We start from the raw sequence: 144,179 nt of genomic DNA on the forward strand, positions 1-144,179 counted from the left end.
TTACCTCTGTATTTTATTGGTTTGGACCAGATTGTGTGGATAGAAATATTTTTGATTTTGTAATTGTTTTAGATGTAAACTAAAATTCATAGCATCAAAATATGCATTTGCTGATTACAAGATTGAAATTGGGTGTGATGATTTCCATGACAAAATAGCAAACTGAAATTCATTGCCTGGCATCATGTTGAAACTCGATCAGCCTGGACTTCTAGTAGGCTGTTATTATCTGTTGCAGGAGCTCGACGAGTAAAACTGCATCTGTCAAAGGAAATGGACAGACCAATGTTTCGTTCAAGGCCCTTCCTCTGGGCTGCAGAGTGAGGGATATGGACATGGAGGAGCATTGATTCATCACTGAGGAAGCGCAATGGATAGATAGCCTAGATCAGCCATGATCATATGGAATGGCAGGGTAGTCTTGAGGGGCGTGGTGACACACTTCTGCTCCTAATTTCTTGTGCTCTTGTGTAACCAAGCATCCACGTTGGAACTGATGCCGTGAGACTTGATGGGGTCTAAAGTAAACGTAAGGAATCCAAGAGCTATTCCCTCCTCCCTACACCCCATCGCGCCAGCACCTCTCGTGGGTTCGTCATGCTGCTGAGGCAAGACATATCCCAGAATTGTGACAATGGTAGAGTCTAGCACATTTGCTGGAAAGTATGATACCATGAGTATGACTATGTTAGGCTATTACTTGACTACTTTGTTCAGTTTTGTTTATTGTCACGTTTACCAAGGTACAGTGAAAAGTTTCTGTTGTGTGCTAACCAGTCAGCAGCAAGATAAAACATGATTACAATCGAGCCACTTACAGTGTACAGATGCATGATATGGGAATAACATTCAGTGCAAGGTAAAGCCAGCAAAGTCTGATCAAGGATAGTCCAAAAGTTACCAATGAGGTAGATAGTAGTTCCGCATTGCTCTCTTGTAGCGGTAGGATGATTCAGATTGCCCGAAATGTGAGGTTATCCACTTTGGTGGCAAGAACAAGAAGGCAGATTATTATCTGAATGGTGTCAGATTAGGAAAATGGGAGGTGCAACGAGACCTGGGTGTCCTTGTACATCAGCCACTGAAAGTAAGCATGCAGGTAGAGCAGGCAGTGAAGAAAGCCAATGACATGTTGGCCTTCATAAGGAGAGGATTTGAGTAAGGAGCAAAGAGGTCCTTCTGCAGAAGTACAGGGCCCTGGTGAGACCACACCTGGAATATTGTGTGCAGTTTTGGTCTCCTAATTTGAGGAAGGATACTCTTGGTATTGTGGGAGTGCAGCGTAGGTTCACCAGGTTAATTCCCGGTATGGCGGGACTCTCATATGATGAAAGAATGGGACGATTGGGCTTGTATTCACTGGAATTTAGAAGAGAGGGGATCTTGTAGAAACATATAAAATTATTAAGGGATTGGACAAGCTAGATGCATGAACCATGTTCCCGATGTTGAGGGAGTCCAGAACCAGGACCCACAGTTTAAGAGTAAGGGGTTGGCCATTTAGAACTGAGATGAGAAAAAACTTTTTCACCCAGAGAGTTATGAATTTGTGGAATTCGCCGCATCAGAAGGCAGAGGCCAATTTAATGGATACATTCAAGAGAGTTAGATAGTGCTCTTAGGGCTAGTAGTAACAAAGGACATGGGGAGAAGGCAAGAACGGGGTACTGATTGTGGATGATCAGCCATGATCACATTGAATGACGATGCTGGCTCGAAGGGCCGAATGGCCTATTCCTGCACCTATTTTCTCTATTTCTGTTTTTCTGATAATAGCTGGGAAGAAACTGTCCCTGAATCTGGAGGTGTGTGTTTTCACACTTCTCTACGTTTTGCCGGAAAGGAGAGGGGAGACGAAGGAGTGGCCAGGGTGCAACTCATCCTTGATTATGCTGCTGACCTTGCTGAGACAGCGTGAGGTATAAAAGGACTCAGTGGAAGGATGGTTGGTTTGTGTGAGGTCAGACACCATTTCCAATTTAGCCCAATCCCCAGGAATTACTGAAGAGGCCTTTGCAAAGTCTGCAGGCTGAGAGCAACTGTACCACGTTTGACTGAGATGTGCAGGTCAATGCTTGATCAACCTCTGTCCGGTTTTATCTGTTCTCTGTGTGAATGATTTTCTGGATCATTTCAAAGGACATTGGTGGTTGAGTGTAGGGTTAGGATTGGCAGATTGATTGAGATTAGTGAACTGAATAGATCCTTACGACAATTAAATCTTCATGGTCATCATAAGTAAGGCTAGTTGTTATTTTTATCACAAATTATTGGTTGAATTTAAATTGCAAAACCACTGGGGTGGGATTTGAACCTAGGTCGCCACATTGTTTTATCCAGTAAGTTAACTGTGTCACAACACTCGGTAACATTTAAGAATATATTTAAAGAAAGAAACTATTTGATGTATATTTTTCTTTCGTTCCCATTAATATAATTTGCTATTAAATTCTGACATAAGACAAGGATAATTAAATTGAGCAAATGTATCAAACACAATGCCAAGATGTGCTTTGAGATCAAATATCAATGCAACATGTTAGAAAGCATCAACATTCCAGACATGAAATGAATCCAACTCTCATGGACGTGCTTATGTACTTAAAATAGCTCCCGTCTCTTGGTGACTATATATTGCAAGTAGCGGATAGATGTCTCTTTTTGCGTCTGTTAATAACAAGGATTTTTTCCCCATGATTCTAAACTGAATGCCACAGGATTTGCACGATAAGTTTGGGAAAGGGTCTATTTTTATTGGCTTCTCTGTTTTCCACCCCTTGTTGTAAGGTAACTTAGTTTATCCCAATATGGCTGTCCTCCAGCGAGTAAAAAAGATGTGAAACTTGACAAGGTGACTTCTAAGTGATGGATTTTAATGGCAAGCCAATTATCTTCTGCGAATATGTGAGTGTTTTTTGTTACAAGCTAGATTACAGTCCAGCTGTAGGTAACTGCTGCCTAATAATAGAACACAAATGCCACAACAATTCTAAATTACAGTGTAAATAGATGTAGGAGGGAGACCATTGGTTTGTAGCTTTTCACTGTGCAGCAAATTAACTTACTGTAGCAGATTGTGAGTGTAAAGGAACATATGCAATGGAATTAGCTTGTACGATAATTTGCCTGTCTTTTGGTGAAAATAGGAAGATGATTTCACCTTTGGAGATGCTTATGATGAAGGCAATCAGCTGGTCCTAGGAAATGATGGGATTTTTCTTCTGACCTTTTTCAGTAAGTTAATTTCAAATTGATTTCCTATAGAAGCTAACTAGCAAAGCCATTTTCAAAAGGATGTAATTTAAAAGGAAATGGTGTCAACGTGACTATTAAAACATGCTAGAAACCCACCTCGGGCTGTGAGTTTATATATAGCACATTTACAGAAGCCCAGCAGTCGCTTGAATTATGGATTTGGACAATTGCTAGGAATTTAAATATTAATGTGCTTTTGCTATATCCAAAATGACTTACTCACCTAAAGCTTTGCATTTACTGAATAACATCTTGTACAGCATGAAACACTGATAGATGTGTTACCTTTCAAAATCTCTTTTTATTTTTGTGTTCCTACTAAAGTTCTCATACAGACATTTCATGTGGTTTGTATATGCTCTGGATAGAATGTTACAAATGGACAACTTATCAAAAGTGGCAGTGAACTTGAGTAATATCTGAAGGAGTATCACTTTCTGAATCTTCTTTGAATCTTCATGATCAGCATGAAACGTCCAAGTTCCACAGCTAAGCACATCATGGCTGATCTATCTTTCCCGCTCAAACCCATTCTCCTGCCTTTTCCCCATAACCCCTGACACCCTTACCAATCAAGAATCTGTCAATCTCCACCTTAAAAATACCCAATGACTTGGCCTCCACAGCCGTCGGTGACAATGAATGCCACAGATTTACCACACTTTGACAAAATAAATTCCTCCTCAGCTCCTTTGGGTTTCTAAAGAGGTTTGTTCTGTCAGCCCTGTGCTGCCTAAATCACAAGCATGTTAGATTATCAGGGCCTTACTGAATGTCTGTAGATGGCTGCATGTGAAATCCTGAAAACTTCTCCAGCAGATGCCTGAAAGGATACAGAGACAGTCATTGAGGTCAACCACTCAACCACTTTCTCTTTGCATATGCCCACCATCTTCTGTGTGAAAAAGTTGCTCGTCAGGTTCCTATTAAATCTTCCCCCTCTCACTTTAAACACATGCCCTCTCGTTCTTAATTCTCCTACTCTGGTAAAAAAATTAATAATTAAAAATGTTAAAATAAAATTAAGAACACTAAACATTAATTTTATCTTCTCGTTTACCTCCTTGGCTGACAATCCCCATTGAAATCAGTGGAACCTCAAATCCAGCAGATTTCAACCTGAAATTTCAAAAGCTTCAACAGTAGCATTCAAGCAATAGCCAGCAAGATTCAGCCTGCTTACTCTGTTTTTCTCTGCTAATCTTTTTTTCTGGCTTTCTACATTGCACTGGACAAGCTAATACTCCAGTCCAGTACCTAGGGAGTGTGATACTGTCAGGGATGTCATCATTCAGTTGATAATTTAAACCCCATGTACTTCCTCATGTAGACTTAAGTAATCCTAGGAAACTATTTCAAAGAAGAGCAGTGTTGTGCCTGATGTTTAGACAATAAGAGATTGCCTTGAAATTCACATCTGCAGTGTTGTTTTCGTTCAGCATTACTTGTAGGAAAATCAGACTGAATGATCAGATGGAACAAAGCCACTCCAAAAAAATTGTCTGGGCAAAATCCATTGCAAAAAAACTTGAACCAATGACAAAGTTTCCACACCAAGTGTATCGGAGGACATATTTCATCTTGCAACAAACCTTCAGAGTGCTGAGCGGGAAATTAGGTCACATTATTCTGAGGACAGTCTGGGCCCTCTTAGAGTAACCATGTTTTAAAACCATTACACTTCATGAGTAAGTCCCAGCTTGGAGTTGGGATCTTAGTTCAAGTGAGATTGGGCTGCTTAATGGTACTGACCTCAAATGCTAACTATTTACCTAATTCCTGATTGCAGCCGACCCTGGTCCCAACCTCCTAATTATCCCTGTTTTGTTAATGCCACAAATTCCAGTCCCATTATCCTATTCTATCTCCCAAAGTACTGTTGACCATTAGAGCATTACCCTATGGGCCCTCAAACCAAGGCCTATCCTTGAACATAAATTAAACTTTCTTTTGAATGCCTCTTCTAGTTCCAATGAATTACACAGTCAATATCTAGTCAATAACACATGCTGTACATAGATGCCTTCCAGACTTACATCAGTAACCAGAATTCTAATGGTTATTGGTATGTCCTTAAAGGAACTCTATGAATTTGACTTTTTTTCTTCAAAGGAAATTTTAGTGTTAACATTATACAAGTGAGATTGGTCAGAAATCTAAGCTTTTAGCAAAGTACAAAGTGCTAGAGGAATTAAGTGGGTCAGGTCGCACTTGCGGAGAAAATGGACAGGTGACACTTTGTTGACCATTCCCTCCACAGATGCTGCCTGACCCACTGAGTTCCTCCAGCACTCTGTTTTGCTCAAGATTTGAACAAATGCAGTACTTTTTGTAAACTATAACCTCTGTTTTATTGCTCAAAGTACAAATTCTATGTCCTAACATGAACATTAATGCAAGAAAGTGCAACAAGCAATGATTGTCCTTCAGTTAACTCTTCAAATATAATTTATATTTTCAATTTGTTTGGTTTTAGTTGCATTCGTATTTAACTGGATTGGATTCTTTTTATCCTTCTGCTCAACCAATACCATTGCAGGACGATATGGTGCCATTTCTGGGTTTGGATTGTCCCTCATGAAGTGGATTGTCATTGTTAGGGTAAGTATTCAATATCTGGGACATAAATCATCTAAAAAATGTTTACCCCTGTTGTTCTTGAGAATGTGGAGTTGTATGGAGGACATTGAGAGTATTCATATGTTAATGCCAAAACCCAAAAGTGGTGTCAGAGCACAAACCATGCAGGTTTGCCCATTGGGAAAATCATGGATTTTAGCTGGGATTTGTGTTTTGCTTTGGGAAATCTGTTTTGCAGCCAGAAAACTTGAAAATACTGGATTGCAAAATGTTTGTGTGCAAGGTGCTTTTAACTGAATATGCCTAAAGTCCAAGAGCATTGCGATCCTTCTCTGCGCATGCAACGGGTTATGGAACGGTGTCACCAATTGCAAAGGATTTTTTTTATTATAGAGTGTTCAATAGTTGACTGGTTGGGTGGGACAAGGTTGAGAGGGGCTGATAATCAGATATTGTTGATGGTTAACATCACCAATGAACATGAAACAATACAATGCAGGAACAGGTCCTTTGGCCCATCATTTGTGCGCTGGCCGTAATGCCATTGCGAACTATGCCATCTGCCTGCACAAGGTCCATATGTTTCAGTCCATGCCCATCCATTAGGGGGAGCAGCGGTAGAATTGCTGCCATACAGCGCCAGATGTTTGATCATATTGGGTTTGATCCTGACTATGGGTGTTGTTTGTACTTTCTCCCTGTGACTGCGTGGGTTTTCCCCGGGTGCTCCAATTTCCTCCCACACTCCAAAGATGTCCAGATCAACTTAAATTGAAAGATAAAGATTTGACTTTGGTAAAGATTGTAAATTGTCCCTGGTGTGTAGGATAGTGTTAGTATATGGGGTGATCGCTAGTCGGCATGAACTCAGTGGGCTGTAGGGCCTGGTTACATGCTGTATCTCTAAACTAAACTAAACTAAATTTCATGTGTCTGGTTAAATGTCTCTTAAATATCATCATTGTCTCTGCTTCCATCTGCAATGTGTTTCAGGCAGCAACCGTTCTCTGTGTTAAATATTTACCTCGCATGGCACCTTTAACCTTCCCCTCACCTTAAATCTATGCCCTCTGGTACTTCACCGTTTCACCTTGGGGGAAAAAGACTACCTTTTCTATGCCCCTCATTAATCTCATATGCTTTTATCAGGTTGCCCTTGTACCTCTGACACTCCAACAGAATCAATCCAAATTTATCCGACCTCTCCTAATGCACTCCAAAGTTAATAAATTGATATCCTAGAGAGTGATAAATGGATTTCATTTAATGATCACCTCAAATAATCAGGTGTTCTTCAGAAGTATTCTGAGACGTGACCTCCCTGGCTGGAGGGTCTTAAACTGAGGGGTATAGTTGTGGGGGAAAAAATGACGTTTAGAATTGGCATTAAAAGATTTTCTTTTTCACTTAGCAGACTACGAGTCTTTGCATTTCTTTAGTGTTCAGTCATATTCAGTCACTGAATGAATACAGGGAAGAAATTGTAGATATGCCAGATATTAATGCAATCAATGGAACAGAGAACGGAATGGGAGAGTGGAGTAATGATTTTCCCAAAAGTCAATGTGGACTCTGTTGTTAAAATTTCTTGTTTAGTTTAGTTTAAAGAAACAGCATGGAAACAGGCTCTTTGGCCCACCGAGTACGCACCGACCACATTAACACTACCCTACACGTACAAGGGACAATTTGCACATATACCAATCCAATTAACCTACAAATCTGTACGTCTTTGGAGTGTGGGAGAAAAACAAAGATCTCGGAGAAAACCCACTCGGTCACGTATAAACTCCGTACTGATAGCGCTGCAAGCGATGTAAAGTAGCAACTCTGCCGCTGCGCCACCATGCCACCCATTTTTTTTATGAAAGAGACTTGTGTGTTAAAAGTCTAAAGTCTACTACAGAATTGTCTTGTAATTCCATACAACCATTTGTATTTTCAGTTCTCTGATTATTTTTTCGGTTATTTTGAGGGGAAACTATGGCTCTGGTGGATTTTTCTGGCTGTTGGTAAGTTATCTTTTAATTTGACTTGATCTTGTTTATCGATTTTTTGCTGAAACTCAGTTTGAAAAGAGGAATTTAGTTGCATGTTGGACATATGCATTGATATTCGTGGAAGTGGAAGTGATAGCATTTCTCATTTCTTAAAATTATTTCCAATAATGTTAGCAGTCAAATACAAAAATAGTTTCATACATTTTTCTGCTACTTTGATAGAAATGTTAATCAATTAAATTACATTGAATAATGTGTGATTAAAATGCAGAGATTAAACATCATACCTCTGTTTTTCTTTACTAATTTATTGAGAGTAATTTCTAGACAATAACTGCTTCTCTCCCCAGATTATTTTGTGTTGCGTAACCAAGTTGGCAAGTTTCAGTTGGCACCGTTTATTTTGTTCCTATTAAAGGCTCTTAAGCATCAAAATGAGAAGGAGGTCTGCATGTCCATTTCTTCACTTAGGGCTTTACCTTCTAATTAATTTGTAGGTGCAGCCATGTTTACCATGCGTTTAGTGCATATTTTGCAGATGTCAAAGGAGGGGCAGTAGCCTTGATATATTTCCATTTTTTGTGATTGAATTGCTGTCAGACAAGGTGATAGAGTAACATCTTCCCCGTTTCTGCTGTCATTTTTGCTCAGCATCATCATTTTGGGAACCCCTTTCTTGTGACTTCTTATTCACAAATAGTGTAATACATTGTAAGCCTGTAGCATGAAGAGCTGGTACTACATGAAAATTTAGAAGATATTCACAGTCACCCTGAGAGTACTTAGGATGTCTTGTTGAAACCTTTGGATTTGAAAGGCATTTAGAAACATACAGTAGAAACAAAGAAAATAGGTGGAGGAGTAGGCCATTCGGTCCTTTGAGCAGCACCTGCCATTCAGTATGATCATGGCTGGTCATCCAAAATCAGTACCCCATTCCTGCTTTCACCCCATATCCCTTGATTCCGTTAGCCCTAAGAGCTATATCTATCTCTCTCTTGTAAAAATCCAGTGAATTGGCCTCTACTGCCTTCTCTGGCAGAGAATTCTGTGGCAGAGATTTGCACTGAAAAGTGTCCCCAGAACAATCTAAGATGATGTAAAATTAGAGGGAAATACTGTATTGTGGCGGTCTCTGGGGATTAGGCCTGGGTCAAACCTCTCGGCACTAGATGGACAGGTCGGGGAGGATGGCCCTAAGCCACCGGGTTTTTGGAAGGGGCGGAGAACATCCCTTAGACTGCCTCATGGCTTGCAGATGAGCAGATGTAAATAAACAGCTTTCCTGAATCCAACCGGCGTCTAGCCTCATTTCACACCGGACACCGCTACATTGGTGACTCAACGTTCCATTATTGATTATAATGGATGCCAATGCAGACCCTTTCACACCCGACACCATTACAGTATCCTGGTACCACAGGACCTGATGGGATTTATCCCAGGTTATTGAAAGTGGCAAGAGAGGAGATGTTGAATGCCTTGATGAAGATCTTTGCATCTTCTCTAGCTACAGGTGAGGTCCTGGAGGACTGGAGAGCAGCTAAAGTTGTTCCTTCATTTTAGATTTCAAGATACAAGATTTCAAGATCAATTTATTGTCACATGTACCAATTAAGGTACAGCGAAATTTGAGTTACCATAAAGCCATACTAAGTAAAAAGCAACAAGACACACAGCCACATAAAATAAAATTTTTTAACATAAACATCCACCATGGCGGATTCCACATTCCTCACTGTGACAGAAGGTGATAAAGTTCAATCATCTTCCTCTTTATTCACCGCGGTCGGGGCTGTTGAATCATTCGCAGTCGTTGCTGCCGACTGTCCGAAGCCCTCGCGTCGGGATGATCGAAACTCCGGCGTCAGGACGGATTGAAACACTCTCCGCAGCATGGAGTTCCCGAGTCGGCCTCTTCTTACCAGAGACCGGGGTCTTCACGATGTTAAAGTCCACAGGCTCCGCGTTTGGAACTATCCACAGTCGATCCTCGGCAAAGGATCGCAAGCTCCACGATGTTACAGTCCACGCCGCGCCCGCGGCCTGAAGCGCCTGGGCCGGTCTCCAGGAAAGGCCGCTCCATTCCACGATGTTAGGCCGCAGTGGGGACGGAGAGGTAAGAGATTGAAAAAAAGTCTCCCCCAATTCCCCCCCTCCCCACCCCCCACATAAAACAAACCAAGAAAGACTAAAACATGCTTTAACACATACTTAAAATAACAAAAACAGTAGAAAGGACAGACAGAGACAGCCAGTGCCGGTGGCGCCACCCGGTGGACAAGAAGGGAAGTAGAGAAGTTCACGGAATAGTGGCCGGTGAACCTCACGTCAGTAGTAGAGAAGCAAATGGAGAGGATTCTTCGGCATAGGATCTACTCTTGTTTGGAACAGAATGGATTAAATAGCAAAAGTCAGCATAGCTTGTACAGCGGGTTATATCTTATTAACTTGATTTCATTTTTTGGGAATGACAAAAGTGATCGATGAGGGTAGAATGGTGGATGTTGTCTACATGGATTGTCATGAGGCATTTGATAAAGTTCCCCATGGTAGTCTGCAGGATTAACTGTAACTTGTTTGTATGGATTCAGAACTGACTTACTGATTGAAGACAGAGGGTTATGATGGAAGGACAATATTCAGACTGAAGGCCTATGACCAGTGGAGTTCTGCAGGGATCTATGCAAGAACCTCTACTGTTCGTGATATATGTATAAATGACACAGACATAAACATAATGTGTAGGAAGGAACTGCAGATGCTGGTTTAAACCGAAGAAAGACACAAAAGACAAACAGTAACTTGGTGCCGCTGAGTTACTCCAGCATTTTGTGAATAAATACCTCAGATGGTTGGTTAAAATATGTAAGAAAATAACTGCAGATGCTGGTACAAATCGAAGGTATTTATTCACAAAATGCTGCAGTAACTCAGCAGGTCAGGCAGCATCTCAGGAGAGAAGTAATCGGCTGAGTTACTCCAGCATTTTGTGAATAAATACCTCAGATGGTTGGTTAGTAAATTTGCAGATGGCACCAAAATTGCTGTGGTTGCGGACAGTGAGGGAGACTGTCAAGGTGTATACTGCGGCATATAGATCAACTAGAGAAATGGACGGAGAAATGGCAGATGGAGGTTAATCTGAGTAAGTGTGAGGTGTTGCGCTTTGAGAGGTCAAACATAAGGGAAAAATGTACAAGTAATGGCATGACCTTTAACATGATTGATGCACAGAAGGATCTTGGGATCCAAGTCCATAACTCCCTGAAAATGGCAACATAAGTAGATAGAATGGTAAAGAAGACATATGGTATGCTTGCATTCATACGTCAGGACATTGAGTATAAGAGTCAGGAAGTCATGATTCAGCTTTATAAGACTTTGGTTAGGCCGCAGTTGGAGTATTGCCTGCAGTTCTCATCGCGCCATTATAGGAAGGATGTGAATTGTTTGCTTGATGGTGCGGGGAGACCTAATGGAAGTATATAAAATAGGGTAGATAGGATGGAAAATCAAATACTAAGGTGAAATCCCTGTACGCACTTGCAAACACAGCAGAGCACGCCACAGGATGTTTCTGTTCTCGATCCCCTGGCACCATTCGTGTCGCGGTCCAAGGCAGGGGCTCTCTCCCCGAAATGGTGCCCGACACCATCCTTTCCGGCATTTCTTATCAGAGCAGACTGAGCCACTGCTCCGTCCCCGAGCCATTCATAAGCCCCCCCTTGTCTGCAATGTTTCTGCACTACTAGCGGCGGGGGGCACGGGTGGTCTACCCAACTATTGCTGTTGTGTTTTGTTCAGCAACCCTACGCTTTCCCATAGATTGGCCTGAGAAAGGCTACGCTCCCAGGCAATGTGAGTCCCCATGCATAGACAGGTGCAGAAAATATCTCCTACTGTCTGGAAAACAGCATGTTTGAATCTTGTTTTCAAGGGGCTATGGAATGTGGGGCTGCTAATTTAGCTGATAACTGCATTGCACATTTTAGCTGAAATTGTGTGTTTAACCCTTACGCTATAGAGGGGGTCAGTTTAAAGGAGATGTGCGGGCAGGTTTTTTTACACAGAGGGTGGCGGGTGCCTGGAATGCACTGCCGGGTGTGGTGGTTGAGGCAGGTATGATAATTGCACGGAATGGAGGGATAGGGATTATGTGCAGGTAGACAAGAAATGGTCTTGGCATCATGTTTGGCACAGACATTGTGGGCCAAAGGGCCTGTTGTTGTGCTGCACTGTTCTATGTTCCTTGCTGAGTTCGAGTGGGATGACTGATAAGATTGTGGCAGGTTTGGTCACCTGTTACATTCACAGCTGTGCTTGCATCAACCCATATGAGCAGTGTTGCTAACAGCCAATGCATACTCTGAAAATGTTGTTGACTTCTGTCATGTCTATTTAGCTTGCTTTGATAAATTCAAACTTGCACACTTTTTAATTTTTGTGCCACCATTTGAAACTGCAGTGGTTTTTGTTGTATATTACCTGTGATTCCAAACATTGATTATTTTTATGGCAAAGCAGTAGGATAAACCCCACTGCTTTGCCATAATGATAAGGCGGCATAGTGGCGCAGCGGTAAGGTTGCTGCCTTACAGTTCCAGAGACCTGGGTTTGATCCTGACTACAGGTGCTGTCTATATGGAGTTTGTACGTTCTCCCTATTGGTTTCTCCGGGTGCTCCAGTTTCCACCCACACTCCAAAGACGTACAGGTTTGTAGGTTAATTGGCTTTGGCAAAATTGTAAATGGTCCCTCGTGTGTAGGATAGTATGACTGCTGGTTGTCACAGACTCGGTGGTCTGAAGGGCCTATTTACGTGCTGTAACTCTGAAGTCTAAATTAAAGAACAAAGTCTTGCTTGAATAGGATAATATTTGTTGTGTGTTCCTCATTGGTTCGGCAAATGCAGTGTAGGTATACCGGATGTATTTATTTGAACATGCATTTTGATATTTTTTAACTTGCACCAATTTGGATTAGTTAGATTGTGTGTAGTAGATTATTGACTCCTTAACAGCTGCAAGGCTAAGTGGCAGTCTTTCTCAATTACCAGCATAAGTGTAAGACATCCTGCACAGGGAATCAAAAATCAACAGCATGAGTTCATTTTGGCTGGTACTCATGCATTCAAAATTCAAACCAACACCAGATGCTCTCCTCCCTTTTTTCCTTGCGGTCCACATGTACTGCAACTGTTTAGCCCAAGTAACTAATTAATTACAATGATTCACTATTGAATACCAGGTAAATACTGCTGCTTTCATTTACTGGCACAACCAAGCAACTGGTAATATTCAAAACTATACATTGCGTTCTTAAAAAGGAAACACATTACTTTAGCATATTAATAATCTGACAACACTATTGTTTCCAATCCATTTCTATTTAACTCATTCTTCGTCTTTGATGAGGGTTATGTTTTCAAGAGAGTTGCCCCCAATATGGATTTTATTGTGTGACTTTAAGTGGTTCAAAGAATGTCCTTGCTTTCTTTGTATAAATGTAGTGTCAAATGGTTGAAGCTCTCCTTTCCTTTACCACTCATCCTGCATTTCCATCCATCAGGTTAGATGTCATTTTGTAGGTGTTTATACTCACAACCTTTCTTCTTTGGAAATGAGCTTGTGATACTATTCAACAATCCTTTCAATGTTGCCGTTCATTGTATGGGATGCAGGCATTCCTGGATAAGCCAGAATAGTTGCCCATTTCTGTATTCCCCTGAGAAGATAGTGGCAAGCCACTTCCTTGAACTTCTACAGTCCATCCAAGGTGCTTACCTGGTGTTCTTGTGCAGGAAGATGCAGGATTTAGATCCGAGTGCATCTTGGAGTTTAGTGATGTCCTTGTTGTCCCCATCAAATCAATCCTGATGCCAGCCTTTCTTTGGCTTTGATCTTTCAGCTGGATTGGTAGTGAGCAGTGGTGGGCATGATTTAACATGTCATCCGGTAACTATTGAAACTGCATTCCTATAATTTTAGTGCAGCTCGCTGAGCTTCAGTGAATGTACTGAATGGGAATTAAATATCAGTCAAACAATGCTCTTACCAACCTGTATTCTCTCTAGCACTCTGCACCATTCATGACTCCAATAATGCTGATGTTTTGTTGGTGAAGGAACACCTAGTTTATTATATCATGATGTGTTCAACAATATAATTTTCCGCTTGTCTTTTTGTCTAATGATGGTATTCACAGTGAAAATAATTGGCCACTGTTTATTGCACATAGTTTGTAGATGAGTAGCAGAATAGGAGGGGGGGGGGGGGGAGTTGAAATGAGGGGAGGATAAAATAGGATTTATTTAGTGCTTGTTAGACAATGTGGACTCAGTTGGCCCATGGGGCAATTTCTGTGACGTAGGACTCTCTTAATCCATGATTGTCAGCTAATTTGTGCATTCGTGTTTGTTCATTGTTCCAGAGTTAGCCACCATGCTATGATTGGGCATTATTTTATGGCAATAAACCTAAAAGATGGTGTAAGTTTAATAACAAGTTGACATGGGTCAACAGGCAGGTGAACAATTTGTATTTTCCAATTGATTGCTTTATCTGTTTGTCTGGTTAAGAACAAACAAGACTATTGCCACTTGAGGGCACTGTGGTCATATTCAGAAACCAGTTGATTAATTTGGCTGTTGATATTTACATATTGAGGGCCAACACACAAAGTCAACATTTAGCATACATAATTAAATTATATTAATCATAATTTACAATCATAGCCACAGTTATGTTTCACATACTACTGTCAGTTTAACATATACTGTAATAGAATGGCCATTGCTAATCCTCGTCAAAGTATTTTAAAAATAAAGTCAATGTACAGGTACAAAGTTACAGAAATGTTGTGAAGTACAAATTATGTGCAAGTATGTAACAATGTTAAAATTTAGATTGAATCATTCTAGGTTGTTTCCAGTGATGATAATGTTAGTAGGTTTTCAATAAAGTTTTGACCTTGCACTTCATACCTGTGTTGCCGTGGGCGTGTGCTGTGGAGCCGCTCATTTGCTTTGTAATTCAATCTCAGGTGGCTATCAGTCTTCCACTGGGGATTTCTGGATGCTTCATTATTAAATGTTTTGCCATAAACTTCCTTGAGGGATTGCATTTTCCATCAATTAATTGAAATAAAAAATTGTTCTTTGGTCTTTATTTAATGGAACTGTAATTGCAATAGGTTTTTCTGCAATTTGGTTAATCTTTCCCGCGACTAAGTTAAAAAATATTTCATATAATTTGAATAAAGACTAGCAGATACATGCTCATAGCTGAATGATAGAAATGCTGAACGAGTCACGCTTTTGGAAGGAGCTGAGCAGTGTAGGGAAACATTATTCCATGATCTGAAATGCAATGTTTGAAAGGATAGTGAAAGCAATTTCTTTGATAAATGGGAAATAATGTTTTTGATTGATTAATTGAGAGTTACAGCAGGGAACAGACCCTTCGGCCCATCAAGTCCATACCAAGCATCGACCACCTGTTTACACTAGTTCTATGTTATCCAACTTTTGCAACTACTCACACAAACCAACCTCCCTTCCATTGACTTAATTTGTACCTCACGCTGCCTCGGCAAGGCCAGCAGCATAATCAAGGACGAGTCACACCCTGGCCACTCCCTCTTCTCCCCTCTCCCATCGGGCAAAAGGTATAGAAGTGTGAAAACGCACACCTCCAGATTCAGGGACAGTTTCTACCCAGCTGTTATCAGGCAACTGAATCATCCTGCCACAACCAGAGAGCAGTGCTGAACTACTATCTACCTGATTGGTGACCCTCTGATTCTCTTTGATTGGACTTTGCTGGCTTTACATTGCACTAAACGTTATTCCCTTATCATGTATCTATACACTGTAAATGGCTCGATTGTAATCACGTATTGTCTTTCTGCTGACTGGTTAGCACACAACAAAAGCTTTTCACTGTACCGCGGTACACATGAAAATAAGCTAAACTAAACTAAACTAGTCCCTACACACTAGGTGTAATTTACAGAATTTATTTATCTACAAACCCGTATGTCAAACCAATGTGAGGATAACAGAGCACCCAAAGTTAGCCCACGTGATGCGTAGGAAGGAACTGCAGATGCTGGTTTAAACCGAAGATAGACACTTAATGCTGGAGTAACTCGGTGGGACAGGCAGCACCCATTCCTTCTCTCCAAAGATCCTGCCTGTCCCGCTGAGTTAACTCACGTGGTCACGGGGAGAATGTGCAAACTCCGCAGAGACAACACTCGAGGTCAGGATCAAACCCAGGTTTCTGGCACCGTGTGGCAGCAGCTCTACTGTGTGGATACATCAGAATATTATTTCAAAGAAATATACAGTCACAATGGGGGAACTGGACTTTTCCAGTGTGCACTCTTCTTTGGGAATTATAATGTTATGAATTTGAGTCCTACTTTAGCCTTACTTTACTTACATATTCTAATTTGCCACACCTGAGTACGTAGTAAGGAAATGTTGCTTTTTTGGAAGTGACTTCTTTTGGATGGTTCAACAGTGCTTCATGTCACATGTGAAAAAGCAGAGCAAAATTGTTTTCCAGTCCTCTCTCTAGTTCTTGTGAGCATTGCCTGATCCAGGCAAGCCCCAGGCTGCTGCGGGCCTCCAGTCGTCTCATTCCTTGGATGTGTGGATTGACCTGTGAACCCATATCCCTCTCCTTCCTGCGGGCGGGATGTGACCGTAACCAGACTGTTCGAGGGGTGGAATGTTATACCAGAATTTTGCCCGAACAGTCTGTGACCCATAGCTCTGTGGCCATTGCCCTATGTTTAAAGCTCCAAAGCGCTGTGTCCGGTAGTGCTGTATTTAAAGCTCATAGCACTGTAGCCAGAGCACTATATTTATAGCCCATAGTGCTGTAGCCGACAGCGCTTTGTTTAAAACTCTGCGCACTAAACCAGTAGCGCTCTGTTCAACCTTTACGAGCTAAATCTGTGGTCTATAGCACTGTGTGTATTGCTTTACATAGAAACATAGAAAATAGGTGCAAGAGGAGGCCATTTGGCCCTTCGAGCCAGCACCGCCATTCATTGCAATCATGGCTGATCATCCACAATCAGTAACCTGTGCCTGCTTTCTCCCCATATCCCTTGATTCCACTAGCACCGAGAGCTCTATCTAACTTTCTTTTAAATTCATCCAGTGAATTGGCCTCCACTGCCCTCTGTGGCAGAGAATTCCACAAATTCACAGCTCTCTGGGTGAAAAGGTTTCTTCTCACCTCAGCTTCAAATGGCCTCCCCTTTATTCTTAGACTGTGGCCCCTGGTTCTGAATTCCCCCAACGTTGGGAACATTTTCCTGCATCTAGTTTGTCCAGTCCTTTTGTAATTTTATATGTCTCTAAGATCCCCTCTCATTCTTCTAAACTCCTGGGAATACAAGCCCAGATTTTCCAATCTTTCCTCATATGACAGTCCCGCCATCCCAGGGATTAACCTCTTGAACCTTGTGATTTCTGCCAGTATGAAGGCAGGCACCAGTAAGCCATAAAGTAGTTCTTTACGAGAGGGCTTCACTGATGGGCTGAGTCATGATCAGTGCCGCGGAAAGAGACAGAGAGAGCTGCACTGCCTCAATAACAAGGACGTCCTTCCTCAAATTAGGAGACCAAAACTGCACACAATACTCCAGATGTGGTCTCACCAGGGCCCTATACAACTGCAGAAGGACCTCTTTGCTCCTTTACTCAAATCCTCTCGTTATGAAGGTCAACATGCCATTAGCTTTCTTCACTGCCTGCTGTACCTGCACACTTACATTCAGTGACTGGTGTACAAGGACACCCAGGTCTCGTTGCACTTCCCCTTTACCTAATCTGACACCATTGAGATAATACTCTGCCTCCTTGTTTTTGCCGCCAAAGTGGATAATCATACATTTATCTACATTATATTGCATCTGCCATGCATCTGCCCACTCACTCAACCTGTCCAAGTCACCATGCAACCTCCTAACATCCTCTTCGCAGTTCACACTGCCAACTAGCTTTGTGTCATCTGCAAACTTCTAGTGTTACTTCTAATTCCATCATCCAAATCATTAATATATATTGTAAATAGTTGCGGCCCCAGCACCGAACCTTGCGGCACTCCACTCTCCATTGCCTGCCATTCTGAAAAGGACCCGTCTATTCCTACTCTTTGCTTCCTGTCTGCCAACCAATTCTCTATCCATGTCAATACCCTACCCCAAATACCATGCACTCTAATTTTGCTCACCATGTTGGACCTTATCAAAGGCTTTCTGAAAGTCTAGATACACTATGTCCACTGGCTCTCCTTCATCCATTTTACTTGTTATATCCTCAAAAAATTCCAGAAGGTTGAGCTTTTTTCTGTTCTCCTAGTCAGATCCTTTAACCTGTTCCATTATAACACCAGGAGTATGAATGGTGTAAGCAGGCAAAAGATGTAGAAGTAAATCTGAAGAAGGGTCTTGACCCGAAACGTCACCCATTCCTTCTCTCCAGAGATGCTGCCTGTCCCGTTGAGTTACTCCAGCGTTTTGTGTCTATTTTCGGTTAGAAGTAAATCTCTATTTTACTCAGAAGGTTTGGTTTAGGCCTTGGTATTGTGAAGTGGAGAGAAAGAAAGCATGGCATTGCATCTTCTGGGCTGGAAGGAGCAAGGGAATGATGGAGGAGTGGGTCAGGAGTTTGGGAGGAAATAGTTTGCTCAAACTGGCAGCAGAGAGTGCATGCTTTGTTTGATTGTGAAAGTGTATTGGTGGTTGCAGAAATGCTGCCCAATGATCTCTGAACTATGAGATGGAAGCTGAAGGCAAGTTATGGTCTAACATTATGGCTCTACCAGAGAGGAGGCTCAAGGACAAGAATATGGGAAATGGTGTGGACTAGTTTAGATTGTCACTTTGTAAAAGAGCATGGGAAGTATCCTTTTCTTAAGATGTATCAGCACAGGCAGCATAACTGGCCCTTTAATGGGATCTTGTTGCCACACATGACTGGACAGATAAAAGTAATTCACAGCTGTAAAATACTTTAAATAGTCTTGATAATGTGATTGCCCGTATGTAAGTTTCAGGAAGACTAGTTAATGATGTAGTGAATTAAACAACTTATAAAGATCTCCAAAGACGTACATCTCCAAAGACGTACAGGTATGTAGGTAAATTAGCTTGGTAAATGTGAAAATTGATCCTAGTGGGTGTAAGATAGTGTTAATGTGCAGGGATCGCTGGTCGGCGTGTAACCGGTGGGCCAAAAGGGCCTGTTTCAGCGCTATCGCTAATCTAATCTAAACATCTGAAGAAGGGTCTTGACCCGAAACATCACCCATTCCCTATCTCCAGAGGTGCTGTCTGGCCCATTGAGTTACTCCAGCATTTTGTGTCTACCTTAAATTAAACATTGGATTGTTTCGTTAGATCCTGCATGCATAATGTGACTACATCTTCAGGAAAGTGGGTATATTTTACAACGTAGAATCAGAGGCAGAGAGAATGCAAAGTATAATTAGAGTATTTCAGATGTTGGGACCCTTGTTGCTGAATCCCTGTCTGGTTGTGACAGAACAGTTAACTTGCACATTAACATATAAATTTCCACATCTAATTGCTCATCTGGAGATGACAAAGCCAGCTATCAAATCACCTTATTTGTAGAAAGAGATGATAATCACAAAATCTGGACCAACATTTAATTTATTTAATGAATGGGCTCCTGTATCCCAGTGAGCGATTGCCCATCTATTTATACTGAAGATTACCATGTCACTAGCAAAGTCACCGCAGTAACACATAATTCACGCCTGTGTGGAAAGACTGGAAATTCACCCGTTGTCTGCTGGTATAGCCCGGGGTTGAGATTTACCAGGAACCACTTCTGAAGTTAGCAGTTCTGAAATTCTGGCTTTATTCCTTATCGCTTGGAGACATACATAAAAATACTGTATAAGATTACCATTCAAGAAATGCTGGCTATTCAAGAGAGCTTTTTTTCTCTGCTCTGCAAAGCCACAAAACTTGAAATGAACTAAGGTGATTAGCCTGCAGCATAAAAGATTATTAATCTTTTATGTCATAACACATATTGTCTCATTGCCTCATGGTGGCTATGCTATTTTATGCATGATTACACAGTCGTACTGCCCATTTGTGCTCATGTACTATTTCATGATGTTTTCTTTTGTAAGGTTACTTTGCAATTTTCTTTCTGTCCCGCAGTGCTATGTTTGCACCTAATTTACATTGACACTCATGGGTATTTTGGGGATAGGATGATTTATTTCATGAACAAACAGCTACTTGTGTTTCTTGATGTTATTCTCTTAAGTTTAAATGTAAACCTGGTGCCTTTTAAATGTAAACCTGATTGCGGATGATCAACCATGATCATATTGAATGGTGGTGCTGGCTCGAAGGGCCGAATGGCCTACTACGGCACCTATTGTCTATTGTCTTTCTGAAAATCAAAGCACCAAGAGCCAGGTTTATACCTGATGTTAGAACCATAGAATGATAGAACGTATATCACAGAAATGAGCCCTCTTGGCCCCATTGGTCCACGCCTACTGTGATACCTATCCTTGGCCCATTGGTCCACGCCTACTGTGATACCTATCCTTGGATCTCGCTATTTCTTTCCTGACCAAATTCTTGTCCAAATGCCTTTTAAACTTTATAATTATGTCTGCCTCCTGTACCTCCTCTGGCAGTTAGAACCAAATATTCAACACCTTCCCTATGGAAAACATATCCCTCAAATCCCCCCAGGGCGTGGCACGGTGGACAGCGGTAGAGTTGCTGCCTTACAGCACTAGAGACCCGGTTTCGAACCTGACTATGGGTGCTATCTTATCCGGGTTTGTACGTTCTCCCTGTGACCGAGTGGGTTTTCTCCGGGTGCTCCAGTTTCCTCTCACACTCCAAAGACGTACAGGTTTGAGGGCTTTGGTAAAATTGTCCCTCATGTGTATACGATAGTGTTAGTGTGCAGGGATCACTGGTCGTTGCGGACTCGGTGGGCCCAAGGGCCTGTTTCCGCGTTGTATCTCTAAACTAAACTAAATCTCCTTTACATTTTATCCTCTCACATTAAGTCTGTGTCCTCCAGTTTGAGATTCCCCTGCTCTGGGGAAAATTAAATATTGACTATCAATTCTATCTATGACCCACACAACTAATAAGGTCACATCTCAGCCTCCAATACTCCAGTGAGAATAAGCTCAGCATGTCCAATCTCATTATAATTACAACCCTCCATTCTGGGCAATGTCCTGGTGAATTGCTACCACATACTTTACGTAGAGTGGTGACCAGAAATGAATTCAGATCCAGATTACCTCATGTTCATGTGCATCATCACAGTGTAATTAATTTCCATGTTCACATGAAGCTTACACAATATATACAGTAATGATAAATGGTACATTAAATGCAACAAGTGCAAAAACAGCAGGATGGGGTAAGATTGTAGCGCAAAATCATGGTCAAAAGAATATTAATGCAAAATAATATTAAATTAAAGTGTGACACAATGGCATAGCTGGTAGTGTTGTTGCCTCAAGGCGCCAGAGACCTGTGTTCAATCCTGACCTCGGGTGCTGTCTCTGTGGAGTTTGCACGTTCTTCCTGTGTCTGCTTGGATTTTCTCTAAGTGCTCCGGTTTCCGCCAACATCCCAAAGTGGTGTTTTAGGTTAATTGGCCTCTATAAATTGCCTCCAGTATGTAGAGAGTGGATGAGAAAGTGGGATTACATGAAATTTCCAATGTTCAATAGATTCAGGATCAGTTCCTGTGGATTGGAGGATAGCTAATGTTATCCCAATTTTCAAGAAAGGAGCGAGAGAGAAAACGGGGAATTACAGACCAGTTAGCCTGACTTCGGTGGTGGGAAAGATGCTGGAGTCAATTATTAAAGAGGTAATAACGGTGCATTTGGATAGCAGTAAAAGGATAAGTCCAAGTCAGCATGGATTTATGACAGGGAAATCATGCTTGACTAATCTTCTGGAATTTTTTGAGGGTATGACAAGTAAAATGGATGAAGGGGAGCCAGTGGATGTAGTGTATCTAGACTTTCAGAAAGCCTTTGATAAGGTCCCACAGGGGAGATTGGTGAGTAAAATTAGAGCACATGGTATTGGGGTAGGGTGTTGACATGGATAGAAAATTGGTTGGCAGACAGGAAGCAAAGAGTAGGAGTAAACGGGTCCTTTTCAGAATGGCAGGCAGTGGCGAGTGGAGTGCCGCAAGGCTCGGTGTTGGGGCCTCAACTGTTTACCAAATATATATTAATGATTTGGAAGAGGGAATTAGAAGCAACACTAGCAAATTTGCGGATGACACAAAGGTGGGTGGCAGTGTAAACTGTGAAGAGGATATTACGAGGTTGCAGGGTGACCTGGACAGGTTGAGTGAGTGGGCAGATGCGTGGCAGATGCAGTATAATATAGATAAATGTGAGGTTATCCACTTTGGTGGCAAAAACAAGGAGGCAGAGTATTATCTCAATGGTGTCAGATTAGGCAAAGGGGAAGTGCTATGAGACCTGGGTGTCCTTGTACACCAGTCACTGAAAGTTAGCGTGCAGGTGCAGCAGGCAGTGAAGACAGCTAATGGCATGTTGGCCTTCATAACGAGAGGATTTGAGTAAAGAGGTTCTTCTGCAGTTGTATAGGCCCCTGGTGAGACCACATCTGGAGTATTGTGTACAGTTTTGGTCTCCTAATTTGAGGAAGGACATCCTTGTAATTGAGGCAGTGCAGCGTAGGTTCACGAGATTGATTCCTGGGATGGCGGGACTATTATATGAGGAAAGATTGAAAAGACTAGGCTTGTATTCACTGGAGTTTAGGAGGATGAGAGGGGATCTTATAGAAACAAAATTATAAAAGGACTGGATAAGCTAAAAGCAGGAAAAATGTTCCCAATGTTGGGGGAGTCCAGAACCAGGGGCCACAGTCATAGAATAAAGGGGAGGCCATTTAAAACTGAGGTGAGAAGGAACTTTTTCACCCAAAGAGTTGTGAATTTGTGGAATTCTCTGCCACAGAGGGCAGTGGAAGCCAAATCACTGGATGGATTCAAGACAGAGTTAGTTAGAGCTCTAGGGGCTAGTGGAATTAAGGGATATGGGGAGAAGGCAGGCACGGGTTATTGATTGTGGACGATCAGCCATGATCACAATGAATGGCGGTGCTGGCTCGAAGGGCCGAATGGCCTTCTCCTGCACCTATTTTCTATGTTTCTAGTGTGAATGGGTGATCGATGGCTGGCATGGACTCGGTGGATCGAAGAATAAACTGCAGATGCTGGTTTAAACCATGGGGTGGCACCAGCAATGGCTGCCTCACCAACAGTCTGTCTGTCCCTTCCTTCTTTGTTGTTTTAATAGTATGTGTTAAATGTATGTTTTTAGTGTTCTTTAGCTTGTTTTGGGGGGGGGGGGGGGGGGGCGGGGGGTGTTGGGGGAAACGTTTTAAATCTCGTACCTCAACGGAGATGCGATTTTTTTTCCCTATCGTATCTCCGTTTTCACTGCGGCCTAATATCGTGGAGTTGCCGGCCTTTTGAAGACCGACTTCGGAAGCTTCAACCGCGGGAGCCTGCAGGACTTAAATATCGTGGAGCTCGCAGTCTCTGGTTAGACACCGACTTCAGGAGCTCCAAGTCGCAGGAGCTTTGACCGCCCCGACGGAGGAGCTTCGACCGCCGGCTGCAGGAGCTTCGATCACCCCGACGGATGGTTCGACTGCCCCAACCGCGGGAGAATAAAGAGGAAGAAGATTAGACTTTATTGCCTTCCATCACAGTGAGGAATCCGTTGTGGTAGATGTTTATGTTAACTTTTATATAGTTGTGTGTCTTGTTGTTTTTTTTTTAGTATGGCTGTTTGGTAATTTGCATATCACTGTTCCTTAATTGGTACACGTGACAATAAAAGACCTTTGAAACTGAAGATAGACAGAAAATGCTGGAATAACTCAGCGGGACAGGCAGAATCACTGCAGAGAAGGAATGTGTAACATTTCGGGTCAAGACCCTTCTTCAAAAGTCGCCATTCCTTCTCTCCAGAGATGCTGCCTGTCCCGCTGAGTCGCTCCAGCATTGTGTGTCTATATTCGGTGGATTGAAGGGCTTGTTTAACTGCTGTATCTCTAACCTGAACAATCACCGAATAACCAAATATTATTATAAGATATAAAGGTATAGGTATGTGACTACATTTCTGGGAAAGGGCTGATTAGTTTGAAAGAGGTGATTAGTTCAGGACTCTGATAGCAATGGGAAAGAAGCTATTCTTGAGTCTGGATAAACTGGACAGGGCTGTGTTCACCACTCAGGCAGTCAAGAGCAGTGCAGTTGCCACAGCAGGGCTGTTATGCACGCCCTCAGAATACTTCACACGGCTCATTTGCAGAAATTGAGAAAATTCTCATGATCATGTTAAATCTTTTCAGACGCGCAAGGAAATAAGTGCCTTGAAACTCTTTCTTGATCACTGTATTAGTATGAAGGGACAGGTTAAGAAATTTCTATTGTCCAATATACAAGTATGGTAAGGTACTGATACAATGAACATTGTGCTTTCAGCAGTACTATAGGCACATGTATTCAGACAGCACACAAAACATAACTTATACAAAACTTACATCAATACATAAAGACAAGACAGTGAAAAGAGAAAGTATGTGCAAAAACACAATTAGGAAATAAGTCCATGGTGATGTAAGAGGTGGTTCATCGTGTTCCAATGCAGAGGTGGGATTAGGGTGCAGGCCATTCAAGAACCTAATGATTGCAGAAGAGTAGCTGTTCCTGAACCTAGTGGTGTGGGACTTCAGACTTCTGTATCTCAAGCCCGATGGTGGCAGCGCAAATAGGGCATGGTCGAGATGGCAGGGAACGTTGATGACAAATGCTGCCTGCTTGAACGAACACCTCATGTAGATGTGGAAACTCTGAGTGCAGCAATGACTGTACTTACAAGCATAATTATCAGTATTTCAGTTAGAGTCTCATACTCATGGTCAAATGATGACAAAGTTCATAAATGCAACTACTTTGCAGAGAACATGAGGAGTTTGCATTTGTGTACGATTATAACAAATTGGATTTATAGTCTTGGTGCTCTGGCTAGAGCGTTTTGACATTGCTCTGATATAAAACAAACAGTGCTAAGATATTCAATGCCACAGTGATCTTAAGTTATTTTGCAATGTTTCCAGGGACACAGTGCAATAAGATATTGCTTCCACTTTTTTGGGCAGTGACCAGGCTACACTTTTATCCCATCTGCAGAACGCATCACGGATGGGCCATTGCAAGAAACCAAGACCATAAATGTTGTTCATTACAATCATAAACAAATGCAAACGCCTCATGTTCTATGCAAAGGATGTGCGTTTAAGAACTTTGCCGTCATTTGACTTTGAATACGAGACCCTAACTTAAATGTTACATGCAACAGTATATTTGAGCGGTTGTTCAGAAATATAGACCCTGTTGTTCTGAAAGCACTGACTGAAATACTTTATAATTATGTTTCAATGTACAGGCATCCTGCCTCCAGGGTTTCTGCATCTTCTCGGACATATCACTGTGGTATAACTTAACAGCAGATGAGTTCCCATCTGGAGAACAGCACCATTTATTACCTAATCTACTTTTACACTTTGTTAGGCATGACATTCTTTAAAGAACTTTAGAGCAACACTTCCTTTTCCATATGTTGAAGCAATTGCCTGAAGCTACAGACTGATTTAAAGAACAACAGCACAATTCAAAATTGCAATGAGTAAAACATGTGAAGGTTCAAACCAAAGATAGACACAACATGCTGAAGTAACTCAGCAGTTCAGGCAGCATCACTGGAGAAAATGGACAGGTGATGTTTTGGGTGCGGTCCATTCTTCAGACCAGTCTGAAGAAGGGTCCCGACCCGTATTGTCACCCATCCTTGTTCTCCAGAGATGCTGCCTGTTCCGCTGAGTTACTCCAGCACTTTGTGTCTCTTCTTGTAAATCAGCATCTGCAGTTCCTCGTTTCTCCGTGTTTAGTGTGAATGTAGGCCAGACCAAACTTCCCTCCATTCACACTTGGTTTACACTTCACGCTGTCTCAGGAAAGCAACCAACATAATCAAGGACCTTTTTTACCCAGGTAATTCCCTTGTCTCCACGTTCGTATAGGGCAGAAAGACACAAAAGCTTGAAAGTACATACCACCAGACCCAGGAACACCACCTTCCCCTCTCTTATCAAACTTATCATATCATATCATCATATATATACAGCCGGAAACAGGCCTTTTCGGCCCTCCAAGTCTGTGCCGCCCAGCGATCCCCGTACATTAACACTATCCTACACCCACTAGGGACAATTTTTACATTTACCCAGCCAATTAACCTACATACCTGTACGTCTTTGGAGTGTGGGAGGAAACCGAAGATCTCGGAGAAAACCCACGCAGGTCACGGGGAGAACGTACAAACTCCTTACAGTGCAGCACCCGTAGTCAGGATCGAACCTGAGTCTCCGGCGCTGCATTCGCTGTAAAGCAGCAACTCTACCGCTGCGCTACCGTGCCGCCCTTCTGAATGGTTTGCGCATAAGTTGAGGTGAAGTCCCAATCTTGCAACCTACCTCATTGCAGACATTGGACCTTTTCTTTGGACCTCTAATGCTACAATGCTAAAACCTATATTGTGCATTCTGGTATTTTTTCTCTTTGCTCTACCTATTATACTAGTGCATGACTTGATTTATTCATGTATAGTTTTACCTGATTTAATTGGATAGCACATAAACAAAAGATTTTCACTATATCTTAGTAGGCATTGCAATAATAAACCCAAATTAATACAAAATAATACTTGATAGTACTAAACCACTACTATCTTTACCAAGAGAGATCATTTCAGTTTCAGACTTAACAATATTATCATCATCAAATCCTCCAGCATCCACCTTTATATGAAAGTTACTTGAACCATCCACATAGAGAGTGAGACAAAATGCTGGAGTAACTCAGCAGGTCAGGCAGCATCTCTGGAGAACATGGATAACAAAATGCTGGAGTAGCTCAGCAGGTCAGGCAACATCTCTGGAGAACATGGATAACAAAATGCTGGAGTAACTCAGCAGGTCAGGCAGTATTTCCGGAGAACATGGATAGGCAACGTTTCGGGTCAGGACCCTGCTTCAGTCTTTTTATGCAAACTAGGATATGCAGTTCCTTTTATCCATATAAAGTGGTTGTGGCTTTGTGAGGCTGATACAGACTGTGGCTGAAAAACTGGGTTTTCTGTGCTGAGAGACTCGGTTTCTGATTTCCTAAAGATTTCCCGCCATCAAAACAAAGGCTCACTGCCATCTCCCCAAGAGTAATTAAAGAAAGGCACCAAGTGTTGGTCTTAACACACACCATGAAAGTGTTTTAGAAAACAATTTTAAGATGAAGATAGGAGTTTCCTTTAATTAGGCGTTCAAAGGGCAGAAAAAACACTTTGAAATGTTGACAATCTTGTAACAAAAATAACCTGAACAAAAATAATCTGAAAACAATGAACAAAACTTCATCGAACTTTATAGAAAACAAATCCTCCTGAAATGATATACAAGCATGTGAGATAAAAAATAAATTCAAATATGAGACCAAAGCCTTTTTGTGATGATGCATTAATTTTCATTTCACAATCGGAAGTAAAATGTTATGTTCCCTTTCCTTATTTTCATTCTGAGATACAATCGATATTTACGAGGTCTGTCTGGTCTTGTATTTTATATTGTGGATCAGTGCTTCTCTACAATCCTGCTCCATTATAGAGATGAGTTTGTAGGATGTGTTCTATGCTTGGTTTGACACGCTTTTAAACATTACTGGTTCTGCAAGAACATTACTGGTTCTACATTCTCAGCACGAGTTCCGAAGTAAAATTATAATGAATTCCAACTTTACCTCAATAAAATCAAAGTGAAATATCATAGTGTCATAATACAATAATTATCTATTTACAATAAGCAGAATTTATTTCATTTTTAAGCTATAGGTGCCATCCTCCAAAATAAAATTGTTCAGTCCAAAGATCGGCGAGTGGCAAGTTTAGGATCATACAACACCTATTGTTGGATATTTACAAATCATTTATGGCAAAACAATAGTAAAGCCATTCTTAATAACAAGGAGCTGCTAGGCTATCCAACAACAGTTCACACGCCCCCAGGCCTCACCTTACTTATGTTCTGAGGTGGTACCTTTAATTATCTGTCCCTAATGCTGTACTACCTACTGTGCTAGAGCTGACAGGTCTGATGTCTGTGGTGTTGTATTTCCCCGAGGTACAGAACGAATTACTGAGGCAGCCAGATTTATGGTGGACAGTGTGCCAGTGTGGAAGCAGTTGATTATAGAACTTTAATTTCAGCCTTCCACTCAGAACACTATGCAGAGATGCAAAGGCTGGCAGAGGTTTCAAGGGCCTTTGCCGAATGTAGAATTGGAACAAGTTAGTTAAGCTCCCTCCTATTTACTTTGTGATGTGCATTACTGAATAAGAGAAAAATGCTGCTGAGGGTGCCCCTCTACAATAACATGAATGTTTACATTAAAGTATGCAAATGGTTCAAAATTTGGAGAACGGTCAAGGCAGGAGATATTTCTTTAAATTAAAAAGGTTGCATAACATAATTAACTGTGCAAGAAAGCAGTCATTCATTAGATATTTTGCAACAGTGTTCATTGCTTTATAACAATTGTTTTTTTCCAGAGATGCCTTATCTGCATTACTATGGCAAAATAGAGGTCCCTGTATACATAACTCTTTCAAAGAAAATCCATACCGAGTCCAATTTGCTATTATTTCTGGCATATAAATAGAAACTCAAAGGAAGTAAAAGCCCTTTGACCCTGGATGGAATAATATCCATAGACATTCACGGATTAAACTTCAACTTAGTCATTGATTATTTATTGATACATAATTAACCGCAAAATAGGAATTTGTGCCTTGCAAAGGTAACAAATAAACTCTAAACAAAATCACCAGTTGTATTTTATCCCAGGAGAATATTTATATATTTCAAGAGATCACAGATTTATATTTTTTCTTCAGTTTTATGAAAACAAATACAGCATAGAAATACAGCGTTTAGAGATACAGCGTAGAAATAGACTCTTTGGCCCACCGAGTCCTCGCTAACCAGTGATCACCCCATACACAAGCATTATCCTAAACACTAGGGACAATTTTTACAATTTACAGAAGCCAATTAACCTACAAATTTGTACATCTTTGGAGTGTGGGAGGAAACCAGAGCACCCGGAGAAAGCCCACACGGTCAGAGGAAGAACGTGCAAACTCCATACAGACAGCACTCATAGTCAGGATCAAACCCAGTCTCTGCTGCTGCAAGGCAACAACTCTACCGTGATGTCACCGTGCCACCCTATGAAGAACTGAAGTTTTCTTCAGTGAAATAATGCACAAGGAGCAACTGTAACCAAAGGAAATAAACATGAACCTAATTATTGTTGGAAGTGTTGCTGGAAATTCATGGTTTCTGAATGTATCTGCCATTAACTGCATCTCAGCAGTTATCTGTTTAAACATCTGTTCTCTTCTTGTAATCAGTTTCCCAACATTCACATCAATGTGTAAATATGTGCAAAGTTTGTATCACCTCTTGCTCTTAGACTATGGTGTATAGAAGATGTGCTTAGCTTCGAAGTTCTTCTGTCTCATCACCTGGCCACCATTGCACCTTTGCCTTGCTGTGCACACTACTGTGGCCATGGGCAAGGTGACCTCAGCATGCACACCAGAATGCTCGGAACCATCTGTGGCTGCATTCAAACATATAAAACAGAGCCAGGTAAAAGCTATTCAGCTCTCTATACCTTCTCTGACATTCATTCAGAATGACATATTTTACCTCAGTACCACTGTCTTGTTTAAGCACAATCTCTTTCTATGGCCTTGCCCCTGTGCATCTGCACACTTTACCACCCCTGTGAAGTCCTTCAATTCAGTAGTTAGTCCTGACCATGACTGTGATGCTCCTTAAATAGGCATCGTTCTGAGATGTGACGACTGTGCAGAGTAGCATTCTTTCTTCACAATCTTTGAGAAGGTAAATAGAAACAAACTCCAAAATCCAAATGGTTCTCTACCCAAAACGTTAACTCCGTTTCTCTTTGCAGAGATGCTGCCTGATCGGCTGAATGTATCCACTATTCTTTGGTTTTTCCATTCAGATTTCCAGCATCTGTGTCAACTTGATCTTCTCCGATATCTCCCAGGAATTGAAATTTGATTGTTCAACAGCATTAACAAGCCTTGGCCCTTTACTGCAGACCTACACAAAATGCTGGAGTAACTCAGCAGGTTAGGCAGCATCGGGAGTGCGGCACGGTGGCGCAGCGGTAGAGTTGCTGTCTTACAATCCCAGAGACCTGGATTTGATCCTGACTACGGGTGCTTGTCTCTACGGAGTTCGTACATTTGTCCCGTGAGTTTTCTCCGGGATCTCAAGTTTCCTGCCACACTCTAAAGATGTACAGGTTTATAGGTTAATTGGTTTGGTATAATTGTAAATTGCATAATTGTAAAGTATGTAGGATAGTGTGCGGGGATTGCTGGTCGGCGCAGATTCAGTGGGCCAAAAGGCCGGTTTCCGCACTGTATCTCTAAACTAATCTAAAGTAAACTAAACTAATCTCTGGAGAAAAGGTGATGTTTCGAGTCGAGACCCTTCTTCAGATTGAGAGTCAGGGGAGAGGGAGAATAGGGGTATGAAATGGTACTGACCAAATCAGAGCCGGCACCGATGACTCAGGAAAGGTGGAGCCCACAATGGTCCAATGTTGGCTATGGAAGAGGTGACAATGAAGGGATATGAACAGTGAAACTAGCAGGACACCTCGGATGGGGGAGTGATGGACAAAGATAGAGTGCAAGAGTTAATTGAAATTAGATAAATCAATATTTGTCCAACTGGGTTGTACATTTTCAGGCATTACTCATCAAGTTTGGTTTTGGATACCTATGAGGCTCAAAGGTATTTCAGGTCACTTTTCCAAACCTTACTCCGTTTCTTTCAATGGAGGTTCTGCTCCTTCTGTCCAGTGCCTCAAATTTCATGTGGAGTCTGCACACAGATCAATGTGTCCTGCCGATCGCCAAAGTTACAATTAGCACAATCGACTTACATCCATGTGATGTAACAATGTTTTCCCATTTGGCTGACATCACTTGAGCCCGTCGCCCATCTCATTACTAGAGGTTGCAATAATTCCCAATGACATTGAGGAATAGATACACAGAGTCTCTCGCCTAGAGTAGGGGAATCGAGGACCAGAGGACATAGGTTCAATGTGAAGGGGAAAAGATTTATTAGGAATCTGAGGGGTAACGTTTTCACAAACAGCAGCCAGAGGAGGTGGTTGAGGCTGGGACTATCCCAACATTTAAGAAACAATTAGACACGTACATGGATAGGACAGATTTGGAGGGATATATGGACCAACCTCAGGCAGGTGGGACTAGTCTAGCTGGGACATGTTGGCCGGTGTGGGCAAGTTGGGCCAAAGGGCCTGTTTCCACACTGTATCACTCTATGACTATGACTCTGACATAGAGGCATTTTTTTCAGCATCTCATTGGTAGATGACTTTTGTGGAGCTCTCTACCTCAAGTACCAACCAGTTATTGCAGATACCTCAATTCTGATTTATTTAACAGCCATTACTAATTTGACATGGGGGGGGGGGGGGAGGGGAGATTTATTTTTCCATTACTTCCACTCAATGGGCGTTATTTACCTCAAACCATCCCAGAACACACATCAATAGTAACTGTGTAATGGAAGAAAACCAGATCTTGTGTTTTCAGTCACTTGGACTGTAAGCTATCTCAGTGTATTTATAGCTATCTAATTGCTCGTCACAGGGTTCATGGCACACTCTACTAGCAGATGAATCCAAATCCATCTTTCTCAAATCATAACATGCACTGTGTAGGAAGGAACTGCAGATGCTGGTTTACACCGAAGATAGACACAAAATGTTGGAGTAACTCAACGGGACAGGCAGCATCTCTGGATTCCTTCTATCCAAATATGCTGCCTGTCCCGATGAGTTACTCCAGCATTTTGTTTCTATAACATGTTTCCTGTTCCTCCAATTAGGATCCATCTAGTAGTTCTCAGACACACAAATAACATCAAGTTAATACTGCATGTTCAAATGATGTTCTGACATAATGTTGTCACCATTTGCTTATTCTTTGTTTTACTAAAATACACATTGTCACATTCTCTGGGTTCTTGGCAAAGTCATGTTATAAAACGCCTTTGAACTACTTAAAAGCATTCAGAGCGCTCATCCATTAACCTAGGAACGCCTCCCAACCTTTGAACTCTTTGAAGCTCGGAATTGTGCACATGAAAATGGAACTAAATGGCATTGCGGCTTTTTCTAGTTATCTAAAACTGAATTCAAACAAAAAACATCAGAAGTGAGACACCGACCTCAACTTGGTGACACTCTTTCCTCTGCACTGCCACACAGCTTGTTTTCTCTGTGGTAATAAGAATCCTAAGCCAGGCAAAACTTGAGAAAAACATGACAAAGTTACGACTTTTGATTTTAACGTAAGAGAAAATGATTAAAAGCCATTCTGCGAGGTAATGGAATCCTTTCTCCCATTTTCGTTGATGGGACCATAATTTGATAGTATTATTCAGAAATCAAAGGTGCAAAGGGACTTGGGAGCGCTGGTGCAGGATAGCAAAAAGGTTAATTTGCAGGATGAGTCGGCAGTAAGGAAGGCAAATGCAATACTAGCTTTCATTTCGAGGAGACTAGAATATAAAAGCTGGTGAGGCCACATTTGGAATATTGTGAGCTTTGGGGTGTGTCCAGAGGAGGTTTATGAGAATGATCCCAGGTATCATTGGGTTAATGTATGAGGATCTGGACCTGTACTCATTGGAGTTTAGAAGAATGACGGGGGGGGGATCCCATTAAAACCTACTGGAAATGTCACCTATTCATTTTCTTCAGAGATCTGCTGAGTTACTCCAGCATTTTGTGTCTATCCTTCAAATAATGAAGTACCCAGATAGAGTGTACGCGAAAAGGAGGTTTCCAGTAATGGGTGAATCTAAAATCAGAGGGCCTAGCCTCAGAATAAAAGGACATACCTTCAAAATGGAGACGAGGAGGAATTTCTTTAACTAGAGGGCGGTGAATCTGTGGAATTCATGGCCACAAGTGGTTGTGGAGACCAAGTTGGAGATTGATAGGTTCTTGACTAGGAATGGTGTCGGAGATTATGGGGAGAACGCAAGAGCATGAGATTGCAATGGGAAAAATAGATCAGCTGGAGATTCAATGGGCTGAATGGCCTAATTATGCTCCTATGTCTTATGGTCTTATTATTGTTGTTTATACAGTATTTGTTTACAGTAAGGTGCAAGTTTTATCTAGAGAAAGGAATTCAACACATAAAACAATGCAAAGATATTTTTGTCGTGAAGGCATTCTCAGCAAGGCCTGCACATGCTGAAATTTAGCGACAATGTCTCTTTATCACAGTTCATAGATTATCACAAGCAAAATTACCATTTTGCTGCTTTTAAGGAAATTAATGGACATTATATATTAAAAAGGTTTCATAACACATTTATATTACCAGTTATAATTTTGGAAATTGTATTACTTTATAGAATTGAATTATTTGTCCATTGCCAACCAAGAGAATAAATATAGTTAGCATAGAAACATAGAAACATAGAAAATAGGTGCAAGAGGAGGTCATTTGGCCCTTCGAGCCAGCACCGCCATTCATTGTGATCATGACTGATCATCCACAATCAATAGCCCGTGCCTGCCTTCTCCCCATATCCCTTGATTCCACTAGCCCCTAGAGCTCTATCTAACTCTCTTTTAAATTCATCCAGTGAATTGGTCTCCACTGCCCTCTGTAGCGCGAATTCCACAAATTCCCAACTCTCTGGGTGAAAATGTTTCTTCTCACCTCAGTTTTAGATGGCCACTCCTTTAATCTTAGACTGTGGCCCCCTGGTTCTGGACTCCCCCAACATTGGGAACATTTTTCCTGCATCTAGCTTGTCCAGTCCTGAAAAATATATTCCCCAAAATAATGTAAGCCAACCACCAAAAGTCAGCCTTTTACATTTTACTTCTTTTTGTTCCCATATTTTGAATTTGCTTGCATAGTTGAATAAAACTTTACAGTGAAATATTAAAAGTGGATGGATTGAATGCAACACAGTCTCAAAATGAGCCCAGCAATTCCTCCTGGCTGAAAATAATATAAGAACTAAGAGCAGCAAATAAATATTGCTGCAAGCATAAAAGTAAGCTTGACTCTAAATTTTAACTAAAAACTCAGCATAAATTTATGTCCAGTAGAAGTCGTTGGTCTCTCCAGGATGGTGACTCTTTATAGTTAAACTGGACCAGTTGAAAGTGGCATCAGTGACAGAGTTTGAAAGGTACAATACTGGCAGCATAGCAAGAGGTTATAGATGAGGCATATGTGAACAGTGTCCAGCGGTATTGTGGTGGGTGAAGAGAGGTGCAGAAGATTATGGTTGGATCACAGATACAGATATGATAGCAAACCTTACGAGGCATTTGGCCAGACACATTAACAGGTAGACTATATTTAATTGATATCATGGTTGGCACAGACGTGGTGGAACAAAGGGCCTTCCCCCATACTGTTCTGATCTATGTTCCATGACCAATAAAGCAAAACCTGGTCCATCCTAATGCAAAACCTGGTACATCCTAATGCAAATTCTCCATTCAGTGGTAAATGCAATCCTTATTCGGAAAAAAAAATGGGTAAAAGCTTTGTTTCCTTTCAGAGAGCCTACACTTCCCACTCTCCTAATTGAGAGGTAGACGCTGACTATATTTCCTTCCTGGTCACATTCGATAATCCTAAACTCAACAACAACAACTTTATTGGTGAGTCCTTATGTACATGTACATGTCTTTAACGAGAGTACAATCTGGGAGGAAGGCTGGACAGTCCATGATGCCTTCTCTATTCTTTAAAAGAGCTCTATAAAAGCCAATGAGGTGCCTGCCAGTATCAGACTCCATTATTGTCCAGTGAAAAACTTCATAGATTGATACAGTGTAGAAACAGGCCCTTTGGCCCAACTTACCCACACCGACCAACAATGTCCCAGCTACACTAGTCCTACTTGCCTGTGCTTGGTCCATATCCCTCCAAACCTGTCCTATCCATGTACCTGCCTAACTGTTTCTTAAATGATGGGATAGTTCCAGCCTCAACTACCTCCTCTGGCAGCTTGTTCCATACACCCACCACCCTTTGAATGAAAAAGTTCCCCCTCAGATTCCTATTAATTATTTTCCCCTTCGCCTTGAACCTATGCCCTCTGGTCCTTGATTCCCCTACTCTGGGCAAGAGAACGTGCATCTACCCGAACTATTCCTCTCATGATTTTGTACACCTCTATAAGATCACCCCAGATTCTCCTGCGCTCCATGGAATAGAGACCCAGTCCACTCATCTTCTCCCTCTAGTCCTGGCAACATCCTCTTAAATCTTTTCTGAACCCTTTCAAGCTTGACAATATTTTTCCTCTAACACAGAACGGAAAACAAAATTCTAAATGCAATCTCACCAACGTCTTATACAACTGCAACATGACCTCCCAACTTCTATACAATACTCTGACTGATGAAGGCCAAAGTGCCAAAAGCCTTTATGACCACCTTATCTCACTGCGACTCGATTTTCAAGGAACCATGTACCCGTACTCTGAGATCCCCCTGCACCACAATACTACCCAGAGGCCTACATTTACTGTGCAGGTCCTGCCCTTGTTCGACGTCCCAAAATGCAATACCTCACACTTCTCTGTATTAAATTCCATCAACCATTCCTCAGCCCACCTGGCCAATCGATCCAGATCCTGCTGCAATCTTTCACAACCATCTTCACTATCTGCAAAACCACTAAATTTTGTATCATCAGCAAACTTGCTAATCTTGCCCTTTATGTTTTCATCCAAATCATTGATGTAGATGACAAACAGTAATGGGTCCATCACCGAACCCTGAGGCATGTAACTAGTCACAGGCCTCCAGTCCGAGAAGCAACCTTCCACCATCACCCTCTGCTTCCTTTCATCGAGCCAATTTGCTATCCATTCAGCTATCTCTCCTTGGATCTCATGCGACCTAACCTTCCAGAGCAGCCTACCATGTGGAACCTTGTTGAACGCCTTACTGAAGTCCATGTACACAACATCTACAGGTCTGCCCTCATCGACCTTCAAAAAAATCAATCAGATTTGTGAGACATGACCTCCCACATACAAAACCATGCTGACTATCCCTCATCAGCCCTTGCCCAACAAATGCCTGTATACCCTATCCCTCAGAATACTCTCTAGTAACTTTCCAACTACAGATGTTAAGCTCACTGGCCTATAGTTCCCAGCATTTTCCCTGCAGCCTTTCTTGAAAAGAGGCACAACATTTGCCACACTCCAGTCTTCCGGCACCTCTCCTGTATTTAAGGACGACTCGTAAATTTCAACCAGGCCTCCCGCAATTTCTTCTCTAGTTTCCCGCAATGTCCTCGGATATATCTGATCAGGCCCTGGAGAATTGTCTTCCTTCTTACATGACAGTACCTTCAGTACTTCTTCGACAGTAACCCTGACTGCTCTCAAGACACTTCCATTGACTCCCCCAAGTTCCTCCGTCCTATTGTCTTTCTCCTTGCTAAATACAGAGGAGGAATACTCATTGAGGACCTTGACCTCCACACAAAGGTGTGATTACCAAGAGGTCCCACTCTCTCTCCTCCTTATCTGTTTATAAAATCTTTTGGGATTGTTTAATGCTACCCACCAGCGCTATCTCCTGGCCCCTTTTTGCCCTTCTGATCTCCTTTTTCAGTTTACTCCTTAGTTCCCGAAACTCCTCCAGGGATGCACTTGATCCCAGCTGCCTATACCTGTCCCATGCATCCTTCTTGTTTTTGACCAACGCCTCATTTTCCCTCGTCAGCCAAGCTTCCTTATGTTTGCCTGCTTTGCCCTTCACTCTAATGGGGCCATACATATCCTGGGCTTTCGTCAGCACTATCCTGAGCTTTTGTCAGCACACTTTTAAAATCATCCCACTTGGCCGATGTTCCTTCCCCTCAAATAATCTGCTCCAGTCAACTTGAGCGAGACCTTCTCTCATATCCTCAAAGTTGGCCTTACCCCATTTGAGCATTTTAACACGTGGACCCTCTCCATCCCGATCCACAACTATCTTCAACCTAATCGAACTGTGGTCACTGGTCCCAAAGGCTCCTGGATGGGGATTGTAGTTTTATTTGGTATATTTGTTTGTATAGTATTCTGGTGGTGGGTTATGTTTTGTTTTATTGTATTGTAAATATTGTTTTAAAATAATTGAGTACAATTTTTGATAAGAAAAAAAAAAGGAAAAAAAAAGGTTTCCTTGCTCGTCACTACTAGTCCCAAGGCTTGGTATCACTTCCATTCCTGTCAGAGTTAAAACACAAAAGTAGAGACAGCCTCAGCAGTAGTTATAAGCGCAGAATGAGAAACAAACAGTGTTCCTTAAAGAAGCTTTTGATTTCTTCCTTATAATTAATTAATTTGAGAGAAGTAGTCATTCTTTTTCCTAAATAAATAAACATGCTAGCAAGCTGCCGACAACTGCACTTTTAACAGTTGGACGTAAAGGACCGCTGTTCCATTACATACTGGATCCTGAAATCATCTCCAATTTTCTGACTATGACCTTCAGTGCAAGGTTGACAGATTATTGTTTTCCAGGGAAACAATGTAAATGGATGAAACAAGATGTGTTTTTTATCACTCCAACAATCTCTGGCTGATATAATGATAGGTGACTTCCTGTAGAAATTCATGACAGACCAGTTTTGAATAATGTAAGGACTGCACGTATCAAATAATATAAACAACAAAGAAAAAGAAAATGCTGTAAAAACTCAGCAGGCAGCACCTGTGTCACAGAAACTGTTAATGGTTAAGGTCTGTGACCCTTTGTTGGAACTGCAAAAGAGTGATAGATGCAAACTAGTTCTCAGTAGTAGATGTTTAGTTTAGCTCAGAGATACAGCACGGAAACGGGCACTTCGACTCACCAAGTCCGCGCCGACCAGCAATCCCCGTACACGAGCACTATCCTACGCACTAGGGACTAATGGTCCAGCAGGAATTGAATCCATACTTGATTCACTGGTATGCCTCTTTCCTCACTAACAGAGTCCAGCTTGTAAAGGTGAAAAAAACACTTTCATCTGCCATCACGACCAATGTTGGGGTTCCACGGGATTGTGTGAGTTCAGCTATGCTTTTTATTTTTTACACTGACGACTGTCGTACAGATAAACCAAATCAATACATTCTAAAGTATTGTGATGATACAGTTTTAATATCTCTGTTGAGTAAATCAGATAACCCTGAGCTGCACCAACATGACGTGTAAATGAAGTGGTCGAGTGGAGTGATAATAATGCTCTTGAGATTAATACAAAGAAAATGGAAGAAATAGTATTTGGTTCACCATCTGACTCTCATATAGTTTCTATTGTTATCCATAATGAAAAAAATCAAGTAGCTGTGTTCATTTAAATACTTGGGTGTGGTGATTCCTGCTACCCTGGAAAGGCCACTTTGAATCTGTCTGCAAAAGGACAAAACAAAGAATTTATTTTCTCCGCCGCCTTAGGTCTTTTGGGGTGAGTAGACAGATTCTTCTTTAGTTCCTTACTTCTGTGATTATGAGTGTTCTTCAGTATTGTAATACTACATGGTACAAGCGTTTGTCCACCACTTTAAAGTCAAAACTGCTCGACCACTTTAAAGTCAAAATCTGCTCAAAGATCGTCAGTCAACCCCTTGAGAAACTCTATGAATCAGACTACCACAATAACATGCTGATGGCCAACAACATTGTCTCTGACCCCGACCATGTCCTGAACAGTGAATACGAGTTGTTACCATCAAATCAGAAGTACAGGGTACCAAGATTTAATAAGGTTAGACTGAAGCACTCTTTTGTGCACCAGTCAATCCTGAAACTAAACATAGAACTTAATCCCAGATCAAATGTACGTTGAAGGGTCTTGAATGTGTTGTCATTTGTGATTGTAATGTTATGGTGAATATATGTATCCTCGTTTCTTGTCTTACATTCTTTGTCTTTGTTGATGTTGCAAGTGGAGCTGCTGAGATGCAAGAAAAATTTTAGACTTGATCTGACAATAAAGTATTATCATATCGTATCGTATCGTACAATTGACAATTTTTACCGAAGCCAATTAACCTACAAACCTGTACGTCTTTGGTGCGTGGGTGGAAACCGGAGCACCCAGAGAAAACCTATACGGTCACTGGGTGAATATACAAACTCCATACAGACATCACCCGTAGTCAGGATCGAACCCGGATCTCTGGTGCTGTAAAGCAACAACTTTACCACTGAGCCACTGTTCCGCCATGGGGGAGGGATGTACAGAACAAAGTAAGCAAATGTATTCGGACGAGTCCAAATGGCTTAATGAGGACAGCTATCAGCACATTAGGCTTCTAGGCCTGTGTAATAAGCTGTTAGTGGCACGGTAGTGGGACCTGCCTGGCAGGCCAAATTTACACGTGTACAATAACAAAAACTGAGCCGACATGATAAAAACACAGAAAATTGAAAATTCTGGAAAAATTAAGCAGGTGAGGCAGCATCCGGGGAAAGGAAACAATGACCATTTCAGATGAGAGACCCTTCACCACATCAGAGAACAAGATAAATGAATTGGTCTGCGCAGCAGCAACATTTTTTAGTTTAGTTTAATTTAGAGATACAGCGCCCGAGCACAGGCCCTTCGGCCCACTGAGTCTGCACCGCCCAGTGATCCCCGCACATTAATACTATCCTACACTAGGGACAATTTTTTACATTTATGCCAAGCCAACTAACCTACAAACCTGTACGTCTCTGGAGGAAACCAAAGTTCTTGGAGAAAACCCACGCAGGTCACGGGGCGAGCGTACAAACTTCGAACAGACAAACACCCCTAGCCAGGATCGAACCTGGGTCTCCAGCGCTGTAAGCGCTGCAAGGCAGCAACTCTACCACTGTGCCACCGTGCCGCCCCTAGCTGAAAACAGCTTAGCAGAAGGGATAAAGTACTATGGCTTTATGATATGTTGCTGATGTGGTGTTTGACGCACTGGAACATGTTTAGTAGACTAGACTCTACACAGAGATTTTTGTTTAGTTTAGTTTATATATATTGCATAGAAACAGGCCCTTTAGACCACCGAGTCCACGCCGACCATCGACCACCCATTCGCACTCGGTCTATGGTATCCCACTTTCTCGTCTACTCCCTGCACACTAGGGGCAATTTACAGCAGCCAATTAACCCACAAACCCGCACATCTTTTGAGCACCCAGAGGAAACCCACCTGGTCACAGGGAGAACGTGAAAACTCACACAGTCAGCACCCAAGGTCAGGGTTGAACCCAGGTCACCGGTGCTGTGAGGTAGCAACCTTACGAGGTGCAGGAAAGAACAAAAATGGATGGCAGGTGGAAATGGTTCTTATATAAACAGGAAAAAAGGACATGTTATCTAGAGTCACTATTAAATCCAGAATGCTGAAGCATGGCCAGCTGGAAAATGAGAGGCTGTTCCTCAAGCTTGTGTTGGGTCTTTATAGCAGTATAAGAGGCCACAACCAGGGAGATGAGAGTGGGAGTGGGAGTGGGAGTGGGATGGTGCTTTTGCGGGAGGGACCCTTATTAGACTAATAATAGCCTGCTCTTGGTAGTCACATGCTACTGCCCTGTTAAATAGTAGGTAGAAGCTGGCTCTTTAGAGGAAATCAGTCATGTTAGGTATACAGTTCCTGCTGAAATAGCTATTTTAACCTGAGTTAGCAATTATTGGTTCCAATGCTATAGGACAAATGCTTAAAGGGTGGTCAAACACTGAAACAGAAGTCTTAATCGTAATGTCTACTGTGAGCTGACACACATTAATACAAATTTGTAAAGTACATGTCCATTAATATTTCAATGGGTGTGTCTAAATTAAGAGTTATTAAAAATATATATTATATATGCAGCATGAATGTAAGTTGGATTTTTTTAAAACGAGTTCCCATTCTCTCAACAGTAGTCATGTTGCCATGTATACTTAAAACATTATTACACAAAGGTTTTAGGAGTAATTTTCTCTTTGCATGATAATCAAAATAAATGAAATTGAATTAACTCCAATTTAATTTCACTGACATCAAATGGAAATTAAAACAAAAGAAGACCTGTAACCTTTCTACATTGGGCCTCGAAAAAACATGAAACACAAGGTTTGAAAGAACGTTAATAGGGGTTTAATATAATTATTTACTTCAAATGACATACTGTACAGTATCTTGAGTATGTCTGAGGGGAATAGATGGGAGATGAGGGTAAAATCTGATTAAAAGGGACCATTGGCTCCGAATTGTCTGCAGCATCATAGTAAAACCTTTCACCAGGCAACTTACCAAGGTCTTAAGTGATAGGCAGCAGAGCTTCAAAGTTGAGAAACAATTGGGCCAGATGACTGGTTTGGACATCTGCCCATGGCTCACAAATAATTAGCTCAAGCAAGAATATCCACTTGCTGTTTACCTGCAGACCCACTGAACTCCCACCTGAGTCCAATAGCTGGGCCACTAGCAGACTCTGTGCTACCCACTAATCATCAGCTTGTAGGCTGAGTCCCACATAACTGACTTCTGTGCGGTGCAATGATCTACAATACCTGGACCTCTTAGAAAGTGGTGCAGCAGTAGAATTGCTGCCTCGCAGTGCCAGGGACCCGGGTTTGATCCTGACTATGTGTGCTGTCTGCATGGAGTTTGTACGTTCTCCCTGTGACTATGTGGGTTTTTTCGGGGGGTGCTCCATTTTCCTCCCACATTCAAAAGACATGCAGGTTTTTTATGGGTTAATTGGCTTTTTTAAATCATCCTTAATGTCGAGGATAGAACTAGTGTATAGGTGATCGTTGGTTGGCCCAGACTAGATGGGCCACGCTGTATCTCTAAACTAAACAATTGAAAGGAAAGTCCTTGCAGATGTTTCTTGGCTGTGCTTTTTAGGGTAAAGAGAGACCTCATACTCACCCCCAATATAAAAAATGTGCTGCACAGTAGTGAAATATCACTGAAATATTCGATGTCAACCACAGGTAGGATGGTTATATGGGCAGTGTATATGCACCTCCTCAACCAACTGAGACCAGAGTTCAGCTCTTCCACTTTATATTCCTTCCCTGGCTGTCAAACCCCACACCCCATTGCAGAACTATTGCTTGGGCACCCTCCCATTGCAGATTCTTCACTCCCGCCTCTCAGACATGCATAGTGCCATTCCTCCCCACCCGCCCCCCTCACTCCACACCCCAGATCTCAAGACCCCTCTTCCTTCTCGGGTCTCGTACATCCAGAGACTTCTCACCACTTCGCAATCCAGGAATGCTGAAGAGACTTCACAGAGCCTGGATCTCTGAATAAGGAAGCGACCCATCAATACACAAGACGGGATTATACTCTGGCAGTACAAGTGAGGGGTTGAAGAGGGGTTCCTATTTGCCAGTGGGCTGGAGATCAGAAGGCTAACAATTATGGTGGTCTCCACTCCAAAGATGTTTAACACAAAGTTGGGTGGCAGTGTGAGCTGCGATGAGGATGCTATGAGGCTACAGGGTGACTTGGACAGGTTGGGTGAGTGGGCAGATGCAATATAATGTAGATAAATGTGAGGCTATCTGCTTTGGTGGCAAGAACAGGAAGGCAGATTATTATCTGAATGTGTCAGATTAGGAAAAGGGGAGGTGCAACGATACCTGAGGTGTACATCAGTCACTGAAAGTAGGCAGGCAGGTACAGCAGGCAGTGAAGAAAGCAAATGGCATGTTGGCCTTCATTGCGAGAGGATTTGAGTTTAGGAGCAAGGAGATCCTCCTGCAGTTGTACTGGTGATACCGCACCTGGAGTATTATGTGCAATTTTGGTCTCCTAATTTGAGGAAGGACATTATTGCTATTGAGGGAGTGCAGCCTAGCTTCACCAGGTTAATTCCCGGGATGGCGGGACCGACATACGATGAAAGAATGGGTCGACTGGGCTTGTATTCACTGGAATGAGAAGGGTGAGAGTGATCATGTAGAAACATATAAAATTCTTAAAGGATTGGACAGGCTAGATGCAGGAAAAATGTTCCCGATGTCGTGAGAGTCCAGAACCAGGGGTCACAGTTTAAGAATAAGGGGTAAGCCATTTAGGACTGAGATGAGAAAAAACTTCTTCACCCAGAGAGTTGTGAATCTGTGGAATCCAGGCCAATTCACTGGATGTTTTCAAGAGCGAGTTAGATTTAGCTCTTAAGGCTAAAGGAATCAGGGTAAATGGGGGAAAAAGCAGGAACGGGGTACTGATTTTAGATGTTCAGCCATGATCATGTTGAATGGCGGTGCTGGCTCAGGGGGCCAAATGACCTACTCCTGCACCTATTTTTCTATGTTTCAGTACCTATAGTTACTCCCTTAACTACCAAACAATAGTTCAGATTATTGAAGCCCTTAAATGTAAACATCATATTGCAAAAATTACCCTCAGCTGATCTCTCACCCATCCACTCTGAATCAAATATTTGATGCTGTCTGCTTGCAGGAAATTTACAAAACTGACCCCCCCCCCCCCCCCCCCTCCCCCCCTCCAGAGGTTTTCATCACTGTGGTATTATTTCTGTAATATCCTTGTGACCAATTTTTCAAAAGCCAGGAGCAACAATTTGCATGTGAAATATTGCTCATCCCATTCCGTTTTTAAAGATGAAATGTACCCAAGAGACATAAGAGAGTGCAGATGTTGGAATCAGGAGGAGAAAACAAAATGCTGGAGGAACACAGCAAGACGAGCAACATCTGTGGGGGAAAAGGAATTGTCCCTACCCTGGTTTTAAATATGCCCTCGTTTGGCCAGCCACTATTATACTTGTTACCACTTGTGTTCCAGAACTATCTTCTGATGTTTATGTAGCTGAACTGCATAAGGAACAGGACAGGCATGCAATTCTTTTCACTGTCAAACCAGCTTGCTTTTGAAGGCAGATGTTGTATCATATGAATAATTTTACCCTTTCCTTTTGTCATCTGCTGTCTTTGACTCTAATACCGTCTTTGTGCATGCCAACAGATTGACAGGTTGATGTGTGCAGTTATGCCAAAGGGAAGTAAGTGAAACCCAATCTATGATGCGACGGATCCTGTGGTTACAGTAGTAAGAGTATCCTTTGCCGAGTGCACATTCTTCCACCCATTAACATCTGTTATTGATATGATTTGCAGTGCCCTTAACGGAAGATCAAAGTCAAGTATTGTGATTTAACATGTGCTCAGGATAAATAGGACTGCATAACAATAGCTGATTGATGTTTCCCATATTGCTGCATATTATCATTATTCTGTTGAGATTTTCAGGAGTCCTGAACAAACCATCATATTTTATTACATATACCCCATTTATTTTATTAAAGAAATACCAACTAATATTGGTGAACATGCTACTTTATATTTTGCTTTGTTGATCAATCTACATGATGTCTGCATGTTGCACATATAGCAGAAGGAAATAAATTCCCTGAAGGGAGGACTGATTTGTAACTATTCATTATGGATAACTTTTGAACAAAGTGGAATGAGTGCAGGTGAGTACAGGAGAGGCAGTTATTTAGCTGCTGGCTTTAAGTGTGTTAATGTTTAGACATGTTCCACCCGATCAATAGTTTAATTCAGGAAATAGTCACTAGTTGTGGAAAATGGTTGTCTTCCATTAAAGCCTTGTGTGTATGCAGTGATTAATCAAAGAGTGAAAGCTGAAAGCTAGATGAAGTATTGTGCATTGTCATTTCTAAGTGGTCCACCTGCTTCACTGATTCACAATTGGCCATTATGGGCTCCACCCTTCCTGAGACATCCGTTGCTGGCCTTGATTTGTTCTGGCCTTTTTCTACCTCCAGTTCCTTCCCCTCTACTTTCAGTCTGAAAAAGGGTTCTGACCCGAAACATCACCTATTGCTTTTCTCCAGAGATGCCGCCTGACCCATTGAGTTACACCAGAACTTTGTGTCTATTACTGTATCATATAAAGTTCTATGGAGCAAAGGCAATCTGCTTCCCAGATCAGTCTGAAGAAGGATCATGACCAATATGTCATCTGTCATCAGTCTGAAGAAGGGTCTCGACTCGAAACGTCGACTGTCCATTCCCTCCACAGATGTTGCCCGGCCTGTTGAGCTCCACCAGCACTTTGCAATTTGCTGCTTCCCACATTAGTGAGGATGCTAAGAAATTCTTCAAGAAACATATAATATCTTGCAAAACATTTTAGTCAGTTATTTAGCAGGAATATATGATTGTTATTTATGGCAAAAACAAACAACGTCCTCCATTGTCTGTTCATGCACTCACATACGTACATGTTATTTTTTTTGCGCCTTCCATCACAGTGAGGAATGTGGAGGAGTCACTGTGGTGGTTGTTCGGGTTAAAATGTATTTTGTGTGTCTTGTTGCTTTTTATTGTTATGACTGTATGGCAAAAGAAATTCTTCGTATATTGCAAAACATACTTGGCTAATAAAGTATGATTGTGAATTGTGAATTGTGAATTTGCCTGATGCCAGAAAAGCAATAACTCTGGAAGAAAATAAAAGCAGATTCTTTTTGACATGAGGTTCATTCGACACAATATTGTTCCTTTGTTTAAGGGAAGTAAGGATACTACCAAAAATTATAAACCGGTGAGTCTCACATCAGTGGTAGAGAAGCTACTGGAGAGGATTCTTCAGGATGGAATTTACTTAATTTGGAAGAGAATGGGCTTATTGGGAACAGTCAGCATGGTTTTGTCCATGGCAGGTCATGTCTTACACACTTGATTCAGTTTTTTGAAGAGGTGATGAAAGTGATCAATGAAGGTAAGGGCAGGGGATGTTGTTGGTAGTAATTACAGTGACATTTGATAAAGTCTCTCATTATAGGCTGATCCAGAAGATTAAGATGTATGGGATCAATAGTGACCTGATCATTTGGATTCAGAACTGGTTTAGTCACAGAAGACATAGAGTTATGGTGGAAGTGTGTTATAATGTCTGGAGGTCTGTGACAAGTGGAGTTCCGCAGGGATCAACTTAAAACCTCTGTTATGTGTGACATCCATAAATGACTTAGACAAAAATGTAGCTGGGTAATTAGTAAGTTTGCAGACAACATCAATATTAGTGGAGTTGCAGACAGTGACAAAGGCTGTCAAAGTATACAGCAGTTATGTAGATCAGCTACAGAAATGGGTGGAGAAATGACAGATGGAGTTTAATTCAAGCAAGAATAAGATGTGTAGAGTGTAAGTGTAAGGGAAGATGTTGGTGAGGCCGCACTTGGGAGTATTGTATTCAGTTTTGATCACCATGCTATTGGAAAGCTGCCATTATACTGGAAAGAGTACAGTGGAGGTATACAAGGGTGTTGCCAAAACTTGAGCCCCGAGCTAGACAGAGAAGTTGGCAGGCTAGAACATTATTCCATGAAGCACAGAAGGCTGCAGGGTGATCTTATCGACGAAAATGAAATGAAGAAGGGAATGGATGGGACAAATTAACAGGATCTTTTTCCCAGGGTAGGGGAATCAAGGAGCAAAAGTGAGAGGAGAAAGATTTACTTGGAACCTAAGGTGCATCTTTTTCATGCAGAGGGTGATGGTTATACGGAATGAGCATATGGAAGGAATTAGTCGGGGCAAGTACAATAACACAATTTAAATACATTTGGATAGGTACATGGATAGGTAAGGTTGAGAGGGATATGAACCAAACGCAGGTAAATGGGATTAAGTTAGATGGGACATCTTGGTCTGTATGGACAAGTTAGACCGAAGGACCTGTTGCATTGTTAAATTAATATTTTGAATATTTTCATAAATTCACATAATTTATCAGTAATCTTCAAATGTTTTATGCGGACGTTCTGTTTAATTGTTTTGTCAGATATTGTTTTTCCTCTATTTACTATTTAGCTTACATCTATTACAGTCCATTAGCAATGTAACCCATCCAATCATGGTGCATTCAAAATTTGGGCAATAAACCTCACCAGTATACAGCTGGAAAATGAAATGTTGGTTGTTCAGTCACATATAGTGGATTATGTTATAACAGGCAACAGTTGCTCCGTAACATACCATTTAATTGCTGACATACTTTGTCTGTGATGCTTCTTCACAACTCAAGATCCATATTCACTGTGTCACCATACTGCTGTTGGCATTTAAAATACTATTCACGTTATTAAATTGGTGCACTTATTAAGAAAGCAAGAATGTTGGCAGTGGTCTAAGTAAGACTGAGTACAATTATTAGGAAAAAATGCACTGTGGTGTGGTTTCCTCATCCATAAATAGTTTTTATATGGTTGAGATTGTTTATTGGTATTGTTGAGGGTGACTACTTACTAATTTGTGGTTACAGTGAGTAAGAGATACTTGTGGTTTGAATACTTTTTCAATGGGTTTGTTTTGGAGTTTCCTGATGATACATCCTCTCGGGTCTTTGGCGAGAAGTCAACTGGTGTTGGTCGGCTGAGTCATGTGTTTAATAGACTTGCTATGCAGTTTTATACATTTTATAATGAGGGTTTATTAAACTGACATTGGTGCAGACTCAACTTTTTAATATCACTGAATGCTACAGAATGAGTTTTAAGGTCATAAGTGATGGTCGCAGAATGAGGCCATTCGGCCTATCGAGTTTAATCTGCCATTCAATCATTGCTGATCTATCTCTCCCTCCCAACTCCATTCTCCTGCCTTCTCTCCATAACCGCTGACACCCATACTAATCAAGAAGCTATCTATCTCTGCCTTAAAAATATCATTTCTGGCCATTGTTTCTGTTCTGCCAATTTGCATGTGGCTTCACTCTGCAAGTGGAGGAGGCCCAAGACAGAAAAGTCAGTATGGGATTGGGAAGTAATAAAGGGATACAAACTGTGAAACTAACAAAGAAAAGAATGACTACGCAGAATGCAGACATTAATGCAAAACACACTTAGAACGAAAACCAAATAAGTGCAAGAGGTGGTCCGTGGTCCATGGTGTTTTGTTGTTAAGGTAGGATTATCTTTAAAATATTAAACTAAGTACCCTGAATGGATCAGCCAACAAAGTAGAAATGTTAAGACTCTGTTGCATTGCCATCAATCCCCATGGATGTGGTTATAATTTCAATGCACATCATTGCAAGATAGCATCCCTCAGACAGAGGGAGGCACAGATCGACAAGTACCCGCTACTTCATTGCCTGTCGCTCTGATGAATAGTGTTCTTATTCAGGGTGAGAGATTGCAGACTTACTGATGGGATAGAGTTGATCAGAAAATAGTTACACTCCATGTGCCCACACTTGGAATGTTTCTTTTCCAATCAATATGTGTGGAGAGCTAAGGAGTGCATGTGTGCAGTCCATACTTAAGGAAGGAGGCTTAAGGAAGCTCTCAAACTGGGAAAATGTACTCAGGAAGGATGAGAATTTACCTTTCTGTGAGTGCAGAGCCTCCATAATGTAAACATCAGGGAAACTTTTTTTATTTCCCAAAATAAGCTTTATTCAGAATAACAAATATATGCAAAGCAAGAAGTGTGCAAAATTCCTCCAACGTTCTCGTCGACTATACATACATTCATTAGTGTTGTGTTTAGTAATTTTAACAAAAAACATCATTATACCTGGCACCCATGCCACTCATGTGCCCCCAGGGTGATATTCCATCTCTTGTTTGAGGGGCCTCTCCACCAGACCCTGCTCCCCAATTTCCAACAGCGGAAGGACCCCAAACTGTTGCCCTCCCTCATAGAGGCTTGGTGTTGGCTGTACCAAGCTTCAGCACTACCTCAGCATGTACTCCTGCGGTCTGGAGCGGGCCAGTCGGCACCCTTCCCTGACGGACATCTCACACTGCTAGGAGGTCAACAAGTTTCGAGCAGACCAAAGAGCATCTTTCACCGAATTGATTATCTTCCAGCAGCACTTGACGTCCATCTCCGAATGTTTCCCTGGGAACAGTCCATAAATCGGACTGTAGTTGTCTATCTGTGGCTCCCTCTGTCTGAGCATCTTGCAATGATGTACTCAACTGTGAATTGGGGCAGAAATCAGCTACAGCTAATGGTAATGCTCCGGAGGCTGAACAGGTTAGAGCGACCATGTCCTGCACCTCTTTAGGCAAGGTTGCCCAACATGGATGGTTGGCTGTTCTTTTTCTAGAAGAGGTGGGATCATGGCTCCCTGAATGTTTTTGTTTAGTTCAGTTTATCTCTAGTTACTTTAATTTATTTATTTTTATTGTCAAGTGTACAGAGGTACAGTGAAATGCCAGATCTGCATGCTATTCAGTCAAATCATACCATACATGAATATAATCTATCTTCTTCTGGAACAGCACACAGAGAGTCATCACGTTTCGGTTCTATCTTGCAACTTCCAAGGCTCTGAAAAATCCGAACTTGGCCCAAGGAGATATGCCAGTGTCCTGGCAGACCTGATCAGTGAAATCGGGGGCGGCCTGGCCCAGTGTGAAGCCATTAACTCCTTCCACCACTGCTCAGTGCAGCTGCTGCAGGCTCGACTCGATGTACTTGCTCAAGCAGCTACATAACGGCCTCCGGCAGCCGTGGCCGCCAACACCACACCCCGGACCACCACAAGCGCATGATCCGTCCAGCAGCTGCCCTCCATGCACTGAGGACACCATGCTTTGCTTTCTGAGCATATCACAGAACTGTAGGGTGTTTTCCAAGTTTTTTGTGGCACTGATTCAATTTTGAATTGCAAAAGTAAGTCATGGACCGCGTGATAGGTTGGAAGTCTAGGGACTTTAAAGACTTTAGAGAATTTAGCGAATGTAACGTGGAAACGGGCCCTTCGGCCCACTGAGTCCACGCCGACCAGCGATCACCCTGTACACTATCACTATCCTACACACTAACGACAATTTGCAATTTTGACCAAAGCCAATTAACATACAAACCTGTAGGTCTTCGGAATGTAGGTGGAAATCGGAGTAGCCGGAGAAATCCCACATACAAACTCCATACAGACAACACCTGTAGTTGGGATCGAACCCGGATCTCTGGTGCTGTAAGGCTGCAACTCTACTGCTGCGCCACTGTGCTGCCCGTTAGGGATAGGACTTCCTGAGCAGAGTCTTTGTTCCCCTCTTAGTTCAACCAGCTCCACCAGGAAAGCCTTGTCTTAGCCCCCTGACCTCTTGCTTCTGGTCTAATTGGGGGCCATGGAAGGATCCCAATAAAAGCATTCATTTTATTGTTCGCAAGTAAAAGACTTCACCTCAAACCTGTTCAGAACTTTCCCAAACAATTGCAGTTCTGCAATTCGGATTTATTGAGTCTATAGACCTCTGTTCCCACTGATTCTCCATTAAAACAATGAGTCATTGACAATCTCTTTCAGTGAATAACTATGAAACCCATCGCACATTAACCCTGGTACGTATATGCGGAATGGCAGGAGCCTTGACATTGTCAAGTTGCTCACGGCTATGGTCATTTCCCCTGTTCTAACTATATGGAGTCATGCCTTCTACTGGCCCTGATGGGCAATGCTATCCTGGTCTGGTTGGCTGAAAATAAGCCCGTGGCTGCCTAAGCAATGGTCACCTCAATGCAGGAGGGATTGGGACAGGAAATAAACGATTCAGCCAAACCTATGGTTTTGTTCCCCCTATGTTAGCCAAATGCCTGCTTGACCACAGAGTTTTTTTGTGTCCCCAGATCCTTTAAACCCATCAGCACATCCTGACCAGATGACCTTGGAGAGAAATATTTGAACATAGGTCAGTATCGCTGACCTCACTGCAGGCTGTTTCCAGCATTTACTAAGAAGAGCTTTCACTCATGTTAAGATGGCAACTATTTTGAATGCAAAACTTTTCTACCGGCTTGTATTCTTAGACTGGTATCGATGAAGTGCCTACTATTGATGGTTGTGAATCTCAAGTATGGATATCACTATGGTAACTTCACTATTTTAAAAGTGGAATTCTCTGCCACAGCTGGCAGTGGAGGCCAATTCACTGGATGTTTTCAAGAGAGAGTTAGAGAGCTCTTAGGGTTAATGGAATCAAGGGATATGGGGAGAAAGCAGGAACGGGGTACTAATTTTGGATGATCAGTCATGATCATATTGAATGGCGGTGCTGGCTCGAAGGGCCGAATGGCCTACTCCTGCACCGATTTTCTATGTTTCTATGTTTCGCAAGTTGGCGCCTGCTCATGGTTTGTCAATAGTAATTTTATTATTTGTATGTGTCAATAACGTGCTCAATTGTAAGTACCCAACTATAACTGCCCCTAGAATGGTCATGGTGCCAGACCTAATGAGGAAGTAACAAGTGAGACACCAAATAGAATAAAATCCATCTGGACCATTGTTTGTGCCCCTGCTCCCATACTCGTAGCACTTGGTTATTAATAATTACCCTCCATGATTGAATTGCATTAAACATTGGATAGGGACTCATTCGAAGGGGCAGATCCCACATGTGTATTCAAATGGCAAAGGTGCAAGGTTTGTTCCTGCCGTCCAGACGTGGCTTCTTGTGCATTGTTCAGACAGCATATGGTTGTGGCATTTTCACAGGCGAGGTGTCCAATGTGTCTTGCATATTCCTGTTTGTTCTGTATGCTCTGGACATGATGTGCATGTCAATTTCCATTCAATTTTATGCTTGCTTCAGCCCCCATCACACCACAAAACACAGGATATGCAACTGAATTTATAGTTTAGAAGGGTCTTGTCCCGGAATGTCACCCATTCCTTCTCTCCAGAGATGCTCCAGCTTTTTGTGTCTATCTTATAGTTTAGCAATTTAACTGATCATTTTTAGAAAATCGTTGTGGGTCCAAAATGTAATTTAACAATCCACCACTACATATTGAATTCTATGTTATCGTCTGATAACCAGATTAAACCGACACATGACTATACTTTGAGAAACAATACTAAATGCAGCATTGAAGACACTTGTATTTGTTGTGCTATTGTACATTGAGCTAGATGTACAACCTTTTCCCTTCCCCTCCTGTGTTGCAGGGATTTTGCTTTTCACAAGTGGCTTCATCAATTATGCAAAAGCTCGGAAAGTAGCTTCAAGGATCGCCAGCTTGAAAAAGTCCAGGTTCCTTTTCATCTTCTGATGGTAAGAAATCGCATCTTTCCAAATTATGGAAAGGGTCTATAGATTGTATTTTGTGGGAATGGTAATTATCTGTCAATAAGCTGTGGAAAGGTTTACTTCTATACGAGGAGGAATTCTGCTCTTGTCAGGCAAAAGGGAAATTAAACTGAGAGATATCCATACAGTGGGCTAACAGTGCAGTGTCAAGATCTTGCATTGGATCCCGAATCGCGGGGCTTGGGTCGGCCCGCTGTGGACCTTTCACCGTCCAGCGGGGGCTTCAATATCGGGAGCCCCGACCGCCCCGACGTGGCAACTCCAACAGCCTGACCGCGGGAGAGGACGGCAGGGAAGAGAAAAATACGTTTTGGCCTTCCATCACAGTGAGAATGGACTGGAGGAGACTCACTGTGATGGATGTTTCTTTTTGTTTGGTGTTAGTTGTGATTGTATGTGTTATTGCATTTTTATTGATTATTCTTATTGGTCTTATTGTTCAACTGCGGGTAATGTTTCATTTCACTACACATTTATGTGTATGTGACAAATAAATGACTATTGACTATTGACTATTGACTATTGGATACCTTGTGGCACTTTGAATCCTATTGTGCAATATTGCCTTCAGCTATTGGCTTATTACTTCATTTTCTCGGGCAATGATGTAACCTCATTAGGCCTTAAAAGCTATTGGCACAGTCCAAATCTATTAATGGATATTGGAAACCTGGAGGCTACTGTGCATTCACACTGGTCTTTCACGACTGCCAAATAATTAGTAAGATAAAAGTGAAGCGATGTATCTAATGTGCAGTTGAAAGATCCTCCGCAGCTTTGAAACTTTAACATAAAACAGACCACTATTATTGTTAAACACGTTTGTGTTTTAGTGTCATGGCACAATGCTTCCCTGAAACTTTCACCAAATTAATACATTCTTAAATTTGATATCAATTCATTTTTAAAGACGTGGACTGATGTTTTAGGAAGCGAACATTTCAGATTTATAGAGATGAGAGAAATGTATTATCTATGGATATGGAATCAGGAGGGATGGAAGATAAGTGGCTGAAGTAATCTTAACCATTTTATGTAATTGTCAAAGTGCCTTATTTATGATGAGCATATAGGCCCTTTCCCAAACAGTCTTCCAGGTGATAAATTGAATACAAGATACAGATTGTGTTCCTTAGACTTTAGAGACACAGTGCAAAAACAGGCCCTTTGCCTACAGAGTCCACACCGACCAGTGATCACCGCATACACTAACACTATCCTCCATGCTAGGGACATTTTACAACTTACGAAAGCCAACTAACATACAAACCTGTACGCCTTTGCAGTGTGGGAGGAAACCGGAGTCAGCAGAGAAAACCCATGCAGTCACAGGGAGAATATACAAATTCCATACAGACAGCACTTATAGTCAGGATCGAACTCAGGACTCTGGCATTGTAAGGCAGCAACTTTACTGCTGCTTCATTGTGCTGTTCCATGTTCAATGTTTAAGAGTATGTCTACAGTGGCAGCATTTTTATGAAAATAGGATCACTTCTATTCTCTCGTGAGAAAAGAGATCAGCTACAGAAATGGTGGAGAAAAGGGAAAGGGAGTTTCATCCTAGCCAGCGTGAGGTGTTGCACTTTTGGAGGTCGAATGTAATACAATTAATGTAGCTGAAGAAGTAAATGAGAAGGGCAAAGTTTTGATGAGGGCAAAGCCATAGACATTGTTGATCTGGTTCCCCATGGCAGATTACTCTGGAAGGTTAGATCATGTGGGATCTAGGAAGAATTGGCCAACTGGATAAAGATTTGGCTTCATTGAAGGAAGCAGAGGGTAATGATGGAAGGTTTTTTTTTCAAACTGGAGCCCCGTGACTAGTGATGTGCCTCTGGGATCAGTGATGGGCCCATTGCTGTTTATGGTTTTTATCAATGATTTGGATGAGAACGTACAAGGCAAGTGGCATCATAGATAGCGAAGATGGTTATCCAAAAATACAACAGGACTTTGATCAGGTGGGCAGGTGGGCTAGGGAATGGTTAATTTAGTTTAATGCAGATACGTGCAAGGTGTTGCACTGCGGGAAGTCAAACCAGGGCGGATTGGGTAGTTAAGAAGGCTTTTGGTACATTGGCCGTCATCAGTCAGAGCATTGAGTATAGAAGTTGGGATGTCATGTTACAATTGCACTAGACATTGAGGAGGCCACATTTGGAGTATTGTGTTTAATTTTGGTCATCCTGTTATAGGAAAGATGTTGCTAAGCTGGCAAGGATGTAGAGAAGATTTTCAAGGATATTACCAGAACTTGAGACCCTGAGCTATAGGGAGAGGTTGAGCAGGCTGGGACTTTATTCCTTGAAGTGCAGGAGGATGATGGTTGATCTTATAGAGATGTATAAGATCCTGAGGAGGAGAGGGTAAATACACAGAGTCTTTTACCAAGAGAAGGGGAATCAAGAACCAGAGGACATAGTTTAAGTGCAAGGGGAAACATTTAATCAGAACATGAGGGGCAACATTTTCACACAAAGGGTGATGGGTATATGGAATGAGCTGCCAGAAGAGGTAGTTAAAGCAGGTACTATCACAACATTTTGATGACATTTGGACAGGTACATGGATAAGAAAGGTTGAGAAGGATATGAGCCAAAAGCAGGCAGGTGGGACTAATGTAGATGTGGCATCTTGATCGGTCTAGGGAAGTTGGGCTGAAGGGCTTATATCCATGCTCTATGACCCTAAGACTATGTCAGAGTCCATCAGAGAGCATATGTATTAGAAAGTATAATAAATCATAACTTATAGAGAATCCAATGCTTGGAGTTCACTGTTAACCCATCTTGTGTTATGTCCACTATGATTATGGAGGTTTCTCATGATTTCATTAATCATAAAATTTAGCCCAAAATTATATTCTTGTGACTTTGATTATCAAGTTCTTATACACTCCAGAGTGATTTTTAAAGTTTTGGTGCAGTTTGAAGTTTGAAAGTGAAGTTGATTAGGTGAGAATATTTAGCTCTTTTATGCCTCTCAGTTTAAGATTCAAGATTCAAGATTCAAGATTCAAGATATCTTTATTTGTCATCCCAAAAACTTTTTTTTGGACGAAATTTAGTCACCCACAGTCCAACAATAAAAGCAGATTACACAACCCCAACCAACACACAAAAAAAAGAAACATCCCATCACAGTGAGTCTCCTCCAGTCCCCTCCTCACTGTGATGGAAGGCCAGAATGTCTTTCCCCTTCCCCTGCTGTCCTCTCCCGTGGTCAGGCTGGTGTCGTTGCCGCGTTCCAGGCCGCGCCGGATGGTGAAAGGTCCGCGGCGGGCCGACCCAAGCCCCGCGATCCGCGGCGGGAGAAGACGCTGCCACTGCTGCTGCTGCTGCACGTCGGGGCGGTCGTGGCTCCCGACAGTGAAGCCCCCGCCGAGCAGAAAAAAACCCCGCGGCCTATTTCAGGCCGCGCCGGACGGTGAAAGGTCCGCGGCGGGCCGACCTAAGCCCCGCGATCCGGGGCGGGCGAACACGCTGCCGCTGCCAGTTTAGTGATTCAGGAGGTTTACTGGCACCAAATTGGAAGATAGTACTTAACCAATAGGCATGCCTGTGCCACTTATCATATCATATCATATATCTACAGCCGGAAACAGGCCTTTTCGGCCCTCCAAGTCCGTGCCGCCCAGTGATCCCCGTACATTAACACTATCCTACACCCACTAGGGACAATTTTTACATTTACCCAGCCAATTAACCTACATACCTATACGTCTTAATGGAGACATTCATTCAGTGTGCACTTCTGAGCGCACACAATACTTTATGGTAAAGTCCTTTTGGGATGCCATCCAAACGATTATGAAATTGAAGATAGACACAAAGTGCTGGAGTAACAGCGAGTCAGGCAGCATCTCTGAAGAAAAAGATGACTTTTCAGGTCTGAATCCTTCTTTAAACCTGAAACGTCACCTATTCCTTTGCTCCAGAAATGCTGACCCGCCCAATCTGACCCGCTGAGTTACCTCCAGCATTTTAAGTCTATTTTCAGTTTAATCCAGCATCTGCTGTTCCTTCCTACACATATGAAATTGAAGATTTTGCTCTGTGGGATATCTATTAATGTCTTGCAGAATCTAACCAGTGCTCATGTAGTGTTGTGAGGCAGGAAGTAGACCAGGAAGTAGAAATTAAAATAGCTCATACAATTAAATCACATTAACACGGAACATTTCTGCAATGGCATTTTTAACCTAACTGGTTTTCAAAAACATACATTGAAAATAGTGGAGGCCATTCAGCCCTTTGAGCCAGCACCACCATTCACTGTGATCATGGCTGATCACAATCAGTAATCTGTGCCTGCCTTCTCCCCATATCCCTTGATGCTGCTAGCCCCAAGAGCTCTATCTAACTCTTTTTTAAATTCATAACTCTCTTTTAAATTCATCAGACATGTCTGATCTATTCACAGAACAACCAAGTTTCCAGCCACACTATTTAAAACACTCAAAACTTCAAATTTTCAAACCTTCAGCAGAGTATTTGGGACAGGATATTTTCACAGTCATCGTCAATGCAATTCTATTTTCTGTTATTGTGGAGGTGAAATTTAATCATAGCAAATGAATCACCACCAATAAATCATTCCGGTCAACTCCATGCACCATTCATTTCTTAGCTCTGCGTTACAATTTCCAATATTAGGACACGCTCTTCATTTCAGAAGCATCATTGAATCAGTCATCACTCAACTTTGGCATTCTTCTGCTATTTAACCACTGTTGTATTTTAGTGCCCAGTCATACACTGGTCCTCACTGAATCACACAGCAATGGGCCAGTTACTACTGAGTCATAAACCACTTAATCAGACAATAATGCATCTATTGTGTATGGTACATATGAGTCATATTGTGATTGATTAAAAAAATATATTATATTGTTTAAATTCAATTGTGCCAACTGAAATGAAAATTCATGAGCATGTATAATCACATTCTTCTCAAAATGAGTGGTGATTATCATTGAGCTATTTAACTATTGTACAGCTCGCCCCAATTCTGTCTTTGTTTGACGTCCATTCGCTTCAGAGTGAAATGGGGAGGGTAAAACGGGGACATGAACTTGCTCTAGGTAGAGGAGAATCCAGAGAATCTACGTATATTAGGACAAAAGAGGGACATGCGAGGGAATAGTTTCCCTTAAAAATCAATAAGTTCATCTATGGTGGAGACACAGTGGATGGGTAAGGTGTTAAATTAACATTTCTCATCTGTATTTACCATGGAGAAAAGCATGGATTCTAGGGAATGGGCCACATTATAGAAGAGGAGGTGCTGTAGGTCTTAAAATGCATAAAGCTAGATAAATCCCCAGGGCCTGATCAAGTATATCCTATGACGTTGTGGGAAGCTAAGGAAGAAATTGTAGAGCCACTGGCAGAGATATTGATACCCACAGGTGAGGTACTAGAAGACTGGAGGGTGGATAATATTGTGTCTTTAAAGCTGCAAGGAAAGCCTGGGAACTACAGAGCAGTGAGCCTCACCTCAGTGGTGGGTAGGTTATTGGGCAGGATTCTGAAAGGTGAGATCTACATGCATTTCACAAGCCAAGGACTGACTAGGGATAGTCAACAGGGTTTTGTGTGAGGGATGTTGCACCTATTTGTTTTTGAAGAGGTGGTGAAAAAGATTGAGGAGGGCAGTGTGATACATGTTTTCCACATGAACTTAAACAAGGCCTTTGACCAGGTAACACATGGTAGGCCTCTATGTAAAGTTAGATTACATGGAATCCAGGCTGAGCTGGCCAATTGGATTTTAAAAAATGGCTTGAAGGTAAGAAACAGAGAGCAGTGATATATTGTTTTAAGACTGGAGGCCTGCTAGGCGTGATGTACCACTGGGATCAGCGCCGGGTCCAATGTTTTTATTTATGTTAGCGATTTGGATGTGTGTGTAGGTAGCATGGTTAGTTTACAGATGACACTAAACTCAGTGGTAGAGTGAACAACGAAGATGGTTATCTACTGTACAACAGGATCTTGGTCAAATAGGACAATGCATCGAGGAATGGCAGATGGTGTTTAATTCTGATAAATGTGAGGTGTTGTGTTTTGGTAGGAGATAACAGGGCAGAACATGCACAGTGAATGACAGGGCCCTGGGTACTGTTACAGAACAGAGACACCTAAGGAGGATAGGTACATAGTTCCATGAGAGTGGCAACAGAGGTAGACAAGATGGTGAAGGAGTCCTTTGGCATGCTTAACTTCATAGGTCAGGTTATTGATTACAGGAGTTGTTACGGCATGTTAGACAATAGACAATAGACAATAGGTGCAGGAGGAGGCCATTCGGCCCTTCGAGCCAGCACCGCCATTCAATGTGATCATGGCTGATCATTCTCCATGCTAGAGCTGTACAAGACATTAGTAAGACCACATTCGGATTACTGTGCACCTTGCTATAGAAAGGATGTCAGTAAAATGGAAAAAAATTCAGAAAAGGATTTACAAGAATGTTATCAGACGTGGAGTCTTTAAGTTTAGTTTTTATAGTTTAGTTTAGAGCTTTAAGGAGAGACTGGATTATCTGGGTCTTTACTCCCTGGAGTGTAGAAGGATGAGAGCTGACTTTATAGGTTTTAAAAAGTCATGTGAACCATAGCTAAGGTGAATGGCAACAGTTTTGTTTCCCTGGGGTAGGGGGGTCAAAAGCTAGAGAGCATAGGTTTAAGGTGAGAGGAGAAGTATTTAAATGTGACCTGATGTCCAACATTTCACATAGAGGGTGGTGCGTACAAGGAATGAACTGCCATGCAAGGAGTAGAGGTGGGTACATTTACGGCATTTAATCAACATTTATTGATACATGGATAGGAAAGATTTGGAGGGATATGGGCCAGGTGCAGGCAAGTGGGACTAGCTCGGCTAAGCCTCTTACATTGGTGTGGTTGAATTGGACCAATGGGCCTGTTTTCATTCTGTAAAGCTCCATAGCTATGATTCATTCATGTACAATTTCCGTTGTGACTTAAACTAGTAGGCAAGTCTCCAAGACTGATAACTCAAGGCTCAGTAATATAGGAAAATGTGAGCATGCTACTGTCAGACAAGGGCAACATTGGCAACAGTCATGGGTACTGCAAAATTGGGACAGAAATATTCCCATTGCATCTAACCGTATTTGGATAGCAGATTTTGTTTTGGTAAACAGAACTATCTGAACTATGTGCTGAAAAGAAACAATATGATGGCAACAAGTAGCAAAATGTGCTGAAAATGTCCTCAACACTGCTTCTTTAACACCAGTACCTTAACCAGTAAAAGAACATCAAAAACCTTGTTTGCAAACACTACCACAAGATTTATGTTAGCAAATGGGCAGCAACACCAAGGAAATTTCTGTCCATTTATATGTTCCTGGAAGTACATTCCCTTTGATTGGACCCGGCAATAATATGAGGCCTTATTGAATACCAAAAGGATAACTCACTGACTTGACACTCGATGATTTTCCACTCATTTACGTTAATGATTAGAATATCCCGTTCATAGCAAACAGGCAACTTCATGATATGTGCAGTACCCAGTATTAGCTTTTTGCTGGAAATGGTAGAAGTCGTTCCAATGTTTGGGAAGTTTCTGAAAGTTATGGCAGAAACAGCAGGAATCCTGACACTTTGGCATTCTTTAATGCTGTTAGAGGAGGTTTCATTGAATCCCATGATTCATCAGAATATAGACACAAAATGCTGGAATAACTCAGCTGGACAGGCAGAATCTCTGGAGAGAAGAAATGGGTGACGTTTCGGGTCGAGACCCTTCTTCAGACTGAAGAAGGGTCTCGATCTAAAACATCACCCAATCCTTCTCTCCAGAGATGTTGCCTCTCCTGCTGAGTTACTCCAGTATTTTGTGTCTATCTTCAGTGTAAACCAGCATCTGCATTTCCTTCCTAGCCACAGTTCATCTGCTTGCTTCACGCATTGTGGCATCCCCCTTCACTTGGCTAGCAACAACTTCTCTCACTCAGGACCCCTAGAAGGCCTTCATATAGTCTTGTGGGCTGAATTGTCCTGGATCATGTTAAGCTTACTCAGAGCTAACTCACCCAGAAAGTAAAAGTATTATGAAGACTATATGAAGGTCATGCAGGATGTCTGATTTGACAGTTGTTGTTAGCTGAGTGAATGACGATGCAGCATTGTGTAAAGCCAGCTGATGAATTGGGGTTTTAAGGCATTCTAAAGACTTCGGGGAATCTGCTCTAACTAGATACAGTGGATGTGGAGAGGATGGTTCCACTAGTGGGGGAGTCTAGGACTAGAGATCATAGCCTCAGAATTAAAGGACGTTCTTTTAGGAAAGAGATGAGGAGACATTTCTTTAGTCAGACGGGAGTGAATCTGTGGAACTCTTTGCCATAGAAGGTTGTGGAAGCAAAGTCAGTGGATATTTTTAAGGCAGAGATAGATAGATTCTTGATTAGTACAGGTGTCAGAGGTTATGGGGAGAAGGCAGGAGAATGGGGTTAGGAGGGAGAGATAGATCAGCCATGATTGAATGGCGGAGTAGACTTGATGGGCCGAATGGCCTAATTCTATTCCTATCACTTATGACATGACTAAATCAGATGCTAATCTCACAATGTGATTCTCCAGCCTGCTTATTCATTCTAGCATTTTCTTCCCCATCATCTCCAAATATATTGTTCCTCACGTTCCCATTAAGGGATCTGCTTCTTGTAGAATGTGCCCTTCTTTCTCAGGCACTTGCCCACGCCATCCTGCAGCCCCTCTAACAGTTCATTCATCATTATCATGGCCCTCCCCTCCACACTCTACACCTCTGGAAATGCAGGACAGCTGACAATATCAGCATTTAATGTCGAGCACAGGTGATGGCTTACCAAATAATGCCTGTAGATTTGGGCTTGGCTGCACAAATTACAATCCATGAAAACGCATCAAAAATCTGATTCTGCACTGCAGTATTTTGGTGCAATTGGCTTGAAAAACAAACTTTCTTTCAAGTTTTGAAGAGCAAGTCATTGGGGATTCCTTTAAATAATGCAGCTGGTGGGAGACAATTCTCACTGCAACTGAGCAAAAGCTTTCCCATATTTGGTTAAAACATGGCATTAGCTGGATCCACGTGACCATCTTTAACAATGGAAGTGCCAAATTAGCATTGCACAAGGATTGATGTTATAAAGTGCCCTCTCTGCACGTCAAAGACATACTTTCCATTGCGTATACTATTACAGTATCCAATTTGTAGAGTAGTGTAAATCGCACAAACATTTTATACACACACCCCTTCCAATAAATTGGAAACAAATAGGCACAATGAGGAGGAGTGAATGTGGGTTCCACTTAGTACTATCAAACTATTAAAATCTTCACTGGGTGCTCTGGTCTTTTCCCACACTCCAAAAATGTACAGGTTTGTACGTTAATTTGGCTTCGGTAAAATAAATTTGTAAAAATCGTAAATTGTCTCATTACCTCCAACTAAAAATCAAAAATTTTGATCCCTAAATTCAGGTACTTCTATAATATTACCTGATCACCATTTACTCCTCCACCATGATAGCCCAACAGCTCTCAGACTACTATATTTCATCCAGCCCAGAGCCCTCAGAAACTACTGAATTTCTCTTGGAAGTTCTCCATTTCTTTGAAGCAAAATTGACAACAGTGTCTTGGCACGCTATCCCTGGTGTTCCTTCCTAAGATTAAGAACAATAGCTCCTGTTCACCATAGATCAGAAGCAGATAACAAAATAAAAAATCAAAGCTCATTACAATTTAATGCTCATTTTTTATGTGGAAGATAAACTTATCTCTTCCTTTCTGTATTGTCTAGCCCAAGCCAATATCTTTAGCTTAGTTTAGTTTACTTTAATTTAGACTAGTTTAGAGATACAGCGTGGAAACAAGCCCTTTGGCCTACCGACCAGCAATCCCCATACACTGCACTATCCTACACGCAAGAGACATTTTACAATTTTTTTTTTACCGATGCCAAATTAACGTACAAACCTGTACATCTTTGGAGTGTGGGAGGAAACCAGAGCTCCCAGGGAAAACCCACGTGGTCATGGGGAGAACATACAAATTCCGTACAGACAACACCTGTAGACAGGATGGAACCCAGGTCTCTTACACCTGCAAGGCAGCAACTCTACCGCTGCTCCACCGTGCCGCCCCTAGCACTGAAGGCGAGGAAGCAAACATGAGGGCTAAATGTGGCCTTTATCACACAAAATCTAACTAATATTCCTATCCTAAGCCCAGTTTAACGGTAATCGGCAATGTACTGTTCCAGCATGTCATTGCTACTTGAAGGACAAAGAAAATGATGACTTTGGGAACTTGGTGACCAATAATTTTAAAGCTGCAGAAATTATACGGATGCACAAAGATGTTAATTTGATCGTGGTTTTCTTTTTATTGCAGATATATGCTGACCTACTTCCTTTCACGTTGCCACGCTTCACTCTGTGGTAAAAAGAGCAACTGCAAGAATCACAGATTTCAGATGATGAATGAATAAGTTGCAAAGTGTTTTGATTTGGTGGATGTGGCCTTCCAAACCACTTGAAAAACTTCTGTTGGGTACACTGCGCTTTCTAATTGTGCTCCTTTTAACTGTTCTGACAGAAACCATGTCATCTTCAAATACATCGCGTTTAGCTTCAGTAAACAAAAACCATATTCATCATTTGATTATTCATAAGAATTGTTTCAAAATTGCTTAATGATCTTTCATCAGGAGAGGGCACTGTTGCTTCTTGAAAGGTTAAATATTCTGAGACCAAAGGCAACAGGATTTATTTGTGTAAGAAGGAATTGCAAATGCTGGTTTAAACGAAGATAGACACAAAAAGTGAAGGTGTGGAATTCTCTGCCTCAGAAGGCAGTGGAGGCCAGTTCGTTGGATGCTTTCAAGAGAGAGCTGGATAGAGCTCTTAAGGATAGCAGAGTGAGGGGGTATGGGGAGAAGGCAGGAACGGGGTACTGATTGAGAGTGATCAGCCATGATCGCATTGAATGGCGGTGCTGGCTCGAAGGGCTGAATGGCCTACTCCTGCACCTATTGTCTATTGTCTATTGTCTAAAAAGCTTTCGTAACTCAGCGGGACAGGCAGCATCTCTGGTGAGAAGGAATGGGTGATGTTTCAGGTTGAGACCCTTCTTCAGACTGGACTTATATGCTGAAAGTTTGAATATAGGCTGGTTACTTGTGAAATGGCATTCATTTTCCAGGTGTTTACAGCTGCACAGAAATGTATAATAAACAATAAAAAAAACAATTTGCAGTCAGACTTCAGAATTTTCTAGATGATTATTTTACAGTTATTATGTAATAATGACATAAACAATTAGCTATTATGACTGTGGAAAGAAATCACTGCAACCAACTGGATAATGTCTAAATATATTTCACTTGATGGTGTAGAGGTTTACATAGTGAACATTTGGCAGTATCACAAGTATCCCATATTAATGCCTCTTGTGTGTGATCCAGTCTGTGCTGTTGTAGCACAACATGGTAATGATATGCAGGTCTTTACAACTAATGGTTGCAATCCTCAATTAGAGAAGAGGATATTAAACAATGTCCCACTCCTGATCCATGTCTTGAAATCCCTGATGAAAATGTACCTGCAAAGTTTAGGCCGACACCAGCTATAATATCCCACACAGCCCAGTAGCTTTGATGCTCTTATACTCTTTGGACTAGCATGTAAACAACTTTGGGTGCAATCCGAAAGCTTAACGAGAAGACTTGAGCAATGATATTTCAACAAGAATTTAATGATTTCAGAAGAGAAGAAAAATAAAGTGCACAAAAAAATATATATTTTCATATTCTTGTTCCTAAAACAAAAAACACTCATATTGTATTTAGCAGATGTAATCAGAACCCATTATAGCTTTTGATTTATACTTTAGAGATGCAGTGCAGGAACAGAGAAAACGTACAAACTCCGTACAGACAGCATCCATTGTCAGGATTAAACCCAGGTCTCTGGCACTATAAGGCAGCAACTCTACTGTGGTGCCATTGTGCCGCCCTCAATATTATGGTTATTTATCTTCAGATCATTAATATTGTGGTGAAATGAATTGGAAACAATGACTATCAAAACGAAATTGATTTTTTAAATCTTATGTAGAGAGGAGTCTCAATACTACAGAAGGAGTGACTTTACTCTGACTTGTTAAGGACAATTGTGCCTTGAAATGATGGAATAGAAAGATGATGAGTAGAATATGTACATCCAAGATAGTTATATTTGTAAGTTTAGTCCATTTAGAGCAGTGCCTTTGTTAAAATAGAGTTAATTCCAGATGAACATGAAGTTATTATATGAAAGCATAATTTTGTTTTAGGTTTTATGATGTTGATTAAGATTTGTTTTTCTTATGTAGCCAAACTGAAGAGGGTGTGAATACTATAGAACACAGTGTAATCAGCATGTGACAGAACCTTGATTTATAATCTGGATTAAGAAACAACATGGATTTCTTAATGTAAAACACACCTTTATTGTTCAGGATATAACACACAGTTCCTTCCTCTCTACAAAAGATACAAAATGCAAACATGTTATGTTCAAAGAAGTTTATTCAGTTCTAGACGAACTTTGTCCATCCCATAAAAATACTTGTACATATTTAAAGTATTACAGCATTTACAACAGGAATGCAGATTTTGAAGGATCCTCCTGATATCTGGTTATAACGGCAGAATATCATAGACAACCCAATAAAAATTGCAACCTTTACCTAAAATTGTCTCTCTGCTTGATTCCTTGACGTGCCCCTGCTGAAAAAACAAATGGAATTTCTTGGTGAATATTATGAGAATTGACAACAAGCAAAGATTTCTCTCCACTTTTTTTTGGATGAAACTAGCTGGCTTATATGACATGTGGAGTAGTGCAAAATCTGTACTTAATGTAGTTTATGGTGTAACTTGTGGTTTTATTTGATGATTCTATGGGCTGATTTGATAAAGTTCAACATTATATATTTCCTTTGTCATTACATTTAATACAAATCAATAAAATCCTTATTTCCAGAAAGGATAACTTGAGTTTGCAGAGATGGACTTTGCCACTTGTCATGGAAATCACTGTCCTGGATAAGGAACAAATGCCCAGAAATTGTATTACACCTTTTCTTAGTGCACAAAGCATTGCTACATCTAGGATTAAAACCAATTCAGGTCCCACTCAAAACAACTGTGAAATTGATTGAAAAGTGTACAACATCACAAGAAAAGTGCTGGAATAACTCAGTGGATCAGGCAGCATCAGAGGAGGGAATGGATTGGCAGCATTTTGGGTTGTGACCCTTCTTCAGACTAATTGAAACTGGAAGAAAAGTGGGGGGAGGTGGGGGGGGGGGGGGTAACAAAGCTTGGCAAGTGATAGGTGGATAATGGTGACGAGGGGTTGATTGGAAGATGGGTGGCGTAAATGACGAGGACTGGAGAGGAAAAGTCGACAACAAGGTGTCAGATAAGGAGAGAAGAGGAGTGAAATGTTAAGCCAGAGGGAGGGATATAGCTGGAAGGGGACAGGACATGATTGGTGTGTTTTCCTCCCAGAAAGATATGTCAAAATACCAAGTGCGTGAATCCCAATGGGACTAAAGTAAACTGAGCGGAGGTGCTGACACTTTGCTGTATTTTACTTTCCTGTCCCCATTTCACCCATATTCCTCCCTCTGGCTTTACATTTCACTCCTCTTCTCTTGTTATCTGACACCCTTTGCCTCCATTTCATCTCTAGCCCTTGTCACCTTCTACATCCATCTGCCAAAAAAAACCCCGCCACCTGTATCCACCTATCACTTTGTTGCACAGTGATCAGAGAAGAAGTACACTTCCCATGATCGTGGCAACACACTGCGCCATTAAGGAAGGGGAAAGGAAAGGATGAGGGCTTCACAGTTTAGTGCCAGATGCTGGTACTCCTGTGAGATATGTGCCACAAAAGAGGTCCTGTGCATGGTGGTGGGCTGCCAGGAGAAATGCTATGCTGATATGATGCTGGCATGAGATGACTTTGGATATCTCCTGCATAAGTGAGTGTCTCAATCAATTATGTTTTTGTAAGAAATGTCATTGCCACAATATACGTGCTCACGTGAGTACTAAACATGAGCCTGTCTCTTTTATAAGGAGACTGATAGGCAGGGACCTGGGAACTGTGCTAAATAAAAATCAATGACCTTGGACAGTTTGTCAAGGTAATTGCCCTGACATTTTGAACTGCATCTCATTCATCTTTCCTTCCAACATAACCACCCTTAATAGACACAAAATGCTGGAGTAACACAGCGGGACAGGCAGCATCTCTGGAGAGAAGGAATGGGTGACTTTTCTGGTGGAGACACGAAACGTTACCCATTCCGTCTTTGCAGAGATGCTGCCTGACCTGCTGAGTTACTTCAGCATTTTGTGTTTATCTTCGGTTTAAACCAGCATCTGCAGTTCCTTTCTGCACAACCAGCCTTAATACTTGCACCTCTCAAATCTCAACTCAAACACATTTTAAAACATTCCCCATTTTTGGAATCACTTCTCCAGCTAACCTTTTACACTTCTCATTACCTTGCCCCTTCTACTCAGCAACAGGTCAAAATACGAACCGATTGTTTTACAAGCTATTGTTCAAACTACCACCAACTCATACCCCACTCTACACCACACCACCCCTCTCTTTACCCCACCAGTGACATTCTAATCCCTGGACCCCACGCATAGATCTTAAGCCTCCGCGTGTACGATAATTAAATTATTATTTAATGTTCTTTACGAGATGAATAGGAAGGACGCCATCCAGATTTTCTCCAAGTGCAGAAAGCCTGCAAGTACTCTGTTGATCACAAAAATAAATCCATGTCAATGGCCCAACTGATTGGAAAATTATTGATTCAGGTGCACAATGAAAGATGGAGGAGGGACTTTGGGAATAGTGGGGTGTCTTCCATGGCACAGTGACACAATGAGAAGAGTTGGCCTCACAACTCCATGGCCAGGGTGATTCAATGGGCTTTACCTAGCTCCTCAAATTTCCTCCCATGTACCAAAGACATGCTTGTTAGTACATTTAATAGTCCCAGTGTTGAAGTGTGCATGGTGTGTGTGGGGAGGGGAGGATTGATGGGAGTGTGGTAATTTGTGTAAATTGGCGCTTAATGTTAGACGTGGACTTGGTGAGCTCAAGGGCAAGTTTCCATGCCGTGTGATTCCGTACATGTTCAAATTATGGGGCAAATCATTGAAGAAAAGATTATTTTCTTTAAATGTAAAGTGTAGTCTGCAATGCCTGGAGTTTCTTTGTTGGCCCCTCAGTGTGGGGGATTGACGGAAGTGTGGCAGATAATGGATAGTTGGTCATTGCTTTGATTCTTCATGACTTCTGGTGACTTTCAGCTGAAGTCACAGTGGTAATATAGAAAATCTTCACAGAAACTGGGAGCCAGGGAGCCAGGGAAGAAGTGTGTGGCTGAGAGGGTCATTGTTTCCTGAGTTGTGGAATAATTTTCACCACCATTTGAAATCATAAACATTTCCCCTCCAAGAGTTATGCAGATCAATGTATTACTGGCAAGTTTCAGCTGGTGCAGGTCACTCTAGATGTTGAAGTGTATGAGCCTGTGCTGAACTCAGCAACTGTGCATTGGTTATCTCAATCACGGTCATACGTTTTGAACACAAATTATACATAACATTTGCTCTATCTAAATCAGTTGCTAATCTCACAATGTGATTCTCTAAACTGCTTATTAGTTCTTGGCATTTTCTCTCACGTCGTCCCCAAAGATATTGCTCCTCAATTTCCACACAAGGGATCTGCTTCTTGTAGAATACGCCCTCCTTGGTCTTTCTCAGCCTTTTCTGGTCTTTCTCTTGGTTTTTTATGTTATCAAAATAAAATATTAATTATACTGAAGTATTTTTTAATGGCCTCTCTGAGAGACTTCTGCCCTGTCATTGCTTTCCCTTCCCTCCAGATTCCAGCTGTGAATCTAGGTGAAAAGAGCTTGAATCATTGTTTCCTTGGAAATTGATTTATTTATTCGTGTCATCACACAGCTGTTTGCCAATAGCGAGCAAATGTTAGTGCCGCGTCGTTGGCCTCTGCAAGATCCTTTACAGTGCATGTGTCAGGCAGCATGTCACAGCTCAGGAGATGTTCCATAGTCTGGAGGCTACGTCCGCACTCGCAGTCTGCCGCATCTTCACACCACACACTGTATCGTTGGAAATGACTGGGCCCAATATCCTTCCTAATACCAGGACTCCACCAAATCTTTTGTGGTTTAAAAGTTCCTTATTTCCATGGCGTCTTCAAGAAATGGAACCCGAATGACACTATATGCAGCTGTGAAAACATTGCTGGCACTCAGCCGTACTTCACAGACAGAATATCCAGTGCTTGAGCAGAGTGGGTTCCCGGATCAATATTGTGTCACCTGCTGACCCCTTGCAAAGAAGGAAGGTTAAAATATTCAGTTACAAAATCTTTCCCGGTTTTGCTGAGTTTGGTATGTCTCCATCCCATTGGACATAAAAAGCTCCAGAATTACAATAGGACCCGGATTGAGCCAGAAAAGATGATGGTTCATACTTCTTAGATTTAATTTATTATGGAGGACATTCCATCTTTCACAAGGCCAGAAGAAAGCAAGTGAGTATCCAGAATTTGCAAAAGATCAGTAAAATCAAGCCTTTGGTACTTACCAGTAGTTTCCTTCTGGAACTAGGACACAATTAATGTAGAATTCAGGAGCTTTCCGGGGTTGACATTTTATCCCTCAGTAATTGCTGTTCAATGGAGCAGTTTGTGCTTTATTATTAATATCACTTGACTCATTTAATTTAATTTGTCAAATCCAATGACCAAGCTGTTAGTAGTGCAGGTTTTATAGGAAGCAAAACCAGAACAACCTTTGGAAAATTATTCTTGTTTTGTCTACTGCTTGCACATCTTATCCAATCCTCCAAAGGTTTTCCTCTTGGTTGGACATTTATTTTCATAATATCCTATAATACTTACAGCATAAAATTTAGTACAATATCAAATCTAATATGGGATTTGTTATTGGTAGCAATCTTATGAGTAAAGTTATGTTCAAATTTGATAATAGAGTTTGTACATGTAAAATAAATACTCCTGTGCGTGGGGCCTCCCCCCACTCAACCTATTATCCATTAGCCGGGGTGGAAATAATTGGTGAGATGTAAACAACAATGTTTGCCAAGTGTGAGTCAAGATTTAAGAGTGTTGAATTGTCATATGTACCAGCAAAGGAACAATTAAATTCTTACATGCTGCGGCTTGGGGGTGGCACTGTGGCACAGCAGTAGAGTTGCTGCCTCAGAGCATCAGAGAACCGGGTTCAATCCCGACTACGGGTCCTGTCTGTATGGAGTTTGTACATTCTCCCCGTGACCGCATGGGTTTTCCCTGGGTGCCCCGCTTTCCTCCTACACTCCAAAGATGTACAGGTTTGTAGGTCAATTGGGTTTAGTAAAGATTGTAAATTGTCACGAGTTTGCAGGATAGTGCTAGTGTACGGGGATCACTTGTCGGCATGAACTTGGTGGGCCAAAGGGCTTGTTTCCGCACGGGAACTCTAAACTAAACTAAACTAAACTAAACTAAACTAAACTAAAATGGCTAATTAATGCAATTAGTGTTGTACAATGTTCAGGTCTGATAGTTGTTGGAAAGAAGCTGTTCTTGCAGCTGCTGTTCACGGTTTTTAGGTTCCTGTACTTTCTGCTTGATGGTAGTAGCAAAGTAGTGGCAGCATGGGGTGGGTCTTTCATGCTTCTGGCTGCCTTTTTGAGGCAGTGCCTCCTCTAGATCTCTTCGATGGTGGGGAGATCAGTACCTGTGATGGACCAGGAAATGTCTACCGCTCTCTCCAACCTCCTTCATTCTTGGGTATTCTAGCTACTGAACAAATCCATGATGCAACCAGTCAGTATACTCTATTATATATCTGTAGACGTTTGATGGAGCATTTGTCGACATACCAAATTTCCTCAATCTTCTAAGGTAGTAGAAGCGTGAATGAGCTTTTTTTTGTGAGTGCATCAACATGATCGGTCCTGGACAGATCTTAACTTGAAGTTGTGACCCTCTCCACTGCCATCACGTTGATGAGAGACAAGTTCATGGATCCCAGTTTTCCCTTCCTGAAATGAACAATCAGCTCCTTGGTCAGTATGAAATTTAAGAAAGTGTTCCATTTTCCTTGACAATCTGAAATACATTGCTGAAAACAAATTAGTCCAGAAAGTAGGTGAATGAAATACTTCCAAGTGTAGAATATACAACTACCTCTTTTCATCTCAACTAATAGATCCAGATTTCATTGGTGTAGGCCCACCACTCACATTTGCCCTTCATGGGACATCCCTCATCTGAACTTAAAAATAACATAGAACAGTACAGTGTAGGAAGGAACTGCAGATGCTAGTTTAAATCGAAGATAGACATAAAGTGCTGGAGTAACTCAGCGGGTCAGGCAGTGTCTCTGGAGAGAAGGAATGGGTGACGTTTCGGGCCAAGACCCTTCCTCAGACTGAACTATATAATATATATATATGAATGTATAGAAAAGTACAGTGTAGGAACAGACCATTTGGCCCATAATGTCTTTGCCAAACATAATGCCAAGATCAACTCTTATCTGCCTACACATACTTCATATCCATCCAAATCTAGATACGGCATGCCTATCTTTCGTCTTGATGGTATTGAAGGCTCTGAGGCCAGCAGAATTTCAAACAAAGGAACAGAGTTTCCCATTCTCAAAACAAAGCCAACAGCTTTGACATCCTGCAAAGATAGAGGCAAGGCTTTGCCAGCTGGCAAAGATGAGCATTATTCAGAAACATTAAAAAAACAACTGAGAATGAAATTAAAAAAACAAAACATGTTTCAAAATTAAAGCAATAAAAAGTCAAGTAAAATATTCTAAAACATTTAAAATGAGCAACATTATGCATTTCACAAATACATTTTTTTTTAAAATCATCTCCTTGCTTTTTTCCCCTGTACCCTGCAATAGCGATTGAAATCAAACATTGTTGTTGTCTTATGCTAGGTTTAACTATGTGCAGGGTCCGACAGCATAAATATTGAGCAATGGGCAGGTCTGGGACTTGATGGCTTGAAAATGGGTGAATTTGGACCAAATCAGGAATTTACTATCATGCTCTGAGCCATGGTTTTAAGTTCATCGCGGGCTCGTGTAGAGCCAAACTATCTTCTATTGACAATCAAAATGAAAATAAATTATCAAGGACAAGACTGTAATAATGTGGCAGCTTCATTCTGAAAGACGATAGAAGAGAGGTATAATCTGACAGTGATCTCCTATGATTGCAACTTAAGTGTCATTTAAAATCATATGACAAGATTTCTGTTTTTTTTACCTACAATTATATAATATGTGTTCTCTCTCTCTCTCTATCTATCATCATTGGTAGGTTCTTTTCCCATTGCGTGAACAACATTTTACAATCAACATTGTAAATTGTTAAAGCTTTCTGTACTGTTAAAAACTGTTTAAATTTTTAAACCTTTCTCTGCTGGTAAATGCAGACTTGGGATTCCTTCCATTCTGGAAAGGAAGATACTACATTTACTGTATGCGGTAGTTTTCTCAAAACACCTTAAAGTGCTTAACAGCCAATAATGTACTTTTGAAGTGTGGTTTCTGTTTAACTTAGGATTTATAGTAATGTCCACATTGCTGGTAGTACAGCGAAAGCCACGTTTAAACGAATTTCCATCAAAGGCACTTCTGGCAAATTTACAGCACAGAACATGAGCAATTCCTGTGACAAATCCGATTGCTGAATCCCATTTCCAGAAATACAACATTGTTTTGCTGTTCTTTTGTTTCCACGTTGTGTTGTTTGCTAATTGTGGACTTTCCCTATTCAGTGGAGCTGTTACTTTGAATGTTATTGCTGTGCAGGAATTGCCTGTACCACCTGGAAAGTTGCCTTTCAACAGTTTTGATTCATAGTGACATCTTAAATTCACCAAGATCATAGCTGTCACTTTCTTCCTGAATTCACAAGCCAAACTATATTGACATATCTTTATGCATGTCTGCCGAGAAGCAACTTTAACAGAGAAAGGACGAAGAAAGGTCTGTGCTGAATAATCTGAACATGAATGTTTGATTTTCATAAGATTTTGCCATCTTCCACAGTATGCTTTAGGCTTTGCTTTGTTATGCAAAAATAAATGTTTATCATGATTTTTAAAGAAGTAAGTGATTGTATGACATTTGTCAGATAAGGAATGAAGGATTATTGGCCCTGTAATAAATCAGTTGTTAGTTAGATCCACTGACGATGTCCATTTGAGTTCAGTCTGGTGTCATGTTACAGGCTCACCAGTCATTTTGTAATATAAAATAGCTATTTCCTTTCATACCTTTGTGTAGGAAGAACTGCTGATGCTGGTTTAAACCGAAGATAGACACAAAAAGCTGGAATAACTTTGGTAGCATCTCTGGAGAGAAGGAATGAAGAAGGGTCTCGACCCAAAACGTCACCCATTCCTTCTCTCCAGAGACGCTGCCTGTCCCGCTGAGTTATTCGGCTTTTTGTGTCTATCTTCATTTCATACCTTTGTTTATCTTGATTGTGATACGATTTGGTGCAGTGATGCAGTAATTATTTAGATTTTTACACCGTGCAAGTGTGATAACTGGTGTAAAGCTTTGGGTAATACATTTTATTTGTAGTTATAATAATAATAATAATGCATTACATTTATATAGCGCTTTTCAAACACTCAAGGATGCTTTACAGGGATTACTAGAACATAGAGGAAAATAAATAGATAAATAAGTAAACGAACAGACAAAGGAGACAGAAGGTGAGGTGATGGTCAGTGGTTGAAGGCAGTGCTGAACAGGTGAGACTTCAGTGATGTTTTGAATGTGGTGAGTGAGGAGGAGTCTCTGACGGTTTGGGGTAGTGAGTTCCAGAGGGTGGGAGCAGCGATGGAGAAAGCCCTGTCCCCCCAGGATCTGAGTTTGGTCCGGATGGGGGGGGGACAGGAGGTTGGCAGCAGCAGAGCGGAGGGTGCAGGTGGGAGTGTGCCTGTGGAGGAGGTCAGTCAGGTAGGATGGGGCCAGGTTATGGAGGGCTTTGTAGGTCATGAGGAGGATTTTGTACTGGATTCTCTGTGGAATGGGGAGCCAATGGAGCTTGTAAAGGATGGGAGTGATATGGTAAATATAGTTATAGATGGTAAATATGTATGAGGGTCTTTTGCCCACAAGCAAACACTCAGCTCCATTTACCTCATCGAGGTGAGTACAACTGGGTGTTGGGTGTGCCCACAACTGCTTACACTTGGTGGACTGAGACAAATTTCTACCTCATGTGGAATTTTCCCTAAAAATATATTTCTCTTTGTTCCAATTATGAATAATGCTTCAACGGATTCTTTATTATCACGTGTTCCAAGGTACAGTGGGATTTCTTCTTTGCATAGGTTTATTGCTATACATAAGTACAATAAGTACATAATACATAGAAACAGCCCACTGAGTCTATAAGGAAGAGTGGTCAGGTGTTGGGGCCATTTCACTGACCCAAATGCAGCTGGCCACAGAGCTCCATTGCGGCCATTTAGTTGAGTTTAGTTTAGTTTAGTTTGGTTTAGCTGGGAATTAATGGGATAGCCCCTGGCACCAAAATCCATTCATTGTTTGGCATGGTGACATAAACATGGTGGGCACTCCAAACTATTTCATTTGGGTCAGATACATAATGATTATCTGTTACAGAATAATTGAATGAATGATAGCTCTTGGACTTCCACTGCATTTAGGATTCTGATGTGGAGCCGTCAAGGACACATCATGAGGCCATTTGCCAAATCTGAAAAGTTCAAATTCCACTGCAAATAAAGTGTTCCAGAACTTAGGACTATGGCAACTATCTGTATGGCTGACAATGGTGAATTGATTAAAGTCCTGGATGAACAAAAAAAACAGAATCAGAGAAACGTAGATGTTTCTGGATTATAGAGCAGGATGAGAGATAGAAAGCAGTTGCTTAAGAATAAGAATGAGATCATTCAAATTGATCTATTGTTGATTGGGAGTCAATGCAAGCTAGTAAGCTAAGGGTCAATGAGTGAATGAGATTTGGTGAGAGTTAAGACACAAGGAACAGAGTTTCAGATGACCTTGTTTGTGTAAAATGTCAGAAACCATTACAGGGTCTGTCCCACTTAGGCGATTTTTTTGGCGACTGCCGGTGACTGTCAAAGTCGTAGCAGATCGGCAAAATTTTCTTTTACCCGACGACAATGACCACGGCAATGCCGAATCAGGTCGAGATCACAGCGTCTTTGGAAACATCGCGAAATTCCCATGCTGTCAATGCTTCTCCGGCGTCCTAATTTTCGCTGAAATCACTGACAAGTCGGTAAGTACTTGAGAGTTTTGAACTATAACATCTTGTATGGGTTACTTAAAAACCAAGCTTCACTGTAACAAGGCATAAACTGGATTTACTTCCAGTTTACTAATAGCAGTATTAAAAAAAAATGTTTTAAGTGGTTAAGAGGATCTTTGTGAAAAGTGTGTGGGCATTCTTTGAAAATGTACGGGAGATGCATATCTGGTTTCTGGGATGCATATCTGGGTTGGAAGCCCACTTTAAATGTAATGGCTGATGGCCATAAACATTGCGAAAATTCCCACGCTTACCTGACCATCAAACTGTCGCCTCCAATCTACCTGTCAAATGTCCTGACGGTAAGTAAATTGGTTAAACACAAGCATTTTATGGTGTTTTGAAATAACTTTACTTATTTTCATATTATGTGCTTCTAAATGCATCTAAGAGAACCTATCAAATCCTGGGACAGCATGCGACAGCGCCCGCAATAAGCAACGATACCTGGCGACAAGCTAGCTGTCGCCGAGAAATTTCAAACTGGATGATTTCTCAGCGACGCGCTGAGATCCACTACGATTTTTGGAAGACTCCTCACGATCATGCCCGCGAACTGTTGGCGACAGCCTAGTCGCCGGTAGTTGCCTTAAAATCGCCTAAGTGGGACAGGCCCTTAAGTTTTATCCTCCTTCCCCAAAACAAAACCATTTGTGCTTTGTGCAAGTTATTGCATAAAATGTATACTGCGATCTAGAAGTTTGTTCTTTTCATTACAATAGCATCGCCACAAGACCACTGTATAATTATGAAGTACAACAGCAGATTAAAGAGTATAGATTTCAAAGTTTAGTAAAATGTCCTGTTTCAAGATGTGATGCAGTGCTCATGGTAAGTTTTTATTTGTTTTATGCTTTATAATTTTGAATGTGATTGATAATTACTTCATGTCATCATCTATTATCCCAGGTTCTTTATGTCAACAGTGTCTCTTTCAATTTCCAGTGAATACATGTCTCCTCTTGTCCTTAGGAACAGCTTTTCATTATTGTACTGAGGTTCCCTTCCTGTATTTGCTTGTATGTAAACACTGCCTTTATTAATGTTCCATACTGTTCTTGCCCAGTGGTTATGTATGACTAATTGCCGGTTTCTGATTTCTCTCCTATTGAAGTAGGAGCAGCAGACAGTGCTGGCTGTCTTTCAATTACCCCTTGAGAATTGCAGACACCTTCATCCCATTGTATGTTTTTCTTGCAGCACGCAATATTTCAGCTTGGCTATTTGAAGGGGGCCTTCCTGTTTGGTTGGAGAACACAAGCAAAAATAATCGATCGTGTTTACACTATTTTCTCTGCCCTGACGTTAATTTTGCATAGCAGAAATGAAACAAAGATGCAAACAAGAGATATCAGTAATAGAGAAATGTGTTTGCAAAGAAAATAAACAATCCCACTCTTACTCTGAGAAAGCTAAACAATGAACTAAAAATAAATGATCATCATTCTTCATTTAAGGATTCCAAAATTGCTCATGAAATACATGGAAAGAAGTATATATTTAATTTTTTTTTAAATCCATGAAAATATTCTTTTTCTTTGCTTATAGGTATCTCAGAAGCAGACATACAAGTGAAAACAAACTCAGACAAGTTAACTTTTAAAGTGGTGCAAAAGTTGATTATTCATATCTGGGTTTGATTTTTTGTGAAACACTAAATCTAAATATGAAGAATATTTGAGAGTCAAAATGACAAAAGCATACTCTATGGGAATAAAGGGACAGAATTACAGGATATCACTTTACCTGGATTGGCATTTAAAAATAAGACACATCAATCAGCAATTAAATTAATCAAGAGAGCTGAAATAAAAACAGAAAGCAGGTCAGGTAGTATCTGAGATAATGTTTCAGGTCATCTGATGAAGGGTCTTCAACCTGATATATTAACTCTGTTTGTCTTTCCATATATGATCCTTGACCTGCTGAGTGCTCCCAGCATGTTCTGTCTTTATTACAGCAGATTATAATGCCAGAAGGATTAGGAAATGTAGCAATAGAGTTTGACAAACCCTTGGGCCACAAAGAAAATAAGTGAATGAATGGGTAAACAGAAAATGATGATAAACGATGATCGAATTCAAAGGAAGTATTGAAATATTCAACTTATAACAGGATGCAGACACAGTTTGTTAAGGGAAAGTGTTCATTTGTTTGATGCATAATATTTTAGGAAGAAAATGAACCAAATGTTCAGGAAATATTTGCTCATGCTCCTTTGGGGAGATTCAAGGATATTGTTATGGCTTCCTTCCCTCAATTCTCCGGCTCCAGGAGACCGACATGCATGAAAGGCCATAGATAGGATCGTGGTTCATACTGTTACCAAAGTAAGATAATTGAAGACATGTATTATGCACATTAACTAAAGACAGTTTAAATATAGCTGCAGAGTATGATATTTGTTGATGAGGGGTTCAACCTTTTGTTCCAATTTATTCTTGCCAAATCCGACCACCAGTCACAAACTTCCATTTGGTTTGTTTGTGAAATATGTCAAGAGTCAAGAATGTTTCATTGTCATATGCACTGACAATGGAAAAATAAAATTATTTCTTACAGCAGCATAACCGGTCTGCAAAAACAATGCACATTGATACGATATAATAAACAAAAAATCAATTAATTAATAACCCCAATACTAGTGGGGGAAAAAACAAAGTCCTTAGTGCAACCAAAGACAATTAAAGTTAGTTGGTGTATGGCAGATGCTGGTTTAAACCGAAGATAAACACAAATAGCTGGAGTAACTCAGCGGGTCAGGCAGCATCTCTGGAGAGAAGGAATGGGTGACATTTTGGGTCGAGACTCTTCTTCAGACATATTGTGTAGTTTTCAAGGGGTTGATGGTTGTTGGGAAGAAGCTATCGAATTTGGTGGCACAGTTTTCAGACGTTCTTCCTGATGTTAGGAGTGAAATGAGAGAGTGGCTAGGCTGGTGTGGGTCCTTGATGATATTGGCTGCCTTTTTGAGGCAGCTCCTCCTATAGTTCGATTCACTGGTGGAGATATCGGTATCTGTGATGGATCCCGGCAGTATTCACCTCTCTTTGTAATCTGCTTCATGAATGTTGACTTTGCAAACATGAATAACACTGTGAACATATAGGCTGACATGGGGGATCAGATAAATTAACATACACATTAAGCGCCAAACAGGAATGATGGGCTAGAATACAATATTTGGTCAAATAAACAGATGACTTAATGGCTGAGAGAATATTGAACTGGAAGCTAAGTCTCAAGCTAGTCAGATATTGGATAACAAGAGACGCTTTGCTTAGGGTCTTCGGTAGTTATAATAATGTTGACAAATTCAAGGATGGCAAGGGTTACTACTTCCCATTCAATCCTGGCCTCCATCCATGCAGTTTCTCCCATTGAATGTCAACAGTCAAGAGTCAAGAGTGTTTTATTATCATAATGTCCCAGATGGAACAATGAAATTCTTACTTGCAGCAGCACAACAGAATAGGTAAACATAGTACACTGCAAACTATATAATAAACGAGAGAAAAAAAAGTTCAGTGTGTGTATATATATATACACATGTACTCACATATACAGATATATATATATAGGTGTATATATATATATATATGCACACAACCAAAACAAACAAAAACAAACAATAATAGTGCAATTATAACAATGTCTATGTAGTTCAGAGTTTATTTGCGGTTGTAGTGTTTAATAGCCGAATAGCTGTAGGGAAGAAGCTGTTCCTGAACCTGGGCGTTACAGTTTTCAGGCTCCTGTACCTTCTTCCCGATGGCAGGGGTGAAATGAGTGTGTGGCCAGGGTGATGTGGGTCTCTGATGATGCTGGCTGCCTTTTTGAGGTAGTGACTCCGGTAAATCCCTTCGATGGTGGGGAGGTCAGAGCCGATGATGGACTGGGCAATGTTCACAACTCTTTGCAGCCTTCTTTGCTCCTGGGCATGCAAGTTGCCAAATCAGGCAGTGATGCAACCAGTCAATGTGGTCTCTACTGTACACCTGTAGAAGTTCGAGATTACCCTCTCTGACATACCAAATCTCCGTAATCTTCTCAGGAAGTAGAGCCGTTGATGTGCTTTCTTTATAATTGCATCAGTGTGCTGGGTCCAGGAAAGATCTTTGGAAATATGCACGCCCATGAATTTGAAGTTTTTGGCTCTCTCCACCATCGTCTGGTTGATATAAACAAGATTGTGGATCCTCATCCTTCCTCTTCCAATGTCCACAATCAGTTTATTGGTCTTACTGACATTGAGAGCCAGGTTGTTGTGCTGGCACCAGCATACTCACATATACATATACACATACTCACATATACATATATACAGATACACACACACACATACAGATATATATACAGATACACACACATATATATATACCCACGCACATATACATACACATACAGAGCAAACAAACAATAATAGTGCAGTAATAACAATACATAGTTCAGAGTTTATTTGAGGTTGGAGTGTTTAATAGCCACATGGGTGTAGGGAAGAAGCTGCTCCTGAGCTTGGACGCTACAGTTTTCAGGCTCCTGTGTCTTCTTCCTGATGGCAGGGGTGAAATGAGTGTGTGGCCAGGGTTGTTTGGGTCTCTGATGGTGCTGGCTGCCTTTTTGAATTTGCCCACCATTCAATGTGAATCTAAAATATCATGGAAGTAATTTATCTCCCATTATTTTCCTTTGGAAAATGCACTGTGACTCTTTTATAATACCTGTAAAACTCAACTCGGCATTGAAAGTGTTAATGCTTTTCCAACTGCACCCTTATAGCCTGCGGGAGCAAGTGGTTTGCGTGTTATAACAAAGGAGCTTACTACAGTGGCTGTATCATTACCTGGCATTATGTGCAACATGCAAAAACAAGGATCTTTGTTCCCGTAGATTATTACAGCAATATTCCTTTCAGCACAATTCCTTTTGTTTTCCCCATTCTCCTGAAGGCACGAACATGTTGCTAAAAGACGACACACATGCGAGAAGCTTTCCCTATATCACTCATGATGAGCCTTAATAGTGAATGTCAGTAGACCAGTTGTGCTTTAGTTGTCAGCAATGTGAAAACAAACTTATCAATGATGGGAGCGTTTGGATAAACTGGACGTGACCAAGATCAAATATTCCTGTTCATTTTTCTTTTTAGCAAATGACAAAAGTTATGGTCAATAATATTCTCCTGCTATCAACTGCCATGAATGTACAAAAAAAGGTAAAAAATCCTTGGATTAGATGATTAACTTCCCCGCTCTTCTTTGCTGGTATTTAATGTATAATGATATCCTGTCTCCCCCTGTCCCTTCCTTCCTGCTTTTCAGAGGAACCACTCTCCCTGTGATACCCTGGTCCATTCACCCCTTTGCCATCAACCCCTGCAACCAATGGAGTAGCAATATTTGTCCTTGCACCTCCTCCCTTCAGGGACTTAATCACTTGGTTCAGGTAAAGCAGAGATTCATAAGCACCTCCTGCAGCCTAGTCTATTGTATGCAGTGCTCGTGATGTGGGCTCTGCTACAATGGCCACACTAACTGTTGACTACGCAACCATTTTGCAGAGCAACAGGGCTCTTTGTGTAACAGCCAGCTGATTGCACATCATTTCAACTCCCCTTCCCCTTGCACATACCAACCCCTCCATCATCCGGCCTTCTCCACTGCCAAAATTAGGCCACAAGTAAACAAGAAGAACAACACCTAATCTTCCGCATCGACCCAAACATCAACTATCCCTTAGATAGACAGAAAATGCTGGAGTAACTTAGTGGGACAGGCAACATCTCTGGGTCTATCTTTGATGTATTCAGAGATGCTGCCTGGCCTGCTGAGTTACCAGCTTTTTTTTGTCTATCTTCGGTGTAAACCAGCATCTGCAGTTCCGTCCTGGACACATCAACTCCACTGATGTTGCTTGACTCGTTGAATTCTTCCAGCAACTGCCTGACCCACTAAATTACACCAGCAATTTGTTTTAATTTGTAAACCAGCATCTGCAGTACCTTATGTCTTCCAGCAGTTTACTTTTTACAATACAATACAATACAATACAATACAATACAATACAATACAATGCAATACAATACAATACAATACAATACAATATATCTTTATTGTCATTGTACAGGGGTACAACGAGATTGGGAATGCACCTCCCATACTCCATTTTCCAACACCTGCAGTGAATTGTGCTACCTTCTAAAATAAGATTTGACTCAAAACCAAAGGTCCAAATGGTTTATAACCTTTAGATGCCTTGAAATATAGAATTATCATCTCCAAATGTTTCATTATAATTATTGTTTTCCTTTGATTTAAGATAGTCACAAATTCTTTTTCATCGGATTAATTGTACATCATTTTCCTTACCTTACGTATAAAAAATTGATGGAACTTGTAAGTTGAAGTCAAGATTGCAAGATTTCAAGATCAATTTATTGTCACATGTACCAATTAAGGTACAGTAAAATTTGAGTTACCATACAGCCATACTAAGTGAAAAGCAGCAAGACACACAACCACATAAAATAAAATTTAACATAAACATCCACCACAGCGGATTCCACATTCCTCGCTGTGATGGAAGGTAATAAAGTTCAATGGTCAGAATCAGAAAACAAAAATTATATCAAAAGGATAGGCAAAATTATATCATCGGTGAGTGCACCAGAGGATTAAACACCCTTGACCACTATTATATCACCTTCAGAGATGCCTATTGCTCCATCCCTCGCCTTCACTTTGGGAAATCCAACCATTCAGCTGTGCTTCTTCCTGCATACAGGCAGCAACTGAAGAGCGCACCCCCGGCGGTGAGGACTGCACAGAACTGGTCTGGGGAGGCAGAGGAACAACTCCGGGACGGCTTGAAGTCAGTAGGCTGGGCGTACGAGGACTCGGCAATGGACCTGAATGAATAAGCCACAGTTGTTACACACTTCACAAGGAAATGTGTGGAGGTGTGTGTTCCTTCGAAAACCATCCGTGCTTCCCAACCAGAAGCCTTGAATGAACCAGGAGATCCGCATTCTTCTAAGGACCAGATCCCAGGCATTCAAGTCTGGCAACGCAAAGGTTTTCAAGAAGTCCAGATATGACCTTGGGAAGGCCATCAAAAAGGCTAAAAGGGACTTTTGCTCTAAGTTGGATGATGGAGCGGATGTTCGGCAACTGTGGCAGGGCTTGAATGCCATTACATGCTACAAGGTGAAATCAAGGAGCAGCTCAAGCCACAGTGATGCATCACTCCCACACCAGTTCAATGCGTTTCTACGCACGCTTTGATATGGAGAACGCTGATATGCCTTCCTGGGCCTCCATAACCCCTAATGGTGTTACAATTACAGTCACAGAGGATGATGTCAGAAGATCTTTCAGGGTGGTGAATCCTCAGAAAGTGTCTGGACCTGCTGGTATACATGGTCATGTTCTTAAAACCTGTGCAGACCAACTGGTTGGAACTTTTGCGGAAATCTTCAACCTCTTCTTACTGTGGTCCGAGGTTCCCACCTGCTTTAAGAGGGCATCAATAATAGCGGTGCCCAAGAAGAGTAAGGTGACTTGCCTCAATGACTATCGACTAGGGGAACTAACATCCGTGGTGATGAAGTGCTTTGAGAGGTTGGTTAGGGCACATATCAACTCCTTCCTCAACAAGTACCTGGACCCATCCTACAATTTGCCTACCGTCACAGGTCAAGGGAGAATGCCAGCTCACTGGCTCTCCACTCTGCACTGGACCACTTGGACAATAAAAACACATATGTCAGGCTGTTGTTTATAGACTTTAGCTCGGCATTCAATACCATCATCCTCTCCAAGCTGGTTACCAAGCTCACGGAAATGGGTCTCTACACATCCCTCTGCAACTGGATCCTCGACTTCCTCATCAACAGACCACAGTCTGTATGAATTGGCAGCAAAACCTCTTCCCCGATCACCATCAGTACGAGAGCATCTGAAGGCTGTGGGGTCTGACCCCTGCTCCACTCACTCTTTAGTCATGACTGTATAGCTGGACACAGTGCAAACTCCATATTCAAGTTCGCCGAAGACACCGCCGTTGTTGGACAAGTTACAGATGGTGATGAGTCAGAGTATAGAAGTGAGATCAATAGACTGACCAAATGGTGCCAGCACAACAACCTGGCTCTCAATGTCAGTAAGACCAAGAAACTGACTGTGGACTTGGAATAGGAATGATGAGGATCTACAAATCTGTCTACATTGACACGACCATTGACGGTGGAGAAAGTCAAAAGCTTCAAATCCCTGGGCATGTATATCTCTGAAGAACCTTCTTGGAGCCAGCACACTGATACAATTATAAAGAAAGCCCATGCACCCAGCATCATCAGAGACCCACACTACCTGGCTCTTCAGGTAAGAGCAAGCCACATGGATAAAAATCTGACCCTATTTCTCTCGTATTCAATTACAGGATGTAATTGAGTGTTGATGGCAAAGCCAGTATTTATCATTCATGTTCAATCTTGTTGGAGGAGGTGGAGATGAAGTGCTGTAACCTTCATGATGAACACACTGCTACATTACTTTGGTGGTAGGAATTATGAGCAACAGACATATGAATAGCGATGCACTTTCAAGTTTCGTTTAGATTTGTTTAGGCATACAGAACGGAAACAGGCTGATTGGCCCACTGAGTCCACACCAAGATGCAATCCCCGAACACAAATACTTTCCAACACACTCGGGACAATTTACAATTTTTACTGTAGCCAATTAACCTACAAACCGGTATGTTGTGGGAGGAAACAGGAGTACCTGGAGAAAACCCACACAGTCACAGCGATAATGTACAAACTCCGTACAGATAGCACCCATAGTCAGGTTCAAACCCATGTCATTGGTGCTGTAAGGCAGCAACTCTACCGCTCCACCCAAGTGAAAACAGTGTATTATTTTATCTACCTGTTGGGGCTGATATGCATCCCATGCAATTGCTTTTTTTTTTACCATTTTGGGCGGTAGATCTGGCAGGTGCTATCATGTGGTGCACTTCATAAACAATACACTTTACAACAGCTGAGGGAAAGAGGAAATGTTTTGGGTTACGGGTGACTATCCCTCTGCCTCCATTGATGCTGAGTTCCTCCATCCACTTGATTTCTGCTCCACCTCCCCCAACACGGGTCCCTCTATCTTTCTTTCACCCATCCACTTCACCCTTAATCCTTCACTTCCACCCGCTGTTCCTATCCGCCCAACATACCTCCCTTCACTAGTTTCATCCATCACCCTCCTTTACCTCAGATTCCATGATCTGCAGCCCTCCACTATCCTCACACATCACCTCTGTCACCATCTCCACTCTTGCTTCACCCTCCCCCCCCCCCCCCTCCCCCAACCCCCTCACCTATTATACTGGCATCCTCACCATTTCACTCTCAGTCCTGGTGCAGTCTCAGTCTCAACCCAAAGCATTTACTATCCTCTGCCATCACAGATGCCTAACATGCTAAGTTCCTCCAGCAGATACAATAAATTGCAGGTGCTGGAATCATGTTTAAAACTCAAAATGCTGCAGTAATTCAGCAGGTCAAGCAGTATCTCTGGAGGAAATGGATGAGTCTGGAGAAGGATCCCAACCCGAAAAGTCGCCTATCCATGGATACTGTCTGACACATTGAGTTATTACAACACTTTGTGTTTTATTCAGGTTCACCAACTTCAGTCTTTTTTTCAGTAAAACATCTTGTAATACAGAAGCCGACAGATATCAGACTGAAGAAGGGTCTCGACCCGAAATGTCACCTATTCCTTTTCTCCAGAGATGCTGTCTGACACGCTGAGTTACTCCAGCTTTTTGTGTCTATCTTCAGGCATTGCCACACTTTTGTTTTGCCTGTGGGCTATCTCTCAGATTATTTTGTGCATCAGGTCGGTTGAGAATCTCTACCTCCTGGCCTTGGCTTTGCTATCAGCTGAAACGAGACTATTTCAACATGTACTTCTTTTCCTTTTGTTAACTGGACAGGAAGTCAGAAGCTTAACCTCTGACTGCCCTAATTCGTTATGTCTGGGGTTTAGCCACTGGAACTGCCACTCTCAGAAGAATGGATTGAAACCAGACAATCTCATGCTGAGCATGCTTGAAAACAGCTTCTCCTACCACTCCTTACCTGCCACTTACTGCAACGTGATAATATTCCATCCTATTGCTGCAAGCTGTTAAAGATAACATTATCTTTCAAGGAAGCTCATTAAAACACCAAGCCCTTTCTTGCTTCAGTGGCACCAGGTTTTTTTTCCCTCTTGTCAAAGTTATTAAAAAAATTGGCCCTTTGAGAATTTATTTTGATCCTGAATTTAAATCAAAACCACATTGTATCCAAAACCAATAAACTATGTCTCTGCCAAATAGCCAAATGCCCCCGGAAATCTGACACTCATCAACTCCTGAATTTAAGTGAGTCAAGCCTGGAATTTAAACACACACACCTTTCTGAACGGAAAAACAATATATTTTTGCAAGAGGCACTGAACTGCAATGGTTAATTGTATATCATCAATTATAACTCCTCATGCCTGGTGAGATTGTATTACGTGGGGGTTAAAATAGCAGCAGCTTCCTTTGTCCAAAACTGTTCCTCAAAGTGCCTGGGAGACATGTGTGTCCTTCACAACTGCCAGACAAGGGTCTCCTGACCCTTCAATAATTCTCTGATGACATTGGAAGCAATGACAGGTTTTCACAGCTGGATTTGCACTCAGAACGTGTCTGACGAGGTTAGTTATTTTATACATTTTAAGTTTTCACATGGAGTAGCAGGAAGAGCAGTGCCCTGTTAGGTCTCAAGAGAAAACCTTGGGTCTGCTTCTCATCCTCCAGGTGCTTTTGCCATTGGATCTTCACCCTCCACCCATCGCACTCTGACCAAATTACCTGACTGGCAGTTGTGGGCTTGAGAGCCCCGTGACCAGCAACTTCCTGACACGTTCACTCTGATCCTACTCACTGACCTCACACTATTTCCCATGGCGTTAGGGCAGAAGCCAAGCATGTATTATTGGAATTAAAGTAACGACGCCTTCCCTCATTGAATTGAAGCAAGCCGGCTGCTCACCAGGATGGCCTTCTCACCTCTCACCCCAAGTTAAAATTGAGCTTTTCATCTTTATTGATTCCAGATTATAACGACTTTAAAGAAAATGCAAATAGTGCGTCCTTATGATGCAATCTCCACGTCCTCTAGCCACTGGATATTTTAAAGTGAAAGATGTTACTACCACAAGCATTTCCTGGAATTATAATTGCCACAGTGTCACAAAATGTCAAGATGAACAAACAAACACATTAATCTCAGCAGATTTGTCCTTTAAAGATCACAGACATCCTCCTATTAACTGTAGTAAAAATGCCAACAATAAAACATGCACTTTGATGATAAAAGCAGTAACTCAGTTACAATGTATTAGAGGACCTTGCTTTAGATGAAGGTGCTTAATAAAGCATGACTCAGGGTAAATAAGAATGTTACTTCTCTTTAAAGATATGGGGAAAGAGTAATTACTAAAATGAGACAGACAGGCTTGTAAATTCTGCACACTCAGCCAGTTTCAAATAAGTTAGCTCCAGTGGGATGACTGTAATTGATAAACCCACGCGTTCACGGGAGGAACGTACAAACTTTATACAGACAACACCCTTAGCCAGGATCGAACCTGGGTCTCTGGTGCTGTAAGGCAGCAGCTCTACCGCTGTGCCACTATGATGCCCTATGAGTGTCAACCTGGCCTCTGGACATCATACCAGGGCCCTGGAAACCATTGAAATAAGGTTATATAATTAAGGAGATAATATTAATAAATAAACATTTTAAACACACTAAATATAAAAATACAAACATATAGTGAAATAAAACCAAAAAAAATTCAGCTAAACTTACTGCTTGTAAACGGTCGGTGACCCCAGTGATATGAATGTGGCTAGACTGGAGCGGCAGACTGAAAGCGGAGAGGACAGAAGCAAAACATATTTGACCTCTTGGATCAATAAACTCCAAGGGCTGAGCAAGATATCAAATGGGCCAACATGTATCCTCAGCAACTATTCTATGGAACTGCCAGCTAACCCTCAGCACAAACGCACTCATTAATTACAATACATTAATTACCATCTCATTGTGGAAATGAGAATGTAGGTGGGTCAAAGGTTGTAAATAATTGTTAGAATTACAGAATAAGAATTGTTTTTAAAGATGGATAAGTCGCTGACTAAACTAATCAGCAAAACACAGGCCTTGATGTAAGAAGGTTTGTGCACAATCGGTCAAGTAACAAGTTGGCAGGGAATTCATAAGTAAACTTAAAATGTATGTAAGTTAAGAAACTCATGGATTCATCAGAAAGACCAAATATTGACTTGTCATGAAGCAAATAATTGCAGATTCGGGAAATCTAAAAAAACACAAAAAAATACTGGGGATTCTTAGTAGTTCAGCCAGTCTTCTTTTTCTTCTTCTTTATCTTTGTCCTTTTCTTAGGCAGTCGGTCGGGATTGAGAATGACTTGCTTCCATACTAATTATTGTCTGCCATAGCCAGCCTCTCACAGCTCTTCATGATGGTGGATATCCAGGCCACCGGACGGTAGTCATTAAGACATGAGATCTTGCCTAGCTTTGGCATCGGGGTGATAGTGGTCTTCTTGAAGCAGGTGGGTACCTCAGAACAGAGTAGGAAGAGAAGAGAGGCACAAAAAGCTGGAGTAACTCAGCAGGACAGGCAGCATCTCTGGAGAGAAGGAATGGGTGACGTTTCGGGTCGAGACCCTTCTTCAGACTGCATCTGCAGACCCAACCAGCATCTGCAGTTCCTTCTTACACAGAGTTGGAAGAGATGTCCATGAACATTCCCGCTAGTTGGTCCGTGCAGTTCCTAAGGACACAGCCAGGGACACCATCCAAGCCAGTTGCTTTTCATGGGTTGACCCTCAGGAAGACTGATCTAACTTTTGCAATAGTGACCATGGGAAAAGGCACACTCGAGTCTGAAGGGACGGATGTTATCGCCCTGTTGGCTTCTGCTCACAGTGAGCAGAAGATGCATTAAGTTAATCATGGAGGGCTGCTCTATCACCAGCAATGTTGCCTGACCTTGGTTTGCAGCCAATTTAGTATTCAGGTCTTGCCACAGTTGGCGGCTGTCCAAGTGATTATACCGGAACTCAAGCTTGGCTGCAGCGTGACTTCCTGAGTCTTTTATTCAATGCATAGCCAATGAAGGCAAGCAAACCAAGCTCCTTGTCTGAAGAAGGATCTCGACCCGAAACGTCACCCATTCCTTCTCTCCTGAGATGCTGCCTGTCCCGCTGAGTTAATCCAGCTTTTTGTGTCTATCTTCGGTTTAAACCAGCATCTGCAGTTCCTTCCTATACACTTCCTTGTTTACTATATCTATTTCTGTTTCTACTTTCACGGAGCTATAACTTGGACCCCAAGATGCATCTGCACATCAATGCTGTTGAGGATCCTGCCAATAACAGTATATATTCCCCTTACATTAGACTTCGCAAAATCTAACCTCTCACTTGCCCATTTTAAATTCCATCAACCATTTCTCCACCGATATCTGCCACTGATATGTATGTTGCTGTACATTTTGGCAACCTTCTTCACTATCTACAACACAAAATGTTGTGCCATTTACAAATCTGCTAATCAATCCATCTACATTTAACTTCTAATATGAGGCTTTCTATTCTAGGACATTCAAGATGAACTCTTTATTTAGTAAACATGGTTTCCCCCCTGCAGTCATAAATGGATCCCTCACCTGCGTTTCCTCTGTGGTCCATAGTTCTGCTCTCACCCCCTCTCTCCCAAGATGGAACGAGGATAGAGTTCCCTTTGTCCTTACCTTTCATACTGCCAACATCCACATCCAACAAATCATCCAACATTTCCGTTACCTTCAACGTGATCTCATAACCAGTCACATCTTCACATCCCCATCCCTTTCTGCTTTCCGCGGACACTGCTACCACCCCAACTCCTTAGTTCACTCATTCCTTCTCACCCAAACTAATACCTGTCCCTACACCTCCACTCTCACATACAACCAGAGACCCTTGCAGTCTTTCCAGACGAGACAAAGATTCACATGCACCTCCTCTAACCTCATCTCAACCATTTGGTGCTCCTGCTGTGGTCTCTTTTACATTGGTGAGACCAAGCATAGACAAGGCAACCATTTTGCCGAGCACTGCGACACCCCTGTTGCTTTTACATAAAACATGGAACAGTACATGAACAGGCCCTCCAGCCCACAATGTCTGTGCCGAATATGATACCAAGACCATCTCTTACCTGCCTGCACATAATCTTGATCCCTCCTTTCCCTGTCTATCCATGAGCCTAACCAAAAGTCTCTTAAATGCCACTATCGCATCTTTCCATAATCTGTCTACATATCTGTTCCTCCATTTGCTGCTGGCTATTGGGAGGCCTAGAATGTGATCCCATTATAGTGATTGCAAATTTCTTATATTGGAGCTCTACACATGTTGCTTCAGTGAATGGTCCTTCCTCTCTGAGTGCAGCTGAGAATAGTACTGCACCTCCTCCAGCTCTTTTACCTCACTATCACATCTGAAATATTAAAACCCTGGAATATTGAACTGTCAGTTCTGTCCCTCTGGCAACCAAGAGGATTTTTTTTGTTATATCAAGTAATGTAATTGTTACAGTTAATATTGGCCCAGTAATCGAAAATCTATCAATCAGTATTGGTTTTGACTATAGTTGCAAACAAACAATCAGCAAACTGTTAGCAATTGCCTCAATTGGTCACATTTTAACCAATCTGTATCTTTACTGCTACTGCACCCCATCCTGAAAGATCAGTGATCTTCTGTATACCAAACTGATTCAGCAGTCAATAAAACAGCTTTGCAGTATTCATGTGCAGCACCTTGAAACAAGGGTAAATGTCAAAGAATTACGTCTTGTGGCTTTGATATTTTTAAGAGCATGAAAATCCATCAAAAATAACCAGCAGAATGCCTGCTTTAAAAACAATTGCTGCCTAGGAATTTAACCTTGAAGCATTTTCTGTGCATGTTCTGCAGTTTCCGCTGCAAAAACCTGTTTTTATAGAAGGGACCATGAATAGGTTTAGCAGCTCAGGGACTGACCTTTCAATGACAGTGCTCAGTGAAGGGTAAACCTTCTCAGAGAGAAACACAAGATAAAAGGAGGCTGAAGATTGCTCCCAGGAAATAATCAGGATGAGGCTGAAAGAATCCTCTTTGTGTGTTAAGTTCAAAGAGGGAGCTGGAGTCTAATCTCAAACAATGGCTTGAAAGGAAGGATGGAGAAAATGGCTTTCATGGTCATTTTCATGGTGGGCCTGACTAGAATTGGAATCAGAACTGAAATTAGATTCTGACAAATCACACACTGAAAAATGAGAATGGAGTTGCTGGGAGTCGTGTGGGTGGGGGGTGGGGGGATGTGGATGTGATGGGGGGGCGGGTTGGAGGGGGGGAGGTAGGGGGGCGGGGGAGGTTAGGGATGGACATGCGTGGAAAAAAATCTACACCACTTTTACTTTGAAAACAAAGCTTTTATCTCCCTACTTTAAATTTCACCTTCATTTTATTAACAAAAATGAACTTTATTCAGAATAAATAATATATACAAAACAAGAACTGTGCAAAAGTTCTTCTGGCATTCTCAGGGGTTATACATACAGTCAGTAGCGTTGTATTTGGTTGTGTTCACAGAAATACACCTCTACCAGGCACCCTTGCCACTCATGTCCCCCCCCCCCCCCATGGGGTGAAACCACTTTCCTTGTTTTAGGGGCATCTCCATCACACATTGACCCCCAATGTGCAGCAGCGGAAGAACCCCAGACTGTGGTCCTCCCCCACAGAGCTTTGGTGTTGGCTGCACCAAGCTTCAGTGCATCCCTCGGCAAGCACTCCTGCAGTCTGTAGCCGGCCAGTCAGCAACATTCCCTGACATCTCGCTCTGCTGGGAAGTCAGCTACATTTGTAATTGACTGCTGGTCACCTGGACTAACCACGTAACCCACAAATGCCGCCTTAATCACATGAGGAGCAACCACAACTCAACTGAAAATTTTTGCTGACAATTAAAAAGAAACTGCTTTCACAAATTATTTTTTTGCCAAACCATTTTTGTGATTGAGAAGGAAGATAAACCGGAAATGTCAAATACAATTATGGCCCCAATGTAATCGGGTTTCTTTTGCATTCATTTCAAAATCTATTTCAAAGGGAAAGAGTTCTAGGATAGTTTCAGGTTTCATACATTTCAACTAATACAAGCAGATTTCAGCCTCCTCTCAGCAGAAAATGATGCAAGTGTACAGGACCCATAACACAAACCTGTGAAATCGGTTAGCCTCCTAGCAGTTGGTTTTGGTATTAGTTAATTATTGTCTTCTGTACAGTGAAAAAACTTTGTTTTGTATGTTATCCATTATTCTATATATATAATAAAACTTGGACATAAATTTAAATGAGTTGGTTAGTAAGTTTGCAGATGACAACAAGACACAACAAGATTGCTGGAGTTGCAGTCAGTGAGGAAGACTGTCAAAGTGTACAGGGGGATATAGATCAGCGACAGAAATGGTGGAGTAATGGCAGATGAAGTTCAATCAGAGCAAGTGTAAGATGTTGCTCTTTGAGAGGTTGAATGTAAAAGTTAAATATACAATTAATGGCAAAACTCTTAACAGCATTGATATACAGAGGGATCTTGGGGTCCAGATCCATAACTCCCTTCAAGTGGCAAGACAAACAGCTAGAGTGGTAAATAAGGCATATGGTATCTCACTTTCGTTGCTTGAGGCAACGAGCATAACTGTCAGGAAGTCATGGTGTGGCTTTATAGGACTTTGGTTAGGCTATATTTTTGAGTTTTACCTGCAGTTCTGGGAGGCCCATTGCAAGAAGGATATGCAAGCTTTGGATGGTTTTGAGGTTATTAGTTACAAGGAGAGGTTGGTCAGACTTGGATTGTTTTCTGTGGAATGCCAGAGGTTGAGGGAAGACCTGATAGAAGTATATAATATAATGAGTGGCATAAATAGGGTAGACAGTCAGATCCTTTTTCCCAGGATATAAATACTTATTAATAGAAGGCGTAGCTATAAAGTGAGAGAGGCAAAGTTGAAAGAAGATTTGTGGGGCGGGTTTTTTATACAGTGCGTGGTAGGTGACTGGAACACAGTGCCATAGGTAGAGGTGGAGGGAGATATATAGTGGCATTTAAGAAGCTTTTAGATAGTTACATGGAAATGCAAGGAATTTAATGGGGGGTTTAGATTATGTGCAGGCAGATAAGAGTTGTCAATAGACAATAGACAATAGACAATAGACAATAGGTGCAGGAGTAGGCCATTCAGCCCTTCGAGCCAGCACCGCCATTCAATGTGATCATGGCTGATCACTCTCAATCAGTACCCCGTTCCTACCTTCTCCCCATACCCCCTCACTCCGCTATCCTTAAGAGCTCTATCCAGCTCTCTCTTGAAAGCATCCAACGAACTGGCCTCCACTGCCTTCTGAGGCAGAGAATTCCACACCTTCACCACTCTCTGACTGAAAAAGTTCTTCCTCATCTCCGTTCTAAATGGCCTACCCCTTATTCTTGAACTGTGGCCCCTTGTTCTGGACTCCCCCAACATTGGGAACATGTTTCCTGCCTCTAATGTGTCCAATCCCCTAATTATCTTATATGTTTCAATAAGATCCCCCCTCATCCTTCTAAATTCCAGTGTATACAAGCCCAATCGCTCCAGCCTTTCAACATACGACAGTCCCGCCATTCCGGGAATTAACCTAGTGAACCTACGCTGCACGCCCTCCATAGCAAGAATATCCTCCCTCAAATTTGGAGACCAAAACTGCACACAGTACTCCAGGTGCGGTCTCACCAGGGCCCGGTACAACTGTAGAAGGACCTCTTTGCTCCTATACTCAACTCCTCTTGTTACGAAGGCCAACATTCCATTGGCTTTCTTCACTGCCTGCTGTACCTGCATGCTTCCTTTCATTGACTGATGCACTAGGACACCCAGATCTCGTTGAACTCCCCCTCCTCCTAACTTGACACCATTCAGATAATAATCTGCCTTTCTATTCTTACTTCCAAAGTGAATAACCTCACACTTATCTACATTAAACTGCATCTGCCATGTATCCGCCCACTCACACAACCTGTCCAAGTCACCCTGCAGCCTTTGGCACAGACTTTGTGCATTGTGGGGCCTGTTCCTGTGCTGTACTACTCTATGTGCTGTTTTATATGCATCATTTGGGGCCTTACTAACATCACCAATGTTCCTGCTGCCTCAAATTTCCAATGCCTCAATTCATAACTACTTTCTATAAAGTCATTTATTTGAATAAATGTTGAGTAACAATTTAAAAATTAACTTGCATTCAAAAATATATCTAAATAATATAGACAAGTTTAAAAATTACCTTGCTTCATTTGCCTTCTGACTTGTAAGAAAATAACTGCAGATGCTGGTACAAATCGAAGGTATCACAAAATTCTGGAGTAACTCACCCATTCCTTCTCTCCAGAGATGCTGCCTGACCCGCTGAGTTACTCCAGCATTTTGCGATACCTTGCCTTCTGACTTTATCATCTTTAAACCCTTCACAAATTTTGTTCTACTTTACAATTTCAGCATTTGCCAATCCTTTTATTACCCATGTCTTCTGACTAAGCATTTAGCTCCATTGTCCTCTTTGCCATAATTTCCTTCCTAAATTCCTCCAAGTCCCCAACAATCATAATCTTTTCATGCCATATCCACTGGACCAAACATTCTGTCATATTTCCTAATCTCTGTGCCCGTATCTCTTTACTCATTTTCTTATGGATAATGTAAAGAGCTGCTCGTTTATGCTAACATGAATGATCAAGTATTATTTTCTGACAGCTTCTCCCCTGACTCGCCAGACTCTTGGGCAGAACATTCATATGCTGAGGATTTCTGATCCCCCAATCTACCTCTTTGCGGCCCTTGCACTTTTTTTCTGTAGCTTTAACACTATAATCTGCACTCTGTTTATTTTTTTCAACCTGATATACTCAGGTATGGTGTGATATGAATGGATCATACGTAAAACAAGTTTTTCAATGTATAGCAAGGAACTGCAGATGCTGGTTTAAACCACAGATAGACACAAAAAGCTGGAGTAACTCAGCAGGTCAGACAGCATCTCTGGAGAAAAAGAATAGGTGATGTTTCGGGTCTCGAGGTAACATAATTTTTCACTGTATCTCTGTTTAGCTGACTATAATAAACCAATACCAATACCTTTTCTAACCTTGACCCGTCCTTGGCTATTTGAATCTATTACCTTTGCGAAAAGAATTGCCTGGATAATCTTTGTGATTTCAAATCACAATCTTGATAACTTTAGTTTGCCATTTTGAAATTTCTTTTTCAGAGGAAACAAATGAAACACCTTTAACCTTTCCTCTTCACTTATATTTTTAGTAGCTGGCATTACCTGTGTTGATCATTACTTGCTTTTGTATCCTCCCAAGGTTGATAGTACGCTCCCCATACTTTTGTTTCATGTTATATTTTCTTTCAGAAATGTGTCATTTAAGTTTATGCACCCAAATAAAAATGGAGTCTTGGACACCTCCAAAAGGAGGAACAAGGTTTCTTTGAAGTGTTAAGTTAAAACCTAGACATGATGTCATTCCTTTTCAACAGAGACAACCATCTGGATATATGAGGAAACAGTAGCATTCCTCAGTAGTTGACAAGTAAACAAAGCTGGAAATTATTGCATAGCCTGAGGTGCTAGCTGACTGTGCTGCCAATGAAGCTTTCTCTTTCATGTTTCCTTTATTTACACATAAGATGGACAGAACAGAGTCTTAAACCTATTACTGCAGTAGCTGGAAGATAGATGGATTTAGAAGGAAACATTAATTCTTTTAAACTTTACAACGGGATTGAAGTTTCATAGCCTGGAGGAGAAAGATAACTTTTGTGTCTCATTCTGTTGCTTGGAACTCAGATATGGATTTATATTTTATTCACTGTTATATGTAAATATATTTTAAATGATATTCAACTGTATTTGTTCACTTTTGGAAAAGTATTCTAATTTTTGTGCCCTCATTTGCAAAACATCTCAATTAGAAAAACATTAGATACATCTGTTTGGCATCACTAAGTCATTTGCTTAAAACCTACTTTGAATATGTCTGAAATTATCTCAACTATAAACTTTCACCTTAAGTTACAATAATTGTGCCCGCTGGTAACCGATTGAAAAGTACCTTAATACCACACCTTTTCTTTAGACACAAGGACACTCATGTACACCTTTCAAAATCTTCTAAATACTTACTAAAAACATACTTCTAATCTATCTATCTATATATTACTAAAACTCTGATGTCCGTGTGTTTATGTGTATGTCCGTATGTGTGTATGTGGACGGCTTACCTTTTGACGCTCGCGCAGCCAAAACGGTACACTATAGCGCTACAATTTGTGCACCACCATATTCACCATTATCCTGGCCATATATTACAATTACTTTCATTCAAATTGAAGCTACATTTTTAAAGCTAGAGAGATTTTAAAGTTTTAAATTTTCATTTCTAACCCATTTCCTGAAGGGCTTCAGCGTGTGATGTCACGATGGCACCCGTGCACCTATGAGAGATCAGTTCACGCTCCCCCCCGCCGGTGTTCAGCGTGTGACATCACAATGCAATGCGACCCGCACGTCTTCAACAGACCAGCTGGCTCTCGCCCTACCTTCACCCCCTGGACCTTTCACCAATGCGCCCCCCCCCCCCCCCCCGAGACCTTTCACCAATTCGCTCCCCCGCCCCGCCCCCCCAGCCGGTGGCGACAACCCGCTGCGGCGCCGACAACCCGCTGCTGCGCCGGTTTGGCGCAGCAGCGGGGTGTCTGTGCTGCTGCTGCTGCTGCTGCTGCTGCTGCTGCTGCTGCTGCTGCTGCTGCTGCTGCTGCTGCTGCTGCTGCTGCTGCTGCTGCTGCTGCTGCTGCTGCTGCTGCTGCTGCTGCTGCTGCTGCTGCTGCTGCTGCTGCTGCTGCTGCTGCTGCTGCTGCTGCTGCTGCTGCTGCTGCTGCTGCTGCTGCTGCTGCTGCTGCTGCTGCTGCTGCTGCTGCTGCTGCTGCTGCTGCTGCTGCTGCTGCTGCTGCTGCTGCTGCTGCTGCTGCTGCTGCTGCTGCTGCTGCTGCTGCTGCTGCTGCTGCTGCTGCTGCTGCTGCTGCTGCTGCTGCTGCTGCTGCTGCTGCTGCTGCTGCTGCTGCTGCTGCTGCTGCTGCTGCTGCTGCTGCTGCTGCTGCTGCTGCTGCTGCTGCTGCTGCTGCTGCTGCTGCTGCTGCCCACCCAGTAGTCTGCCCTCCATCCCATCCCCTCCCCTCCCTCCCTCCCTCCCCTCCCCTCCCTCCCTCCCTCCATCCCCTCCCTCCCTCCATCCCCCCCTACCTGTGGAACCTGGTGTACTTGTTGTACACGGCCATGCATCCATACGCCGCGCAACTGGTCGGCATTATCTTTAAAAATAACAAATCCCCCCCCCAAAACCCCCTACGAAATTTCCATCACGGATTTGTAACGCCTCTGATGCCTTTTCCCTCCCCCCCATTCGTTTCTCAATCTCTCTCTCTTTCCTTCCCTCCTCATTTACCAAGATGGCGGATTGGTGAGTAGAGACCTTGCTGTGTGTGGAGTAGAGACCTGGCTGTGTGTGGGGAGTAGAGACCTTGCTGTGGGTGGGTGGGTGGGTGGGTGGGTGGGGAGTAGAGACCTTGCTGTGGGTGGGTGGGTGGGGAGTAGAGACCTTGCTGTGGGTGGGTGGGGAGTAGAGACCTTGCTGTGGGTGGGTGGGTGGGTGGGTGGGGAGTAGAGACCTTGCTGTGGGTGGGTGGGGAGTAGAGACCTTGCTGTGGGTGGGTGGGTGGGGAGTAGAGACCTTGCTGTAGGTGGGTGGGTGGGTGGGTGGGTGGGTGGGTGGGGAGTAGAGACCTTTTTTGGGGTTGTGTAATTTGAATGCCTGTTTAGCGCTTTTATTGCTGGACTGTGTTTTGGGGGGTTTTGGGGTTGTGTGATTTGAATGCCTATTTAATGCTTTTATTGTTGGACTGTGTTTTTGGGGGTTTTTGGGGTTGGGTAATTTGGGTGCCTGTTTAGTGCTTTTATTGTTGGACTGTGTTTTTGGGGGTTTTTTGGGGGTGTAATTTTGATGCTTATTTAATGCTTTTGTTGTTGGACTGTGGGTGATTGAATTAACATTTTGTTCAAGATGGCCGCGCCGTTGTGTTTGGCTGCCTGCCACTGTATGTTTCTTTTTTTTTCCTAGTCAGATGTGCAGCACCTTGGTCAACGTGGGTTGTTTTTAAATGTGCTATACAAATAAATTGACTTGACTTGACTTGACTTGCTGTGGGTGGGTGGGTGGGCAGTAGAGACCTTGCTGTGGGTGGGTGGATGGGGAGTAGAGACCTTGCTGTGGGTGGGTGGGGAGTAGAGACCTTGCTGTGGGTGGGTGGATGGGGAGTAGAGACCTTGCTGTGGGTGGGTGGGTGGGCAGTAGAGACCTTGCTGTGGGTGGGTGGATGGGGAGTAGAGACCTTGCTGTGGGTGGGTGGGGAGTTCTCTCCAGAATGCATTCAGAGAATTGGCCTCCACTACCTTCTGAGGCAGAGAATTCCACAGATTCACAACTCTCTGACTGAAAAAGTTTTTCCTCATCTCAGTTCTAAATGGCCTACCCCTTATTCTTAAACTGTGGCCCCTTGTTCTGGACTCCCCAACATTGGGAACATGTTTCCTGCCTCTAACGTGTCCAACCCTTAATAATCTTATACGTTTCGATAAGATCTCCTCTCATCCTTCTAAATTCCAGTGTATGCAAGCCTAGTCGCTCCAGTCTTTCAACATATGATAGTCCCACCATTCCGGGAATTAACCTAGTAAACCTACGCTGCATGCCCTCAATACCAATAATATCCTTCCTCAAATTTGGAGACCAAAACTGCACACAGTACTCCAGGTGTGGTCTCACTAGGGCCCTGAAGAACTGCTGAAGGACCTCTTTGCTCCTATACTCAACTCCTCTTGTTATGAAGGCCAACATTCCATTGGCTTTCTTCACTGCCTGCTCTACCTGCATGCTTCCTTTCAGAGACTGATGCACTAGGACACCCAGATCTTGTTGTACGTCCCCTGTTCCTAACTTGACACCATTCAGATAATACTCTGCCTTCCTATTCTTACCACCAAAGTGGATAACCTCACACTTATCCACATTAAACTGCATCTGCCATGCATCCGCCCACTCACACAACCTGTCCAAGTCACCCTGCAACCTCATAGCATCTTCCTCACAGTTCACACTACCACCCAGCTTTGTATCATCTGCAAATTTGCTAATGGTACTTCTAATCCCTTCATCCAAGTCATTAATGTATATTGTAAATAGCTGCGGTCCCAGCACCGAGCCTTGCGGTACCCCACTAGTTACTGCCTGCCATTCTGAAAGGGACCCATTTATACCCACTCTTTGCTTTCTGTCAGTCAACCAATTTTCTATCCATGTCAGTACCCTACCTCTACATTTTAAGTTTGTGAACAGTATTCAGCACTTGCAAAATTTAACTTGGAGCAAATGAAACGATATAGGGTTAGTGAGTGTAAGAAAATAACTGCAGATCCTGGTACAAATCGAAGGTATTTATTCACATACTGCTGGAGTAACTCAGCAGGTCAGGTAGCATCTCAGGGCGACGTTTTGGGTCAAGACCCTTCTTCAGTCTGAAGAGGGTTAATGAGAACGAGTTGTAAAGAGATAATATCATGGCTGATCTATCATTGAATTGTAGAGTAGGCAGGAGATGCCAAATTATTATTTTTTAATTGTTCTGTACATACAAGAAGTGTTCGGGCTCCAATGAGAACAAGATGCAATTAATCTTACATCCTCCGCACTCTCCTGCCTAAGTACAGCCAAGGTTAAAAGAAAAACAAAGAGAGAGACAATAGACAATAGACAATAGGTGCAGGAGGAGGCCATTCGGCCCTTCAAGCGAGCACCGCCATTCAGATTTAGATTTAGAGATACAGCGCGGAAACAGGCCCTTCGGCCCACCGAGTCCGCACCGCCCAACGATCCCCGCACATTAACACTATCCTACACACACTAGGGACAATTTTACATTTACCCAGTCAATTAACCTACATAACTGTATGTGTTTGGAGTGTGGGAGGAAACCAAAGATCTCGGAGAAAACCCACGCAGGTCACGGGGAGAACGTACAAACTCCGTACAGTCAGGATCGAACCGGAGTCTCCGGCACTGCATTCGCTGTAAGGCAGCAACTCTACTGCTGCGCCACCGTGCCGCTTTATGTGATCATGGCTGATCATTCTCAATCAGTACCCCGTTCCTGCCTTCTCCCCATACCCCCTGACTCCGCTATCCTTAAGAGCTCAATATAAGAAAGGGTCTCGACCCGAAACGTCACCCATTCCTTCTCTCCCGAGATGCTGCCTGACCTGCTGAGTTACTCCAGCATTTTGTGATTAAATCGATTTGTACCAGCATCTGCAGTTATTTTCTTATATTGTTGCTGCCACACTCCCACACTCCCACACTCCAAACACTTACAGTTATGTAGGTTAATTGACTGGGTAAATGTAAAATTGTCCCTAGTGTGTGTAGGATAGTGTTAATGTGCGGGGATCGTTGGGCGGTGCGGACTCGGTGGGCCGAAGGGCCTGTTTCCGCGCTGTATCTCTAAATCTAAATCTGAATGGCGGTGCTCGCTTGAAGGGCCGAATAGCCTCCTCCTGCACCTATTGCCTATTGTCTATTGTCTGTCTCTTTGTTTTTCTTTTAACCTTGGCTGTACTTAGGCAGGAGAGTGCGGAGGATGTAAGATTAATTGCATCTTGTTCTCATTGGAGCCCGAACACTTCTTGTATGTACAGAACAATTAAAAAATAATAATTTGGCATCTCCTGCCTACTCTACAATTCAATGATAGATCAGCCATGATATTATCTCTTTACAACTCGCTCTCATTAACCCTCTTCAGACTGAAGAAGGGTCTTGACCCAAAACGTCGCCCTGAGATGCTGCCTGACCTGCTGAGTTACTCCAGCAGTATGTGAATAAATACCTTCGATTTGTACCAGGATCTGCAGTTATTTTCTTACACTCACTAACCTTATATCGTTTCATTTGCTCCAAGTTAAATTTTGCAAGTGCTGAATACTGTTCACAAACTTAAAATGTAGAGGTAGGGTACTGACATGGATAGAAAATTGGTTGACTGACAGAAAGCAAAGAGTGGGTATAAATGGGTCCCTTTCAGAATGGCAGGCAGTAACTAGTGGGGTACCGCAAGGCTCGGTGCTGGGACCGCAGCTATTTACAATATACATTAATGACTTGGATGAAGGGATTAGAAGTACCATTAGCAAATTTGCAGATGATACAAAGCTGGGTGGTAGTGTGAACTGTGAGGAAGATGCTATGAGGTTGCAGGGTGACTTGGACAGGTTGTGTGAGTGGGCGGATGCATGGCAGATGCAGTTTAATGTGGATAAGTGTGAGGTTATCCACTTTGGTGGTAAGAATAGGAAGGCAGAGTATTATCTGAATGGTGTCAAGTTAGGAACAGGGGACGTACAACAAGATCTGGGTGTCCTAGTGCATCAGTCTCTGAAAGGAATCATGCGGGTACAGCAGGCAGTGAAGAAAGCCAATGGAATGTTGGCCTTCATAACAAGAGGAGTTGAGTATAGGAGCAAAGAGGTCCTTCGGCAGTTCTTCAGGGCCCTAGTGAGACCGCACCTGGAGTACTGTGTGCAGTTTTGGTCTCCAAATTTGAGGAAGGATATTATTGGTATTGAGGGCATGCAGCGTAGGTTTACTAGGTTAATTCCCGGAATGGTGGGACTATCATATGTTGAAAGACTGGAGCGACTAGGCTTGCATACACTGGAATTTAGAAGGATGAGAGGAGATCTTATCGAAACGTATAAGATTATTAAGGGTTGGACACGTTAGAGGCAGGAAACATGTTCCCAATGTTGGGGAGTCCAGAACAAGGGGCCACAGTTTAAGAATAAGGGGTAGGCCATTTAGAACTGAGATGAGGAAAAACTTTTTCAGTCAGAGAGTTGTGAATCTGTGGAATTCTCTGCCTCAGAAGGTAGTGGAGGCCAATTCTCTGAATACATTCTGGAGAGAACTCCCCACCCACCCACAGCAAGGTCTCTACTCCCCATCCACCCACCCACAGCAAGGTCTCTACTGCCCACCCACCCACCCACAGCAAGGTCTCTACTCCCCATCCACCCACCCACAGCAAGGTCTCTACTGCCCACCCACCCACCCACAGCCTTAAGAGCTCTATCTAGCTCTCTCTTGAATGCATTCAGAGAATTGGCCTCCACTGCCTTCTGAGGCAGAGAATACACAGGGAACTGCAGATGTTGGACATTTTGAGTTGAGCTTAAAGGTGCTGGCGAACTGTATGGTTTAGGCAGCATCTTTGGAGGGAATTCCTTCCCAACTTCCCACTGAGTTGCCCCAGCACTTTTGTGTTGTATTCAAGGTAAAACAAACGTCACCCTATCTTGAGCTGGAATATGGCGTTTGCCCATGGAGAGGAGAGGGGAGAGGAAAGACGTTCCCTGCTCACGCCATGTACTTAAACGTGAATGTCCCACTTTCCCCAACTACCCACCCACAGCAAGGTGTCTACTCCCCACCCACCCACCGCAAGGTGTCTACTCCACACCCACCCACCCACAGCAAAGTCTCTACTCCCCACCCACCCACCCACAGCAAGGTCTCTACTGACCACCCACACACCCACCCACAGCAAGGTCTCTACTCCCCACCCACCCACCCACAGCAAGGTCTCTACTCCCCACCCACCCACCCACAGCAAAGTCTCTACTCCCCACCCACCCACTCACAGCAAGGTCTCTACTGACCACCCACACACCCACCCACAGCAAGGTGTCTACTCCCCACCCACCCACCGCAAGGTGTCTACTCCCCACCCACTCACCCACAGCAAGGTCTCTACTCCCCACACACCCACCCACAGCAAAGTCTCTACTTTGGACAGCAAAGGATGTGAATTAAAGCTCAAATTGTCCATAATACTCAAATGCCAGAAAAAACATTTAAAAAAGCAAAATAAATAATTAAGTTGTAATGCTATTTGTCAAAATGATCTTATTATTTTTCATTAGAAATACTGGTAGAGATCATTGTCACCCTTGCCTTTTGCCAATCCGGACAGATCAACTCCAACTCTTCCTAATGTGCTGTCTTTTTTCTCTCTGTGGGGCTGGGCTGACCCTTGTCAGTGTTCATTCTCTCTCTCTATCTATCTGTCCCTGTTCAAAACAATGATTATAGGATTTTCTAATACAATGGGCGTGAGGTATTTCTCAAAGCCTAGGCAAGCTGAGAAGATGATTATTTAGTCTTCGAGGGAAAACAACGTGAATTTCACATTTTAATCATGTCAACCGCCTGTTTCAACGTTAATATATAGACTATGCTTAAAAATTGGGAAAATAGACAAGTAGAGTCCCAGTGTAATGCAGCACAGAAACATGTGCACGGTAGCGCAGCGGTAGAGTTGCTGCTTTACAGCGAATGCAGCGCCGGAGACTCAGGTTCGATCCTGACTACGGGCGCTGCACTGTAAGGAGTTTGTACGTTCTCCCCGTGACCTGCGTGGGTTTTCTCCGAGATCTTCGGTTTCCTCCCACACTCCAAAGACGTACAGGTATGTAGGTTAATTGGCTGGGTAAATGTAAAAATTGTTCCTAGTGGGTGTAGGATAGTGTTAATGTATGGGGATCACTGGGCGGCACGGACTTGGTGGGCCGAAAAGGCCTGTTTCCGGCTGTATATATATGATATGATATGATATGTCTCCTGGCCCAACTCATCCATTCTGACCAAGATAACTCTCAGAGTTATCCCGGCTGGATCTGCGCCCGGGATGAGGTGTTTCACACTAGGGCGTCAGAGATGTCCTCATTCTTCAGGAAACGGGGCTTCCCTTCTTCCATTATAGATGAGGCTCTCACTAGAGTCTCTTCTACATCCCGCAGCTCCGCTCTTGATCCCCCTCCCCCCACTTGCAACAAGGATAGAATCCCCCTCGTTCTCACCTTCCACCCCACCAGCCAACGGATCCAACAAATCATCCGCCAACATTTCCGTCACCTAGAACGGGACCCCACCACTGGCCATATCTTCCCATCCCCTCCCCTCTCTGCGTTCCGCAGAGACCGTTCCCTCCGTAACTCCCTGGTCCACTCGTCCCTTCCTACCCAAACCACCCCATCCCCGGGCACTTTCCCCTGCAACCGCACGAGATGCAACACCTGTCCCTTTACCTCCCCCCTCAACTCCAACCAAGGACCCAAACAGTCTTTCCAGGTGAGACAAAGGTTCACCTGCACCTCCTCCAACCTCATCTATTGCATCCGCTGCTCCAGATGTCAACTTATTTACATCGGCGAAACCAAGCGCAGGCTCGGCGATCGCTTTGCTCAACACCTGCGCTCGGTCCGCGTTGGCCAACCTGATCTCCCGGTGGCCGAGCACTTCAACTCCCCCTCCCATTCCCAGTCTGACCTTTCTGTCATGGGCCTCCTCCAGTGCCATAGTGAGGCCCACCGGAAATTGGAGGAACAGCACCTCATATTTCGCCTGGGCAGCTTGCAGCCCAGTGGTATGAACATCGACTTCTCCAACTTCAGATAGTTCTTCTGTCCCTCTCTTCCTCTCCTCCTTCCCAGATCTCCCTCTATCTTCCTGTCTCCACCTATATCCTTCCTTTGTCCCGCCTCCCTGACATCAGTCTGAAGAAGGGTCTCGACCCGAAATGTCACCCATTCCTTCTCTCCTGAGATGCTGCCTGACCTGTTGAGTTACTCCAGCATTTTGTGAATAAATTCCTTCGATTTGTACCAGCATCTGCAGTTATTTTCTTATACTAACTGTCAGAGCTGGTCTATTTGCCTGCATTTGGCCCATATCCCTCTAAACCACATAGAGTTATAGAGTCATGGAGACATGGAGAGATACAGCATTGAAACAGAACCTCCTTTAACTCACTGAGTCTGCCCTGATCATCAAATATATATTTTTTAAATTACTCCTACTCTAACCAATGTTATCCTCCCCACAATGGCACAAGCTGCCATGTGCTATGTACGTTGTTAAAGGGAGTGAAGAATTGAATAACTGAATGTAATTATTCCAATAACATATTTGGAAGATGTATGTGGCTTGTTTTACTTGCCTGTGTGCAGCATTTTGCACTTTTTTACAAAAGTTGATTGTACAGTCCTTGTGTACATTTAGGTCATGTAAGTTGGCAATTTCTGAATTACTATTTTTCTCATGTAGTATCAACTCCTACTTTTAATTAATATTTAGTTTTTAATTCCAATCAATGATTTAATTATTTCACATTTTCTTCTGTATTGAATTGCACCAGTTGGCCTTGTTTCTGCAAAGATATCGATCTTTTTGAATCAGGATAAGCTGTTCCTCATCATCATATGTCATGCTTCCTATTTTTGCATGACCTGCAAATTTGATAATTTTGGATGTACTGAATCCTTATCCATTGAGGTTTAAGGTTTAAAATACAAATATAAAAGGACAAATCTCTTTCCAGTCTGCAATTGGAACATTTTTATGAACATTTATACAAACATGTGTTTCAGGAGCTGAGGTCGTCCAAAGATTCTGTTGGCATTTTGAAGGAGACGGGGAATTTCACCATTGATATCTGTCTTTGCTGAGAGGTCATTTCCAAGAAAAGGAGTGTGGACCCTGTTTTTCTTTGTCTCTCTGTGAACATTTATGTTAGAGAGTAGAGTGGTGCAGCAGGATGAGATTGGTAGGGCATCTTTGTATTATGGATTATGTTTAAAGTCCATCTTTTGATTTGCTTCAATGTAAATGTCAATAGTGGGGTGAAGCTTGGAGTGTGTACAAACTGCAAACTGGGTGTCACCTGCATAGGCAGCTCGACGGCTGAGCTTCAGCTAAGCTTGCTCCTGGAGTACATGCAAAGTGCTGGAGTAACTCAACGGGTCAGGCAGCATAACTCATCACATCTTACCAACAGGAAGAAGGCATATTTCTGCTCATTCTCTGTCTCAAGTTAACGAACACCAAATAGGTTCATTCCTACACCACGTCCTTTTATTATTGGCAATAATATTTAATATGGCACTTTTCAAATTTAGGAAGAGCACAATAACTAGTTCCGTATAGCCACAGCCTTCAAAAAACTGTTTAGTTTGTCAAATGATTTCAGACCATCCCTGAGAACAATCAACATGATTCTTTCTGTTATTGTTGTCAAACAGAAGAAAAGTATTGCAATCAAAACTGGGACCTTCAATGCATTGATGAAAGCTTTATCTCTATCGTTCATGAAGCCCTGTGGAAGATACTTTAGGCAGCCCACCAAAATTTATTAAAATCTTAAGGTTTCTCCACAGAGTTCTGTTAGCCACCCCAAGCCTGTTCTTCATCTTTCTAATGGTCATTCTTACCTTTATGAACAATCACCTCTGCACTGGAGTCATGGTGTGGAAATAGGCCCTTCGGCCCAACTTGCCCACACTGACCAACATGTCTCATCTACACTAGTCCCACCTGCCTGTGTTTGGCCCATATCCTTCTAAATCTATCCTATCCATGTACTTGTCTAAATGTTTCTTAAATGTTGCGATAGTACCTGCCTCAACTACCTCCTCCAACAGCTCGTTCCATAGACCCACCATCCTTTGTGAAAATTGAAATTCATTACTGAGGGACATAACTTTGAGACTCCGAAAAGGACACAAAATGCTGCAGTAACTCAACGGATCACGCAGCATCTCTGGTGAACAAGGATAGGTGACATTTTGGGTCAGGACCCTACTTCAGAGACTCCAATACAGTTTCATTGATTGTGCCCTACCACGACTCAGCTTTCTAATGCAGTTCTCATCTTTACTGTCTCCATTGGATGGTAAAGGAAGATCATTTACTGCCAACTAATAACAATTCAAGGCCCTGGAGAAACCCTGGAAATATTGGTAACCACACTATTTTCACTTTACCTAGAATTCCAGAAAGCATTTGAAAAGTGCCATGTCAAATATTATTGCAGAAATTAAAAAAGGTCATGGTGTAGGAATTAATGTATTGGTTTTAGCTATTTAAGAAGTATTTTTTGAATGTTTTGACAATTGTTTCAACCTGGGGCGTGCCTCAAAGGCAATCAAAGTTTACCAGAAGTATTTCTCTATCAGAAGGCCTTCAATTACATAGTGTCTTGGTGATTGATCCTGACTAAGGGTGCTGTCTGTACGGAGTTTGTACATTCTCCCTGTCACCACGTGTGTTTTCTCCGGGAGCTCCGGTTTCCTCGCACACTCCAAAGATGTACAGGTTTGTAGGTTAATTGGCTTCAATAAAAATTATAAATTGTCCCTAGTGTGTGTGTGTGTGTGTTTGTGTGTGTGTGTGTGTGTGTGTGTGTGTGTGTGTGTGTGTGTGTGTGTGTGTGTGTGTGTGTGTGTGTGTGTGTGTGTGTGTGTGTGTGTGTGTGTGTGTGTGTGTGTGTGTGTGTAGGATAGTGTTAGAGTTATGGGGTGATCGCTGGTCGGCGCGGACTCGGTGGTTGAAGGGCCTGTTTCCTCACTGTATCTCCAAACGAAACTAAACTAAAATAAACTTGAAATAATTACCAGAAAAAAGGTGGAGAAGGGCAGAGAACAGGGAAACACAGAGTTGCAGCTATCAAGATTCAAGACTCAATAGTGTTCAATTAATAATAAAAAATAATGAAATTCACATTTGCCGCAGAGTTGCAGCTTCAGATCCAGTGGCATGGAACTTACAAATTACGACCTTTAGTGCTGCCTGAAAATGTGTGCACATTCTCCCTGTTCGTCTTGTTTATTCGGTTCTTCAGACTTCCCCTAATTGCCCTGAGGCTCCAGGTCCCCTTGTTGCTCTTTCTTCAGTATTGGCGGCTTTTGATTGGTCATGTATAGGTCATGTCATAAGGAATAGGAGCAGAAGTAGGTCATTCGGCCCATCAAGTCTACTCCACCATTCAATAATGGCTAATCTATATCTCCCTCCTAAACCGATTCTCCTGCCTTCGCCCCATCACCTCTGACATCTGCACTAATCAAGAATCTATCTATCTCTGCCTTAAAAATATCCACTGACTTGGCTTCCACAGCCTTCTGTGGCAAAGAATTCACCATCCTCTGACTAAAGAAATTTCTCCTCATCTCCTTCGTAAAAGAATGTCTGGCAGGGCACCACAATGAAGTCTCCTCACCTGGTTGGTATTGATCACCTGGTTGGTATTGATCACTAAATCTGGCATCTTTTTCTCATTCACTGCAGTCTCACTTCCCTTCATGTTAACCATGGTATGTGTGGCTGGTTGTGACTTCCCTGGGGAGCGTGACTTTAAGAGCTGCTACCCCCCTCAAGAGATGTAATACATATATTTGCCTTTACGAATTATGAAGTGACATGATTTTTTATACCTTGTTGCAAATGTACAAGGCATGATTGAATGGACAAAACATGATTGAATGTACAATGCAAGTTTGTATCTGAGACAAAAATGGGGCCATGTAGATAATGAAGATGGTTATGAAAAATTGCAGCAGGATTTTGATCAGTTGGGCTGGGGGCTGAGGAATGGTTAATGGACTTTAATCTGGGTAAGGGTGAGGTGTTGCATTTTGGGAAGTCAGACCAGGACAGGACCTATACAGTGAATGGCAGGGCTCCGGGGAGTGTTGTAGCGCAGAGAGATCTAGGAGTGCAGCTACATAGTTCCTTGAAAGTGGCGTCACAGGTAGATAGGGTGGCCGAGAAGACTTTCGACACCTTGGCCTTCATCAGGCAGAATATTGACAGCATATTTTCAGCCACGATACTCTCAGCCACGAAACATAGAAACATAGAAAATAGGTGAAGGAGGAGGCCATTCGGCCCTTTGAGCCAGCACCACCATTCATTGTGATCATGGCTGATCGTCCACAATCAATAACCCATGCCTGCCTTCTCCCCATATCCCTTGATTCCACTAGCCCCTAGAGCTCTATCTAACTCTCTCTTAAATCCATCCAGTGATTTGGCTTCCACTGCCTTCTGCGGCAGAGAATTCCACAAATTCACAACTCTCTGGGTGAAAAAGTTCCTTCTCACCTTAGTTTTAAATGGCCTCCTCTTTATTCTAAGACTGTGGCCCCTGGTTCTGGACTCCCCCAACATTGGGAACATTTTTCCTGCATCTAGCTTCTCCAGTCCTTTTATAATTTTATATGCCTCTATAAGATCCCCTCTCATCCTTCTAAACTCTGGTGAATACAAGCCTAGTCTTTTCAATCTTTCCTCATATGACAGTCCCGCCATCCCAGGGATCAATCTCGTGAACCTACGCTGCACTGCCTCCAACGAAGCTCTGTTGTGTTGGGAATTATCAGCGAGGCATATATCAGCGAGGCATATATCAGCGGAGCATATATCAGTGAGGCGTATATCAGTGGGGCGTATATCAGTGAGGCGTATATCAGTGAGGCGTATATCAGTGAGGCGTATATCAGTGGGGCGTATATCAGTGGGGCGTATATCAGTGAGGCTTATATCAGTGAGGCATATATCAGTGAGGCATATATCAGTGAGCCATATATCAGTGAGGCATATATCAGTGAGGCATATGTCAGTGAGGCATATATCAGTGAGGCATATATCAGTGAGGCATATATCAGTGAGGCATATATCAGTGAGGCATATATCAGTGAGGCTATATCAGTGAGGCATATATCAGTGAGGCATATATCTACCGGTAAAAAGAATGCACCCCAAACCCCAGGAACTCGCAGCATTGCCTGTTTTACCTGCAATAGCTATTCACATTTTATCTTGCAGGAAGTAAAACAGTACGATAGTACAATGGCAATGAGATACTTGGGCAGAAGATGTCTATGGTAGTTGTGCATGCTAGGCAGCTAGGAGGACAGATTAGAGTGAAGTGCTCTGAATGAATGACGAATAGTTCTTAATGAACAGCTTGAGGATAAACTGTGGTGTAGATAATGATCTTTCTTTGCTTAGACAGTGAGATATGTGCAATCTTCAGTAGAGAGCAGTTCAGAAGTGAACTTTGGGATTTAACTAGGTGATTTAAAACAGCCAGTTCACCGGAGGGTTTGGATAACACCTACCACGTTGCCAGTATCCACTGGAATGATGGAGGGGAGAAACTCAATATAAGTTGTTACAGAGAAATATCGGTCCAATTTTTGACCATGATTCTTCGTGACCGCCATAGCGTTGTTTTCAATTTAACAAAATTCTGCCGGTGAGTCCAACGCAGCAGAAGCTTAGTACTAAAAGAAGAACTGTAGATGTTGGTTTATACTGAAGATAGGCACAAAATGCTGGAGTAAACTCAACGGGTCAGGCAGCATCTCTGGATTAAAGGAAGAGGTGATTTTTCAGGTCGGAACCTTTCTTCAGACCCTCTTCAAAAGAGTGACTAGATATATTTATCAGGATTTCATGCAAGTGATTAATAATCAGAGGTTTGAAATTACATAATAGAATTACAAATTTGCAAAACTATAAAAGGAATGTGATGTCTGGTATTAGAAAATTCAGTACAATATTTTTTGCAGTAAAATAGGGTGAATGGGGAACGGCAAGCAGATCAAATATTTTGCAGACGCAACTGCAGATTTAAATACACATCATGGTATCAACAGATATTGCTTCACAAGACCAAGAATATGTTTCTGCTGGCGTTCATGTCTGGGCAAAAACTGACAGCTGTCAAGACAGTGTTTCAATGCAACTTTGGTACAGGTTTAATTGTTGAATCCAGGTCTGCAGGCCCATATGACAAAGGTATGCCGACTAACCTTTAAAAAAAATGTATTCATTGTGATGGCCTTTTAGAAAGGAATTTTAACTATTGAATATGCTTTAGGTGGTTACCTTTGTAAACTTGTATGGGTGGTATTAGCATGTGACGGGAAATCCAATTTTCTGTCCTTATGGTTACAACGGTAATACTGAACAAAAGTAAGGAAAATTTGCAATGAGAATTTCTGAGTTATCTCCAACAGTGAAAATTAAAAATAACAAACAAAGAAAGAAAAAGAAACTAGTTTAGCATTGTTCATTTATATTGTATTCAAGGAATATCCTAGCTTCAGACATGTTTAGATATCAGGGGGTAGGCTCGAATTTATTATTTAAGAGTAAATTGGATAGGTATATGGATGGGAGGGGATTGGAGGGTTATGGTCTGAGAGCAGGTAGATGAGACTAGGTCAGAGAGAGTGGTCGGCGTGGACTGGTAGGGCCGAACGGGCCTGTTTCCGTGCTGTAGTTGTTATATGGTTATATGGTTATCATAGACATATGAAGTTTATATGAAGCTCAAGATAGATGTCCACAATTGAAAAGCCTGTGGTTTTGCAAATTTGTGGCATTCCTCAACAGCTCACCTCCCAGCCTCTGCTTCCTTAGGAACTGGAGAAAAACAAATTACTTTTATCTGTGTTTAGTTTAGTTTTAAGTTTAGAGATGCAGCTGGAAACAAGCATTTTGACCCACCCATTTCACGCCATCAATCGCTTGTTCACACTAGTTTTATGTTATACCACTTTCTCATCCACTCCCTGCACACTAAGGGCAATTTATAGAGTCCAATTAACCTATAAAGCTGCATGGCTTTAGAATGCGGGAGGCATCCACAGCCCTAGGGAAAACCTATGTGGTCACGGGGAGAAGATGAAAACTCCACACAGAGAGCACCCAAGGTCAGGATTGAACCTATGTCTCTGGTGCTGTGAGGCAGCAGCTCGACCAGCTGTGCCACTGTGTCTCCAGGCAAATTAGTACAGTTACGTTTAGTGAGGATGATTACGCAAGGTGACACGAGAAGTTTGAATTTTGTTTATTTGTTCTCCAGTTGCAGATGCACTGACACGTCCCCAATACATTTCCAACCGCACAGTAAAGATCCCAAAAAGCTAATGAAAAGCCCTTTTATTGAACTATTGCAAATCATTTATAGAGCTGCTACCAACACTATTCAATTGTGAATAAACCTAAATGATTTTTGTTTTTGCTTTTGCCCTATATGTTGTTTTCTTGAAGACCCATGCTATCTATCTGCAAATTAAAAATAGCACCCAAGGTCAGGATCGAACCTGGGTCGATGGCACTGTGAGGCAGCAGCTCTACCAGCTGTATTTCCCATGTCAACATGGTGACTGCACTCTAAAAACAAACTCTTTTGGCTGTGCAGTGCTTCAGAACAACTTAAAGTGCAGCATAAACGTCAGCTATTTTTTCATTATTTATTTTGACAACCTTTTCATCCAGAGAGTATAACACCTCAATTATTAAAGAAATGAAACAAAGCAACCCACTGTTTGAGGTTCCAAGTTGCGACATCCATCAGGGAATAAATTGACAAATGTTGGTGTGTTCAACATGACAGGACATAAACATTTACTGACAGCTCCTCAGTGTGACACAACCACAGTGGGTGTGTCAGCATGATCATTGCTTAACTTTGTATTTTTGGCAATCATTTTGTTTTTACATCTTAATGAACCTGAAGTGAAATTCTTAGCTATGCCAAAAGTTCCATTCTTTTTGTTCATTTTTCTGGATGCAGAGATATTCAAAAATCTCACACCTGAATTATCCTGAGAAGGGAGAGACGAGCTGCTTTATTGAATCACCAGTTCTTCTTGTGAAGCTGAATGCACGAAGTTGAATTCCAGGATTTAAACCAACAATGAAAAAAGAATGACCTTGCATTTCCAAGTCAGAATGGTTGGGAAATTGGAGGGCAACCTGCAGTTTTTTATGGTAACAGTCATTGCTTTAGGAAGTGCAGCTTGGCATATTAGCGCATTGTGTTTATAGATGAGGCACTTTGCAGTCACAGACGGAAGCTGAAGCAGGTGCTATAATAACATTTAAAAGATATTTGAACAGGTACGTGGATAGGAAAAGTTGAGAGGGATATGGGACAAACACGGGCAGGTGAGACTGGTACAGATGGAGCATCTTGGTCAGCATGGGTTAGTTGGGCCAAAGAGCCTGTTTCCATGTTGTATAACTCTATGACCCAATGACTTGTTGAATTAACCAATCAACCAGGCTAATTTGTCCAAGATGGTTTCAAGCCTCAATGTTGGTTACAGCTGTATCATTTAGGCAATTGACACTATGCTTCTGGTTTGTGACTTGTTGACACATGAAAGGCTATTGGTCTTCAGTAAGTAAATCAGGATAGTCTCTGATCTGCAGTTGTATCTGCAATATTAATGTGGCTGATCCAGTTACGTTTCTGATCAATAGCCACCCTTGGGTTATGGTGATGGGGACACTTAGAAATGATAACATCATTGATAATGACATCAATCCTGAGGTTGTAAGGTTAGGTTTTCTGTTGGAAATGTCACTTGCCATATCAACCCATACTGCATGTTGACTTGGCATACAACATATGGGTGTGATGACTTCACCTTGGGACTGGGATGAAAGACCTTCAGCAACCATTACTTCAAGCAAGATATGAGTCTGATCAATAGAATGTTCCACTTGAGTCCCATTGACCAGATTTATCAGGATTCTTTAAGGTCACCATCAATCAAATGATGACTTAATGACAATACCAATGACTCATGGTATCTCTAGGACATATCCTGAACACAAAAGTAAAGTAAGATCAATGATTTTGTTTAACTAAGGAGTCAATAAATTTAGGAGTCAAGTACATTTACTTTTTTGCTTGTTGGTGCATGAATCATACATAGTCATAGAGCTATACAGCATGGAAACAAGGCCTTCGGCCCACCTTGTCCATGCCGACCAAGTTGATATACTGGGATAGTCCCATTTGCCTGCATTTGACCTATAGCTTTTTCAACCCATCCTATCTATATATCTGTCCAAATGTAAGTGTAATTCAATCCACTTCTATAGTTTGCAGCTACAGCTTATATATATCTGCAGCTCATTGCAGATACAGACTACCCTTTGAGTGCAAAGTTGCCCCAAAGATCCCTCTTAAATATCTCCCCTCTCACCTTATGCCATCTAGTTTTAGAATCCTTTACCCTGTGAAAAAAACGGAATGCTCACTTTAAGCAAAACCCCTCATGATTTTGTACGCCTCAATAAGGTCCTCCTCAGTCTTTTGCAATCCAAAGAAAGGAGCCTTATTGAGGGATTTCTGAAAATTCGGACATCACATCCATTGTTTGGCCCTTATCTAACCTGCTTGTTTCAACCTCCTCAACTGACCCTAAACGTCACCCATTCCTTCTCCCCAGAGATGCTGCCTGTCCCGCATTTTGTGTCCAATTAGTGTGCAGTTCCGAGTTTTCTCTTTCCTTCCTTTTGTGGGATTACATAGCTGCCTTCCAATTGGGAGCACTATTCTGGAATGTATGAAATTTTGGAAGATGGAATCATCCATGGTGTAGACATGATGACCGTTTCACAGAACGCTTTAGCTCAGCCCGCCAAGGCCTGCTGAATCTCCCGGCTGCTAACCATTTTAACTCCCCTTCCCTTTCCCATATAGACCTAGACCGCCTTGCCAGAATGCCAAAATGAAGCCACATGCAAACTGTAGGAACAATGCTTCACATTGCACTTAGAGACCTCACAATCCAATGATATGAACATTGAATTCTCCAATTTTAGGTAACTAACCAATAACCACCACCCCCCAACCCCCACCCCCTATACCATGTACAACCAGCTGCTGGCACTGAGGAAGCCCCAACACTTCACACTGCACCATCCCGGCAAGGAGCCAGGAGCTCAACCCCTGGAGTAAGATTGTACCCAAGGCCTCATTGGAAGAAATAGAATGACACATGAAAGGCAGTAACAAGTTTGGGGCAACTGCAGATCTGTTGCATTATCTTTTCTGTTTTTTAATAAAACACAAAATCCTATTGGCCTTTCTGTGGCCATATGATGAGCGTTTGACGGCCTGGGCCTGTACTCGCTGTCGTTTGGAAGGATGAGGAGGGACCTTATTGAAACTTACTGAATGGTGAAAGGTCTGGATAGAGTGGACATGGAGAGGATGTTTCCACCAGTGGGAGAGTCTAGGACCGGAGGCCATAGCCTCAGAATAAAAGGACGTCCCATTAGAAAGGAGATGAGGAGGAATTTCTTTGGAACTGTGGAATTCATTGCCACAGATGGCTGTGGAGGCCAACTCAATTGATGTTTTTAAGTGAAGATTGATAGATTTTTGACTAGAATGAGTGTCAGGGGTTATGCGGAGAAGGCAGTAGAATGGGGTTGAGGGGGAAAGATAGATCAGCCATGAATGAATGGTGGAGTAAACTTGATGAGCCAAATGGCCTAATTCTGTTCCTGTAACTTATGAATTATGAAATGCTTCTGCTGGCCTGCAGAGATTGAAGTGTGAGGTATTGTTGAAGAGAATAATACCATAGTAGTGTGAGGAGGCTGTGGCTCTGTGCATGACTGCCTTGAGAAGGTGGACTGGAGTATGTTTAAGACCACTTCATCCAGCCTGAACAACTACAGTATATCTCAATTGTCACTGGTTTAATCAAGAAATGCTTTGAAGACTGTATTCTGATCAATTTAGTTAAGCAAATGCCAGGCATCTGTGGCAGGGTCTGAATACCATTACAGGCTACAAGCTGAAATTGGCTAAGACTGGTAGTGACGCATGTCTACTGGATGCTCAATGCCTATTATGCATTTTTGAACAAAATCTATGACAAACCCAATGACTCCCACAGCTACATTGCCTACACCTACATTCCAATCTTACAATAGACAATAGACAATAGGTGCAGGAAGAGGCCATTCGGCCCTTCGAGCCAGCACCGCCATTCAATATGATCATGGCTGATCATTCTCAATCAGTACCCCGTTCCTGCCTTCTCCCCATACCCCCGGACTCCACTATCCTTAAGAGCTCTATCTAGCTCTCTCTTGAATGCATTCAGAGAATTGGCCTCCACTGCCTTCTGAGGCAGAGAATTCCACAGATTCACAACTCTCTGACTGAAAAAGGTATTCCTCATCTCCGTTCTAAATGGTCTACTCCTTATTCTTAAACTGTAGTCCCTTGTTCTGGATTCCCTCAACATTGGGAACATGTTTCCTGCCTCTAACGTGTCCAACCCCTTAATAATCTTATACGTTTCGATAAGATCCCCTCTCATCCTTCTAAATTCGAGTGTATACAAGCCTAGTTGCTCCAGTCTTTCAACATATGACAGTCCCGCCATTCCGGGAATTAACCTAGTAAACCTATGCTGTACGCCCTCAATAGCAAGAATATCCTTCCTCAAATTTGGAGACCAAAACTGCACACAGTACTCCAGGTGCAGTCTCACTAGGGCCCTGTACAACTGCAGAAGGAACTCTTTGCTCCTATACTCAACTCCTCTTGTTATGAAGGCCAACATTCCATTGGCTTTCTTCACTACCTGCTGTACCTGCATGCTTCCTTTCAGTGACTGATGCACTAGGACACCCAGATCTCGTTGTACGTCCCCTTTTCCTAACTTGACACCATTCAGATAATACTCTGCCTTCCTATTCTTACCACCAAAGTGGATAACCTCACACTTATCCACATTAAACTGCATCTGCCATGCGTCCGCCCACTCACACAACCTGTTCAAGTCACCCTGCAACCTCATAGCATCTTCCTCACAGTTCACACTGCCACCCAGCTTTGTGTCACCTGCAAATTTGCTAATGGTACATTTAATCCCTTCATCCAAGTCATTAATGTATATTGTAAATAGCTGCGGTCCCAGCACCGAGCCTTGCGGTACCCCACTAGTCACTGCCTGACATTCTGAAAGAGACCCATTTATCCCCACTCTTTGCTTTCTGTCTGTCAACCAATTCTCTATCCATGTCAGTACCCTACCTCCAATACCATGTGCTCTAATTTTGCCCACTAATCTCCTATGTGGAACCTTGACGAAGGCTTTCTGAAAGTCGAGGTACACCACATCCACCGGTTCTCCCCTGTCAATTTTACTAGTTACATCCTCAAAGAATTCCAGAAGATTAGTCAAGCATGATTTCCCCTTCGTAAATCCATGCTGACTTGGAACAATCCTGTTACTACTATCCAAATGCTCCGCAATTTCATCTTTTATAATTAACTCCAGCATCTTCCCCACCACTGATGTAAGAATAACTGGTCTATAATTTCCCGTTTTCTCTCTCCCTCCTTTCTTAAAAAGTGGGACAACATTAGCTACCCTCCAATCTACAGGAACTGATCCTGAATCTATAGAACATTGGAAAATGATCACCAATGCGTCCACAATTTCTAGCGCCACCTCCTTAAGTACCCCGGGATGCAGACCATCAGGCCCTGGGGATTTGTCAGCCTTCAGTCCCATCAGTCTATCCAACACCATTTCCTGCCTAATGTGGATTTACTTCAGTTCCTCCGTCACCCTAGGTTCTCTTGCCACTAGAACATCTGGGAGATTGCTTGTACCTTCCTTAGTGAAGACAGATCCAAAGTACCGGTTACCTTTTGCAACAACGCCATTCCTTACTCTCAATTTCTCTGTCTCTGCCTCATCTGCTCCTAAAAAGAGGCTTTCCGATCTAGGGCACCTGATGTCCGGTTTCTTCAGTAAATGTGTATTCCCCCCTGCTGTTGTGGCTGGTACCCTCACATGTGTTTTCCATCTGACCTGCAGTTCTGCTCTCATTCCTCTCCACCCAGACAAAACAAGAATAGAGTTCTCTGGTCCTTACCTTTCACCCCACCAGCCTTTGCATCCAAAACATTATTCTTCGACATTGCTGTCACCTTCAATTTGATCCCACCCACAATCACATCTTCTCATTCCCATCTATTTCTGCTTTCCACAGAAATACAGAATACAGAGCTTTATTTGTCATTCGGTACCGAGGTACCGAACAAAATTACATTAGCAGTCACACAAAAAAAAAGAACACAAGACACATAACCCCAACACAAACATCCATCACAGTGACTCCAAACACCCCCTCACTGTGATGGAGGCAACAAAACTTCCGCTCTCTTCCCCACGCCCACGGACAGACAACTCGTCCCCGACCGACCCGCACAGTCCCCGCAAGGGGATGGAAGTCCCTGCGGCCGAATAGCACCGGGCGCTGAAACATCCCGCGGCCGAGCCGGGCGATGAAAGGCCCCACGGCCGTACCGTGCGCAGCTAAGTCCCGCGGCCGAGCCGCGCCGGGCGATGGAAGGTCCCGCAGCCGAGCCGCACCAGCGATGTAAAGTCCCGCGGCCGAGCCGCGCCGGGCGATGTTAGGTCCCGCGGCCGATGTTAGGTCCCGCGGTGAGGTCCCTCACCCCACTTCCCCTCACTCCACGTCCCCTCACTCAACCTCCCCTCACTCAACCTCCCCTCACTCCCTCTGCAATGCTTTAGTTTGCTTGTGTTTCCTGGTAGCATCCATGATTTCATCCCTTAAGAGTCAGCACTTGCTGGTTACTTGCAGAGGTTAACACTGTCCAGAGGGATGAAGGAGAACTCTCTATATGCCTCTCGCACCAATTCAGACTCCAACCACAAGACATGAAAACCAACAAAACTAGACACGTGCAAGTACCAGAGTCCGAGTGAAGCCTGAATCTGAAGAAGATGTCCTGACATGAAACATCACCCTTCCTTTTTCTCCAGAGATGGTGCCTGACCCACTGAATTACTCCAGCACTTTGTGTCTATCAACACTGGAAGCAATGGGAGTTGTGTCAGGTCTCTCCAAGGAACATTGTCAAATGCTGTATATTCTTGATCTTTGCAGGAGTTCTTTGCTATGATGGTCATCGTAGAACCAACCCACTTTGGCAATTTCAATGATTTCAGCAAGTGCGTCAGCTCCAGGGCTACCCCTTCTTCCTGGTCATGGTCCTAAAACCCCTAACCCCTGAACACAATATAAAGCATCTCTCCACCATCATTGCAGAACCAGCCAACCACCTCCCCTCATCACACCTCCCCTCACCCCACCTCCCCTCACCCCACCTCCCCTCACCCCACCTCTTCTCACCCCACCTCCCCTCACTCCACCTCCCCTCACCCCACCTCCCCTCACTCCACGTCCCCTCACTCCACGTCCCCTCACCACACCTCCCCTCACCCCACCTCCCCTCACTCCACCTTCCCTCACTCCACCTCCCCTCACTCCACCTCCCCTCACTCCACCTCCCCTCATCCCACCTCCCCTCACCACACCTCCCCTCACCCCACCTCCCCTCTCTCAACCTCCCCTCACTCCCCTTCCCCATACCCCACCTCCCCTCACTCCACCTCCCCTCACTCCACCTCCCCTCACGCAACCTCCCTCACCACACCTCCCCTCACCCCACCTCCCCTCACCCCACCTCCCCTCACTCAACCTCCCCTCACTCCCCTTCCCCATACCCCACTTCCCCTCACTCCACCTCTCCTCACTCCACCTCCCCTCACTCCACCTCCCCTCATCCCACCTCCCCTCACCACACCTCCCCTCACCCCACCTCCCCTCACTCAACCTCCCCTCACTCCCCTTCCCCATACCCCACCTCCCCTCACCACACCTCCCTTCACCACACCTCCCCTCACTCCACCTCCCCTCACTCCACCTCTCCTCACTTCACCTCCCCTCACTCCACCTCCTTTCCACCTCACTACTACCTCGACTGCACCAAAAGCTTTTGCAAATGGGTTGGGTATCAAGTGGGAGTTTAAATTCAGTTATTTAAAATGTTCATTTTAAATGCTGCAAGAATCAGTTGACTCTCCTTGCCCCCGCTATTGCTATGTTCATTATCTTCTGATACTTAAAAAATCGTGTAGCACAATTTATGCAATCATTTTCACGCCTCTTTCAGCTCATTCCCATGCACCTGATGACCGATTATGTGTCACGCTGAAACACAGACATACTTGTGCACATCAAGCTTCCAGAAAGAGCAATGGAATAATGACGAGGTAATCTTTTATTATTGGAAACAATGAGGAATAAATATTGCCTGAAGTCATGGGTAACTCCCTTGTGCTTTTTCATAAAGGTACCACAGAATCTTTTACATCTACTTCAGAATCTCAGAAGAGTTCACAATTCACTGGCAACATGGTGTTGAGGTCCATCGTCCATTTTCAGACAGGAATAAAATCTCAGTCAGCTGAATGAATGAATGATTGAATGAATGAATGAATAAATGAATGAATGAATGAATGAATGAATGAATGAATGAATGAATGAATGAATGAATGAATGAATGATACTTTATTGTCACGTGTTGCTAGGTACAGTGAAATGCTTTGTTTAGCATATGCCCTAGACATTACACAAGTGTGGCCACGTGTCCGTTGATATCACACACAATGTAAAGTGAGTCTGCATTGAAGCTGAGTGGGAGATGTTCTTGGAAGATGTTGCATCTAAAGAATCAAGAGATCAATGATCTGGATCTCATCAGAGTAGACCAGAAAGATATCACTTCCATAATTGGGAATGGTTCATTTTAGCAGATGGTATTGACAACAGTACCAGCTGGCAGCATCCTGAACAAGCCAAAGGAAGGCAGGGATACCACAACACAGGATGGTTAGGATGCAACAAAAAGCTTTTGGCTGTAGCTCGGTACACGTGACCAAAAACTAAACGAAACTAAGTACCAAACAGTCCTATCTACTGCCTGCCGCTGCACATGGTAGCAGACCCCCACCCACCCCCTGCTGGTTCTCCCTTTGTTCTCAGCGCCTCCTCAATCCTCCCCCCCTTGCAGAGCCCCCCTCATTCTGTTCATTCTCGCCCTCCCCCCCGACCCACCCCCCTCAATCTGTTTGTTCTTGGTGGCTCCCCCCTCACTGGGTTCCCCTTTGCTCTCTGCGCCCCCTCAACCCCCCCGCAGGGCCCCCCTTCATTCTGTTCTTTCTCGCCCCCCCCCTCACCCACCCCTCTCAATCTGTTCATTCTTGGTGGCTCCCCCCTCGCCGGGACCCCCTTTATTCTCGGCGGCCCTATGCCGGGCCCCTCCATTGTCCTCACCAGCCCACCTCCCTCTCAGACCCTCCTCACTCTCGGCGGTGCAGGTGGCTCAGGTCTATGATTGGAGTTGGCAGTGGGTGAGCCAGGCCTACTGGCGGGTCCTCCGTCATCGGTCCACGGTGGGCAATCCTCGGCTAGAAAATGGGCTAGGCCAGTCTTGATCCCCGATAGTTACATCTGTTACAACACTTTATGAAATATATCACCCAAGATAACAATAAATAATATATCAATGCTTGTTTTCTTTTGCAGTGCTAAGAAGTGCTATTTTTGAATCGAATTCAATGGGCATTGATTCATTAAAATGAAACAGACTGGCCATTTACACCATGACAGCTGGCTGATATTTATGCCTTCTAGCTGGTGCCAACGATGTTTTCATTCTGTTCAGGTACTGTCACACAGGGAAATGCTTGAGCATGTCAGATATTACAAAAATGCAGGTCATGATAACAAGCTTTGCTTGATGTAAGGTTACATATCATTAATTCAAAGTGTTCCATCCATAACAATGTTCTATTGATTGAACAGGCTAAAGGTATAAAATTGCACAATAGTCTACATTTATGTTTTGAACACCATGAAAGTGTGCTTTCATATCAAAATGAAAGCAAACCAAGGTTCATATTTAGCTTTAGCTTAGTTAAGCAATATTTACTTGGCATGTTTTATTCATCTGTAAACATAAAATGTCACCAAGGGTTTAAAGCTTTCATCCTAAAGCTTGCCACTGCAGGTACTTTACTTTCAATCCAGTGGATAATCTGCCTTAGGAACAATGGTTTTGATGCCAATTTCAGAATGAAGCCAGTCCCTGAAGCAGATCGATCTCAACATAGACAAATGCATTGTCATTCTCTTTGGACCTCGAAAGGATAGAATAGAGTATTTTCTAAATGATGAAAAGCACAAATAATGAAGTTTTTAAAGAAACTTCAAGGTCCATGTACGCAGATGAATACAATTTCAGAGATGGTTGCAGAAAAGAATCACTAAGACTAATAAAATGCTGGCCCTTGTATGACTATAATATTAATGGAGACATTTTTTCACATCTGCACAAAGCCCTGGTTTAACAATATTAGGATTGTTGTGAACAATTCTAGGCACCAGTTTAGGAAAACGATTTTGGTCTTGAAAAGAAGAGAATCAAGAGAGCCTTTCATGTAAGCATTGCCCTTTATGGGGTTTTTTAATTGGTTAACTGCCAATGAACTAGTTTTTAAAGTAAAGTTCAAGGTAATGCAAATTCACCAGAATGATGCTTGTACATCAAGGGTGAATCATTTTCTAGAGTTATCGTGATCTTGCACTAAATTCCCTGGAATTTAATCTTTTAAACAATTATTTGATCAAAATCTGAAGGATTACTGGGCCAGGGATCATTGAATAAAGACTGGAATTAAACCATTCGGAGATGAAGTTCAATAATAATTCAAGTTTTAGAGAGTGGTAGCATTTGGAACTCTTTCACAAAAAAGTGAATTTGATATTAAGTTTTTTAAAATTTATTTTAAGTCTGAGGAGTTTTTCTCACCAAAGGTGATTAAGGATATGGGACATATGTGTAAGGGACAAAAGAGCTGAGACCAAATTGGTCACAGATTACTTGTTATCTCTTTGAGTAAGATGAATGGCAGAAAAAAACAAAGGCAAATGTTAGTTTCCTACAGAGTGACTGAAGTTAACAAAATGGGAAATTAGTAAATGTCGGAGGAATTAAACAATTAATTTGTGTCTGACTTCAGAGAAGAACATCCATAAAACCATCAGCTACATTAGAGAATCGAGGGACAGGTACATGGATAGGTAAGGTTTAAAAGTATATGGTGCAAACATAGGCAGGTAGGACTACTGTATATGGGGCATCTTGGTCAGCATTGGCAAGTTGGGCTGAAAGGCCTGTTTCCTGAATGAGGAACTAGGAGAAATGAAATATTAGTTGAAAATAAGCACGAGAGAAGTCGATGAACTTGAAGGATGATAAATCTCATGGATCTCATAATACACATCCCAGAGTTCTGCGTGGTGGCTTTGCAAAGTACAAATGTTCTGGTTTTCATCTTCCAGGGTTCTGTAGATTCTGGGATGTTCTTTTGGAATGGAAGGCAGCACTATTTAAGAAAATAGGGAGTGAGAGATATAAAATGGGGCTACCAACTTATTAACTTACAACATATAGTAGTAGTAGCAGTAATAGCCCCTCCCCCCCCCCCCCCCGGTCATGGCTGACCATGGGTGATGCACCCTACAACATATAGAGCATCGAAAATAATACAGCACAGGAACAAACCCATGCTCACAATATCTGTGCCGAACATGATGCCGAGACTAACACTTACTTGCTTAATGTTAGTTGTGGGGAAAATGCTGCAGTCTATAGTGAAATATGTGATAAAAGAACACCTCAAGAAGAATGGCACAATTGAACAGAGCCAAATAGGATTCATGAAGTGAAAATCATGTTTGGTAAATCTGTTGGAGTTCTTTGGCTGGTAAGGTATTTAAATTAGAGAATTAGTAGACGTGGCTTATTTGTATTTTCAGAAGGATTTTGATAAGGCCCTCTCAGGAAGTTGATCAATGTTAGAGTACTTGGAATTGAGGATAATGTATGAATATAGTAGCAGAATTGGATATTGGGTACAAATCTGAGAAACCTCTGTTTATTCCTCCAGAGCAAACAGATGTAGTGGGGTACTTTTGGAATGGGTGCATGAACTCCATCTATTCATAATCTAATCAATGATGTGGCAGAAGATACAAAATGGTAGATTTTCAAGTTTACTGTAAATATTAAAGTCGGTGAAATTTTGATTATGGACAATGACGTAAAGAGACATCAAAATGATGTGGACAAATTAAATGAATGGTGAGAATTTGTAAATTAAATATAATGTGTAAAATTGTGGACCAACCACTTTGGTGCCCATAGTGGAAAAAGATATTTGTTAAACGGTGAGAGATTGAGTATTATTGAAGTTTAAAGGGATTGAGGTGTGTTGTACACAGTCACTGATTGGTAGGTGAAGTGGCATGTTAGCCATTATTATAAGATGGTTTGATTACAGTAATAAGGCAGTCTTGTAGCAATTGTATAGGGTCTTGGTAAGACTGCACCTGAAGTATGGTACAAAATATTGGTCACATCATCTCAGAATGGATGAACTTGCAATTGGGGGAATGCAGTGGAGATTCACTAGAAAGGTTCCAGGAAATGTGGGTTTGCCATATGAGGAGAGTTTGAGTGGATTGGGACTGTATTATATAGAGGAGCTCTGGGAACCATATAAGTGCTTGACAGTGATCAGCCATGATCGCATTGAATGGCGGTGCTGGCTCGAAGGGCTGAATGGCCTACTCCTGCACCTATTGTCTATTGTCTATTGTCTATTGAAACTAACCATGACTGCAGGGTCTAGGTTACAGTTTGGAATAAGAGGAAGGCTGTTTTTGATGAGAAAACATCTCTTTCCTTTATTGAATCTGCGTCCTTGGTGCACCCTTGGTTTGCTTAACTCCAGAGGGCAATGGGCAGAGGGCGGCACGGTAGCGCAGCGGTAGAGTTGCTGCTTTACAGCGAATGCAGGGCCGGAGACTCAGGTTCGATCCTGACTACGGGCGCTGCACTGTAAGGAGTTTGTACATTCTCCCCGTGACCTGCGTGGGTTTTCTCCGAGATCTTCGGTTTCCTCCCACACTCCAAAGACGTACAGGTTTGTAGGTTAATTGGCTGGGTAAAATGTAAAAATTGTCCCTAGTGGGTGTAGGATAGTGTTAATGTACGGGGATCGCTGGGCGGCACGGACTTGGAGGGCCGAAAAGGCCTGTTTCCGGCTGTGTATATATGATATGATATGATATGAAACTCAGTCATTTTGTTCATTCATTACTGACACTGATATTTCTGAACATTACTAGAAACAACATACAATGGAATAGTGTTGGAAGGTGGAGCTGAGGTGATCTTGATGACTGGTAGAATGGGTCGGATGGATGACTCCTATTTAATATGTTCTAATGTTAGCAGACTTGAGGAGTGGAATCTGCTAGCTATGTTTCCATCCTCGTTTGGGATTTGGAGGAGAGAAGGAAATGGGAAGGTACCAAGGGTGCTGCGGCCACAGCTGCCCTCTTTGCTGTCTCATTAAGGAATGCAGAGGACAGTTGAGCTGGAGTCAGGTCATAAGGTCATAAGTGGTAGGTGCAGAATTAGACCATTTGGCCCATCAAGTCTACTCCGCCATTCAGTCATGGCTGATCTATCTCTCCCTCCTAACCCCATTATCCTGCCTTCTCCCCATAACCCTTGACAGCTGTACTAATCAAGAATCTATCTATCACTGCATTAAAAATATCCATTGACTTGGCCTCCACAGCCTTCTGTGGCAAAGATGAATGTGTCAGAAATGAAGAAACTCACTGCTCAGCTGACCATGTAATCCCTCTACTATGGGAAATATTGGATAGTGGTGATGTTCAGACATACTCTTGAAGGAGCTGGAGATGAAGGTGCAAGGTTTCACATCAATTGTTGTTGCAGTTCTTCTCTATCCTCATTTGTAAGGTGGCAACAGCAAGAGAATTGGGTATGTGGACTTTATTCACCAGTAGCTACATTTTCCCTGTGGTAAACATTGCCTGCAAGCACACATGCAGCATTAAGCATGAGGGACCAGATATTAGACTGTTGTCCAGAAGCTTACAATATGTTCCAAACTAGTAAACCAGGATCAGATTCAATAAAGCTGACATCTGAGGTACATTTGACATGATAGGTAAAAATAAGCTTTCCAATTTGATCTGCGTGTATCCTCAACTAGGCTCTATGTGAGCATGCATGTGTGAACAAATGAGCGTGTGTATGTGAGTGAGAACGAGAGTGGGAATGTGTGTGATGGGGCAGGGGGTTAGCAGCAGTGGAGAGGGCTGGCAGCAGAGTAATATATGATGCAAACATGAAGGCACAATATTGAAGGTGCATTTTGTGTATGGTCTGTGATGTCAAATGATGTTTTTTAGTCATTACACTCAGACACAAAGGAATATTTGGATGTTCTGCGGGAAATGGCCATGATGGCATTTTTCTGGGTCTACTGGAATCACAGCTGGGTTAATTAGGTTCACCAGATACCGTGCATTTAGAAAAGTATTTTGTGAATGATGAAGGAGGGACATGTTGCAAAATGTAGCTCAGTCCACTGTTTAATCTTCATGTAATCATGCACTGGATGTAGTAACATAATGAAAATCACTCTCCCATTGAGACTGGAGGCTACATATATTTCCATTGGGTTAATGGAGGATGAGATGATATTGTAACACTCATACTTCGGCTTCTGTGTTGCACTGAGTCACATGTCTGCAATAAGTATGCTCTAAGGTGTGGATTGACTTTTAACAATAAAGTGTTGCAAGCAATTACGTGAGGTTGATAAGTGGACTGAATTGGAGGTGGATCAATGGAAATTAAGACAACTAAATGAGGCTGGGTGTGGCTGGTTTTATGCCAAATGGGTAAATGTGGTGGTGGAGGGAAACCGCCATTTGTCCTGTCTTCAAAACAGAAGATTGTCCAGCTGGAAAACAATTGCACAGTCTGTCAGGTGTATGAATAGCTGCAAAATAGTTAAAAACAGAAGATTTCATTAGTAGCTTTTAGCACCAAACCTCAAACAATACCTTCCCATTCCTTGGCAATGACCCTGAATAAACAACCCGAGAAAACAGTGGTTATGAAATTCTCAGCAGTCAAGGACCAGACCTGAGATTTATTTTGGCACCTCCCTTAGGGTCAAACTAGTGTTTGTGAATTAACACAGAAAGCAGTGTGTCTTCATTAACTATAGCTGAACCAACCCTATGATGGAACATTTGTACCACACATTGGCTTTCTGTGAAAATATCCATGCATCAACTGAAAAGAAGACAGAGACGCAATGTTAAAACTGTAGCTTTTGCCATCTGTTTTAAGGAGTCACAATCTGTCTGAATGTTTGTTTTGAAAATAAACATAACTGAGAATTTTGTAAGAATCCATTTCTCAGTAATGGATTTTTTCCTAAATTTAAGGAGCTGAGCATTTCTGAGCTATGTTTGCACACCTGTCAGTTGACATATGTTACCATGCCTTGAGATTCATTTCTGATTTTTTGAAGAAGCAGTATCCTTTTTGTAAGTCGACTTTGGCCTAATTCCAAAGCCATACTCTGTTATAACTTTGCAACAAATCATAGGTTTTCAAATAACATAAGGATACCACAGCCATTGGACTAGTTATTAACCCTGCTCCCTGGAACCCAAAGCACAAACAAGTGCAGCACAGAGGTCAGTCACATTTTGAGTCTGAACTTAACAACAAACTTAACATTAAAAATGCTAAGCGTTTGAACTGTAGCATTTTAACCAAAGACAAGATTAAGATTAAAAGTCAGATTTGAAACAAAACCTGTACCATAGGAAATCTGAAGTAAAACCTGGTTAATTGAATTGAATTGAATTGAATTGAATTGAATTGAATTGAATTGAATTGAATTGAATTGAATTGAATTGAATTGAATTGAATTGAATTGAATTGAATTGAATTGAATTGAATTGAATTGAATTGAATTGAATTGAATTGAATTGAATTGAATTGAATTGAATACTTTATTGTCACAGTGAAATTCTTGGTTTGCATAACTTGCCAAGGTATGCAAATAGTCACCCATAAAGAGCGCTTCCAAAGTTACAACCCCCCCCCTCCCCACCGGTTCCGCCTTTGTTCTCCCCCAAAAAAGCCCAAAAATTAAATTGGGCTTTAAGAACTTGATGAAGGCAGGGCCATAGACTATATGGACATTTAACTCTGCTCTGATTTCCTTTGTTGTTCCCCGGGAATCAGAGCAGAGTTAAATGTCCATATAGTCTATGGCCCTGCCTTCATCAAGTTCTTAAAGCCCAATTTAATTTTTGAGACACTATCTCCCATGCATAAAACCATGCTGACTATTCCTAATCAATCTTTGTCTTTCCAAATGAATGTATACTTTATCCCTCAGAATCCCCTCTAGTAATTTTCCTACCGCAGATGTTACTTGTCTATAGTTCCCAGGTTTATCTTTGCAGCCCTTGTTAAATAGAGACACAACATTAGTCACCCTCCACTCTTCCGGCATCTCACCTGTGTCTAATAATGATTCATATATCAAAGGTAAGTATATTCTGCATTTTTTTAATTGAATTGAATTAAATTGAATTGACACTTAAAACATGGAAACAGGATCTTCTGCCCACCAAGTCCACACGAAATCATCAAACACCCATTCACACTAAATCTATGTTACCCCACTTTCTCTACACATTAGGGGCAATTTTACAGAGGCTCATTAGCCTACAGACCTATTTGGGATGTGGGAAGAAACCGGCGCACCTGGAAGAAACCCACAAGGTCACAACGGGGATGTAGAGAGCCCACAGAGACAGCATCTGAGGTCAGGATCAAACCTGGTTCTCCGGCACTGAGATGCAGTGGCTCTACCAGCTGCGCCACTGTGCCACACTTAATTACCTCTCTAGGTTCCCACAGTGTCCTTGGATATAGCTGATCAGCCATGGGACATTTATCTACCTTCATGCATCTTAGGATGTCCAACATCTCCTCCATTGTAATATGTAATGTCCTCTGTAATGTCTTTCTCCATGGAAAAATACACAGGTTCCCGAAACTTCTCCAAAAGCCAATGTGGCCTCCTGTTCATTGGTAAGACAAGCATAGAGTCCGCGACCGTTTTGCCAAACACTTGCTCTCGGTCTATTAAGGCCTATTGCATCTCCCGGATGCTAACCATTGTAATATCCTTTCCCATTCCCAAAATGACCTGTGTAGGAAGAACTGCAGATGCTGGTTTACACTGGAGATAGACACGAAATGCTGGAGTAACTCAGCAGGACAGGCAGCATCTCTGGAGAGAAGGAATGGGTGACCTGTTGGGTCTTGACTCGAAACGTCGACCATGCCTTCTCTCCAGAGATGCTGCCTGTCCCGCTGAGTTACTCCAGCACTTTGTGTAGGTGGGAACTGCAGGATGCTGGTTCTGGATAGAAGGAATGGGTGACGTTTCGGGTCGAGACCCTTCTTCAGACTGGCAGCGAGAGAGGATGGGGCAGAACTCTTGTCGAAGAGAGGAAGTGAACTTCTTCAAAGTAGACATACCTTGAGGAAATTTTGCAGTGGAACAGCCGAAATGTGTAGGAAGGAACTGCAGATGCTGGCTAAGATGCCTTCTGAAGAAGGGTCTCAACCTGAAATGTCACCCATTCCTTCTATCCAGAGATGCTGCCTGTCCCGCTGAGTTACTCCAGCATTTTGTGTCCAGCACTTTATGTTCACGATTACAGATCCCCATACTCGACCCATGCCTGTTTCTTTTTCCTGACCAGGGCCTCAATTTCTCTCGTGATCCAGGGTTAATTATTCCTGCCCGCCATGTGTTTCACTCTAACGAGTCATATTTTGAATTCCCACAACCACATTTCTAAAAGCATCCCACTTTCCAGACATCCCTTTGCAAACAATCAACCTTGTGCAATCAACTTTTGCAAGTTCCTGTTCAATACCTCTTAGTTGGCCTCATCCCAATTTAGAACTTTAACTTGTGGACTGACCTTGTCCTTTTACGTTTACCACTCTGCCCCCACCCCCCACCCCCTTCTGCTACACACTCAATGGAGAAACTCAATCACACGCAATTGTGTCAAAAGCTTACAGCCCAAGTAATTTCACCTGATCAATTTTTAGAAAGCCCTTTCTTTCTTTTAACACTCCTCTAACCTTTCAAATCAGCATTGGTGTTTTTGAAATTCCCTAATATCACCATCAGTAGCATATTCTCCTCCTCTGTGCTATTTGCTGCCCTGAAAATATGCCAGGAATATGATCACTCTACTATTCATCTTCCTAGCCCTAAGCAAATCATTCCATATTTAACTTATCAATTATGTTCTTTTCCTCCAGCACTTAATTATTTTCCATCTCTCCTTCCCTCTTTTTTTCTGAATGCCCGATCCCCTGAATACTTAGTGTTCAGTTTGGCCATTTTAGAGCCATGTTATTGCACCTACATTCTGATTTTTTTAAATTACACTTGTAACTTAACAATTTGGTGCATGTCTTCACTCTTTTGCTGCTTGGTCACCATTGGGCTAGATTAGAAAATGTGAACTATTGAAACAGAAAAGGCAGAAGGATGAGTGGAGAAAGTTAATGCTGCACACTACTATTGATTGAACACAAATTAAGCTCCTCCCATGCTTAAAGGGCTATGAATATCCTGGTGGGCTGGACTATACTACTGTGGATAAAAGGTTTCTCCGTATCATTACATTCTCCTTCACCTGCTGGTTCCACTCCATCAGCCTTCAGAACAGAAATCGCCTGCAGAGCACAGCCAAAGTCTGTTCCAAAATTATTGGACTTCCTGTCAGAGCCCTCTCTCTCCACCCTATGTGACCAGCAGATGCTAAGGTCAGCTGGTAGGATTTTACAGGACCCCTCACACGTCCTGTTCTCTGCGTTTGAGTGGCTCCCCTCAGGATGCCGGATTCGCTGCCCAGGCTGTAGGACACAGAGGAAAAGGCCAACCTTTGGCCCCAAGGCTGTTCACCTCCTCAACTCCCAACCAGTCCTGTTCCGCTGCTCACCCTGCTAATCCCCTCCCTCTCCACCAATAGTTTTTGTACTACTCTACGTGCCTTTGTAAATTGCCCCACGGGGACAAATAAAGTGTTTTTGAACTTGAACGTGATTAACTAAACCCTTGTCTAGCTTTCAGGATACCTCTCTTGCCTACTCTGTGCTATGGCTTCTGCAAGCTCCCAAAGCCTGCAGTATGACTTCCTTGATTCTGGGCAGCCTCAGAGCACCTCTCCGTTAAGCATGACTATAATCAGCCGCAGCAAACTCTGGCTGGTGCTAATTAATCACAAAGTTAGGCCCAAAGGACATGCACTAAAGTCTGTAACAGCACGGACGGGTGTTGACTGGATGCCCCAATCACACTGATGTGGGGGGGGGGGGGGGGGGGGGGGGGAGCTTGAACCTGGTGTCCTTTCTGCACTGGGTCAACTGGCTGAGAGTTATCACACAATCACAATCACAATCAGGATTGCCAGCAGAATTCATGTTAACCAGAAAATCGGCAGATATAAACAATAACCTGCGCACCATCATCATCATGAAGAAACCACAACGTTTCTTACTTTCGTCATCAGCATCAATTGTTTATGAGAGAGACAGTCCTTCAGCTGGAAGCAGTGCATTGTGGTAATTCCCAAATCCAAGTCTGCACTCACAACATTATGAAATAAACATTCTCATAGTCAGATCAAGAGAAAAGACCAGAATCACTAATCATCTGTGACTTTTGGCAAGAGTTTATAAAAGTGTGTCCAATTCAAAACAGAAGACACCGATGAGCATCAGGAAACTGCCTCAAGACTCATTAAAGTTTCAAATGACAAATCCTGTCATTCCATCATCAGTGTTACAGGTTGAAGTCAAATTCATTTCATCTAAGATCGGATTTAATACTCTGTTCAGCAGTCTCAAACCAGCATTATTTAGCAATCTCATATTTCCACTGTTAGGCAAGATTATTCTCCCCTCAGGTAGTAAACCATCCCAAGTTTAGATCTTAACTGTCACACAGCTCTCATCCAAATGGCTCCATTCTGAATTCCATCAAGTATTTACTACCAAGGGCCATAATTTTCTTCTGTGCATTAAATGTTATGAAAGAATGTGCAAAAGGTGCACAAAACTGGTAAAAGGCAGCAGAAAATTATTCTGTTAGTAACTGCAATTTGAGTATTCCTTCCTAAAAAAGAATCAGTGTAAATTACTGAAAAGAAACAAAAACATATTGTTAGCCAAGGGCAACAATTTTAATTTGTGGAGCACCTTTGATGTAGTAAAAACCGCCCAGGGAGCATAATCAATCAAAGATATTAATAGGGAGCCAAAGCTGAAGACGTTAAGAAAGATGGTCAAAAGTGTGGTTTTAAGTAACGTTTTAAATGAAGAAAGTGGAAATTTAATGAGAGAATCCCAAAGCTTGGGATCTGGGGAGTTGAACACACAGGAAGATGGGATGTGCAGGAGGCTTAAACTGGATGAAGGTAAAGCTCTCAAAGGACCTGCAGGGAATTGAATACAACAGGGAAAATCTTAAATTTATGATTTGGTGGAGGCTTTGATTTTTAGATTTAGATTTAGATTTTTTTAGATTTAGAGATACAGCACGTAAACAGGCCCTTCGGCCCACCGAGTCCGCGCCGCCCACCGATCCCCGCACATTAACACTATCCTACACACACTAGGGACAATTTTTACATTTACCCAGTCAATTAACCTACAAACCTGTACGTCTTTGGAGTGTGGGAGAAAACCGAAGATCTTGGAGATTGATGGAGCAAGTAATTCTGAGGCCAGGAATAAAGACCTGAAAGTCTTTGTTTAAATCCCACTCATGAACCAGCACAGTGGCACAGCTGGTAGAACTGCTGCCTCACAGCGTCAGGCACCAGGGTTCGATCCTGAATTCAGATGCTGTCTGTGTGGAGTTCGCACATGCTCCCTGTGACTGCATAGATTTCCTTTGAATGATCCAGTTTCCTCCCATATCCCATAGATGTGTGGGTTTGTAGATTAATTAGCCTCTGTGAAATTACCACGAATGTGTAGCAGAAAGTGAGATAACATGGAACTACTGTGAACGGGTGATGGATGGTTGTTGTGTACTTGATGGGCTGAAGGGCCTGTTTCCATGCTACATCTCTCTGTCTCCAAACCTATGAAATTTAAATTCAGTGAAGTCATTCCTCTGGAGTGAAAACCCTTATATCAGTGATGCTAACTGTAAAACCAAGTATTTTACAGGTAAAACCAAGATAAAATCATGGTTTACCTGGAGTTGTGCAAGCAATTAAATGATATTCTGAAAACCTCAAAAGTATTCATAACAACACTCCTCTTGGTCCTGTGGTAATCATTATAAATACACTCAGTATACTAGACAGAGGCAATGGAGAGAGAGGAGAGCCTTTATTTCCCCCAAGATTCAGACTCCATGTAGAGCTCTATTTGAGGTTCTGGTCCAGCAATGGCGGCTGCTTAGAAATAAATAAAAAACTTATGAAAACTCACTGCATATCATATCATATCATATATATACAGCCGGAAACAGGCCTTTTCGGCCCACCAAGTCCGTGCCGCCCAGCGATCCCCGTACATTAACACTATCCTACACCCACTAAGGACAATTTTTACATTTACCCAGCCAATTAACCTACATACCTGTACGTCTTTGGAGTGTGGGAGGAAACCGAAGATCTTGGAGAAAACCCACGCAGGTCACGGGGAGAACGTACAAACTCCTTACAGTGCAGCACCCGTAGTCAGGATCGAACCTGAGTCTCCGGCGCTGCATTCGCTGTAAAGCAGCAACTCTACCGCTGTAAAGCAGCAACTCTACATGGCACTGACTGTGAGAAATTTATTTGAACAGTCTCACACATGCTGTAGATCCAAGGGGTGATATCCCTCATGATTTATATTGTGCACTGAATTAAGAAGGGGAGTCTGATCTACCACGGACATAATTGGTCACCTTTTGAGCCTTCAAGAATCCTTCAATTTAGACTTTAGAGATACAGTGTGAAAACAGGCCCTTCAGCCCACCGAGTCCATGCCAACCAGTGATTACCCCATATATTAGCACCGCCCTACACACTGGAGACAGTTTATAATGTTATAGAAGCTAATTAACCTACAAACCTGTACGTCTTTGGAGTGTTAGAGGAAACAGGAGCACCCAGAGAAAACCCACGTGGTCACAGGGAGAACGTGCAAACTCCATACAAACATCATCTGTAGTCAGGATTGAACCCGGTCTCTGCTGGCATGGTCAGGCAGCAACTCTACCACTGCACCACTGTATTGCCCACAGCTCTCCCTGATCAACATGCTCATCAGCCTAGTGGGTCTCTGCTTCAGTAGAGACTTGCTCTACTGAATGCTCCCTTTTCTGGAGCAGACAGCTTTTGTGATCTCCACAAATGCTCTGATGGACAGTTAATTGGGAGATATGGCATGGATTAGCTACCAGGACTAGGATGATCCAGAGATAGGAGGTGTGTGGTCAGATATCCAGATACAGGTGCACAGCTGCCATTTTGCTATCAGATGTTTACGGATCTCTTCACCACTGACTTAGAAAATATTCATCCTCGGGTAAATTGCTCTGGAGAGAACTATAAATATGAACGCTCCTAGGTGAGAGTTTTGTGTTAATGAGCCCTATTCTAATGGAGTCTTGGGCATATCAGTCTACCGTGCATCCGATGCCTGCCCTGTTGTTCCAGTTTCCACAGTTTTCCCAGAAATGTGACCACAGAAATACTGATGGCAAAAATGTAATAAGTGGAGAGATGGCAATCACTTGTCTCAACGTCAGTCTGACAGCCCAAAGGAGTATTTCCAGTCCCTGCCACCCCTCAATGTGTGCCACAGAAGTAAGAGACTTGTTAAATTGAGCAGATGCAATGAATAGAAAACCATGAAAAGATTGTTCCCTCTGCGGTCATTGAACTTTCCAAGGGAGAAGAAAATGACCCAATTTCAGTTGCCAATACTCCAAATAAATGATGCACAATGGATAAACTCAGAGGTACAGGCATAAACTCTGAGATGCTGCCTGTTCCGCTGAGTTACTCCACCATTTTGTGTCTATCTTCGGTGTAAACCAGCATCTGCAGTTCCTTCCTACCCATAGAGACATAGAACATAGAAACAGAGAAAAATAGGTGCATGAATAGGTCATTCGGCCCTTCAAGACAGCGCCACCATTCAAAATGATCATGACTGATCATCTAAAATCAGTACCCTGTTCCTGCTTTTTTTCCCATATCCCTTGATTCCTTTAGCCCGAAGTGCTAACTCTAACTCTCTCTTATAAACATCCAGTGAATTGGCCTCCACTGCCGTCTGTGGCAGAAAATTTCACAGATTCACAACTCTCTGGGTGAAAATGGTATTCCTCATCTCGGTCCTAAATGCCCTACCCCTTATTCTTAAACTGGACCACTGGTTCTGGACTCCCCCAACATCAGGAACACTTTTCCTGCATCTAGTCTGTCCAACCCTTTAAGAATTTTATATGTTTCTATAAGATCCCCTCATCCTTCTAAATTCCAGTGAATACAAACCCAGTCAACCCATTTTTCATCATATGTCAGTACTGCCTTCCCGAGAATTAACCTGGTGACCTACGTTGCACTCCCTCAATAGCAATAATGTCCTTCCTCAAATTAGGAGATCAAAATTACACACAATACTCCAGATGCGGTCTCACCAGGGCCCTGTACAACTGCAGAAGGACCTCCTTGCTCCTAAACTCAAATCCTCTCACAATGAAGGCCAACATGCCATTAGCTTTCTTCACTGCCTGCTGTACCTGCTTACTTTCAGTAACTGATCTACAAGCACACCCAGGTCTCGTTGCACCCCCCCTTTTCCTAATCTGATACCATTCAGATAATAATCTGCCTTCCTATTCTTGCCACCAAAGAGGATAACCTCACATTTATCCACATTATAACTGCATCTGCCATGCATCTGCCCACTCACCCAACCTATCCAAATCACCCTGCAGCCTCATAGCTTCCTCCTCGCAGCTCACACTGCCACCCAGCTTTGTGTCATCCCCAAACTTGGAGATGTCACATTTAATTCCCTCGTCTAAATCGTTAATATATATTGAAAATAACTGGGGTCCCTGCACCGAGCCTTGTGGCACCCCACTAGCGATTGCCTGCCATTCTGAAAAGGACCTGTTAATTTCTACTCTTTGCTTCCTGTCTGCCAACCAGTTCTCTACCCATGTCAATTCCCTACCCCCTACACCATGTGCTCTAATTTTGCACACTGCACAATAGATAATATGACTCCATGCATGTCTTTTGTGCCAAACATCGATTGTCAAGTCAAGTCAAGTCAATTTTATTTGTATAGCACATTTAAAAACAACCCACGTTGACCAAAGTGCTGCACATCTGATTAGGAAAAAAAAGAAACATTTGTACACTGGTGTAGACTGGAATTGTACAAACTGTGCGATTTGTCCAAAATTACAGAGCTGAATTGATTCACAAAGCACAGATAAACATAGAATTATACAGTCCCCATCCTAGGCCAATGCAATTCAATTAGTGTTGGATGGAATCTCCATATAAATTCTTCCATATTAGTGTTCATTTGGACGATTTCCGGTGAAGTGTAGTATTTAGTGGAATCTTCCATGTTAAACCAGTTGTTAAGCATATTGTTCAAAAACATAGTAGGGTAATTCATAAAGACACATATTTACGATGCAGTGCTCTTATATTCTGCAAGGGCAGAGGTTGGACTAATGGCTGCATTCAGTACCCCACTGCCCTTCAGAAATGCACTAATGTTCATGAGCTTGTATATATATAAATATATGTGTGTATATATATATATATATGTGTATGTGTGTGTGTGTGTGTGTGTATATATATATATATATATATACATACATACATACATACATACATACATACATACATACATACATACATACATACATACATACATACATACATACATACATACATACATACATACATACATACATACATACATACATACATACATACATACATACATACATACATACATACATACATACATACATGATATGTAGCTCAGTGGGAAAGTTGATAATCATGCAGGTCTTAATGACAAATGCATCAGTTGCTTTTATGATTAATTTACCTGATATTTAAAAGCTGTTTGGGAATGACTCATATGAAGAACAACTGAAGGGAATGTTCATCTTGCCAACTGCTGGTAATGCCTTGCCCACATTACAAGAGGTCATAGTGTAGACAACAAATATTCATCTTGCTGCACCACAGCTTGATGCAAGTGCTAACAGATCTAGTGTCTGCCGATCACTGAAGCATGCTGCCTTTTAAAGCAAATGTACTGTAAAATTATGCTGTTTCATTTTAGGTTAGTTTAGAGGTACAGGCCCTTCGACCCACCGAGACCACGCTGACCAGCAATCCCCGTACACTAGCATTATCCTACACACTAGGGACAATTTACAGTTTTTACCAAAGCCAATTAACCTAGAAACCCGGGGAAAACCCACACGGTCACAGGAAGAACGTACAAGCTCCGTACAGACTGCACTTGTAGTCAAGATTGAACCCGAGTCTCTGGCGCTGTAAGGCAGCAATTCTGCACAGCACCCCTGTGCCACCCAAAGTGTGCTCAAAGCTTGAGGAGAAACATAATAGCCAAAAAGAAATCACATAAAAAAATATGGAAAAAAATCTTACAAAATAAACATCGTAAAATAACATTCTAAAGCTAATAATATCTTTTGTACTCCCTTGCTGCAGGCTCGGATGACAGAAAAAGAAACAAACGCAGGAGTTTGTTCTGTGTTGAATAGAAATAAGTTGAATAAATTATGCATTGTGCTCATTTGATTGTATTTCCCTGATTGTTTCAAGCTCAGGAAATTGAAACAATTGCAGCTTTGAAAAGAAAATGGCACAAAGTTATTTTCATGGTTCCTCACTCCCTCAGGAGAATCAAGAAACTGCAGATGCTGGAATCTTGAGCATAGAACAAAGTGCTGAAGAAACTCAACGGGTCAGGCAGCGTCTATGAAGGGAATAAGGGAATGGGCGGACAGCGTTTGAATCGGCATCCAGACTGATTGGAGTAGGGGCAGAATCACGCCACTCACTCTGAAGAAAGGTCACAAGCCACAACATTGCCTGTCCATTCCCTCCACAGATGCTGCCTGATCCTCCAGCACTTTATTCCACTTCCATTTGCTTCTGTTGTGGCCCTACTCTCTCAGTACAAGTGACTAAGAAATTGTCTTTCCAATAATTTCTAAACTCTGGCTCAGAAATTGGGCTCAAGCAAAACACTGCAGTGAGTAAACTCTTGTCCAAAAATTTTGGATGGAGTTTAGTTCACAATCCCTTTTTCAATTGCTCACCAGAGGGCAGGCCCAAAGGAGGGCAATCAAAAAACTTGCAAATGCCGCCGAACGGAGCAGTCACTGGCTGTGGCTGAAAAGAAGAGATATTGTCTGGGCTGCCACGTGACCATCTAGAGGCTAACCATAAGACACACACCCAGGGCTGATCACCCTGTGGTGGGCCTGCCTCGACTGAGGGTGTCTTGTGATAAAAGGCCGAAACACCCAGTGACGTTGAGGTACACAACTGAAGATGTGTCTGAATGGTAGCAACATCACCTAGTGGTCACCCCCAAGAACAACACCAGTCAATTGTAGTGCAAACCTTAGGGATTGTAACATCTAGTCCTACTAATCAATCAATCAATTGCTAACCACAATGCAGAAGTAATGAAAAGGAAGGAGACCTTAGAAGCATTGTGTCACAGGACAATAATCTTCCCCTCAATGCCAGTAAAATTAAGGAACTAGTCATGGACTTCAGGAATTGGAGTGGAGTACATGCTCCAAACTATATTAATGCTGCTGGTGGAGATGGTTAAAAGCTTCAAGTTCCTAGGTGTAAATATCATCTTCAAGTTACCCTCGTCCAACCACAAAGACGCTGCAGTCAAGAAAGCACACTATCATCTCCACTTCTTCAGAAGACAAAGGAAATTTGGGATTGTTCCAATGACTCTTGCTAATTTCTACAGATGTACCATAGAAAGCATCCTGTGTAGGAAGGAACTGCAGATGCTGGTTTAAACAGAAGATAGACACAAAAAGCTGGAGTAACTCAGCGGGACAGGCAGCATCTCTGGAGAGAAGGAATGGGCGACGTTTCAGGTCGAGACCCTTCTTCAGATCCTATGATTCAAAGCGCCCTATTGGGATTCATCACAGCTGGGTGCAGCAACTGCTCTGCCCAAGACTTCAGAAAACAGCAGAAAGTAATGTACACAGCCCAGTCACACAAATCAGCTTCCCCCTCATCAACTCCATGTACATTTCACATTGCCTTAGAAAGACAGCCAACATGATCAAGGACCACTCACACTCTGGTCATTTCCTTTCCTCCCTTCTTCCACGAGCTGAAGATTCTAAAGCTTGGAAGCACATACCACCAGAATCAGGAGCAGCTCCCCCCCCCCCCCCCCCCCCCCCCCCAGGGTGGTGTGGGTTTCTGATGATGCTGGCTGCCTTTTTGAGGCAGCGACTCCAGTAAATCCCTTCGATGGTGGGGAGGTCAGAGCCTGTGATGGACTGGGCAGTGTTCACAACTTTTTGCAGTCTTCTTCGCTCCTGGGCATTTTAGTTGCTGAACCAGGCTGTGATGCAACCAGTCAATATGCTCTCTACTGTACACCTGTAGAAGTTCAAGATTACCCTCTCTGACATACCAAATTTCTGTAATCTTCTCAGGAAGTAGAGCCGTTGATGTGGTTTCTTTATAATAGCATCAGTGTGCTGGGTCCAGGAAGGATCTTCAGAAGTATGCACATCCATGAATTTGAAGCTTTTGACTCTCTCCACCATCGTCCCATCGATATAGGCAGGTTTGTGGATCCTCATCCTACCTCTTCCAAAATCCAAGACATAATTCCACACTATCTCCAGAAACCAAAAAAGTTCTTCTAACATGAAATGCTTGAGACTCCAAAGCCTTCAGAAACACTTTTTTAGATTCATAAATCAAAACTGGACATCCTCCAAATGAACGTAAATAAGACTCATCCAGATCAACTTTGTTCCAAATTTGAGTTTATTGTTGATAACCCCAGGCCAAAACAAGCAAATAGGTCATGGGTATTGAAAGAAGATATATAATTATACTTTTACATTGTTCCTTTTATTGGAATAACTGTCTGAAAATTAGATTGTGCAGCTTTGTATTATATGGTTCCATTTTATGTTCTTTGAAGTCAATCTATGCGAACCATATGGTTCAAGAAATATATCAGTTGTGCGATACTCTATGGCAAATGAAATTGGGTTGTGTTACTGTAATTTGTGAATACTATTGTTCATTGACAGAGAAGCACATGTTACAATACTCCAGTCACTGCAGATGTATTATTTAAAGGGCTACTCTGTCATAAGACATGTACTTCCGCAGTCTGCTGCGCTGAGCTGTCTGGGATACACGGAGGCGATCACTTACTTGGGTCAGGTGCGCTGCCATTTCTTGACTTAACACCTCTGCTTTGGATATGCCTGGGATGGTCCGCCTGATGTTGACATTGCAAAGAGAACAATAGTTCCTAAGAATCCTGTGGTGGAGAAAAGGGGCTAATGTTAGTAAATGCAATCTACTAAATATGTTCAGGGAAGTCCTTCCTCCATCTCTCACCATTCCATTATGACGTGTCCTAAGCCAATGCTGACAGAAATCTGTAGAAACATGGAACTGTAGATGCTGGTTTGCAAAATAAAAGGCATAAAGTGCTGAAGTAACTCAGCAGGTGAGGCAGCATCACTGGACAGGTGACATTTCGAGTCAGGACCCATCTTCAGTCATAGGTCTGAAGAAAGGTCCGGACCCGAAAAGGCACCAATCAGTAATTTTCAGGGATGCTGCCTCACCTGTGATTGCCTTTCAGTAGAACTGTGCTCTGTGCTCTGTCTATGGCTGTCAAGGCCACCGTCACACAACGTTCCCACCCTTTGCTAGGCATTAGCAGTGACTAAATTATGTCATATTTTCTATGGAGTGGTCTGCTGGAGCAGCAGCATCTCAGCGGCGGAGGGGAAGAGACTTGACAAGCTGGTCAGGAAGGCTAGCTCTGTCCTGGGTTGCCCCCTCGACAGTGCAGGCGGTGGGAGTGAGGAGGATGATAGCAATGTTAACATCGCTGCTGGACAACGACTTCCACCCAATGCAGGACACTGTCACTGCACTGAGTAGCTCCTTCAGTGACAGACTCCTTCACCCCAAGTGCGTGAAGGAGAGATATAGGAGGTCCTTCCTTCCCGCTGCTGTGAGACTGCACAACCAGCACTGCTCCCAGCAGATGAGTCAACAGTAACAGTTAAGGAATACACAGTAAACTGATGACAATTTATCCTTGTCTTTACTTTTATTTATAATGAATGATCTCTTGCTATCCACTTTGCTGCTGTAACACTGTAAATTTTCCCGGTGTGGGACGAATAAAGGAATATATTTCCAAGATCATTGCACATCCAGCTTTAGGGATGTTGCTAGTGTTCTCTATTCAAGGGATCCCTAGTATTCATGGTGGGAAATACTGCACTCACATGGCAAATTGATACATGCTACAAATGTTTAGAGTGCGGGAAAAGATTTTGTGTGCCCAATAGTATATGTTTAGAGAGTCCACGCTTATTGTTTTTTCATATTTCAGCCTCCACTCTGAACAGAGTGCTAACATTTGTTGAATAAAGGGGTATGCTCTTCTTCCTAAGATTCTGATTGCAGTCTATCTGTATCCAGTCCCGTAGCTGGTGCAGCAGCTCTTGTTTATAACAAGGTGGAAATGTCCTGATCCTGCAGTACTTTCCTGAGAGCTATTAGACACTTTGTCTTCCATAACCTCACCACCAAGAAGATTCAGCCTTTGTCTGAGGCCGTGCAATAGCTGCTCAAGCAGGAGAAGAGGAAGGAAGCATGGGGGGGGGGGGGGTCAGAGGGAGAAAGAGAGCAATGATTATATCAAGAACTCCAAAGACACTCCAAAGACATACAGGTTTGTAGGCTAATTGGCTTGGTAAAATTTCTTCTGTGCATTAAATGTTCTGAAAGAATGCGCAAAAGGTGTGCGAAACTGGGCAAGCACAGTGGCAGACAAAATATTCCATTAGTAACAGCAATTTGAGTATTCATTACTAAAAAGAATCAATGTAAATTACTGAAAAGAAACAAAAACATTGTGTGTAGGATAGTGTTAATGTGCAGGGATTGCTGGTCGTCGTGAACTCAGTGGGCCAAAGGGCCTATTTCTGCACTATATCTCTAAACTAAATGCTAAACTAAACAAAAGCTGACAATGAAAGGAGGCTAGCTTCGAATGTGCTGTCTGCAGCAAACTAATTAAGGTGTAATTATTGCAGCCAAATTGTAATGTTGTACATTTTTCTTTCCATCATTGCTTTTTAATGAAATAGTTTCTTGTCACTTGCAAACATAAATTTATTATTATAATATCAGTCCTATTTCATAACATCCAGTAAAGTAGTTTATTAATCTAATTTGTTCACCTGCATGATTGTTGTATAAGGTGTACAAACATCAAAGTCTAATTGATCTTCCTTTACACGTCGCATCTTGGCAATTCTGCAAGCCTTCATGTTTGAACTTAAGAGATGACGCCCAATGTGTTTGCAAGGTCTTTCAAATATGATTGCACTCGAATGTACCTAAAAACATCTGCTAACATCAGCTTTAAAGAGAAAACTGAAAAGAAAGTCGGCCACTGAACTGCCAGTAACAAATTTTATGTGTATAAAATGGTTTCCATGACTCAAACAAAGCAATCGCATTACATTGCTAGAGGCAGGTTTTTTGTAAATGTGCTTGTTAGCATAAATACCCTCATAACTGAAGATCGCACCATAACTGAATTTCGATCTTCAAATTCACTGATGTTCATTGTTGGGACTGCAGTCTCGAGCAGCTACTGTTCTGTTTGCTAATCAGTACCAGCATGTTTGAAATGTGTAAGACAATTTGGATTTGAAATCTGAAAATAAATGGGAACACAAATGAAACATTTTAGAATTGTTCCCAATTCTACACGATTCATTTCAATTGTGGTTAAAATGCCAACAAGCAGCAAACTAACAGTCCCGCCGTCCCGAAGATTAACATGGTGAATCTACGCTGCACTTCTTCAACACCAAGGATGTCCTTTCACTAATTAGGAGACCAAAACTGCACACAATACTCCAGATGTGGTCTCACCAGGGCCCTGTACAACTGCAGATAGACCTCCTTACTCCTATATACAAATTCTCTCATTATCTCTGGAGAAAAGGAATAGGTGACATTTCGGGTCAAGACCCTTCTTCACTCTATAGATAACTTGGATTCCTTTTGAAGTTATTGGCATCTAGGCGCAGCAGCGGTGGATAAAAGGATTATCTCTCGTGCAAATAAAACGTCTTTCAGCTCTAACCAATGCCTGTAATTTCGTGTACCTGTAGTAAGTTTGGCAGATTATTGTCACATGTCTGCATACATCACTTTACACTATGATAAAATTAAACAAAATTTCTCGCCAGCAGCTAAACATTTGAGTATTTCTATACTACATACATTGTTACTGTTTAACATGAAGGACTTATTTGGTGCTGGTGGGATATATTTTATTGTTTGATGTCATCATTATACCCCTACTGACCTGAATACATCATCCATCAGATACAGTAAGCTTTTATCACATGTTTGACATCACCTCTATCTCAAAATTGTTTCAAATGTTCTCCTTGCTTCAGTGATTTTGTTTCTGCCAAGTCCAACCATACATCCTTTTAGATTCATGCTGGTGGGGGTATTTATTAATAAAAGATTGTGTTACATTTTCTAAAATTTTCTTTTCTTTTCAACCTGCTATTTTTTTGTCATAAGCATAGCATGGGCTTGGGCTTGCTTTCATCTAGCTGCCAACTGTGTCGGATATTCTTATTCATTTTCTTCATATCTAAATACCAAGTGGCCTTTATTATCCCTGGTGTACAATGGCAAAAAATTGGCATGCTCTATAAACTGAATGGCCATCTCAATGACTGCGTGTGACGAAAAAACATTGTTCACCTGCAAATGCCCAGTTCCACCAGATGCTCAATTTCATTGTCAATTCATTCTGTACTTCTTGTCATGTTTCTAGTGGTTTAATTTAGATTCTTTAGTTTAGAGATACAACATGGAAACAGGCCTTTCGGCCTACCGAGTCCACTGCGACCAGCGATCCCCATGCAGCAGCACTATCCTACACAATAGGGACAATTTACAACTTTTACCAAAGCCAATTAACCTACAAACCTCTACATCTTTAGAGTGTGGGAGGAAACCAGCATACCCGGGGAATACCCATGTGGCCACAGGGTGAATGTACAAATGCCTTGCAGACAGCAGCCGCAGTCAGATCGTACCCAGATCTCAGGCACTGTAGCACAGCAACTCTACCACTGCGCTACCATGCAGCCCTCAAACCTACCTACAGTGACCCTTGGGCGTTTGGACTGGTGCTGTGATGAGATAATAGTTGTGGCACAATGATGTTTAGGCTAGAATAAGGATAGAAAATAGTGGAAATGGCATTGGCAATGGTGGAGGTAGAAATAGTGTTAATGTTTCAGTTCAATACCAGGATCAGAACTGGGGTATTGAATACAAAATTGGAAAATAGAAAAGCTTCATGATGTTGGATCATTGGAGCTTGTTCGTGATAACCCCCTGCTGACACAGTTTTGTTTATCACTCGTATTCACTGAGAATGGTTCTGCTGCAGACACATAGTTTAATGTTCGACTGTGCATGCTGTTGTGAAACAAAATGAAAACAGATTTCTATTGGCAGCCAAATAGGAGCAGTCCATAGTTCCTCCTGATTAGGATGGAGTCAAAAGAGGTTACGTTGAGTGCATCGTGTAGCTCTCTGCATTTTTCTGAACTTGCTGCATGGTGAAGATCATGTCCAATGTGCCTCTGGAAGAAAGGAATGCACACTGGTATTCTCATTAACGTTTCTGCCCCAAGCTGTTAGAAATTCTGGCAACTGCCAGGGTCTGAAACAGGATTCTCATGCAGTTTTCTCTGAGCCTATAAAAAATTGGCCTAGTTCTCACTGGTGGCCAGAACAGCTCCCTTGCTGAGACTGTCACAGTGAGACAACCCTGTATTTTTTTCAGGGCCAATTGCCTTCTCACACTTATGGTACACCTGGTTATTTCTGAGCAGAAAATGAGGGATATCATTTGATTTCTTTAGTGAGGCGAATGGGGTGAGGAGGATGCATCAATTACAAGATCAATTGGGATCATCTTTCGGCAGAGTCCAAATAAACTGTCAAGGAAAAATGGGCATGTTATCCACATTGGAAGTGTTCTACACACAATGATTTGGGTTACATCTCTATATTATCTATATATAAATGTCTATTCATGTAAATAATTCATTGCCTTGGTAAGTTAGTTAACTTCTTTATTTCATCTGCTTTGGAAAAGCACGGAAAAGAGAA

General features: G+C 42.3%; 1 protein-coding gene across 3 annotated transcripts; it reads left to right on the forward strand.

Annotated features, from left to right (window-relative positions):
• The first annotated feature begins 2,808 nt into the window (after positions 1-2,808).
• On the forward strand, positions 2,809-64,997 carry LOC144600427 (NEDD4 family-interacting protein 1-like). 3 transcript variants are annotated; one of them, XR_013548138.1, is made up of 7 exons: positions 2,809-2,904; positions 3,147-3,234; positions 5,732-5,856; positions 7,781-7,847; positions 50,789-50,850; positions 52,110-52,215; positions 62,672-62,683. XR_013548138.1 is itself a non-coding variant. In XM_078412021.1 (6 exons), exons 1-5 carry the CDS (start codon positions 2,866-2,868, stop codon positions 52,211-52,213), a joined length of 423 nt encoding a protein of 140 aa, XP_078268147.1. In that variant the 5' UTR covers positions 2,809-2,865; the 3' UTR covers positions 52,214-52,215; positions 62,672-64,997. The 3 variants fall into 3 exon arrangements, 2 of the variants coding, with proteins under 2 accessions (XP_078268147.1, XP_078268159.1); XM_078412021.1 differs by lacking the exon at positions 50,789-50,850 and having other exon boundaries at positions 62,672-64,997; XM_078412033.1 differs by lacking the exon at positions 50,789-50,850 and having other exon boundaries at positions 5,795-5,856; positions 62,672-64,997.
• The last annotated feature ends 79,182 nt before the right edge of the window (positions 64,998-144,179 follow it).

Source organism: Rhinoraja longicauda, chromosome 1, assembly GCF_053455715.1.
Source record: "Rhinoraja longicauda isolate Sanriku21f chromosome 1, sRhiLon1.1, whole genome shotgun sequence".
NCBI lineage: Eukaryota > Metazoa > Chordata > Chondrichthyes > Rajiformes > Arhynchobatidae > Rhinoraja > Rhinoraja longicauda.

Bases quoted from the DNA above. Each gene is read 5' to 3' on its own strand.
- LOC144600427 (XM_078412021.1), top strand. From the start codon at position 2,866: ATGGATTTTAATGGCAAGCCAATTATCTTCTGCGAATAT. The intron at 3,235-5,731 runs GTAAGTTAATTT...GTTTGGTTTTAG, and splicing joins TTTTCTTCTGACCTTTTTCA to TTGCATTCGTATTTAACTGG. The intron at 7,848-52,109 runs GTAAGTTATCTT...CCTGTGTTGCAG, and splicing joins GTGGATTTTTCTGGCTGTTG to GGATTTTGCTTTTCACAAGT.